At 41.9% G+C, this 144,179-nt stretch overlaps 3 protein-coding genes and 1 pseudogene across 4 annotated transcripts; 3 read left to right on the top strand and 1 right to left on the bottom strand.

Moving 5' to 3' along the window:
* The first annotated feature begins 2,172 nt into the window (after positions 1-2,172).
* On the top strand, positions 2,173-2,556 carry LOC122546951 (small ubiquitin-related modifier 3-like pseudogene; annotated as a pseudogene).
* A 29,993-nt stretch (positions 2,557-32,549) lies between these two features.
* snx21 (sorting nexin family member 21) lies at positions 32,550-95,146 on the top strand. 2 transcript variants are annotated; one of them, XM_043710161.2, is made up of 4 exons: positions 32,550-32,871; positions 33,848-34,110; positions 72,688-72,839; positions 86,856-95,146. In XM_043710161.2, the coding sequence occupies exons 2-4, from the start codon at positions 33,861-33,863 to the stop codon at positions 87,519-87,521; spliced, it is 1,068 nt and encodes a 355-aa protein (XP_043566096.2). In that variant the 5' UTR covers positions 32,550-32,871; positions 33,848-33,860; the 3' UTR covers positions 87,522-95,146. The 2 variants fall into 2 exon arrangements, with proteins under 2 accessions (XP_043566096.2, XP_087851102.1); XM_087994976.1 differs by lacking the exon at positions 32,550-32,871 and adding an exon at positions 33,190-33,463.
* Positions 95,147-101,574: 6,428 nt separating this feature from the next.
* acot8 (acyl-CoA thioesterase 8) lies at positions 101,575-124,959 on the bottom strand. The gene is made up of 6 exons (XM_043710162.2): positions 124,784-124,959; positions 121,741-121,877; positions 119,754-119,979; positions 113,305-113,462; positions 104,588-104,779; positions 101,575-103,228 (listed from the first exon to the last, which is right to left on the bottom strand). The coding sequence occupies exons 1-6, from the start codon at positions 124,957-124,959 to the stop codon at positions 103,110-103,112; spliced, it is 1,008 nt and encodes a 335-aa protein (XP_043566097.2). The 3' UTR covers positions 101,575-103,109.
* A 9,151-nt stretch (positions 124,960-134,110) lies between these two features.
* On the top strand, positions 134,111-138,157 carry neurl2 (neuralized E3 ubiquitin protein ligase 2). The gene is made up of 2 exons (XM_043710008.2): positions 134,111-135,045; positions 136,186-138,157. The coding sequence occupies exons 1-2, from the start codon at positions 134,364-134,366 to the stop codon at positions 136,299-136,301; spliced, it is 798 nt and encodes a 265-aa protein (XP_043565943.1). The 5' UTR covers positions 134,111-134,363; the 3' UTR covers positions 136,302-138,157.
* Positions 138,158-144,179: the final 6,022 nt, after the last annotated feature.

Below are 144,179 nucleotides of genomic sequence, written 5' to 3'. Positions count from 1 at the left end.
GATCTGAGGTGTTTTACTAAGATGTTGCCTGGTATGGAGGGAAAGTTTTATGAGGAAAGGCTGAGGAACCTGAGGCTGTTTTCATTAAAGTGCAGAAGTTTGAGAGGTGACTTAATTGAGACATTTAAGATAATCAGAGAGTTACAGAGGGTGGACAGTGAGAGCCTTTTTTCCTCAGATGGTGCTGGCTAGCATGATGGGACATAGCTTTGAGAGTTGATAGATTTAGGACAGATGTCAGAGGTGGTTTCTTTACTCAAAGAGTAGCAGGGGTGTGGAACGTCCTGCCTGCAACTGCAGTAGACTCGCCAACTTTTTAATTGGGCATTTAAATGGTCATTGGATAAACATATGGATGAAAATAGAATAGTGTAGGATAGATGGGCTTGAGATTGGTTCCACAGGTCAGCATAACATCAAGGGGTGAAGGGTCTGTAATGCGCTGTAATTTTCTATGTTCTACATAATATCACCCATCATGTGATGAGATCAAAATTAAACATAATGGTACAAGTGAAGCCTGACAAATGTTATGCATAAGGATAAAATAATGTTCATATCATAATTAATTAGGTTTTGAATCCACCATTCTATTTGTTCTTGTTATCACTTCAAGGCACTGTTCCTATTCCCTCAAGAAATCTTTATGTTCGAATGTTCAAAGTTCTTTTATTCTCCCCTCCTACTGTCAGAGCAATGGGTCAGAACTCCAAAGTACTGGACGTCTTTAGCCCTTAATTCCAAAATACTTTTTCTGAACATAAAGGCCTGCGATAGAGGCAAGAGAAGTACAGGTGTAAAAATTCCATCTGGGACTGATTTATTGTAACATAATGAGCTTTGTGAAGATTTATAGTTCAGGTAGAGGTTTTGGATGTAGGTTTGCTCATTAAGCTGAAAGGTCCATTTCCAGACATTTTGTTACCGTACTAGATAACATCTTTAGTGGACCTCAAGCGAAGCAATGCTGAAAATTCCTGCTTTCTATTTATATGTTTGGGTTTCTTTGGGTTGGTGATGTCATTTCCTGTGGTGATGTTATTTCCTATGGCAAAGTCACTTCCTGTTCCTTTTCTCAGGGGCTGGTAGATGGGGTCTAACTCCATGTATTTGTTGATAGAGTTCCGGTTGGAATGCTATGCTTCTAGGAATTCTCATGCGTGTCTTTGTTTGGCTTGTCCTAGGATGGATGTATTGTCCCAGTCGAAGTGGTGTCCTTCCTCATCCGTATGTGAGGACACTAGTGAGAGAGGGTCATGTCTTTTTGTGGTTAGTTGGTGTTCATGCATCCTGGTGGCTAGTTTTCTGCCTGTTTGTCCAATGTAGTGTTTTGTAACATGTTAGGGAAACATCAAATAGATTAGACTTCATCTTTCGGCAGTACAAAGACAATAAGGGACAGATAACCCCTGCTCATCAGCAAGTGCTGCATGTTATGCCCTAAACTGCAGACACATTTTATGGTTTGCACTTCGAAGAATACACAAAGACAAAGGTTAAAAAGACAGGTTCAAATTTACTGGAATGGATCAGTGGGACTTAATACTTCCATGTGTACCATTCAAGCGTCAGCATGTAAAAGGACCATCCTCTCGTCACTCTGTGTTACAGGTAAATCAGAATGTCTCTCACTTTGAGTGTAACAAACCAGTTAAAGAAATAATCAGGACAAAAATATTTCCATCAGCCTGCAAAACCAAGAATCTCGAAAATCGACCATGCAACTGCAATAGTCATTGTTTCTGGTACAGCCTAATAACAACATCATACCTGGACCTCACACAGTCCAAACACTGATCTGTATAAACTTTCATTTTACTATTTTTGGACTCACCTCATTTCGTGTGTGTCCAACCTATGAAAGCAGTGTGTGTGCATGTTGCATTAGCGTTTCTTTTTGAATGTGATAATTAACACATTCATTCTTTTTATTAATACAAGAAATACTGGTTAAAAATTGGGTCCTTTTAAACCATTTACATATTTGGGTCTGGAGGAAAGAAATCCAGAATGCAAAGGATCTTTTGAAAATTAACCTTGTTGCAATCAACCATGAGGTGAGTGAGTAAAGAAGGGGGCCAGTTTATCCTTCTCCACCCAGTAGTTTGTCTATAACCATAAGAAATCAGGGAACATGAACTGATTCGTGAGAGTGAGAGTGAGAGTGAGAGTGAGAGGGAGAGAGAGAGAGAGAGAGATGGCGGAGGACAAAGCTAAGGGGGAAAATGTGAAAAGTGAAGGGAATGACCACAGGAATGACCATATTAACCTGAAAGTGGCTGGACAAGATGGTTCAGTTGTACAGTTTAAGATAAAGAAGCAAACACCACTGAGCAAACTGATGAAAGCGTATTGTGAGAGACAGGGCTTGCAGATCAGACAGATCAGGTTTCGTTTCGATGGGCAGCCAATAAATGAAACTGATACACCAGCTATGTTGGAAATGGAAGATGAAGACACCATTGATGTATTCCAGCAGCAGACGGGAGGAACCTGCTAACCTCATGACATAATTTAATGTAAATAATGTTCCACAAAATGTACATGTTCATGCATTACTCTATTTTGAACAATTTGCAACATTTGGGGCAATCGCTGTTATAAAAATGTTAGAGGGAGGGGTAAAGAGCTGGGAGACATCTTTACAATGAATTGCTTTTTTTTTGCATTGTTTTACTTTCTGGATACAGGGAATTTTCTTTGTATTTTGGATTAATCCTAAAAGAAAAGAATAATTTTTTTTTAAAAAAAATGAACTGGGTCAGGTAATAACACTACAAAGCTTTCTTTGAAGAGTATATGAATATTTACTTACACCAATGGATTTTTGCAATGGATTTGTGCTTCCACAAATGTACAGAGCTTTGCTCTTTCTGTTTCCATTGTTCAGTGCTGGAAGACATGAACTATGTTTAATGAAAACTAAAATGGCAACCTTGAGTTCTTTTTAAGTTGTGACTTTCTACATGATCTAAGTTATACTGTAACTGATGCAAGCTAATCTATTGCATGCTGTTCATGTACACAATCATTACATTGCTGACAAACTCAAAAATTTATTGCCATGATCACATTCATGTCCAAGCAAATTCTTCCCATTGTTGAGAAAGTAGTCACGTAGCTGGCAAATGGAACTTTTTACATGTACTTTATGTCCATAGAAAGAAGAAGCTTCCATGCATATATACATATATATAGATCATTTCTTCATCTCAGGATGTCTCAGTGTAATCTGCAGCCAAGAAAACACTTTTGAAGAGCAGTCACTACTGTTTTTATAAGAAATGCACAGCCAATTTTCAATCAGTGACATCCCACAAACAACTATGAGATTAATGACTAGTTAAGCTATTTTAAGAAATGCTGGATAAATGACACCAATAGAACATTCCTGCTCCTCTCCTTATAGTATTAATGGATACACCTTCAACAAACGGCACTCCTCTGAAGCTGTAATTAAGTGTCCACCCAGATTTCATGCTCAAATCCCTGTTAATTAAGATGTAGCAGTAAAAGTAAGCCATTCAGCCCATCAAGTCTGCTTTAACATTCAGTGAGGTCATAACTGATCTAATAATCCTTAATTCTACTTTCTTGCCTTTTCCCCATAACCCTTAATTCCCTTACTAATTAAAAATCTGTCTATCTCAGCCTTGAATATTCTCAATGATCCAGCCTCAACAGTCCACAGGCTCATTACCTTCTGAGAGAAGAAAATCCCCCTCTCCCTGTTGAAATATGTGATTCCTTACTCTGAGATTATGCTGTCTGATCCGACACTCTTCAACAAGGGAAAACAAACTTTCCACATCTACCCTGTCAAGACCTCTAAGATTCTTGTATGTTCAATAAGATTTCCTCTCATTCTTCTAAATTCCAATGAGTATGGGCTTGAACTGCATGTTACCTTGGTAACTCACAAGGCCATGGTTTCTTGGGGTAACTTGTGTACATATTAACATAGTACATATTAGTAATATAAAGGGGTGGAAATGAGGGGAGGCTGAAAGTTCAATGAGGATGGAGGGATAATGTCGAGAACATGGAGCTCGAACCTTACAACTTTTTTGTCAAATTCAACTGCTCAACAGTGAGATCTCAAATGGCTGCCACTTCATGCAGTATATTGCTGTTTTTCCTTACGGGGGTGGGTTAGAGAAAGAGATGTTGGGAATATAAATCTTTACAAGCGAGGTCCTGCTGGGGGCAATTGTACGCATTGTGCATTCACAGATTAATGAATTTTGTTCTTTGTGGATCTTCAGTGTTGTCCTTGATACATTCAAACTGGTTTCCAAGAGTTGATCTGCATATCTTCTCCATACTACATCATCTCACATCTGTACCGGTCCAGTCTGTGTGACAATGATGGCTGGTACTGACTTCTCACCCGTGTTATAATCCTTCATCGTTACTTCTTTCTTTGGAAAACTTAGCATTTGGCCTTGTTCTCTCATTGTAAAACTCTCTCATTCTCTCAATTGTTTCCTGTCATCGAAGTCATTTGTCATGGGGTGGTTCAGCAAATCAAATATTTTACGCAACTAATGCTTTATCGTGAACAATGCTGGAGAACTTTGAGTTGTTGAGTAGGTTGTTTCCAGTATGTTAATAAAAATGAGATCAATCTTTTGGATTGCGATCTTTGTTCTCAAGTTACCCTTAAGGAATATTTCATTATCTGAACCAACCTATCTGCCAAATCATTTGTGACTGGGTGGTAATGAGCTGGATACCTTTCCGCTTTAGTCTGTAAACTCTTGTGATGTACATTATGTGCAATTATCACTAACTATTCATTCTGGATGACCAAACATCACAAAAATGTCCCCCAATCTTTCAATGATTTTCTCTGAACGTGTCATCTTCATGATGGTGATTTCAGACTTTTCATAAACGTATCATTCACTTTGAGAAACATTCATCCTTGAAAGGTTCAGTGTAGTCAATATGGATTCTTTGTCATGGTCTTTCTGGCCATTGTCATGGTGTAATGGTGTGAATGGAGGTAGGTTGTGAACTCTTGCACAATCTGCACATACACCTTCTCCTCAATTATGGAGTCAAGCCCTGGCCACTAAAAAAAACTTCTCCTATCACCTTCATCTAGTTGATTTAACACATGTTTCCTTAGCTGTGGTGGAACAATGACCCTCATTCCCTCGAGGAGACATCTTGCTTGTATAGATTGTTTTAGTTTCCATGTGGCATTTGGCGTCCATTCTGGGTCCATTTCTATAATTTTGCCATGTAGTACCATGTCCACCACTTTTGATAGTAGTGGATTATTTCTTGTGTATTTATTAACTTTGCTGTCACTCATATGCTCTCTGTTTGGTTGAAGTCGAAAATATCTACATAAGGACTGTTTGTAGTTCTCATTTCGTAAAGGTTATCTAGGAAGACTATCAGCATTCCCATGTAAGTTGTATTGCCAATACTTAACCGAATAAATGTGAATTGATAGCAATAACACCCACCTGTGTTCGTGCAGACATGTTGGGTCAAAGGCCCTTTTCTGTGTTGTATGACTCTATCTTCACTGTTTAGCTATTTTGTGGAAATATGAAGATTATATGTCAGAGTGAGGAAAGGTAAATGTGATTTATTAATCTTCCATAAACATTTAGGCCATATCATTGATGCTAAAGAACTATACAAATCATCTAAAAAAGGAAAAACCATATCACAATGAGGCACAACAACTATCATTTTTGGACTTGCTAAATTACTATGGCAGTTTTGTTCCAAATCTTACCAACCTCAGTGCTTCCTGCAAGTAATGTACAAAATGGGTGAGTGCTGATTCATGAGTCAGGAGTCAGGATGGAGGGTGTTGGTGCTGTCTTGGCACATTGTAGTGACAGGGAGGTTCACTGGTCAATGTTTAAGCTGCTGTCATGAGACTTAATTGGGTCCAAAATGAATGTTGAGGATTCCCATGGCAACTCCCTCAATTTCTGGATTCCACACATGTGCAGACCAACAAGGGAATCCACAAGTTACCATCTCTGCATGGTTGACTTCAATTAACTACAAATCAATTGATTAGATTTTCCACTATGATGCTGTAGGATTCACTAATTACACTTTGTTGAATTAACTATTAGAATTTTAATGTTGTACTCCTAATTATAACTAGGTACTCTCACTGACACCAAAAAGTTTATTTTGTATTTTTAAAATGACACATTTCTCCATAATGTTAAAAATCCCTCTTTGTAAAATGTTTACTATTATTTTAATTGCCATGTTAATCCAATCATAACCATTGACTTCACTATCCAAAAATTCAAAAGCGAATTATACATATTAACTGTTTTTAAGATCATGGTTGCTTACATGTAAATGCTTCAAAGTGATTGGCTGTCTATATACTGGCAGACAACTTGTGGACCAAGACATGTCTTTGACTTGAGAGAAAAGGAAACCATTTCACAGGGTAGCTTTTTTTGAGGCCAATAGTGAATACAGTTTATTTCACTTTTGGTTATAAAATCTGGTTACAAATGCAATTTTTGGGGGTTGACTAGCTCAGTTGGCTGGAAGGCTGGTTTGTGATGTGGATTGATACCAGCAATGTGGGTCCCATTCACATACTGCCCAAGATCACCATGGAACTCTGCCTTCTCATGGTTGCCCTTTGCCTGAGGAATGGCAATCCTCAGATTAAACTCATGATGAGCCATCACTAATTGGAAATGAGCCTATGATCCTCTGGGACTATGCTAACATGTGATTGTTCTGATTTTGAACCATAATTTCATAGCCAGAGTTGATGAGCAATAGAATAAATCAAGTTATGGAAAGCTATTTTTTCCAATTCACCTATCATCTGGAAAATTCATATGCAAGTTACTAAACCAAGAAGGGATTCTGTGGAAATCAGAGCTATCTTGCTATGTAGAATTATGCATCTCTAAACAGTTTGATAGGTTGATCTCAGGATAAAACTGGAATGTATTAGCATTCGTTAATACTCGTTTTATTTTAAAATATGTTTCTATTTAGTTTGACTTTTGACATTTGATATGAGCCTTAACTTCATAGTTTGGCAATGCAGTGTTTTCTGATCAGTTCAGAATGATCTGGAAATGAAGGCATGCAGCACTATTTGCAGTGTAGACTTGAAGGGTTAGAGGTTCACTGATAGTTACCACTATCCCAGACATTTCACACGAGATCACATTTCAGCTCATGGATTTGGCTGTGAACGCTCCCTCTAAACACGCTGGATAAATAGCAATGGGAAATTGCAATATTATGAATTATCACAGTAAAGCTGAACTTTTTGTAAGGAACAGCTAAATAAGAGTAGCTGAATTTTAATTTGGAGCGGATCTATTTGAGCATAATTAACTACAGATAAACAACAGTTCCTTCCAACAATTTGCACTTGCTTCTTAATAATGTTGATGCAGATTTATTCTGTTCAATGTTTCTGGGGGGCTTGTAAACTTTTACCATCTGTTGGAATTGAGATTTGAAAAATGTATTCTATAATATTTTTTTAAAAAATCAAATTTATACAATTAAGAATGAAACTACTAATCATTTCATTACCAACCATATATTAACTTGGTGTAATCTGCATGAAATACTTCACAACATGAATGAGGCTTATAAATTAATCTAATTAACCACTTAAAAATGTATCAGGAATATTTTGCACTTAACTAAGTCCCTGAAATCCTATAAACTTTAATGAGTGGTGTATTTCTGCATGTCTATCCAAAAGTTATTTTTCACTTTGTCTTAACACAGCTCTGTTGATGGCACCTAAATGTGTGCAAATTGCCTCCTATATTTCCGTCTGCACTTAAAACCTTAACTGGCTGTAATGCACTTTGGGGAACTCTGATAGCATGCTCGGCAGCATGTAAATGCAAGTCTTTCTTTCCCTCTTACTTTGGTTGATCACATTCATGTGTTATCACATTTTATTTATTTTGTAAAGCCCACAGTACAAAGGCATTTAGCAGGCATAGCCACGGCCGGCCCTGGATGTACGAGTCACCTCTGGAAACTGGCTTTTTCCGAGAATTGAACAGGGTTCCAGTAGATGGTCTCGCTTTATAAGTGCCACCTCAATGCTTGTGAGTTCTATAATGTTGCCTATTGATTTACTATTGCAGTTAATTTACACTTTTATATTCAATTCCTGGATAATTTCACACATCTGACTCAAAAAGGATTTGCCCCCTATCAGAATCGCCTCTGCAAACAACGTATACGCTCATTCTCTGACAACTTTTTTGCTGAGTGAATCCACAGTTGGTTTCTAAATTGATCTGGAATTTGAAAGCAGAATTCTTTCCGGATCCCTGAGATTATCCTCGACTGAGGAGAGCTAGGCACAGTGATGAAAGCAGTACTGGCCATAGGTTTTCAGTGTTATGTAAGAAATGATGGGCAAGTTGATGCCGAATTCAATTATAATGAATCCGACAAATTTACAAATAATGTAGCGCTTAATATGCTGGATAGAGAATATTATGTGGATTGCACCGGTTGAAATCTGATATGTCTTCCCCTGGGCTGCATTTCTGACCCTTGGGATGCATTTGCTAAATACGAAGGCCGTGTAAAACAAATCCTGTAATACTTAAATCAAATTGTTTTGCAATGTTTTTGTTTGCAAATTTTATGAAAATATAGTTTTGAAAAAAGAAACAAAAATGTTAAGCAACATTTGCAACTGCTGGAAATTTGAAATACAAATAAATTTGTTAGAAATACAATGGGCTAGAATCGAAAATTATTGTCTATACTGTATTTTGATTAGATGTTTTAATGGTGCTTCTCTTTCAATGAATAAATAGAGCAGAAGGTTTTGTAATTTTCACAGCATTCACATATCCTCCTTCAAATACATAAACAGTTTCCATTCCCTCTCCATAAAGGGGAGTTGATTGCAGTCAAGCCAGACTCCAATAACGTTTCTCAATCTAGCCTGATTATTCCAAAGATATTTTCTAACTAACCTTTTCACAGACGTTATTACACAACTCTCGAAGAGATGGGAATTGAATCCAGCCTCCTGTCTGCTACTGCAACACAAGAACCCTTCCAATGATTATTGCATATTAAAATTCCACGATGTTTATATAGTTGCATTGAAACAGCGAGGGAATGATTGGAACTTTAGTTTTCTGCCTGTATTGTCCTTACACGTATGTATCTTTGAAAAATGCAGTCCAGAAATGCTACTTTCTCAGTCAAATTGTCAGACCAGCTGAAGGATGGTAAGCAATCCTGGTGTAGATCATATGCCAGCATGAAATTTCAATTCATAACTTTGCCATTCAGTGCAAGAGTGATATTACTGAATTGAATTGATATCAAATCATCATTTCATGTGTATAAAAACAAGCTGCATGGTAAAAAGATGATGATTACTGACAATCTTTTATATATATATCATTGTGGTATTTTTCCAAACCGCTAATAGAGATGACATGCTAGTGAAATGTATGGTGGTTTAAATGTGAGGTCTGTTACTTCTTGTTTCAGAAAGATCAACCACGACAGGCAAGGTAAAATACCAATCACTTAATTGATCAGATGCCTGTGAAAAACATTTGTCTGCAGATGCAATTTCACAGAGACATAATATGAAAACATGGTACAAATATCACTCAACGCCTAAGGTCAAATTTCATCTATGAAATCAAACACATCTCGACAGTGTATACATATAAGCTTAATTTTGTTCGACCCTTGAGTAAATGAACAAATACAAATATGCATTGTATAAATTAAGGTTGTGTGTGTGCACTCATTGAATAATTACATAGGCATATATAAAATGAAACTTAGGAACATTATAAATGTTTAACATATTACCAATGTCTTATTTTGTGAATAAATCTAAATGTGAGCAGCATTTGACTTCTGGGCTCCTCCTTCATCAGCGAGCTTTCACAGGTTTAACAGCAAATGTCTCAGTTTTCATGTTATACGATAAAGCGATGCAATTGGTGTGTGCGAGCACATGTTAGCTCACTATCAATAAAGCAAACATCGGATTTTGCACACACTATGCTGCAGAGTGATAGCATTTGGCATGTGTTCATGATATCCCCCACTTTGCTTTTGACTCGACTGAAGGATAATTTGTATCTGACTTTCAAACATCTAACAATGTGTTGTGTGGAAACTAAGAAGTTAAAAGCACCTCATTATCCTACACTGTTAGTTGACATTTATTTCATTCAGAAACTTCACAAATGTATGAAAATACAAACCAAAGTAAGAATAAGTAGAACTTTAAAAAGTTTTCATTTCCACATTTTAGAACAAAAATTGTTAAGACATAATATTCCACAATTATAACATTAGCTTTTCTGGAATAGTGAGGATGTTTCACAAGAATTATGAAATTAGCACATTATTAAAAACCAGCATGAGGCAAAACTGTCAAGGCTTTTACAACAAGACTTACAATAAAAACAGAAGTTTTCATCAATTCAAGATTGCAATGGAGAAAATATTCTAGAAAGACCTCAACCATGCACACTATGAAGGATATTGTCAGCTTGAATAGTGTGATAACAAATGCTGATATTACCAAGCAATAATATGGGGCAATTGTTTAACAGAGCACATTTAATGTGTGGAGGAACCAAGAAAATCTTCAAAGAAAAGCTGACTTGAGTAAGAGAATGAATAAATTACTCTCATGCAGTTATCATTGGAAGGTTATGAAATATGTTCAGCAAAGACAACGAGAGCAGAGATCAGAAAGACTTTTAATGACTTGGCTCGTTTTATCCACAATTAGCCCTTTCTTTCAGCAATGAGATCTCTCTCCACAATGCTGCAAGGCCATGCTGAATTTCTCAAGCATTCCCTATGTTCCTTTCAGATCCACTGTATTTGATTTTATTTTGAGATATGTTGTGCAAACAATTTGGATCTGCCTATAGACAAATGTTTCACAATTTCTTTTGACAGAAGCAGGACCAATTCATTCCTGCTGAGTAAAGTAAAATCTTTCCCCACAATGATGATTCATACATGCTGCCTAAATATTACTATTTATATTCAACCATGCCGTGTATACATAGAACCATGTAAAACTGTCTGCATGAAGAGTTCTTGTCAGCTGCAATTCATTGATAATACAGGTTACCAAATCACTGAGCAGAAAATCTAACCTGACACTTTAATGGATCATTAAGGAGCTGCTGCCTTTCAGATTGAGACACCATCCACCCTCCCCACCTTTATTTTAATTTGAATCACTCAGTACCCGAGCAGCTTCTTTTATACTCTTCAGCAAATCAACAAAACAATTAATCAAATTCACTGATTAACAGCCCAGTAAAAGAGTACTGTAATAAAAATTAAATATTTGACCAACAAATCATTACATGGTACTAAATCCCAAATTTCTCACCACAACCACAAACCTCATGGTCACACCGCTCAAAAGAATGAGAAGATCTTATGCTATGATTCTGAAGTAGGATAGAACAGTTCCCCCCCCCCCGGTTCCATGACTAATATTTTACCTCAACAAATAAAACAGACAGATTATCTGTCCATTTTCATGTTGCTGTCTGTAGAAGCATGCTTTGTGCAGATTGGTTACAAATTTTCCTACATTAAAGCACTGAATGCACCTTAAAATTATTTCATTGGAAGTGAAATTATGTGGGGTGTGCTGAGGTCATGAAAGATGCAATGGATATCTTTTTGTGGTGTTTTTAATATCAATACAAAATGCCTTACAGATCATTACACAACCAGAAAAATGTACTTCACATGTATATATTCATTTAACCAACATTTAGTACTACTCAGTAATCAACGAAATAATGCACGCATAATGATCTGAAACCAATTCTACAATCTGTTTTCCACATTTTCATGCACCAAATGGACACAAGGGTTAAAATTCATTTATGGCCTGTGGATATAAATATTGAAAACAAATGGTCAACAATAGTGTCTATGGTGTTCATTTGTAACATGCTGATAAATATACAATCAGCCCCATCAAGACCCTCAATTCACCAAATGTGACTGATGACTGATACATTTGATAACACTAAGTGTAGCAAAGTAACTGTTCGCCTGCAAATAAGAACTACCACTGGATGGCAGCAAAAAACATTTGAATTTTCATCTATTTTATGTACTAATATTTATTTGTATCATTGGTAATGTCAGCAAATCCATAATAACGTTACCTCCAGCCACATGAGCACAACCAAGAAAAAAATCTAGGTCAGTCTCACAGGTTTAGTGGGATCAATGGCACTTCTGGCTTTATTTTAACAAAATATTGTTACAGCCCAACCCCAGGAAATTTATTACAGCAACAGAAAAGATACCCCAAACTATTAAGGCCCCTGTTAGGTGCAGTGGGAATGAACTGGCCCCATAGTTATTTCTCTGCACTCTCAGTTGGTTGCAATATGGTTAATTCATAAAGGAACCCTTTGTTGCAATAACTTTTTACTCGATCTAACTGAAATTTCAATATTCATACATTTCAAAAATATACTTTATTCATTAAAGTATCTTTGTATTCATATAGTCACTAAAGCAACTCAGTTCTGTACAGTAACACATGAAGAAACAAACATAAAATATTTTAAAACAAACCTATCCTTATTGCCTGAACAGTTACATTTTTAAAACCTTCATTGAAGGTCAGAGGACATGACCAACTTTTCAAGCAAGGTGACAGAGTCATTGAGATGTACAGCATGGAAACAGGCTCCTTGGTCCAACTCGTCCATGCTAACCAGATATCCTAGATAAATCTAGTTCCATATCCTATTCGTGTACCCATCCAGCCTCCACCACCACCTCATTCCATACATCCACCACCCCTTGCATGAAAAAGTTGCCTGTTAGGTCCATGTTCTAAATCAGTGCATAAAGACGGCAAAAACACAACTTGTGCAGTAAGCAATTTGTGCTAAAAATATGCTGAAAAATGTGTTGCTGGAAAAGCACAGCAGGTCACGCAGCATCCAAAGAGCAGGAGAATCGACGTTTCGGGCATGAGCCCTTCTTCAGGAATTCCTGAAGAAGGGCTCATGCCCGAAACGTCGATTCTCCTGCTCCTTGGATGCTGCCTGACCTGCTGCGCTTTTCCAGCAATACATTTTCAGCTCTGATCTCCAGCATCTGCAGTCCTCACTTTCTCCTGTGCTAAAAATGTGCCATCTTTTGCATCAGCTGTGCTGATTTTGGTTGAAATGGGCTATCTGTTGAAATCTGCTGTATCACAAACAATGGGCACTGGGAATGGGAAACATAACCCACCTTCAATTGTTCCAAGAGGAGGAAGAATAAATGGAACAAATTCTGTCAGCAATGTCAAAATATCTCAACAAACCATCAAACAGTATGCCACAAATGATAAACTTGGCTCAATATTAACACCCTTGCCACCAGATTAGAAAGCTTTTCATTCAAACCTCATCCTAGAGATTTTTGGATAACCAGTATTGAATGAATGCAGCACTGTTAGAGATGCCTTCTTTCAGATGAGATAATAAAGCAAGGCAATATTTGACCTAAAACAAACAAAAGCAGAAATAGCTGAAGAAACACAGCAAGTCTGGTAGCATCCATAGAGAGAAAAACGGGGTTACAATTTTGATCCAGTGACGCTTCCTCCACAAGGTTCTGAGGAGAGTCACTGGATTCGAAACGGCCAGCTCCATTTTCACTCAACAGATGCTGTCAGACCTGTTGTGTTTCTCCAGCAATTTATGTTTTTTGTTTGTTTCAGATTTCCAGTATTCACAATTCTGCTTGATTTCAGTGACCTCTCAGGTAAATGATCTCACAACATGATTTGAAAAGCAGAGGAAAATTGGTGTCCTGGTCACTATTTACACATCAACACCTAATTAAACATTGTATGGAGATGCTCAATTGGTTTATTTTGATTTTGTAAGTAAGACTTTATGGCATGTAAACAGGTTGCAGGATTTTTAACAATGTCTACTCTTCAAAAGTACTTAATTGACTGCAAAGTACTTTGGGATATCCTGAAGTTGTGAAAGCTGCTAAATGAATAAGTTATTGCTTCCAACTTTCGGAAACATCTGCCAAATGTGTCGTTGGAGATGTGGCTCTAGGACTCGGCTCATCAGCCACACAAAGGCCCACAGAACCCATGACTAGTTAAGCAGAATTTCCAAGGCGGACAATTATTTTGTTAGCAAGTGATTGCTAACATACAGAATTTATTTATACACATATATAGGTGAACAGTAGGGTGGTATTCAGTTTTTAAGTGCACCCCCAAGAATTTCTCTTGCACTTTTAAAAATAGCATATTAGCAATGACAACAGGAAATGGATCTTTGGTATATCCATTCTGTTTTCTGTCTCTGTGTACTGTAGCAGTGTAATAGAGATCTGTGTAATGGCATGTCATCTGTTTATTTCTCCATACCTTGTGGTCTTTTATCTTCCCTTTCAATTGTTTGTAGAAGTAGCCCATCAAGTCTGCACCAGCCCTCCAAAAAGCATCCCATCCATACCCCTACTCTATCCCCTCAATCCCACATTTACCATGGTCAATCCACATCATCAGCATACGTTTGGACTGTAGGAGGAAACCAGAGCACCCAGAGGAAAGGCATGCAGGCATGGAACAAAAATGAAAACTTCAGACAGACAGTTGCCCAAGACTGGAATTGAATCCGGATCCCCGAGGCAGCAATATTGAGCAACCATGCTGCCCCAACTAGTCCCTCCAACTGACATGCTCCAACCTTCTCCAGTGAGCCTGTGGAGTTATATTTGGCAGAGGTCTTTTGAAGCTGAGCCTTGAGTATACTTAATGGTCAAGATAGACAGATTTTTAATCAGTAATGGAATCAAGGGTTATGGGGAAAAGATAAGAAAGTGAAGCAAAGAATTATCAAATCAGTCGTGATCTCATTGAATGACAGAACAGACTAGATGGGCTAAACAGCGAACAAATACTTCAAAATCTTATGATCTTACAAAAACATATTTGGCAAATTTCTAGTCTTTAGATATCTGCTTTTTCTTAAGATCAACATTTCAGGCCCAAACGAAAAGGTACACAGCTTTGATAATTATTTTTTCAGGAGTTTTACTCATTCATGTTCTGTGCAATTCTTTATTTACAGAATATATTCTTTGCCATTGGTGTTCCAGCCCCCTTTCCTTAATGATCTTCTGACAAGGTGCTTCCTAATACCTATCCCAACTACTGACCATTGATCTTGATCTCTGGTTTCCCACTATTGTTCTTCCAATATTCATGATTATTCCGACATATGGGTTGAATGGCCTCTTTGTACACCTTCTGTGGTTATGTTTTATATGTTCATTTCAAACAGTAAACATTCCCTGATTTGGTTCTTCTGCCTGTATCTATGGTAGACCACGAAGGAACAATGCAGTGAAACCCAAGCTTGAGCTCACAATCATCAGGTGTTATGTGAATGTGGAGAGACACCAAGAAATCCCAAACACTACAGATTCGCAAGAACACTGAGCAGAATCAAAGTGAATTCCCAAGAGCTGTGGCACACCTTGGTTTAGTCTCAGTTCCTGGCAGATACAGGGAGATACTTGAGTTGAAATATAAATAGAACATGGAATGATATATTGATAATTTTGGCCTTAAATCACATAAGTTTATGAACTACAGTGTTATGAACTTGCTACTTTTAATTCTTGTCCAGAAGCTCTTGTTAACATGCAAAACCTTGTGGAGTAATTCTTTCAGTTAATAACTGAGAGATCCAATTGCTTTTTAAAAGCTAATGGTCTCTCTTCAGGTTATAACACTGCTGACCTTCTGCACTACTGGCCACAGAAAAAGTTCCAGCTCTTGCTTTAAGGCATGCAATAGGTCCATTGTACACGGCCATAATTTGTACCAGAGTTTCATTATACTCAGCAGAAGGGAATCACATTGTGACCTTTAAGTCTAGTCTTATACAACTATGGGGAGATGATGGCCTAATGATATCATTGCTAGACTATTAATCCAGAAACTCAGCCAATACTCTGGAAACCCGCGATGGCAAAATTTGGAATTAAGAATCATTGTCAATTGTCAAGAAAAACCTAACTGACTCACGAATGTCCTTTCAGGGAGGAAATCTGTTATCCTTATCTGGTCTTGTCCATATGTTAATCCAGGTCCACACTCAACCCCCAATGTGGTTGACTTTCAACTGCCCAATGAAATAGCAAGCCACTTAGTTATATTAATTGCTATAAAGTCTCAACAAATAAATGAAACCAGACATATCACTTCACATCGACCTAAGTACCAAATGATCCTTGAGCTAAAGCCAGAAACATCCCTGTCAACCTTGCACAGTCCTCCTTCCTAACATCTGGGGGTTTGTACCTAAATTGGGAGACAAGTTTCAGACAAGTCGAGCAACAGCCTGATATAGACATACTCATAGAATCTTACCTTAGTGATAGTGTCCCAGACACCATCATCGTTATCCCTGGACATGCCCTGTCCTACAGACCTAGTTGAGATGGCAACACAGTGGTGTACAGTGGGAAGGAGTTGCCCAGGGAGCCCTCAACATTGACCCCCAGACCCCTTGAAGCCTTATTGCTTCAGGTTAAACATGGGCAAGGAAATCTCCTGTTTACCACATTTCGATTTCCCTCAGCTGATGAAATCAGTACCCCTGAATATTGAACAATGCTTGGAGGAAGTACTAAGAGTAACAAGGGCACAAAATTGTGCTCAGGATGGGGATTTCAACGTCCACCATCGAGAATGGCTGGACAGCAGCACTACAGATTGACCTGGTCAGCTACTAACGGATGTAACTACTAGGCTGGGTTGGCAGCAGGAGGTGAGGGAACCAACAAGAGGGAAAAACATACTTGACCTCATCCTTACCAATCCATCAGCTGCAGACATATCTGTCCATGACAGTATCGGTAAGAGCGACCACCACTCATTTCTTGTTGAGGTGAAGTTCCGTCTTCTAATTGAGAATAACTGCCATTGTGTTGTGTGACACTATCACCGTGCTAAATGGGACAAACATCAAACAGATTTAGCAACTCAAAGTTGGGCAACCAAGAGATGCTGTGGGCCACCAACAGCAGTAGAATTTAACTCCAGCACAATCTGTAACCTCTTGGCCTGCCATATGCCCCACTCAACCATTACCATCAAGCCATGGGGATCAACTCTCACTCAATAGAGAGTGTGAGAGGGTATGACAGGAGCAATACCAGGTATACCTGAAAATGAGGTGTCCACCTGGTGAAGCTACCAAACAGGATTACTTGCATATCAACAGCATAGGCAGCAAGTGATAGTCAGAACTAAGTGGTTCTACACCAGTGGGTGGGATGTAAGCTCTGCAGTCCTGCTAACTACAGTCAGGAGTAGTGGTGGACCTTTAAACAACTCACTGGAAGATGAGGCTCCACACATATCTCTAATGATTGTGGAGCCCAACATATCAGTGCAAAAGATAAGGCTGAAGTTTTTGCAGCATTGTTCAGCCAGAAATGCAGACTGGATAATCCATCTTGGCCTCCTGCAATAGTCCTCAATATTACATATACCATTCTTCAGCCAATCAGATTCACTCCACACTATAACAGTTGGAGACACTGTATACTGCAAAGGCTAAAGGCCCTGACAACATTTTGGCAATAGCACTAAAGACTTGTGCACCAGAACTTATCGTTCCAGGAGCCAAGCTCTTCCAGTACAGTTATAACACTAGTATCTACATGACAGTGTGGAAAATTGCCCAAGGAGGCCCTGTAAACAAAAATCCAACAAGGACAACTATTGACCCATCAGTTTATTCGCAATCATCAATAAAGTGATGGAAGTGTCATCAACAATGTTACGAAGCAGCAAGCAGCACCTGCTCAGCAATAACTTGCTCAGTGACGCGCAGTTTTGGGTTCTACCAGGGCCTCTCAGCTCCTGATCTCATTACACCATTGGTTCAAACACAAGCAAAAGAGGTGAATTCCAGGGGTGAGGTGAGAGTGACAGCCTTTGGCATCAAGGCTGCATTCTACCAAGTGTGACATGAAGCAACCCCAGCAAATCCAGAATCAATGAGAATCTTTGGTGGTTGGAATCATACCTGGGTCATACGAAAATGGTCAAGGTTGCTAAAGGTCAGTCAGCTCAGCTCGAGGACATCTCTGTAGGTGTTCCTCAGGGTAATGTCTTCAGTCCAACTATCTTCAGCTGATTCATCTAAGACCTTCCCTCCATCCTAAGGTATCCAAAGCACATGGACCACAGTGTCAGAAAGTCACAGAGTCATAGAGATGTACAGCATGGAAACAGACCCTTCGGTCCAACCCATCCATGCTGACCAGATATCCCAACCCAATCCAGTTCCACCTGCCAGCACCCGCTCATATCCCTCCAAACCCTTCCTATTCATATACCCATCCAAATGCCTTTTAAATGTTGCAATTGTACCAGCCTCACCACTTCCTCTGGCAGCTCATTCCATACACGCACCACCCTCTGCGTGAAAAAGTTGCCCCTAAGGTCTCTTTTATATCTTTTCCCTCTCATCCTAAACCTATGCCCTCTAGTTCTGGACTCCCCGATCCCAGGGAAAACACTTTGCCTATTTACCCTATCCATACCCCTCATAATTTTGTAAACCCCTATAAGGTCACCCCTCAGACTCCGACGCTCCAGGGAAAACAGCCCTAGCCTGTTCAGCCTCTCCCTATAGCTCAAATTCTCCAACCCTAGCAACATCCTTGTAACTCTTTTCTGAACCCTTTCAAGTTTCGCAACATCTTTCCAATAGGAAGGAGACCAGAATTGCATGCAATATTCCAACAGTGGCCTAACCAATGTCCTGTACAGCCGCAACATGATCTCCCAACTCCTGTACTCAATACTCTGACCAATAAAGGAAAGAATACCAAATGCCTTCTTCACTATCCTATCTAACTGCGACTCCACTTTCATGGAGCTATGAACCTGCACTCCAAGGTCTCTTTATTCCGCAACACTCCCTAGGACCTTACCATTAAGAGTATAAGTCCTGCTAAGATTTGCTTTCCAAAAATGCAGCACCTCACATTTATCTAAATGAAACTCTGTCTGCCACTTCTCAGCCCATTGGCCCATCTGGTCAAGATCCTTTTGTAATCTGAGGTATCCGTCTTCGTTGTCCACTACATCTCCAATTTTGGTTTCATCTGCAGAATTACTAACTGTATCTCTTATGCTCGCATCCAAATCATTTATGTAAATGACAAAAAGTAGAGGACCCAGTACCGATCCTTGTGGCACTCCACTGATCACAGGCCTCCAGTCTGAGAAACGACCCTCCACCACCACCCTTTGTCTTCTACCTTTGAGCCAGTTCTGTATCCAAATGGCTAGTTCTCCCTGTATTCCATGAGATCTAACCTTGCGAATCAGTCTCCCATTGGGAACCTTGTCAAACGCCTTACTAAAGTCCATATAGAACACGTCTGCCGCTCTGCCCTCATCAATCTTCTTTGTTACTTCTTCAAAAAATTCAAGCAAGTTTGTCAGATATGATTTCCCCATACACAAAGCCATGTTGACTATCCCTAATTAGTCCTTCCCTTTCCAAATACAAGTACATCCTGTCCCTCAGGATTCCCTCCAACAACTTGCCCACCACTGAGGTCAGGCTCACCGGTCTATAGTCCCCTGGCCTGACATTACCGGCCTTCTTAAACAGTGGCACCACGTTTGCCAACCTCCAGTCTTCCGGCATCTCACCTGTGACTATCGATGATACAAATATCTCAGCAAGAGGCCCAGCAATCACTTCTCTACCTTCCCACAGAGTTCTCGGGTACACCTGATCAGGTCCTAGGGATTTATCCACCTTTACCGATTTCAAGACATCCAGCACTTCCTCCTCTGTAATCTGGACATTTTGCAAGATGTCACCATCTATTTCCCTACAGTCTATATCTTCCATATCCTTTTCCACAGAAAATACTGATGCAAATACTCGTTTAATATCTCCCCCATTTTCTGCGGCTCCACACAAAGGCCTCCTTGCTGATCTTTGAGGGGTCCTATTCTCTCCTTAGTTACTCTTTTGTCCTTAATATATTTGTAAAAGCCCTTAATTCTATTTGCCAAAGCTATCTCATGTCCCCTTTTTGCCCTCCTGATTTCCCTCTTAAGTATACTCCTATTCCCTTTATACTCTTCTAAGGATTCACTCGATCTATCCTGTCTATACCTTACATATGCTTCCTTCTTTTTCTTAACTAAACCCTCAATTTCTTTAGTCATCCAGCATTCCCTATACCTACCAGCCTTTCCTTTCACCCTGACAGGTATATACTTTCTCTGGTTTCTTGTTATCTCATTTTTGAAGGCTTCCCATTTTCCAGCCGTCCCTTTACCTGCGAACATCTGCCTCCAATCAGCTTTCAAAAGTTCTTGCCTAATACCGTCAAAATTGGCCTTTCTCCAATTTAGAACTTCAACTTTTAGATCTGGTCTGTCCTTTTCCATCACTGTTTTTAAACTAATAAAATTATGGTCGCTGGCCCCAAAGTGCTCCCCCACTGACACCTCAGTCACCTGCCCTGCCTTAATTCCCAAGAGTAGGTCAGGTTTTGCACCTTCTCTCGTTGGTACATCCACATACTGAATCAGAAAATTTTCTTGTACGCACTTAACAAATTTCTCTCCATTTAAACCTTTAACACTATGGCAGTCCCAGTCTATGTTTGGAAAGTTAAAATCCCCTACCATAACCACCCTATTATTCTTGCAGATAGCGGAGATTTCCTTACAATTTTGTTTCTTAATTTCCCTCTGACTATTAGGAGGTCTATAATACAATCCCAATAAGGTGATCATCCCTTTCTTATTTTTCAGTTCCACCCAAATAACTTCCCTGGATGTATTTCCAGGAATATCCTCCCTCAGCACAGCTGTAATGCTATTCCTTATCAAAAAAGCCACTTCCCCTCCTCTCTTGCCTCCCTTTCTATCCTTCCTGTAGCATTTGTATCCTGGAACATTAAGCTGCCAGTCCTGCCCACCCCTGAGCCTTGTTTCTGTAATTGCTATGATATCCCAGTCCCATGTTCCTAACCATGCCCTGAGTTCATCTGCCTTCCCTGTTAGGCCCCTTGCATTGAAATAAATGCAGTTTATTAGTCCTACCTTGTCCCTCCCTGCCCCGACTGTTTGACTCACTTCTGTTCTCAACTGTACCAGTCTCAGATTGATCTCTTTCCTCACTATCTCCCTGGGTTCCACCCTCCCATTTTATTAGCTTAAATCCTCCCAAGCAGCTCTAACAAATTTCCCTGCCAGTATATTATTCCCCTTCCAATTCAGGTGCAATCCGTCCTTCTTGTACAGGTCACTTCTACCCCAAAAAAGATTCCAATGATCCAAAAATGTGAATCCTTCTCCCATACACCAGCTCCTCAGCCATGCATTCATCAGCTCTATCCTCCTATTCCTACCCTCAATAGCTCATAGCACTGGGAGTAATCCAGATATTACTACCCTTGAGAACTTCCTTTTTAAATTTTTGCCTAACTCTCTGTAATCTCCCTTCAGAATCTAAATCTTTTCCCTTCCTATATCGTTGGTTCCAATGTAGACAATGACCTCATGCTGGCCCCTCTCCCCCACGTGAACATTCTGCACCCTCTCTGAGACATCCTTGATCCTGGCACCAGGGAAGCAACACACCATTATGCTCTTTCACTGCTGGCCACAGAAACGTCTATCTGTACCTCAGACTAGAGAATCCCCTAACACCATTGATCTCTTGGAACTCGATATACCCCTCATTGCATTAGAGCCGGTCTCAATACCAGAAACTTAGCTGTTCGTGCTACGTTCCCCTGAGAATCCATCACCCCTACATTTTCCAAAATAGCATACCTGTTTGAAATGGGTATGTCCACAAAAGACTCCTGTACTAGCTGCCTACCTCTCTTACCCTTCCTGGAGTTAACCCATCTATGTGACTGTATCTGAGACTTTCCCCCCTTCCAATAACTGCCATCTACCACATGTTGTTGCTGTTGCAATTACCTCATCGCTTCTATCTGCCTCTCCAAACGATCCATTCGATCTGAGAAGATTCGCATCCAGCAGCATTTATGGCAGATATAATCCGCAGTAACCCTTAAACTCCCACATCTGACAAGAAGTATATATCACAGTGGTTCAAGAAGGCAGCTCACCACCACCTTCTCAAGGGCAACTCGGGGCGGGCAATCAATTCTAGCCTAGTTCACGTCCCACAAAGTCAAAATTGGACACAGTTCTTTTTTTAACCTCAGGAGAGACCAAGGCCTATTTTGTTTCAAAACACCTCGCCTTGGGCTGGAAAGCACATAGAATCAAAAATGTTCTTACCGAGCTGCAGTTAGCAAAGTTCACCATGATATGGCATTGCATAGTGACAAGCTTACTGACGGGTTGCCCGGGCAGAATCTGGGCTGAAGCGTTTAATTTAGTCCTGGCTTTACTGTTTGCTTGCGTTATTCGAATTGTTATATTCGCGAGAGTAAGCCACATTGCGTCCGAAAACTCTGGTTTGAAAAACAGAACCAGTTGAGGAACCTTGATTGGTCTGGAACTTTCAGATCCAAGCCACTCCACCCGCCGTTCCTCCCTCTGAAAAACGAGCCCCTCAAAGAAAGGTCGAGTGAACGTGTCGTGCTTGAAGCCTGGAGCGATACTGCCTACTTCTTTGCATGAATCATTTTCACCATTGGCAATGCAAAGTTCACTAGTCCGCTTAAAAGGTTTGGGTTTGACCGTGTATCGCCTGAGCTGTTTTGTCATGTGAAAAGGCAGAAGAGGGAGTTAGAACCAATCCTACCTATATTGCACTTACAACGTGTGAAAATGTCCAGGACCCGAGCTAATTGTTGTTCACCAATTTGCTCGGTCCCAGCTTTCACGCTCATTCAAGTTGTCGCTCTGAATTGGTTTTAAAATTCTCCCTTTTGGCTCGGAATATGTGTAGTTCCTGAGGACCAGAGGAAGAGATTCTGCTCGAGTGCTGTCAGGTTCGACGCAGCGGACGTGTGCTGGCGGGGGAGAAACCGCGGGGATCGTGCTGCGAGTCGTCGGAGCTGCTGGAGACCATCGCTGGATCGTGATTGGACGTTGGAGGATCGTTTGGTTGTGGTGACCTGCTCTTGGTGGATTTTTGTTTAAATTTCAAAATATACTTCATTCATAGAAATAAATCTTTGGTACTTGTACAATTTGTCATGTCGTTCATAGATATATACAATGCATGTCTTAACATTACAAAGAACAGATTGAATTACTCGAATTTACAGTTCTCCTCTTTACAGTTCCCTTTATTAACCATCCAGTCTCTTATTATTTAGCTGTGGCTTCAGCAGAACCCACCTACTGAGTGGGTGCCCTGTTATACTATAGCAAATGAACCTTTTTTAATCCCAGTTTATGGGGTTACCGTTGTCCATTTGACTGTCCTGTATCTGGGGTACCTGTCTGCATCCCCATGGTGAGCACGAACTGCTGGACCCTCACTGGGCTGAGGTAGCTATCCAGGCTCTCACTGTGGTCATTTACCTGCTCTGGAGTCATTGAGCCAAGGCAAGGGTCCGCACCGTCTAGTTCTGTGTCTGACAATGGGACTGTCAGAGGATTGCAGCTCTCAGTTACCTGTAGTTGTGGGGCAGTGGGTACCCCCTGGTTCTCACTGGGTGGAGGGTGGACTTCGGGGGGTCCGTTGTTTCCTGGTTGGGAGGGAATGCCCTCCTCTTTACTTACGGCGCTCTGTCTCTTCTTCTGGTGGTGATGACCTTCTTTGCGCCCGTCTTCCCCATCCGAAGAGCTGGCCGTCCCTCTCTCATGCAGCTGTCTTTTCCCCCTTTGCTGGGAGGCTTTGGGGGCCTGGCCGGATTTTCTCTTCCTGTTTTAAACAGGTATCCACTCCTCTGCCTGCTCGATTACCTTCTCCTCCATTGCTTCCATCTGCCCAGCTAGAGCTAGGATCAGCTGCTGTGTCTCTCCGCTGGTTGCCACCTCCTCCACTCCGGTCTGTTCTTCTTTCTGGGTGCCACCAGACTCTGTTTCCCTGCTGTCTGGGTGCACATTACTGGTCTTTGGGGGTCCACGGCTCGCATTGCCACCTCCAGCCATCTGTGCGTAAGTGGGGCCCCCCCGTCTTGGGCAGGTCTTGTACATGTAGCCCGCCTCTCTGCACAGGTTGTGGCTCTTTTCTTCCTGACAGTCCTTAGTCAGGTGACCCTCCTGTTTGCAGTTCCCGCAGATGGTCCCCTTGCAGTCCGTGTCCCGACTTCCCGCAGGTTCGGCACACTTTCGGCTGCCCTGCATATGTCAGGTAGCCTCTGTTCCCTCCAATTGCGAAGCTCGAGGGTGGGTGGAGAATGTTCCCATTGCCATCGACCCTCAGAGTCATCCTGACCTGCCGCTTACTGGTCCAGATCCCAAAGGGGTCGATCACATCGGTGGCTTCTCCCTCAACTTAGACGTACCTTCCCAGGAAGGTCAGGACATCAGCCGCTGGAACATAGGGGTTGTACATATGGATTGTAACAACCCGATTCCTCTGTGCAGGAAGCACACACAATGGGGTTGCCAACAAGATGGAAAACAGCGGCTCCCCTTCCTTCTCCTTGAAGACCTTCAGGAGCTGTTTGCACTGCTTCACACTCCTGAAGGTCACATCAAAGTAGCCTGCCCCAGGGAAATCCTGCAGGCAGTACACATCCGCTGCAGTGAACCCATAGCATCCCAGCAGTACCTTCTTAATAAACAGGATGCGATCCACCGATGTATGACCCTCTACCTTCTTCACAGTCACCCAGACTGTGTTTCGAACCCCCTGCCCGGGGCTGCGGGCAGCTGTTGAGGCTATTGCTCTGAGGTTGGCTGGTCCCTGAATTGGCGTTAGGCCGAAGCCAGCATGAAGATCCACTAATAGCAGGTCAGCACAACCAAGCGATCCTCCAATGTCCAATCACGATCCAGCGATGATCTCCTCTAGCTCTGATGACTTGCAACTCGACCCCTGTCCTGATAAGAACAGACACTTGATCTTATCCAAAAGGCCAAGAAGCGATCAGTACATGTCCACTGCTTCGAACCCACAGCACTCCAGCAAAATCTGGATCTTTATGCTGCCTTCGGCCTAACGCCAATTCAGGCACCAGCCAACCTCAGAGCTGTGGCCTCAGCAGCCCTGGCCAGTCAGGGTGACTGTGAAGAAGGTAGAGGAGCACACACCGATCGATCGGACGGTGTTCGTGAAGAAGATTTTGCTGGAGTGCTGCGGGTTTGAAGCAGTGGACGTGTACTGCCTGCTTGTTGGAAAGTTCTGGCGATGAGGCATTCTGCCAAATGGCTTTGACAGTCTGCTCAGGGAACCGCTCGATAGGATCCGCCCTCTCCTTTTCCCGAAGGGTCTCAAGGACACTACGTGCTGACCACTTCCTAATGGACTTGTGGTCAAAGGTGTTTTTCTTCATAAACTTCTCCATGAAGGACAGGTGATACGGAACGGTCCAACTACTCGGAGCATTCCGCGGCAGCGAGGCCAGGCCCATCCTTCGCAACACTGGGGACAGGTAGAACCTCAGTACGTAGTGACACTTGGTGTTTGCGTACCGGGGATCCACGCTCAGCTTGATGCAGCCACACACAAAGGTGGCCATCAGGGTGAGGGTGGCATTGGGTGTATTTTTTCCCCCGTTGCCCATATCTTTATACAGTGAGTCCCTTCGGACCCGGTCCATCTTTGACCTCCATATAAACTGGAAGATGGCCCGGGTGACTGCAGTGGCACAGGTTCTGGGAATAGGCCAGACCTGTGCCATGTATAACAGCAATGACAGTGCCTCACATCTGATGACCAGGTTTTTTCCTGCGATGGAGAGCGACCGTAGCTTCCATCTGCCTAGTTTCAGCCTCACTTTGCTGATACGCTCCTCCCAAGACTTGGCGCACGCCCCAGCCCCTCCGAACCAAATACCCAGCACCTTCAGATGGTCGGTCCTGACGGTGAAGAGGATCGAGGATTGGTCGGCCCAGTTCCCGAAGAGCATGGCCTCGCTCTTGCCTCGGTTTACCTTGGCCCCCGAGGCCCATTCAAACTGGTTAAAAATGCACATGAGTCTGCGCACGGACAGCAGATCCGAGCAGAAAATGGCGACATCATCCATGTACAGGGAGGCCTTAACCTGCAGTCCCCCACTGCCAGGAATAGTCACCCCTCTCAGGCTCGCATCCTTCCTGATGGACTCGGCAAATGGCTCTATGCAGGACACAAACAAGGCAGGAGAGAGGGGGCAGCCCTGCCTGACTCCAGATCTGACTGGGAAGCTATCTGATTCCCACCCATTGATTGAGACTGCACTGACAATGTTGGTGTAGAGCAGTCTGATCCAATTGCAGATTCCCTCCCCAAAGCCCATTTTGGAGAGAACATCTCTCATATACGTGTGTGATATCCTGTCAAAGGCTTTCTCCTGGTCCAGGCTGATCAGGGAGGTGTCCAACCCTCTGTCCTGCACGTAGGCGATCGTATCCCTGAGGAGTGCGAGACTCTCAGTGATCTTCCTGCCCGGCACAGCACAGGTTTGGTCAGGGTGAATCACCGACCCTAGAGGAGACCTGACCCGGTTGGCGATTACCTTTGACAGAATTTTGTAATCTGCAAAGACATGGCTTGGCTGGTGGTGAGAAGGGCTCTGCCTGTGAGATCCTTTATGCACGCACGGACTCTCAGCCGCACGGCACGCTGCCCTCGAAGCGGCTGCGGGGGGGACGAGACTGTCACACACCTCCTTCTGGAATGTGCCTATGCAGAGGAAGTCTGGAGAGCAATGCAGTGGTGTTTGCCGAGGTTCGTCCCGAGCAGCGCCGTGACGCGGGACTCCGTGCTCTACGGTCTGTTCCCCGGGACGCACACCGAGACGAACATCAACTGTGCCTGGAGGATCATCAACTCGGTGAAGGACGCTCTCTGGGTGGTCCGAAACCTGCTGATCTTCCAGCTGAAGGAGTTGACCCCGACTGAGTGTTGCAGACTGGCACATTCCATGGTCCAGCACTATGTGTTGAGGGACGCGCTGAAGCTTGGGGCAGCTGCCGCCAAGGCGTGGTGGGGAAAGACCACTGTGTAAATCTGCCTGCCTAACGAAGAACAGGGGGCCCATGCAGTCATTTGGGCTCTGCTGACGCCCCAGCTAATTATATGGGGATATGATCAAAAAATGTACAGACCTGTATAAAAATGATAAGTTTTGATCTCTGTATGTAAATGTTTACATACGTATGGCATGACCAATTGTACAGACCATCAAATTATTTATGAATAAAGTATATTTTTGAAAAAAAAAAGTGGACGTGTACTGCCTGCAGGATTTCCCTGCGGCAGGCTATTTCGATGTGACCTTTAGGAGCGTGAAGAATTGTGAGCAGCTCCTGAAGGTCTTCAAGGAGAAGGAAGGGGAACCTCTGTTCTCCATCTTCTCGGCGGTCCCGTTGTGTGTGCTTCCTGCGCAGAGGAGTCGGGTTGTAACAATCCAGATGTACAACCCTCACGTCCCAGCAGCAGATGTCCTGACCTTCTTGAGAAGATACGTCCAGGTCGAGGGAGAGAGTACCGATGTGGTCAATCCTTTCGGGATCTGGACCAGCAAACGACAGGTCAGGGTAACCCTGAGGGTCGATGCCAGTGGGAACATCCTCCACCCACCCTCCAGCTTTGCCATCGGAGGAAGCAGAGGTTACCTGACATACGCAGGGCAGCCAAAATTGTGCGGAACCTGCGGGAGGTCAGGCCACATGGCGGCGGATTGTAAGGTGACCGTCTGCCGAAACTGCAAGCAGGAAGGCCACCCGACCAAGGAATGTAAGGAGGCCAAGAACTGTAATCTGTGCGGAGAGGCGGGCCACATGTACAAGGCCTGCCCAAGACGAGGGGCCGCCACCTACGCACAGATGGCCGGAGGTGGCAACACGAGCCGTGGACCGCCCAAGACCAGCAAGGTGCCACAAAACAGCACGGGAACGGTGTCTGGAGGCACCCAAAGGAAGGGCAGGCTGTAGCGGAGCAGACGGCAGAGAGCGGGGTGGTGCAGCAGCCGATCCAAGCTCCTTCAAGACAGACGGAGGAAATGGAAGAGGAGGGATCAAAGGAGGCAGAGGATTGGATTACTGTCAAAAGCAGGAAGAGGAAACCTCCCAAAGCCACCCAGCGAAGGGGGAAGCGACACCTACACGACGAGGATACAGGCAGCTCTTCCGACGGTGAGTTCGGGCGCAAGGAGGGTCGTCACCAGAGGAAGAGACAGAGCGCTGCGGGGAAAAAGGAGGGCAGCACCGCCCAAGCAGGAAAAGACGATCCCTCTGAGGGGACGGGTTAAGGCCTCCCCCGATCTGATGAGAACCAAGAGGTACCCACCGGCCCACAGCTCCAGGTAACTGGGAGCAGCGGTCCTGTGACAGCTCCGCTGTCAGATGGAGAACTGGACTATGCGGACTCTGGGCCTGACCCGAAGACACCAGAGCGGGGAAATGGCTCCAGTGTGGAGCCGGACAGCTACCTCAGCCCTGGGAGGGTCCAGCAGTTTGCCGTCATCACGAGGATGCACACAGCTACCCCAGTGGGGCAAGACCAGCAACAAATGGACAGTGTCAACTTTGTAAACTGTTAAAATGGGGTTAAAAATTGCCAGCATCAATGTGCGTAGCATCAAATCGGCTACGCGATGTGTTTCTACGATGGCCTTCCTGGCCAACGTTAAAGCTGACGTCCTGTTTCTGCAGGAGTGTGGGATACCGCACCTCAGCAGCTACAGGAGATGGTCGAGCTTGTGGGCACATGGACTGTCAGTTTGGTCAGGGGGCAATGATAGCCACGCCTCCGGCCTGGGTATCCTGTTGCGAGGAGGCAACTTCAGCATCTCCGAGGTTAAGGAGGTGGTGGGCGGGCGCCTCCTCATCGCCGACGTCATGTACAGGAATGCACCCCTGAGACTGATTAATGTGTACACCCCAGTGGGTAAGAGTGAACGGTTGGCCGTCCTGCAGCAGCTTCCACTGTTGCTGGCTACGTCCAGACCGGTCATTCTGGCCGGAGACTTCAACTGTATCATTGATGCAGATGGACGATCCGGTGGGGGGGACAGTAAACTGGACACCACGTCCAGAGCCCTGATGGACATGGTAAAAGATGCCAAGCTGCACGACGTCTTCAGCACCCCTGCATACGGAGCGCAGCATAGATACACCTGGTCACGGGCAGACGGGTCTATCCGCTCAAGGATAGATTACCTGTTTGTGTCCCGAACGCTCTCGGTCAGATCCACCGACGTCAAGCCAGTGTTCTTCTCTGACCACTGCCTCCTGCTGGCCGACTGTCACGTACAGGACGAGCAGCGGGCTGGTAAGGGAACGTGGAAGCTGAACACAAAGCTGTTGACCCCGGGAAACATTGTGGAGCTCAAGAGGGACTACGCAGGTTGGAGAAACGTGAAGCCCCTCTTTGAGTCCCCAGCGGACTGGTGGGAAACAGTAAAAGGGAACATCAAGAGGTTCTTCATCCTCAAAGGTGTTCAGCAGGTGAGAGAGGCGGGGAAAACTGTCTCAGCTCCAGGAAAGTATGCAGAACCTGCTCCTGCTGCAGATGATGGGGGTCGATGTCACGGAGGACCTCAAGGAGGTGAAGGGCTAGCAAGCCTCGCTCTTTGCTTTGGAGGCCTCCAAGATAATCTTCCGGTCCAGGGTCCGCTCGGTGGAGCAGGACGAGACGTGCTCACGTTTCTTCTTCCAGAAGGTGCACAAAGAGAGCTCCGTGCTCAGCAGCCTGAAGGAAGAAGATGGCTCGATAACGTCATCTCAGGCTGACGTCATGAGGATCAGTAAATCCTTCTATGCCAGCCTGTATGACACGAAGCCGACCGACAGCACGGCCTCCCAGTCGTTCCTGTCCTCTATCACGGAGGTCCTAGACGACAGAACACGGGAGAGGCTGGACCAGCCGCTATCTCTGGACGAGCTGACCAAGGCCCTCGAGTCCTTCGAAAAGAATAAAACTCCCGGAAGCGACGGCTTACCGGTTGAGCTCTATTCCGCTCTGTGGGACTTGATTGGCCAGGACCTGCTGGAGGTGTATGTCAGTATGCTTCGGGAAGGTACCATGAGTGAATCCATGAGGAAAGGCATCATCGCCCTCATCTACAAACGGAAGGGGGAGAGGGAGGAACTCAAAAATTGGAGACCAACCTCACTGTTGAATGCGGATTACAAAATTCTGTCAAAGGTAATCGCCAACCGGGTCAGGTCTGCTCTGGGGTCGGTGATTCACCCTGACCAAACCTGTGCTGTGCCGGGCAGGAAGATCGCTGAGAGTCTCGCACTCCTCAGGGATACGATCGCCTATGTGCAGGACAGGGGGTTGGACACCTCCCTGATCAGCCTGGACCAGAGAAAGCCTTTGACAGGATATCACACAAGTATATGAGAGATGTTCTCTCCAAATGGGCTTTGGGGAGGGAATCTGCAATTGGATCAGACTGCTCTACACCAACATTGTCAGTGCAGTCTCAATTAATGGGTGGGAATCAGATAGCTTCCCAGTCAGATCTGGAGTCAAGCAGGGCTGCCCTCTCTCTCCTGCCTTGTTTGTTTGTGCTGCATAGAGCCATTTGCCGAGTCCATCAGGAAGGATGCAAGCCTGAGAGGGGTGACTATTCCTGGCAGCGAGGGCCTGCAGGTTAAGGCCTCCCTGTACATGGATGACGTCGCCATTTTCTGCTCGGATATGCTGTCCGTCCACAGACTCATGCGCATATGTGACCAGTTCGAACGGGCCTCAGGGACCAAGGTAAACCGAGGCAAGAGCGAGGCCATGCTCTTCGGGAACTGTGCCGACCAATCCTCGATCCCCTTCACCGTCAGGACCGAACACCTGAAGGTGCTGGGTATTTGGTTCGGAGGGGCTGGGGCGTGCGCCAAGTCTTGGGAGGAGCGTATCAGCAAAGTGAGGCAGAAACTGGGCAGATGGAAGCTACGGTTGCTCTCCATCGCGGGAAAAAACCTGGTCATCAGGTGTGAGGCACTGTCATTGCTATTATACGTGGCACAGGCCTGGCCTATTCCCACAACCTGTGCCGCTGCAGTCACCCGGGCCATCTTCCAGTTTATATGGAGGTCAAAGATGGACCGGGTCCGAAGGGACTCGCTGTACAAAGATATGGGCAACGGGGGAAAAAATACACCCAATGCCACCCTCATCCTGATGGCCACCTTTGTGTGTGACTGCATCAAGCTGTGCGTGGATCCCCGGTACGCAAACACCAAGTGTCACTATGTACTGAGGTTCTACCTGTCCCCGGTGTTGCGAAGGATGGGCCTGGCCTCGCTGCTGCGGAATGCTCCGAATAGTTGGACCGTTCCGTATCACCTGTCCTTCATGGAGAAGTTTATGAAGAAAAACACCTTTGACCACAAGTCCATTAGGAAGTGGTCAGCATGTAGTGTCCTTGAGACCCTTCGGGAAAAGGAGAGGGCAGATCCTATCGAGCGGTTCCCTGAGCAGACTGTCAAAGCCATTTGGCAGAATGCCTCATCGCCAGAACTTTCCAACAAGCACCAAGACATGGCTTGGCTGGTGGTGAGAAGGGCTCTGCCTGTGAGATCCTTTATGCACGTCCGGACTCTCAGCCACACCGCATGCTGCCCTCGAAGCGGCTGCGGGGGGGACGAGACTGTCACACACCTCCTTCTGGAATGTGCCTATGCAGAAGAAGTCTGGAGAGGAATGCAATGGTGTTTGCCGAGGTTCGTCCCGAGCAGCGCCGTGAGGCGGGACTCTGTGCTCTACGGCCTGTTCCCCGGGACGCACACCGAGGCGAACATCAACTGTGCCTGGAGGATCATCAACTTGGTGAAGGACGCTCTCTGGGCAGTCCGAAACCTGTTAATCTTCCAGCTGAAGGAGTTGACCCCGACTGAGTGTTGCAGACTGGCACATTCCAAGGTCCAGGACTACGTGTTGAGGGACGCGCTGAAGCTTGGGGCAGCTGCCGCCAAGGCGCGGTGGGGAAAGACCACCGTGTTACATCTGCCTGCCTAAAGAACAGAGGGCCTGCGCAGTCATTTGGGCTCTGCTGATGCCTCAGCTAAAAATGTAATCGTACCGACCTGTAAATAGGAATGATTACTATGTTTTCGGTATGCAAACAAATGGAATGTTTACATATGTATGGCATGTCCAGTTGTACAGATCATCAAAGTATTTTATGAATAAAGTATATTTTTGAAATTAAAAAAAAGGTTTTAAAATTCTCCATGTTACACCCGCGCAGCTTTTCTCTCGTGTGCCTTCTGCTCTTGCTTCCTTTCTCTCTCCCTCACAATCTCTGCTGGGGTCTGCCTCCCTGGAGATTTCCCCCTCTCTCCCTGCCCTGCCTCCCACGGACCAGTTGGCGGCAGTGCGGACCAGGGGAGGATCAGGGAGGGACTGAGTTCAGGAACAGCCCCATTCCCGGGAAGTGGACGGGCCCGCCCTCAGCACTCACTGGGAAAGCTCAGCTCAGCTCAGCGCCAGTGCAGGCAAATAAAGTTAAAAGTTGCGTTGTTGCAAGTTCCCGCACTTTGTTGATTCTTAACCCACATTTGTTTCTGGTTATCCTGAGAATCCTGGAGGAACTGTGTGGGATTGTGCAATTACAACACGAGCCGAGAGACGCCATCAACGAACAGTGTGGCGGGGTTAGCATTGTAAAGTTTGAGTGTGTTCCCAACTTCCAGGCTGCAGCAGCCCCTCACTGTTCAAGGGCCTCGTTGGCTGAAGCATGTTCAGCAGCCAGTTCTATCTCGAGATCTAAAACCAGGTAAAAGCCCAGGCTACTTGATGATAATTGATTGACATATCCATGTTCTAGGTACATTACTGCCTTCATGGCTATGTGTTTTTGAGTTTGGAGACAGTCGCTGTTTTATGTTTACTGTTCCAAGCTGCCACTTTTGGGATTTGTGTCGTTTTGTTTGTTCACCCGTGGATGACAAATCAGGCTGGGGAATATTCAGAGAGAAAAAAAGTGTGTTGCTGGGAAAGCACAGCCGGGCAGGCAGCGTCCGAGGAGCAGGAGAGTCGACATTTCGAGCATAAACTCTTCATCGGGAAAATTCATTCCAGACGCGGTCTTTCTTTCAGCTAAAATTAGTTCTTTTCATATAAGGTACTTGCGACCCCCTCCCAAACGGGGTTTGTGGTTCAGTGAGTCACAGCATTGAAGCTCTCCGGCGGCAAGTTAATTATTCACTGGAACTACCACCTCATTGCCCTGACTTCAACCGAGCCCAGTGAAATCTGGGCACTGAACGGACTGCTTTCCTGATTGATAAGCAGGTTCTCCTGTTGGGACCTCGTGAGATTTCTGCAGCATGTCACTGTGGATCCCTCCAGGATTGAATGATATCACTGTAATTTCTCGCCCCACGTGTACGCCATGTTACTCTGATTCTGTCGGGGTGTATTGTACACAACTGATTTCTCTTCTCCCTCCCCCCCCCCCCCCACATCCAACCCTGTCCAGAAGGCTGCAGTATGTCACTCTAGTCTTTTCAGAGTGTTTTGGTCTGTAACTGCTATTGTTCCTGGGATAACACAATACTACATTTCAATTGTGAAGTGGAATGTATGATATTCACCCAGAGTTTTATGTCACAATACCCTTTCTCACCAGCCAATGCCTTTTCCTGTGTTTTATGTTTGAATTACTAATGCATGGGTTATGTCATACCATCCCACTGTGTGAGCAGTGACCTGGACACAGTGTTTTACTTTGTTTCTGATGTAATTTTCAGCATATGATGTGGCATGGCCTCGAAAATTCTACACAAGTTTAGAAGGAAGGTTAAAAAACACCACACAACTGAGGAAACGGTGGAAGATTTTCCAGAAAGATCAGAACTCGATGATGACACAGAGGGGTTGTCAGCACGCCTGAGTGGGACATTGAGTTTTGGAGATGTTGATGTGGCAGATGAGGAGTGTACCCAAGCAGACGCAGCGAACAGTGACTCTGACTTTTTACAAAGTTTTGAAAGTGGTGGGATGGAATGCACAGGTAAGCATTGCTTTGAAACATATCAGGATAAATTCTTAACATTCTAATTTTGATGTGACTGTTATTCTTACTGCTGAAGAATATGACATTTATGGTTTACATCGATATTTAATTTGTTGTGTTCAAACTTGCTACTGTGAATGAAACTACTAGAATAGTTGATGGTGTAAATTCTGAAAATAGCTATTTTGTAATTTCAGAGGGTTCAAATGTAGAAAAATTGGAAATAGTGCAGTAAATATAGCTTCAGAAGATGCAACAGAAACAGACATTGCTAGAGAAACTCAGCAAAGTCTGGCAGCATTTGTGGAGAGAAAACAGTTTTCCGAGTCTTTTTAGGATCACTGGAGTGGAGATGTTAACTGCTTTCTCTCCGCAGATGCTGTCAGACCTGATGAGTTTCTCCAGCAGTTTCACTGTTCATGTTTCAGATTTTTAGCATCTGCAGTTTTTTTTGTTTTATTTCAGAAGATGCAGTTGATCTAAGTGGCAGGTTGAACTATTGGCTCTGATTTTGCAGAGTGAATAATGAATGGCTTGGTGCTTACAATTCTCTGAAGCAATTCACAAAACTCTGGCATTTGCACATATGTAGTTTGACATTGAAATCAAGATATTGCTGTTCCAGCTTTTCTGTAATCTGGTTGAAGGTGCACATTGTTGTTTATTTCTGCTCAGAGATACCCCAGCTTCACTGACGAGAATGTCTACTAATCTGGCTCTTCAATTCGCATAACATGTGGTACTAAAACCCATTCAAATTCTGCTACTGACCGAGAGATCCCATTCGATATACATTCCATTTAAACAATGATTGGGTAATTTGTAACCCCTAAAGTTACTGATTTGAAATTGTGGTATACTGTTTTCATTGCATAATGATCTACAGTGATATTGTCTTGTTTTTTTTTTAGTTTTTTGTTTATGTTGTGTGGTCATCCTTGGCAAGACCAATATTTGCTGTCCATCTTGAATTGATCCTGAACTGAGTGGTTTGTTAAACCATTTCAGACAGCAGTTAAGGGTCATTGCTCATTGCTAAGAGTCTGCAATCACGTATGGGCCAGACTGGGTAACGATGGTGGATTTCCTTTCTTAGTTCCATCTGATTCACGAATGGAATTTATCAGTGATCATTATCACACTTACCATGACAGAGACTAGCTTTATATTCCAGATTTATTAATTGAGTTTAACTTCCACCATCTGCTATGGGTGGATGAGTGTATTAGCCTGGGGCTCTGGATGGTTTGTCCAATGACAACACCTTCGTGCTAACCTTTCTTAAAAAAAAGCAGAAGTCTAATTTCAGTTATGTTAGATTTGCATTGCTAGTGTGTACCGACAACAAAAGTTTCCTTCCAGGTAAACTAGGCTGAAATATTGAAATATTGATTTACAATTATGGTGGAGACAGACATGGCTTCTAAACAGCTGGATCAATAATTAAAATTCTCCTAAGGGTAACGCATTGGATGCACAACAGTAATGCCAGTTGCTGTTCAAGCTCCTTCAGCTGTCAGCACTTCCTGTTTTTTGTAAATATATTTATTAGCAAATTTTTTTAACTTTACAAACATATAAAATTATTGAAAAATACAATCAATAACAAATATTAGTATAATAAAAAGCCCAGGGCTTGACAAATCTGACCATCCTGGTTAACCAAACGCCCTAGTTAAGATCACTGACAAATAACAAATAATCAATAATCCAAATAACTCAAGTAAGGCTGCCATGTCTTATAAAAATGGTCTGTTGTGTAGTGTTTGTAAAAAAAGTCCAAGGGAATGTGCTCCATAATTAATTTCTGCCATCCCAGCAAGCCCGGCAGGTTCTCACATATCCAATTCATCAGAATATTCTTCCGTGCACAGTACGCAAGAATATTTAATAGTTTCTTCCCATGCCGGTCTAAAGATGGTAAATTCAGGAGACCTAAGAGAGAGATATCGAGTCTACTTTGACTACAATCCTCAATACCCTCCCTATCTCTCCTGCCACAGTGCTCCAATAAACATGGAGCCTGTGGCATGTCTAGAAGCAATGACCTACACTTATTTTACATTTGGTGCACACTGATGATTTTAAACTTCGCCAGATGAGCCCTGTGCAGAACTTTTAATTGCGTAGCATGTCCTATTACAGATTGGGATCTTTTGAGTATTTTCCCATATGTTCTCTCATGTTTCAGGAGAAATCTCCACTCCTAGCTCTTGCTGTCAGACCTCAATAACTGGTTAATATCCTGCCAGGTCCTGCCACCCAGCAGGCAATAGAGGGCACTAACCGAAAGGGTGTTTGTGGAACACAGCAACAACCTCTCTGTTTTTGGCTTATAGGGCTTAGTGAGAAGCGGAGTCTTCTTCTGGATGAAATCCCTAAACTGAAAAAAATGGAAAAGGTCTCTGCTGGGCAACCCGTATTTGCGGCTCAGTTGCTCAAAAGACATCATAACCTCCCCCTCAAACAAGTCTCCCAAACTAGAAATTCCTCTCACTGCCCATAGTTTGAACCCTGAGTCCATCATTCCTGGTTGGAACCCTGGCATGCCAACTATAGGTGTAAGTGGCGAAGTCTTGGATAAGCAACCCTCACTCTGACGCATCGCCCTCCATGCCTTGACTGTCCTAATGTCAATGGGGTTCCGGCAGTGGTCCATAACTGTCCTCCTCTTATCCATGAACAATAGGTTAGTAAGAGGGCACTCTGCCTGGGAGGCCTCAACATCCAGCCACATTGAGTTTAGATTGTTAACTACCCAATCACAGACAAAGGACAGCAGGGAACTCAATTGATACCTTCTGATGTCTGGGAAATCAACACCTCCCCCTTCTTGAGGCAACTGCAATTTAGTAAGTTTGATGAGGGGGCCACCCACAATGGCAGACAAAGGAACCAAACTGACCCATAAGCTTCCGCAGCGTTGACCTGGGAAACATTTTAGGAAGCATATGCATGGGATAAAGCAAATGAGGAAGAACACTCATCTTAATGAGAGATATTTGGCCCAGCCAGGAAATTGGAAGAGCCTCCCATCTCTGGAGATCTCGCCTGATATTGTCGAGCTGGTGAGCAAAGTTAATCCGAAATAACAGGTCAAACTTGGGAGTAATAAAAATGCCTAGGTATCAGAACCCTGCCTGGGACCACTTAAAAGGGAACTTGGGCCACCTTCAACTTCTGGCACATTCTTAAGGTTCCCCAAAGGCATAGCCTCCGATTTTGCAAAGTTAATTTTACAAAGCCTGAAATAGCCCCAAATGAATTGACACTTTGTATCAAATTAGGTACGGAGGTCATTGGGTTCGATAAAAACAGAAGGACGTCACCCGCATACAGTGTAATCTTGTATGCCCTCGATCCCACTTCAGGATCGAATGGCCTCTGCCAGCGGCTCTATCATGTAAACAGCAACGGTGAGAGGGGGCAGCCTTGCTGACTACCCCTACCAATCCTAAAATTCCCAGACTTCACCCCGTTGGTGATGATAGCAGCCAGAAGGTGGAGATATAAAACGTCCACCCACTTAGCAAAGACTCCACCCAATCCAAACTTTTCTAAGACGTAAAAAAGATACGGCCATTCCACCCAATCAAATGCTCTCTCTGCATCTAAGGAAATCACAAACCTCTGAATCGATTGTTGCTGATAAACTTGGACCATATTCAGCAACCTCCTAATATTATTAGAGGACCTACAGCCCCTTATAAAGCCTGACTGGTCCTTTTTAGTAATATGGGCAATGCCCTTTCCAATCTCAGTTCCAAGATCTTGAAATTTGAACTTAATAGAGAGATGGGCCTGTATGAGGCACAATCCTCAGGAACATTCCCCTTCTTAAGAATTAAGGAAATGTTAGCTTCTCTGAAAGATGGTGATAGGCATTCATGCATATAGGAGTGACTGTACATTTCCAACATTGGCCCTGACAGAATCCCTATAAACACCTTATAAAACTCATCCAGGAGACCATCAGGGCCGGGCGCTTTCCCACTCTGAAGTTGCCTAGCTGCCTGCTGTTTTTCCTGAACTGTCAAGGGGGCATTAAGGAGAGAGGCCTGTTCCAATGTTACCCCTGGGAGGTCCAGGTTCTTAAAAAAGTCTCCAGTTTAGCTCTCCTGTCCTCGCAACTTTCAGACCGATACACTTCAGAGTAAAAGCTCCGAAAAGCCTCATTAATCTTTTTAGCGTTGTATGTAAGAACCCCGGCTCTGTCTCTGATTGCAGTAATGGATTGGGGAGCATGCTTTTTCCTAGTCAGGTACACTAAATACTTTCCTGCTCTATCCCCACTTTCGAACAGCCTTTGTCTAGCAAACGCAAGTTCGTTCTTTGCGTTTTGTGTCAGTATTGAATTCAAGGCAGCCCGAAGGGCCGTGATTCGCTGTGGCTTAATCACTGAAGGCCGCACAAAATGTGCCACCTCTGCAGCTTTCAACCACGTCTCAAGTAGACGCTGCTGTTCCTCCTTCTGTCATTTCCGGCTAGCCGAATAGGAAATAGCTAATCCCCTAGCAAAGGCCTTAGCAGTCCCCCCATAGCATAGATGGACACTAGCCATACCTGAGTTGATAGTCAAGAATTCCTGTAACTCCTTCAAAAGGTATTCCACAAATTTGGAATCCTTAAGGAGAAAAGGGTCCAAATGCCAGTGCCGCAAACCTAGCCCTTCACTCTTGGCCTTAACTTCCAAATATACTGCCGCGTGATCAGAGATAGCTATATTTCCAATTTTAAAACCCACAATCGAATTCAGAAGGGCTGAGGGAGCCAGAAGGAGGTCAATCCTCGTGTGACATTTATGTGGATTTGAAAATAAGGTGAAGTTCCTGCCGGTAGGGCGAAGACATCTCCAACTATCCACCAGCTCCAACTCCTCACATAAGTGAACCACCTGCTTGGTCTGCGAATAAATAGTTGGGGGCCCACAAGGATCCAAAAGACAATTAAAATCCCCCCTATAATAATGTGCCACAGTAGACGTTTAAAATAGTGTATTCCTCCTTATGTATCAGGGCTTAAGCATCACAAATTGTCCCTGCTCATCTATCACCTGCTTTAATAATGTGAATGGAAGATTTTTCTGGATAAGCCACTTCCCTACTTTTAGTAGTAAAGGATGAAAAGAATACCCAATCATAACCCCCCCATTATAATTTCAGGTGTTCCCCATCATCAAGATGGGGGTCTTGTAACAAAGCGATATCAACCCTTTCCCTGTTAAGGCTAGAAAGCACCTTTTTCCTTTTAACAGATGGATGACTTCCCTTAATGTTCCAGGTGCACCATTTAATAAGACACTTAGCCATATCTCCTTTCAGAGACCCTTGAACCCCTCGGAGGGAGAACCCTGCTTAAAAAGCACCGAGCTTAAGTAAATAAAGACTCCTAGATTCGAAGAACTATATATACAAAAACTACTCTATCATAACTATAAATAACTATTACTACGAAGAAAACCAACTATAAAACCTTGAATGGAAGACCCCTTCCCCTGCCCATAGGGGGCACTCACCCTACCCATCCCCTCCTTCACAGCTCCTTCAAACCCAGATTGTGCTCCAGCCTTAGGCCAGAAAAAAAAACCAAGGAGATGATCCTTCAATCAACAGAAAAAAGACAAAGTCAGGATGAGCACTCCACCCATCCCTGGCTTTGTGTCACCCCTACTTGTGACTAAAAGAGAAACAAAACAAACAAAAAAATGGGGGAGAGACAACAAAGAACATCCACAAAATTTCTAATCAGAAAATCAAGTTATTAAAAAAAAGGAACAACTGATTCCAAGGTCTTTTCCCCCCTTTCCAAAAACAAAATTATTAGGGAGGAAGAAAGGAATAAAAAAAGGAAGGGAAAACATAGGGAAAGATAGAAAAGACAATAAACATCAACCGTATTCTTCAGGCCAATCCGTCTATTTTAAAGTGTCCACAAAGTTTTTAGCTCTATCGCTGAGTCAAATGTATAAACTGCATCCTTGTGGCTGAAACGTAGCACTGCGGGGTATCTCATGGAGTACTGGATGCCCAGGTTCCTCAGCCTCTTTTTAACCCCATCAAAGGACTTGCCCTTTCGAATTACAACTGCAGAGAAGTCCTGGAAAAACATGATTTTTGACCCCTTGTACAGCAGTGCCTGTGGATCATTTCCCAGTAATCTAGAAGCTTCTATCACTTTTTGCTAGTCCTCATATGAGTGGAAATGCACTAGGACCGGGCGGGGGCGCTGCACTGGGCCTGACCTGTGCACTGTAACCCGATAAGCCCTTTCAATCTGCAGCCTGCTGGACTCGATGTGAAGGCCCAAAAACTTTGGCAGCCAGCTTTCAAAGAAGCTGACTGCCTGCTCACTTTCCTCACCTTTAGGGAGCCCGACAATTTGGAGATTTATCCTCCGACCTCAATTTTCAAGGTCGTCGTTATGGTCTTGCAAGGCCCGCACCTCTCGCTCCAGCACCTGGATCCGATTGGATGAGGACTCCATTGCAGCTTCTTATGCCTTAGTTCGACCCTCTACCTCCTCCAGCCTCTCCCCAAGACCCTAGATCTCCTGCTCATGCTTCTGCAGCATGGATGCGATAAGTTGGACCTGGGCACGAATCTCCCTATGGATCTCCTCAATTGCAGCCCCAACTTTCAAGGTAAGTCTCTCCATTGCCCAGCCAATTTCTGTCAGCTGGTGAAATAATGAGATACCAGCTGACTGCCTGCTTAGCATTAACATTATGAAATATTTTCCTTGAAACATCCTAAAAGTTTTTGAACTTTTAAGTTTCCATTCTTTAGGCAAATGGACCTGTATCTGATGTTCAAACTTGATCAGCTGTAGCTCGTTGTGAAGGATGTAATAGCAGAGAATTTAGAAATGCAAAATATGATCAAACACTGTCAACAAAGCTTCACAAATTTATAGCACTTCTTTAAGGGAGTAACAAACAGGATAGATAAAACGGAAGCAGTGGATGTAATATATATATATAGATTTTCAGAAGGCATTTGATAAAGTGCCACATGTTAAGTTGCTTCATTAAGTGCCCACAGAGTTGGAGTTAGTATACTATTATGGATAGATGATTGGCTAACTAATAGACAATAAAGTTGGGGTAAAGGAAGCATTTTCAGATTGCAACCTGTAATTAGTGGAATGCCACACAGATCAGTGCTAGAGTCCCATTTATTTGAGTATATATACAAGAAAGTGAATATACTTTTGCCAGTTTTGAATATGACCCAAAAAAAGGTGAGAAGCCAAGTAGTGAGAATGGCATAGAGTGTAGAGAGATTAAGTGAGTGGACAAAAGCTAGCATATTGAATATAATCTGGAAAAATGTGAAACTGTGTACTTTGTCAGGTAGAATTCAGAAGCTGAATATTATTTAAATGACAAAGGACTGTAGTAAGCTACAGCTACAGCACTGAGAGATTTAGGAGACCTGGTGCATAAATCTGAAAAAGCCAGCATCCAATTTCATTGGATAATAGGGATGGCAACTGAAATGTTGACCTTTAGCTCAAAGGCAATGGAATATAAAAATAAGGAAGTATTTCTAAATCTATAGAAGTACCTATCATACCACAGCTGTAATACTTGCCTGAGGAAAGATAGAGCGGCATTGGAGGCAGTCCAGAGAAGGTTCACCAGGCTAATCCTCGGTATGAAGGAACTATCTTTTGTGGAGAGATTGAGTAAGTTGTTTCCCCTTGTTGGAGAGTCTGGGACCAGATGGCATAATCTCACAATAAGGAGTTTACCTGTTAAGACAGTGATGAGGACAAAGTTATTTTATGACTGTCGTGAATTTGTGAACTTCTTTTCCCACAGAGGACTGGATTGATAAATATATTCAAAGCTGAAACAGACAAATTTTTATTTCGTGAAGGAATGGAAAAGGTAGAAACTGGAGTTGAAGATCACCAGATCGGCCATGATCTCGTTGAATAGCAAGGAAGACTCACTGGGCTAGATAGCCTGTTTCTGCATCGATACATTTTGGTCTTATTAACTGACATATAAATCCGAGAGCAGGATTCTTCTTTCGACACTTAGCTAAAAGGTGCACGGTCAAAAGGACAGAAAGGATTTTATACTTTGATTTCCTGTTTTTTAAAATGAACACAATTATGTTCAGTAAGTCAGTTTTTTATCTTCTTATCACCAAATGCAAATATTGCTGGCGATGGCTTAATGGCTTTAGTCCTTATTTACAGAGTATGGAATTGCCAAAATAATTAATGCATAATTAGTATATACAGACAACAAACAATTTAATCCAGAGCATTTATTGTCAATTGTTTACATCTTTTTAACACACGGTTACTTTTTTTCCTTTCAGCATTTGTAACTTGCTTAATGTCAGTGACTGATGTTCATCCTGCAGGTCTGAGGCCAGTAACATCTTTGCCAGAGATTGATAAACAAAATAATCTGCCACATATTTCTCTGATAAACCTCAGATTATGCAGTGATACTTATGTGAGATTATAAATAATGTGTGGTATTCTCCAGTGGATTTCCATCATCTAATCTACAAGGAAGAGCTTGAATTTAAACAACACCCCTCATGATCTTGAGTTGGTACAGCCAGTGAATTAGTTTTGAAGTGTGATCCGTACTGTAATATAGGAAAAGGTAAGCATGATCCCACATACAGCAATGAGATCCAATGTACCTTAATAGTGTTGGTTGAGGGATGAATATTCTCCAACCTTTCCGCAAACAATTTCATGGAATCCCCATGAGTGGAGAATAGAATAGACCATGGGAAATAAAAAAATCAGAGAGTAAAGAGGCTGATGCTCCAAACAGTCTTCTCCCACTCCATAACAGGACCTGAAACATCAGTGATGAAGAGCACCTGCATCCTGTCTGGTTGAGGATCACACATGGGAGAAAGATTTGGAAGGAGAGAAAAACACATTGCAAAATATAGATTATCCAAATGTTTTTATTAGATGTGTCAATTTCTGATTTATGAGCAGATGATTACTCTGCCCTGCACAGATTGTAGCCAGTTTTAATCTTGAACACGGTAAAGTTGCCATGAATTAATTTGCCACAGTGGTATGAATGAGGAATGTCATGTAGAAGGGTTATTAACATCTTTTGTAAATACTGTCTTGTAGCTTCTCGATTGGATCTGAAAATTGATGCACAATAACAGTGACCACTTTGAATGTTTAGGTTCATTTTAAAAAATCATTTACATATTTTTCCACGTATGGAGTCAGCTATTACAAGGGGGCATAGCTTTAAATTAATGGGGGGGGAGGTATAGAACCGATGTTAGGGATAGGTTCTTTACTCAGCGAGTCGTGAGTTCATGGAATGCCCTGCCAGTAGCAGTGGTGGACTCTCCCTCATTATGGGCATTTAAGTGGGCATTGGATAGGCATATGGAGGATAGTGGGCTAGTGTAGGTTAGGTGGGCTTGGATCGGCGCAACATCGAGGGCCGAACGGCCTGTACTGCGCTGTATTCTTCTATGTTCTATGTTCTATATAGCTTTCTTAGATGTGCAGATATTCTGACATAACTAGTTTTTGTGTGGCATGCTTCTACAGATAGCAAATTAGATGAATAACCAATCTACCTTTGGTATTAATCAAGAAAGAAAAGTTTTTTTGGACACTAGAGAATTGTTGTTCTTTACGGGACCTTTAACATTCACCAGAACTACCAGAATAGGCTTCGATGTAACATCTGAATGAACTTCAGCAAGGTATTCAACAAGATTACAAGGTTAGATCAGATGGATTCGAGAGAGAGCTTTCCATTTGAATACAAAATTGGCTTGAAGGTAGGAGACTGTGGTGGTGGAGGGCTGTTTTCTAACTGGAGGCCTGTGACCAGCATTGTGCAACAAGGGTAAGTGCTGGATCCACTGTGTTTTGTCATTATGTAAATTATTAGGATGTGAATATAGCAGGAATGGTTAGTAACTTTGCAGATGGCACTAACTTTGGTGTAGTGGATAGTGAAGAAGGTTATCTCAGAGTATAATTGGATCTTGATCAGATGGGCCAAGGAGAGGCAGATGGAGTATAATTTAAATAAATGTGAGGTGATGTGTTTTGGAAAGGCAAATCAGGGCAGGACTTATACACTTAATGGGGACCTTGGGGTGCAGATTCATAGTTCCTTGAAGGTTGAGTTACAGGTAGACAGGGTAGTAAAGAAGGCATTTGATGCACTTGCCTTTATTGGCCAGTGCATTGAGTACAGGAGTAGGGATGCCCTGCTGTGATTGTATAGGACATTGGTTTGGCTCCTTTTGGAATACTGCATTCAATTCTGGTCTCCCTGCTGTAAGAAACATGTTGTTAAACTTGAAAGGATTTAGAAAAGATTTACAAGGATGTTGCCAGGGTTGGAGGGTTTGAGCCAAAGGGAGAAGCTGCATAGACAAGGCGATTTTCCCTGGAGCATTGGAGGCTGAGGAGTAACCTTTAATAAAGGTTTATAAAATCATGAGGGGCATGGATAGGGTGAATAGCCAAGATCTGTTCCCCAAGGTCGGGGAGTCCAAACTAGAGGGCATAGATTTAAGGCGAGAGGGGAAATATATAAAAGGACCCTAAGCGGCAATATTTTCACACAGATTAGTATGTGTATGGAATGAGCAGCCAGAGGAAGTGGTGGAGGCTGGTACAATTGCAACATTAAAAGGCATCTGAATGGGTAAATGAATAGGAAGGGTTTGGAGGGATTTGGATCAATTGCTGGCAATTGGGGCTAAATTAATTTAGAATATCTGGTTGGCACTGAGAAGTTGGACCAAAAGGTATGTTTCTGTACAACTCTGACTCTAATATGTCACCTCCATCAATACCTGGCACCTTAAAACTATACTGTGTTGCTGACCAAGGTTCCATTCGTGGAGGAGCAGGTTGGGGCTTGAACACAGAATCTAGGTTTAAATGCAGCCTATTGATCAAGTTTACACTAATAACCTATTTTGTCCTCGACTGAAGAATTCAAGGTGTTTACTGACAGAGAAAATGTAACTGGTTGGCAATGGAACACAATTCTAAAGTGCATGAGGGTCGTTGTGGATTTTATTTACGGAAAAATAGACTAAATTTGAAGATTAAAGTCCATCTATACTCTGTGTTCTGTAGTTTCCTTTTGGAGATTTAAAATAAACTATCTATTTTTACCAATTGACAGTCATATAAGCTTGAACAGAATATCAATAGGAGTTTTCGTAGAAAAACTTTGACTAATTTGAAGCTAAACAAGAGAGACAGAATTATCCTTGATCGGCTCACATTCAAGGAGTAGGTTTGTCTGTTATGGTAGGTTTTAACTCCAAATGAGGAAATATTTAACTTGCCACAAATGTGGATTGCTGTGCAGACGTCATATTTGCATTATTTGTAATGTGGATAAGTCTGGTGAGACCTCGTGTTTATTACCTATCTCTTATTGTTCTGGAGCAGTTTGATGGTAAGCTGTTTCCTTGAACCACGGCAGATTAGTGGTGTAGTTGAATCCACAGTGCTACTGGGAACGGCATACCAGCATTTTGAGCCAGAAACACAAGAACTATGATGTAGTTGTAAGTCAGAATGATGTATTTTAGAAAGAAAATGGAACATGGTTCTCATATCTGCTTCTCTTGCTCTTTGAGGTCATAAAAGTCACAGATTCTAAAGGTATAGTCAAAGAAGCTCCATAAATTATTACTGTTTTAAAACATTATTCCCATGATTAACACATCTCTGGCAAGGCCAACATTTATTTGCCATTCCTAGCTTCCCTTGAAAGTAGGAATCAGCTGCTGCCTTGCACTGTTTCAGTCTTTGTGGTGAAGATTCAAGCATAAGGAGTTCCAGGAATTGAATCTATTTGATTATCTGCCTAAGTCAGGATTGTGTTGTATTGCAAGGGGAACTTGGAGGTAACAATGTTTCCTTTCACCTGTAAGTTTTGTGCTTTGTGAAGTTGTAGAGTCATACAGGACGGAAGCAGACCCTTCGGTCTAACTTGTCCATTCTGAACAAGTTTCCCAAACTAAATTAGTTCCATTTGCCTTTGTTTGGCCCATATCCCTCCAAGTCGAAGAGAGTGGTGCTGGAAAAGCACAACTGGTCAGGCAGCATCCAAGGAGCAGGAGAATTGATGTTTAGGGCATGATGGAGGGCTGATGAAGGGCTTATGCCTGAAACATCGACTCTCCTGCTCCTCGGTTGCTGCCTGACTGGCTGTGCTTTACCAGCATCACTCTCTTCGACTCTGATCTCCAGTATCTGCAGTTCTCACTTTCTCCATATTCCTCCAAACTTTTCCCATTCATCTATTTCTCCAAATGTCTTTTAAATGTTGTAACTGTACCTGCATCTACCACTTCCTCTGGCAGTTCATTCCACATTGAACCATCCTCTGTGTGAAAAGGTTACCCCTCCGGTCCCTTTTAAATCTTTCTCCACTCTCCTTAAATTACGCCCTGTAGGTTTTAACTCCCCCACCCTAGGGAAAAGACATTTTGCTATTTACCTTATCTATGCCCCTAATGATTTTACAACTCTCTACAAAGTCATCCCTTAGCCTCCTATGCACCAGTGAAGAAAGTCCCAGCCTCTCCTTCATAACTCAAACCTTCCAGTCCTGGCAACATCCTGCTAAATCTTTTCTGAACCCTCTCCATTTAATAATATCCTTCCTATAGCAGGGTGACCAGAACTGGACACAGTACTCCAAAAGTGGCCTCATCAAAGTTCTGTACATGATGTCCCAACTTTTATACTCTGGTGGTCTGAGCAGTGAGAATAAGTGTGCCTTCTTCACCAACCTGTCTACCTGTTTTTAGATTTGGGAGTTGGTGTTGAAGATCCTTTAACCAGTTTCTGCAGCACATATTGCAACTATGCTATACAATTGATTCTGGTGTTTGAGACTGTACCCATCCAGGAAAATGAAGAGAATTCCATCATGCTTTTAACTTGTATATAGATGCACATGCTATCGGTTGTAGTTTGTTTTGTAATGGATTCTTGGTGAAACAACGTTCTGGTTGTTATGGGCAAAAATATATTTTGAATAAACTTCTGATGTATGTTTATCGGGTGGTATCTGCATTCTTAATTTTGCGTTAAAAATCCACTCCACGGTCTTGCATTTAATTTTACACTTTAATGCAGGAGTGAGGAAGTGCTGCATTGTTGCAGGATCAATTTTTTTTGAGTAAATATTCAAACAAAGATCTTGCCTGTATTTCCAGAAGATTGTGAAAGGTCTTGAAACAATATTTCAATAATCTTGTAAATAAATCATATGTGTCTGGCTCCAAAATGATCAGGCTTGAGAACCAAATGGGCCAAACAATTCGAAATCACTGATGATATGTGTTTCTTCCTCCTCCTTCAATTTTTTTGTTTTTTTTCTCCACTTCTGCAAGGATTCACTGAAGTCATAGAGATGTACAGCACAGAAACAGACCCTTCAGTCCAGCTTGTCTATGCCAACCAGATATCCCAACCCAATCTACTCCCACCTGCCAGCACTCGGCCCCATATCCCTCCAAACCCTTCCTCTTCATGTATCCATCCAGATGCCTTTTAAATGTTGCAGTTGTACAAGCCTCCACCACTTCCTCTGGCAGCTCATTCCACGCACCACCACCCTCTGCGTGAGAAAGTTGCCCCTTGGGTCTCTTTTATATCTTTCCCCATTCACCCTAAACTTATGCCCTCTAATTCTGGACTCCCCGACCCCAGGGAAAAAAACCTTGTCTATTTATCCTATCCATGCCCCTTATGATTTTAAAAACCTCTATAAGGTCACACCCTCAGCCTCTGGCGCTCCAGGGAAAACAGCCCCAGCCTATTCAGCCTTTCCCTATAGTTCAAATCCTCCAACCCTGGCAACATCCTTGTGAGTCTTTTCTGAACCCTTCCAAGTTTCACAACATCCTTCTGATAGGAAGGAGACCAGAATTGGACGCAATATTCCAGAAGTGGCTTAACCAATGTTCTGTACAGTTGCAACATGACCTCCCAACTCATGTACTCAATACTCTGATCAATAAAGGAAAGCATACCAAACACCGCCTTCACTATCCTATCTACCTGCGACTCTACTTTCAAAGAGCTGTGAACCAGCACTCCAAGGTCTCTTTGTTTAGCAACACTCCCTGGGACCTTGCCATTAAGTGTATAAGTCCTGCTAAGATTTGCTTTCCCAAAATGTGGCACATCGAATTTATCTAAATTAAACTCCATCTGCTACTCCTCAGCCCGTTGGCCCATCTGATCAAGATCCTATTGTATTCTGAGGTAACCTTCTTCGCTGTCCACTACACTTCCAATTTTGGTGTTATCTGCAAACTTGTACATCTATACTATCTGTAAGAATTTTTATTTGATCTCAGGATTAAGAGAAAATGAGGGAAGGAGATTAGAGTTCCTTTTTTTTTCTCCATACAGACAAGAAGTTCATCTTCACCAGGGCAGAGTAAGAAAAATGGCGTACTTAAATTTTTTTTTATTCCCCAATTAATGCACTTGTACAAATGATCAGGGAGTCTGCAACTAGTTGTTTTTTTTTAAATTACTTAGTGTGGAAACAGGCCCTTCCGCCCAACAAGTCCACACCGACCCTCCGAAGAGCAACCCACCCAGACCCATTCCTCTGCATTTACCCCTTCACCCAACACTACAGGCAATTTAGCATGGCCAATTCACCTAACCTGCACATTTTTGGACTCTGGGAGGAAACCGGAGTACCTGGAGGAAACCCACACAGACACTGGGAGAATGTGCAAACTCCACACAGACAGTCGCCTGAGGGGGGAATTGAACCCGGGTCTCTGGCGCTGTGAGGCAGCACTGCTAACTACTGTACCACCGTGCTGCCCATTAGTGTGTGGAATGAACTGCCAGAGGAAGTTGTAGATATAGGTACAGTTAGAACATCTATAAAACATTTGGACAGGTACAGGCATTGGGAAGGTTTATAGGGATATGTGCCAAATGCAGGCAAGTAGGACTAGTTTAGTTTGGGAATGAGGTCGGCGTAGACGAGTTGGACGGAAGGATTTGTTTCCATGCTGTATGACTATGATAGTAAACAATCATATTAAGTCATTATGCGGCATTGCAGTGGCTCAGTGAATATATACAGGAGGCACCTGAGTGCTGTAGGTGAGCATATTTTCTTAGTGGGTCACTGATTTGTTGAACAATCTCTGTCAAAACATCTAATGGAGCAAAGTATTTGGCCTGGATCAGTGGTGCTGGAAGAGCACAGCAATTCAGGCAGCATCCGAGGACAGGCCTGAATTGCTGTGCTCTTCCAGCACCACTGATCCAGAATCTGGTTTCCAGCATCTGCAGTCATTGTTTTTACCTCAAAGTATTTGGCCTGTCTATCTAAATGAGAGAGTTCCTACTCTTGGTTGTACAATGGTGATCCTTGTTGAAGTATATATTTCAAATATAAAGAAGCTTGGTTAGAACACATCTGGAGTCCTGTGTGCAGTTTTGGTCTCTTTATCTCAGTAAAGATATTGTTACCATAGAGAGTGTGCAAGAAAGGTTCACCAGATTTGTTCTCAGGATGGATAGGACTGTCCTATGAAGACAGATTGAGCAAACTGGGCACTTATTCTCTAACATTTCGAATAATGAGAGGTGATCTCATTGAAACCTACCAACTACTTAAAGGGATCAACAGAATAAATGCAAGTAAGATGTTTCCCCTGATTGGGAATGTAAAACCAGGCCATACAATTTAATATTAAGGACATGTCATTTGGGACTAAAATGAGCAATAGCGTTTTTGCCAGGGGATTGTGATTCTTTGGAACTCTGTAGCCCAGAGCACTGTACAAACTGAGTCTTTGATTATGTTTAACGTTAAGAGATTTATTGCATCATACATAACCCAAAATTGAAGAGTTAAGTGAATAGTATGGGTAAAAGTCATTGAAGTATTTGATCAGCCAGTTTTCCAAACTAAACTAGTCTCACTTGCCTGCATTTGGCCCATGTCCCTCTGAACCTTGATCATTGATTAGCATGCTGACACTTTTTGACTTATGGTTTCAGAATTCACTGTTGTGCCCAGACCTCCACTATCTGTGCAGAAGAGAAGGAAAATTAGAGAGAACGCAGCATCAGAGAGAGCAGTACTGATCTCAATTATGATTCTTTCCTCCTCCAGAATTCAACCATGTAGGTCAGAGCGTCATAGAGATGTACGGCACGGAAACATACACTTTGGTCCAACTCGTCCATGCTGACCAGATATCCCGACCTAATCTAGTCCCATTTGCCAGCACCCAGCCCATATGCCTCCAAACACTTCCTAATCATTTACCCATCCAGATGCCTTTCAAATGATTCAGTTGTACTGACCTCTACCAGTAGGTTCTCTGGGAGCTCATTCCAAACACATACCACTCTCTGCATGTAAAGGTTGCCCCTTAGGTCTCTTTTATATCTTTCCCCACTCACCCTAAATCTATGCTCTCTCGTTCTGGACTCCCCCACCCCCAGGGAAAAGACTTTGTCTATTTATCCTGTCCATGCCCCTCATGATTTTATAAACCTCCATAAGGTCACCCCCTCAGCCTCCGACGCTCCAGGGAAAACAACCCCAGCCTATTCAACCTCTTCCTGTATTTCAAATCCTCCAACCCTAGCAATATCCTTGAAATGTTTTCTGAACTCTTTCAAGTTTCACAGCATCTTTCTGATATTAACTTAAATTTTAGTTGAAATTAAGTTGAATGAAATGAGAAGGAGAAACCATCTGAAACATGGTGATGATATAATGATTAGAAAAGACACCGGTTTTTAAAATGTTTGTGTTAGGCTGAAGGAATGTGTGTGTGTTTAGATTGAATCGTTATGAGTCAGCAGTAAAGGACTGAACTGTCACAGTAACTCTGGAAAAGGTTGAAGTTTTGTTTAAAACAGAAACTGAATCAGATGTGCTATTCAACATTCCCTATAATCTTTGTCATGCATGCCAATTGACCTTTGCCTGTGTAGCCATTAAGAAAATTAGAGGGAACTTGTGATAATGTGGACTACAGGTAGTTCTCCTATAATGCCATAGTTGCATTGCAATGAAACCTTGCTTAACAGAAAACCACTTAAGTGAATAAAATGGGGTCTATGGGAAAAGTGGGGTTAGAGGCAAAGCAGGAAAAAGCGTCACTCATGATCGCTCAAAAATCACCCAAAAGCCGACACAAAGTATAGACAGCCTGAATGAAGGTTTAAATCATATTTATTAACAAAAGTAAATGTAACACATTACATTCAAAAAATATTGTTAATGCAGGAAGAGACGGTCATCATCACCACCTTCGGGTGCAGTTGGGGTTGCAGAAGTGGATAGCTGTGTTTCATGGTCTTCTGACTGTTTCTTGGGGTTTGGTTTAAAAAAAGACATCCAGTTTTTGCTGCTTTGCCCTTTATCGTCTGTCTTGAAGAAGCTGTTCATAAGGTGCCAAATGGTATCTTGTTGAACAAACTGCTACCCTGCTGCATTCTGGGTTGTAATCATAGTCCTTTAAGAGCTGCAACTGCCTTTCAATTTCCCTCCGTGTAGAAGAGGAAAGAGAAGTGGAAAACTCTCATGGTGTTGTATCCTGGACTTCAGCTTCCACTTGCCCCTCAAGAATATTCTCCTCTCAGAGGGACAGCAATGAACATTCATTAGTCTAATTTTTGAGATGAAGCTACTCAATGTATGGTACCTCTCACATGCTCTGACGGCAGCTGACATCAGAGCATGTGCAGAACAAAGCATGCAAAATAATTGTTGCTAGAATCGGGCTATTGCGAACAGAAGTAAGCGTTCTCAAAAATTCCATTCCATAATTCTTCAGCAATGTTACAGCCAAATCATGCTGCTGAAACACACTTTATACAAGAACTATCTGTACTTATCAACTCAATTTGTGATTGTTATGGAACTGTACCATGTAAATATCATACAGTTGATTGGATAACATAAAAGTGGTCAACAACAAAAGCAAGCCAAGTTTTATGTCAAAGTTCATCAAGGTATGAGCATTTTTCCATGAGCAAATGTTAATGAGTTAATTGAACAAACTGATGTGGAAAACATGACATGTTTGTGATGTTTGCCAGTGGTCAAATTGATCATATGCTGGAGACTGGACAATGTCAAGATGCAAAGTTTCTTTTTATGGAAAGAGTATAAACCAGCTTGCCTCAAAGAAAAGTTTAGCTACCTTCTGGAAGAGGTTGATTTATCAATGACTAAAAGCTGAGAAGGAGTGGATCTGTTCTGTCTGATGTTCCGACAAATCCATATACAAGGGTTCACTTGTGATTTTAAGCATTGTATGGGTAAGATTTGTGTAGATTATTTTTGCAGTGAACTTCGCTTTAATTAGGGAGATTGAGTATATTCCTTTCTGAGGACTGCCTTGGGTTATTGATATCCAGAGTAAAACCAATAGAGCAGGGAAAGTGAAAATAAAAGCTTAAGACAGCTTGTTGAAACTTAAAGTTTAATCTCATGCATAGTTGCTGGGCAGGACATAGAGAATGAGGTTTGTCTCTGGAATGGTATCCCAGCGTGGGACAATGAGTTCAGGAAGGGAAAGAAAATAATCTGTTTTAAAAAAATTGAAGGTTCATGACCAACAGCTTGGTTTGGTTGTAGATGTAGAGATTGTAACGAGCCAAGTGGCCCTCATACAATATGATTACTCTGAAAGGGGCTGCAAATCTGGTCCAATCAGGGATCCCAGGCTGACAGAGAAACCGGAGTGTCAGAGGTTGTGTTGACTCTGAGACCTGGCTCTGAGGAATCTGGATCAGTGTCAAGGACTTACCACGTGTAAATAAAGGGTGATTTGGTGACAGGATTCCAGCTTCTGCAGAATTATTTCATGAACGGAATTTTTTGCTTTGATTTGTTGCAAAACATTTTATTTATAGCCATGACCAATGGTTGCAGCTAAACTAGAATTTTCAGTTTTGGTACTGCTCTTTGCAGAAAGCGGAAGCGAGATAACATCAACAGTGGTTAAGAAGTGAAGTATTACAGGGTTTTGTGCTCTGCAGCCCATGGCTGCTTTTTTACAAAGTAGTATAGATACGTCCAGTTCCACCCAATGTTTGGCAGTGGGATGCACGCTTTCCTCAGAAAAGGAGGAAGTCTTGCAGCAAAGGAGGAAGTCGACTAATCTTCATGAGACTGAATTATGTTCTCTGGTTGTGCGTTGTTGACAAGATGGGAGTTTAGGCAAATGAGGACAATTTGTATTACATTCCCTTTGATTGAAGAAAAAGTACTTCCTAAAAACACATCTATAGCTTAAAATGTAAGTTTCTTTGTAATTGCAGAAATGGTCTCTTGAATGAAGGAAAGATCTATATTTTAGTGGAATATACTAACTTTTCTTTCTACAAACAAAGCTAACTATCTGTAAATTACCTTACAGGCATTTATCAAACTATTCTTGCTATTAAACTGTTTTTCTCTCACATATTAGCATAAGATATGATTCCTTTCAAGTAATCATTTGCATTTTAGGTTTTTGATTGTCATGAATGTTTCACAATTAGACTGTTCACTTTTTGTATGATTTGTGGTTTCAAGTGTTTGATTCGATTGGTAACTCCATTGCCTCCAAGTTTAATGGCTGTGGGTTCAAGCACACATTCTGACTAACAGAATCACGTTTGAGCAAATGCTGCTCTGTCAGCAGTCCCTTTTTCATATGAGTTACTAAAATGAGGTCCTCCCTGCTTGCATGGATGGTTGTGACTGATCCCACAACATGATTTGAAGAAGGAATCCTGGCCAAAATTTTATTTTCAATGAAAACAAAAGATCCAGCCATTCAATAATGCAGTAAGGTGTTTGTGGATAATGTGTTCAAATTGGTTATTGTATTTGCTTACCTAACAGTGACTCCTTTTAATCTGGTAATCTGGCCTAGTCAGTTCATTTTTTTGATCACACCTGCAATTAATAGTAGTTTATGAATGCAAATTGTTTCTTGACTTGATTTTCAAAGTTAACACTGTTCCTGATGTTGGCACCTCCTTTTTACCTAAAGGTAGGCATTTCAACTCCTAATGCATGGAAACAGTCTGATTATTCATAGAAGTTTCTCAAATGCAGTTTCTAGTGCGGTGTCTAAGACCTCTGTCTCTTCACAAGCTCATTCTAGACTGATGTCTTCTTCACTGATGTTATGACATAAGTGATATTGTTATAATTTTCATGAATCTCAATACCATATCTTCTCCAGACTGATCTCTGTTTGGTCTATCTTATTGCAATACTTTGCTTTTACTTACAAATTTTTTGTAGTGATTAATAACATTATTCCTTTTCTCATCAATATTACCATTATTATTTTCTCTTGTCTAGCTTTTGTTAAATTGTTATACACCGTCTTAATCTTGAGAGGTTATGCTTGGCTTGAGGTTGTATTCTAGATCTGGTAAATCCAGTTTTAAACTCCTCTGCATTTAATAATTTCACTGTTGAGCAGCCAGAATTGAATGGTGTCAGTCTGTAACTCTCTTGACTTCCTTGTTGTTCAATTAAAAGATAGAGTGGAGAACTTCACAGTTGCTCAATGCCTTCCTACAAATTGAAGTGAACTTCCTACAAATTGAAGACTTTGTCCAATATTAATTCTTCTGAGAACTGTATATTGGCAAGATTTTTTTCATGCTCAGATCACTGATTCTTCTGTGGTTGAATGACTCTTGTCATTTCAATTGATTTTGAGTAATAATCAAATAGACAATAGGTGCAGGAGTAGGCCATTCAGCCCTTCGAGCCTGCACCGCCATTCAATATAATCATGGCTGATCATTCCTAATCAGTATCCTGTTCCTACCTTATCTCCATAACCCTTGATTCCACTATCTTTGAGAGCTCTATCCAACTCCTTCTTAAATGAATCCAGAGAGTGGGCCTCCACTGCCCGCTGTAGCAGAGCATTCCGCACAGCCACCACTCTCTGGGTGAAGAAGTTTCTCCTGAGCTCTGTCCTAAATGGTCTACCCCGTATTTTTAAGCTGTGTCCTCTGGTTCGGCACTCACCCATCAGTGGAAATATGTTTCCTACTGCCAGAGTGTCCAATCCTTTCATAATCTTATACGTCTCAATCAGATCCCCTCTCAATCTTCGAAACTCAAGGGTATACAAGCACAGTCGCTTCAGTCTTTGTGTAAGGTAATCCTGCCATTCCAGTACTCCAGGTGTGGTTTCACCAGGGCCCTGTACAGCTGCAGAAGCACCTCTTTGCTTCTATACACAATTCCTCTTGTTATGAAGGCCAGCATGCTATTAGCCTTCTTCACTACCTGCTGTACCTGCATGCTTGCCTTCATTGACTGGTGTACAAGAACACCCAGATCTCTCTGTACTGCCCCTTTACATAAATTGATTCCATTGAGGTAGTAGTCTGCCTTCCTGTTCTTGCTACCAAAGTGGATAACCATACATTTATCCACATTAAACTGCATCTGCCATGCATATTGCCCACTCACCTAACTTGTCCAGGTCACCCTGTAATCTCCTAACATCCTCATCACTTTTCACCCTGCCACCCAGCTTTGTATCATCAGCAAATTTGCTAATGTTATTGCTGATACCATCTTCTATATCATTAACATATATTGTAAAAAGCTGTGGTCCCAGCACGGATCCCTGCGGTACCCCACTGGTCACTGCCTGCCATTCCGAAATGGAGCCACTTATCACTACCCTTTGTTTCCTATTAGCCAACCAATTTTCAATCCAATCTAGTACTTTGCCCCCAATACCATGCACCCTAATTTTACTCATTAACCTCCTGTGTGGGACTTTATCAAAAGCTTTCTGAAAGTCCAGGTACACTACATCTACTGGATTTCCTTCATCCAACTTCATAGTTACATCCTCAAAAAATTCAAAAAGATTAGTCAAGCATGATTTCCCCTTCATAAATCCATGCTGACTCTGTCCTATCCTGTTACTACTATCCAGATGTGCAGTAATTTCATCCTTTATAATAGACTCCAGCATCTTTCCCACCACTGAGGTCAGACTAACTAGTCTATAATTACCTGCTTTCTCTCGCCCACCTTTCTTAAAAAGTGGTATAACATTTGACACCCTCCAATCCTCAGGAACCGACCCCGAATCTATTGAACTCTGGAAAATAATCACCAACGCATCCACGATTTCCCGAGTCACCTCCTTCAGTACCCTGGGATGCAGACCATCAGGCCCCGGAGACTTATCAACCTTCAGACCTAACAGCTTCTCCAACACCAAATCCTGGCAAATATTAATTCCCTTAAGTTCAGGTCCTTCAGCCACTGTTACCTCAGGGAGATTGCTTGTGTCTTCCCAAGTGAACACAGATCTGAAGTACCCATTTAATTCCTCTGCCATTTCTTTGTTCCTAGTAATATATTCCCCTGTTTCTGTCTTCAAGGGCCCAATTTTTGTCCTAACCATTTTTTTGCCTTGCACATACCTAAAAAAGCTTTTACTATCCTCCTTAATATTCTTGGCCAGTTTACCTTCGTACCTCATTTTTCCTCTGCGTATTTCCTTCTTAGTAATCCTCTGTTGCTCTTTAAAAGCTTCCCAGTCCTCAGTTTTCCCACTTATCTTAGCTATGTTATACTTTTTCTCTTATGATAAATATGATAAATACGTCTGTCTTCCAAAATAAAACAAATCTATTACTAGCACAGATTTGGTATGATGAAATATAATCCAGTGTATTCTTGTGAAATGCTTGGCTATTGTACAGATTGCTGTGCTGTGCATTTTGTGATATCTAGATGTCCCCATTGAATTTCTATAGGTTTTCTATTTACACTGACTTTGATATATAACTATTCTCATATGATTATAAATCTTGCACTATTGACAAATGCTGTCTTTGCTTTTGTAACCTTTTTAAGACTTGATCTGCTGGACCATAAAACAAACACCCTTCAAGACAGAGTCATCCCACCTTGTGCCCTCCTTGTTAGATTTTTGAGCTGCATGAATTTCAAGTTTCCCTCAGTTGCCAGTAAAGTGTTGGCTATTGCCACACAATCGCTACTACTTCTACAAGAATAAGAACTTGTTCCACTCTCTTCACAGCTTCCCTTGACAGTGTATCTGTCATTACTTATGGTTTGTCTGGAACATCCGCTGATGAGATATAACTACAGCATAGTCTGAGTTTTGAATGCACAGAGGCATTTTTGAGATTTCCTCTAATCTAAATAATATTACAATAGAGCCTTGGAGTTCTGTTTTAACACCCAAGTCAATTATAACTAGACTGAGTTGAGAGAGTCAATCTAAAAGTTAATTTTTCCTGCTTTTGTAACGAGACCCATTCCTCATATAAATGTGTTGTCAAACATTGCACAGAGTTTAAGTTTGGCTTCATAAATAGGAAAAAAAAGGATATTCAGTAAGAGCAGTGGTTTTAATTTGTTCCACTTCTGGACATCAACTTGTGTTTTTGGTTGATTGGGCACAAACCATGAAGAATCACTGGTAAATATTTTCTAATTGACTTGTTCAGCAATGTTATTACACACCTCTGCAGCAAATGAGACTTGAACTCATGACACAAGACTTGTGAAGGTTTGTAGCTCAGGTTGAGGTTTCGGGTGTAGGTTTGCTCGCTGAGCTGTAGGTTTGATATCCAGATGTTTCATTACCTGGCTAGGTAACATCATCAGTGGCGACCTCCAAGTGAAGCGAAGCTGTTGTCTCCTGCTTTCTATTTATATCTTTCTCCTGGATGGGGTTCCTGGGGTTTGTAGTGATGTCATTTCCTGTTCGTTTTCTGAGGGGTTGACAGATGGCATCTAGATCCATGTGCTTGTTTATGGCGTTGTGGTTGGAGTGCCATCTATCAACCCCTCAGAAAATGAACAGGAAATGACATCACCCCATCCAGGAGAAAGATATAAATAGAAAGCAGGAGACAACAGCTTCGCTTCACTTGAAGGTCGCCACTGATGATGTTACCTAGCCAGGTAATGAAACGTCTGGATATCAAACCTACAGCTCAGCGAGCAAACCTAAACATTGAACTCATGACTTAGAAGTAGGGACACTGCCAGTGAAAGTTTCATATTCCCATGTAACTGTTAACACTTCCTTCTCTTGTTGACTTCTATTCAGTCTCATGAAACATCTCGATGTAAAAGAGATTTTTTTTGTGTTCGGCAGTTTGCACTTTAATAAGGACGACGCTTGGTTCATGTGGACTGAAGTGAGTAAGACTGGATTGTAGCTTGCTAAAATCTTAGTAGAAAGTTGCTTCACTTTAAACATTGCAAAAGCTGTAGTCTGCTCTTGATACTAATACTATTGTTGACTTTTTTCCGAAAGCTCATTTGTGGAATTGAGCAAGGCTGGCTGGTTAATTTGGGGACAAATTTTCCCACTTGTTTTACCACGCCTAAGAAGCACTGTACTACATTTTCACATGCGCAATGATGGTCCTAGGCTTCCATTGATCCACTGACATGTTGTTCTGGGATATTGTGTCCCCAAAATATAACCATTCTGGAGAATTTACAATTCTCATTTGGGAGGCCTGGGTCTTGTATTATCTTCATTTCTCCATGAACCCTGATGTCAACCATTTGATAAAGGATTCCATGTTTCCAAACATTCAATTTTAGAAAAATCTGTGGTGCAAATGAGATTCCCTATGGTAGACAGTTAAAGCAATACATTCTGAATTATGCTATATATAAGTGGAGTTGGCAATTGGATTGGTTTTTGCCAGAACCTATTGTTGGCATCCATTTTTATGATTAACACACTTGTTGTCAATTTTACCAAGCTATAGATGAAATAGGATGGATTTTCCTACTTAGCCCTTTGTTTAACTAAGTGAAATCCTTCGGCAAAAGTGAGGACTGTAGATGCTGGAAACCAGAGTTTAGATCCCGATGAAACGTTGGTTTTCCTGCTCCTCGGATGCTGTCTGACCTGCTATGCTTTTCCAGCATCACTCTGATCTAAGTGAGATCCTCGCACAGCCTTAATTCTCTCTGTCTTTAGGGATCAGCTATTAGCTTAGAACACCATTGTGTTGATTTTATCACTGCTGCTAAAACCTTGCTTACAATCATGCTGTCTGACTGAGATTTTACATTGCCAATCATCATCCTTTGACCAGCAATGTACATGCTGATGAGTTAGGGTTTTCTTGAAGAATAATGTGGTACTCTACTTCAAACTGCCTAACCATTAAATAACTTTGGAAATTCTTGCTGAAATCCTGTCTTGTCTTCGTTCTGAAGTATTGTATCCACTTTCTCAAACAGACTTAAGCAAACACGTGCATTTCTGTTCAGCACTGCATTTTGAATCCTCAGTATATGTAATATGTCACTTGAGTATATATAATATTTCTGTGACTAAGCTTTACAGTAATTTTCCCACGCACTTGAAAATCAATATCTTCTTGACCTTGGGGTTTAATGTTTGCCTGTCTGACTCAGAGACTTTAGTCATAACAAGCTCTCTGCCAGTATTGAAACAGCTGCTTCCACATCAATCTAACTTCTGTTTCAAACCTTTGCACTTCTGACCATATTAGAATAATTCCTAGTGTTTCCTTGTTTGATTTTGGACTTTGATTTCTGCCTCCATTGTGGATTGAATTTCCTGTTCCAGTATTGAATCCTCCTTGGAATGAACAAAGTTGGTTAACTTCTCACCAACTACTATTTGGTCTCTAATTAATTAATTCCTTAAAACTACATATCTGCAATATCATCCTACATCATATAAATCAGTTAAAAAAGGTTTTCATTCCATGAAAAGGATTCTCTCAATCGCTGATATCACTGATGAACTCTTACTGGAACAGCTATTGTACCTACAGTGTATAAAATGCGTTAACTTGGTAATGTTTCCGCACGTGAACCTGAAGCTGTTCTGTATTGTTTAAACTTCCTTACAGAGCTCCAACTTTTGGCCTTGTTGTATGATTGCTGCATTATCAAATGATTAAAGTAATGACAAATCCACATCTCTGTACTACTACAAATGACTGACGTGGTTGAGTACTTGGGTTTTTCTTTCTGACTGTTCAAGTGCTCCAATCCCGTCTGTTTCCACTCCAGAATATTGCAGGCTTTTAGCTTGGCGTCAGATTCTGCTGAGGTTCTGTTTTTTTGCCGTTTGTGGTTGTCCCAGTCTAGCCCTGTAATCAAAGTCTTCCAAGATTTTTGTTTTCCTGCCTTTGGAATTTTCTCCTTTCTCAGCTTTATGACTTATGTGGCCATGGCCTGCTTTCTGAGTCTTCCAGATGTACTCTGTCCTTTGGACTCTCCTTTTATCTTTAGATTCAGTTTCTGGAAGAATTACTGCTAATTGCACTTTGAGATGCAGTCTGGGGTACTATGAGTTGTGGAAATCTGCCCTTGCACAAACTTTGAGGCTGTTTGCTCCTTACCTCTACAAAAGGATCTTCAGTGCTTGAAGTACTCCAATCCTCCCTTATTTGCACTTGTTCATAGAAGGTTCTCAAACACAGCATACCTTTCTCTTCACATGCTTATTCCAAACTAGTGTCTTCTCTTGGTGATATCAGTCATGTGATCAGTTGCATCATCATGATCTACATGTATCTCCTTGCACCAAAGAGTCAGTTCATACGTTGAATTCAGATCTTCTTGACTTAGGGTAACAATCCGCAAGTAGCCTGACTGACAGCAACCTGCTTTGCAGAATACCAATGCCGATGCAAGCAGGAGAGTCAGAGAGAACGCAGGTGGAATTCTGACAAAGGGTCACTGGACTCGAAATGTTAACTCCGCTTTTCTCCCCACAGATGCTGCCAGACATGCTGAGAATCCCCAGCACTTTCTGTTTTTGTTCAGTTCTCCAGCATCCACAGTTCTTTGTTTTATTTTAGATACAAAGCAGGTTGAGTTCCAGACCTGGGATCACTGGTAGCCTGGGATCTATAGCATTGTCAGTTGAGAGTAAGTCTGATGTAGGTCTAATTTGTTTTTAACTGTTTGACCTGAAAATCTCTGTTAAAGAAACAGCAAGGAAAATGGCTTAAATATTACCAAGGAACAAAACATCCATTGGAAAGCTCTTCTGACTGTTTCCTCGATGAACTTAGAAGCAGGGTTGAGAAGTTGGGTGTTCTGTGCGGCTGTGGGCGAGAGTGCAGTGCAGTTGGCAATAATAGCAGGTCCAAAGTATTTGTGTACACCGCGCAACAATCGGCTGACAGGGATGTTCCCTCCCAGTTGGGGAACACCTCACCAGTCAGGGACATTCGGCCTCGGATCTTCAGATGACCATCCTCCAAGGCTGACTTCAGGATACACAACAACACAGGGTGGCTGAGCAGTGGCTGATAGCCAAATTCAGTATCCGTGAGGATGGCCTCAACCAGGATCTTGGGTTCATGTCACACTACAGGTGACCCCACCACACTGTACACTCACACACACGCAGATACTCACACACTCATGCAGACCCTCTCATACACACACACACACATTCTCTCTCAGACACACAAACACACGGTCTCACAGACACTTTTTTCTTGATCTCTCTGTCTCCCTCACACGCACGCGCGCATACAGAAGTCTAAGAGGTTAATTTGCATTTGCATAATTAATTGCAGAAACGTTCTATTTCGTTCAAAGAGCACACAATCTGCAGGCAGTCAATCCATGTGACATTACATAAATTCCTACTCTGGAAATAGAACCAGTCTGACTCAAGATTGGGATACAGACCGACTCTAACCTCACACCTTTAATGCATTGTCCGAGCTGAGATGTCACCTTTTTTTGTAAAACCTTCAGTTATATCGAGAATGTGATTTGAAAGAAGTTCTGTGATTTACATATTAATGAACCAATACCTGCAACCCATTCTAAAAGATGAAAGACTTCACAGCAATCTAGGTTTGTTCAATAATATCGTATCAGTTGCATGCATGACACTGTGATCTTTTGCTGTAAGTTCTGGGTCTTATGATTCTGCTCCACAGTTACCTGATGAAGGAGCAACGCTCTGAAAGCTAGTACTCCTAAATAAACCTGTTGGACTATAGCCTGGTGTTGAGAGTGTGGTGCTGGAAAAGAACAGCAGGTCAGGCAGCAGCCAAGGAACAGGAGAATCAACGTTTTGGACATGAGCCCTTCATCAGAAATGAGGCTTGTGAGTCCGGGGTGGGCTGAGATATATTGAGAGGGGTGTGGGGCTGGGGGTATATAGCTGAAAATGCAATAGATGAAGGTGGGGGAGAAGGTGATAGGTCAGAGAGGAGGGTGGAGCAGTTGATGGAAAAGATGATGGACAGGTCAAGAGGGCAGCACTGAGTTGGAGGCTTGGGTCTGGAGGGTGGGGTGTGTGTGGGGGGGAGTGGGGGGAGAGAGAGAATGAGGAAACTGGTGAAATCCACATTAATCCTGTGTTGTTGCAGGGTCCCAAAGTGAAAAATGAGGCGTTCTTCCTCCAGGCGTCGGGTGGTTAGGGTTTGGCGATGGAGAAGGCCCAGGATCTTCATATCTTTGGGGGAGTTGAAGTGTTTAGCCACTGGTTGGTGGGGTTGGTTAGTGTGGGTGTCCCAGAGATGTTCTCTGAAACAATCCGCAAGTTGGTGTCCTGTCTCCCTGATGTAGAAGAGACCACATTGGGTGTAACGGATACAGTAGATGACATTGGAAGTGCGGGTAAATTTCTGTTAGATGTGGAAAGATCCTTCAGGGCTTTGGACGGAGATGAGGACGGGGTGGGCACGGATTGGGGGGAATAGTGTGGGCACAGGTTTTGCACTTCTTGGGGTAGCAGGGAAAGGTGCCAGGTGTGGGCTTGTGGGGGGCGTGTATCTGACACGGAAGTTGCGGAGGGAATGGTCTCTCCGAAACGCTGATGGGGTGGGAAGGGAAATAAATCCCTAGTGGAAGGGTCTGTTTGTAGGTGGTGGAAGAGGCGGATGATGGTGCAATGTATACAGAGTTTCTGCCCCACCAAGCCTCCAACTTGGAATCACCCTCTTGACCTGGCCATCGTCTTTCCCATCTATCCGCTCCACCCTTCTCTCCGATCTATCTCCTTCTCCCCCACCTTCATCTACCTGTTGCATTCTCAGCTACCCCCTCCACCCCAGCCCCACCTCCCTCTCACTTATCTCTCAGCTCCCCCAACCACCACCACCTCGGCCCACAAGACTCATTCCTGATGAAGGGCTCATGACCGAAACGTCAATTCTCCTGCTCCTCTGATGCTTCCTGACCTGCTGTGCTTTTCCAGCACCATACTCTCGACTCTGATCTCCAGCATCTACAGTCCTCACTTTCTCCTATAACCTGGTGTTGTGTGCTTTTTAACATTGTGCATGTGGTTAGGTCATGTTAGGATTGAAAGCAGACTGATCTGTGTTGCTAGTTGATCGGTCTTACAGAATGAGTAACTGAGACAAATGGATATAGGTTTCAGGCAGATGAGGTTCAAAACAGGGAGGTCATCGTGTATGGGAAAGATGAAGGAAAGAATGAGTGCTTCTGGAGAAGAAATTGAACTGGTCACAAAGATTAGAAAGTGAGGCAAATGGAAAATCAGATTGTTAAGTATGGATGTTGCCAAGAAAACCATTTTCAAGGATTTTAGAATATGGTAGGGATAAGACTATGACTAAGAAATATTTTGTAGAAATAAGAGGCCACCCACTTCATCCTGACCTCTCCTGACTGAGAATCTGCAATTTAATCTAATTGATATATGTGACTATGTTAAATTGTATTCCCAAAGTAATATCCAAACAGCAGCCTCAAAAGGGACTGGGTTGTTTTTGCAGAAAACATCATGACTGTTTTCCAGGTTGCAGCCTACTCATTAATAATGCCATGGGAGGTCCTCTCATCACTTATTTGCTCTTCAGATAAACAGAAAATTAGTCATTGACTGGAATTCTTCCAGTGGCTTGTCACATTGATCTCCAAATCTAAGGAAAATGTTCTCCGTTAGCATTTTTGAACAATGAATCAGCAAGGGTTCTTTGTGAATGCAGATTAGCATCCTTACCAGTTCTGCAAGCAGATGGACAAACATAAAGTAAAGAACATATTATAGGATTCTGATCAAAGTGCATGATATCTTCATGTCAAGCTTATTGAACAGTAAATCCTTTGTTACTTTTCGCTGTAAGCAATTCTTTTCATTTTTTTCCAGGAAGCAGAAACAGGAAGTAATCTTCACACAACAGAATATTCCCTAATGAGTTTATGAAGTTTGATGCCAGTGTGAAGTTAGAAATGCAGGCCATGTCTTCCAATGACAGGTGGTTTGTTTCAACAGCGAATCCCTTCAGCTATTTATAGGACATAAAATACTGACCACATTTCTGAAGAAGGTTTAGTGGATATGAAACGTTAACTCTGCTTTCTCGCCATGGATGCTGCCAGACCTGCTGAGTTTTGTCAGCACATTCTGTTTTCATTGCCGATCTTCAGTATCTGCAATTCTTTGTTTTGTTAAGATACTGTCTGTACCCAACCAGCTTGCGCAAGCAAAATTCACAATGCATTGTTCAACATTATATGTGCTGCAGTTGGATCGCATTTGCTACATCATCTAGAGTGAGTGGAGAATTACATTGGCAATCAATTTAGGATTGTTAGTTGAGCTCACAGTATGGTGCACGTTTGTGTATTGGAAGCCACATTAGATTAGATTAGATTCCCTACAGTGTGGAAACAGGTCCTTCGGACCCAACAAGTCCACACTGATTCTCCGAAGAGCAACCTGCACATTTTTGGACTGTGGGAGGAAATAGGAGCACCCGGAGGAAACCCACGCAGATACGGGGAGAATGTGCAAACTCCACACAGACAACTGCCTGAGGTGGGAATTGAACCCGGGTCTCTGGCACTGTGAGGCAGCAGTGCTAACCACTGTGCCAACCATATTACTCTTTGGGACCGTGTACTTTGCAGATGCAATATTTTAACCCAAAGACACAGATGGCAGCCATTCTCTTGTTTATTTCTCAGGGTAATGCCTTCACTAATCAGATTCAAAGTTAAAAATCACACAACATCAGGTTATAGTTAACAGGTTTAATTGGAAGCACTAGATTTTGGAGCGCCGCTCCTTGGGTTCATGTCGCACTACCGGTGACTACCATTGCACTACACACACACGTATACAAACAGACACACACACACTCCCACGCATCCTCTCACAGAGTTAGACACTCTACACTCACATACACACTCTCTCACACTCTCAACCCCCCCCCCCCCCCCCCCACCCCAGACACATACACAAAAACCCACATGCACATATATTCACATGTGGGGTGAATTTGTACTTGCAGAGTTACATTGTACTTTGCTCAAAAACTGCATCAATTCATGTAAGACTCTGTTAACTCACTTTTTAGATTAGAATCAGTCTAAACCTTATGGCACAGACAGGGAACACACTGGGCTAACACCTTCAAACATATTATCTGGCTAACACCAATTGTTACAGTTAACCTGAGAATGTGACTTTTAAAAAAAGTTTTGTGATTTACGTATGAAAGAAGTGAAACTATCAAAGTATTCGAACAGATGAAAGACTCAACAAACAATCAAGGTATTTTTCAATGTATAATTTCAGTTACGTCACACTGTAAACTTTTGCTATAAATTCTGTGTCTTATGATTGTGTCCTCCACAAACACCTGATGAAGGAGTGGTGCTCCAAAAGCTAGTGCTTCCAATTAAACCTGTTGGACTATAACCTGGTGTTGTGTGATTTTTAACTTTGTACACCCCAGTCCAACCCAGGCATCTCCAAATCATAATCAGATTCATTGTGCCTTGTCTAAAATTTCAACAAAGCTTCATGGTTTACTGTCAGTCATCATTAATTGCTCCATTCTCCATGTCGTTATTCTCTGAGACAAGTGGCCAGCCAATCAGCTGTCCTTTCATACAGCAAAAATGCTTTTACTTTAATTTTTCTTGCAAAGTGTGCAAGAAGAAAAAGCTTTGACAAATACATCTTTTTTTCAGCAATATTCAAGTTCTGTGCTATCAAATGACTATTCCCTCCTAATTTAAACGACAAAATCAAATTGTAGAAAAGTTTTATTTTTATTCACAATCAATTAGTCATAGAGCCATACAGCGCAAAACAGACCCTTCAGTCCAATTCATCCATGCCGACCAGACATCCCAATCTGACTTAATCCCATTTGCCAACATTTGGTCCATGTCCCTCTAAACTCTCCCTATTCATTTACCCTTCCAGATGCCTTTTCAATGTTGTAATTGTACCCAGTTCCACCACTTCCTTGGCAGCTTGTTCCATACACGCACCACCCTCTGCATGAAAGATTTATCCTTCAGGTCCCTTTTAAATCTTTCTCCTGTCACCTCAAATCTATGCCCTATTGTTTTGGACTCCCCTACCCTGGGGAAAAAAAGACCTTGGGTATTTACCCTATTTATGCCCCTCATGATTATATAAACCTCTATAAGGTCACCCCTGAGCCTCCAATCTTACAGGGAAGAGTGTCCCGGCCTATTCAGCCTCTCCGTTTAATTCAGAGGCTCCAAACAGGGTAACATCCTTGTAAATATTTTCTGTCCCACAATGAAATATCATCACAATATAGGAAGAGAAATTTGAGACCAGTAGAATCTAGCATTGTGGTTTCAGATTGTTAGCAAAACAGGAATTGACTTGGAGCACTGACTAATTTTAAAATCATGATTAGTCAAGTATTAACAGAGATAATGATCTTAACAATAGCCTTAACTCCTGCTGCATTAAAAATAATAAATATATTATAAATGTTAATATCCATTTCTGCTCTTCCCAAACCCCACCCTCACCTTCCCTCAGTTTGGCCCAAGGAGACTGGGAGCAGCTGCATGCAAATCAAACTATGTCAGAGCACTTTTACGACACAAGGACAGCAAATCAAACCAAATCAGCTTCAGTATGACTGAAATAACAACACAGTGAATTTAAAATATTCAGTGATCTTCAAATTTGCTCAATTGTTGCTCGCCACACCTTATAAATAATTGATCTTGGATACAAAGATTATATGTTAAACAGTTAATTTTTTTGTTTATTATTAAGAATGTAACTTTAGCAAAACTTATATAAAATGCAGAGCAATCTAATTAATATCTGTGATCTAGGACTGAACGTCTTTGATCGTAAACCCACTCCTCACTTTCTAGTTATTGCATATTTATCTGGCCACCCTCTTTTTGTTTTGGGAAGTTTTCTCATACCCTTGCATAGCTCTACACAGTCCATCTTAAGATAGTGCTCTGGAACTCGTATCTGCCTGTACCTCAGTATAAGTTGACTGTGCTAATTTATGTAATTCAGGATCTGTTTTCTGTGCCTCAACCAATGATATGAAAAACTCCCTCTGAAGTATCTACACCTTTCATAAAATTTCACCTATCCTTTCATTGTTTGTGGTGTTGTATCAACTGTTACTGTGTTTCGTTGAATTATTGCTCTGGCTGCCCCACATGGGGAAAATACCGAGAACCTGTTCCTGTAATTGTTCTATTCCTTGAACTGCCTTTGGGCATTCAGGAATTATGGGCAAAGCTATGATCTTTAGTCCTGCCAAATCATTACTCAGAAGTAAGTCTACACCCTGGAAAGGTAATGTCTTTAGTACCCTGACAACAACTTCTGCTGATAGCTGGTCATCTGCCAGTTGTGCTTTATATAATTGAACCAGAATATATTCTCTGTGAATCCCAATTATTCTTAGTTCCCGTCAAACTTTCTGGAGGGAAGACTAAGCTTTTCTCCAGTAAAAGTGATTATCTTGCCCCCGTACGGTTGAGTGTTTCGCTACTTCACCTAAAGAAAAAGGAATCATATTCTTTTTCCACAAAAACCCTCTATACCTCTCATCTGTCTGACATATTGCTTTGCTGAAAACAGAATTTACCTCAGCTCTTTTGTTCTCAATAGAGCTACAATCTTGTCTGTAGTGTTATCTTTATGAGTTCACTTCTCTAACTCATTTTTACTAACTGCTGCACGGTCCCTTGGTTTTACTTTGCAAATTCCAATGTTACAAATAAACGTGGCCTACCTTATTACTATAGAAACATTTAAGCTTTCTAACTTCACCATCAAACTCACCATGGACTACTCTCGACTGTCTGTCTCATTCTTGGACACGTGCGTCTCCATCAAGGACGGACACCTCAGCACCACACTCTACCGCAAACCCACAGACAACCTCATAATGCTACACTTCTCCAGCTTCCACCCAAAACATATTAAAACAGCCATTCCCTATGGACAAGCCCTACGCATACATCGGATCTGCTCAGATGAGGAGGAACGTGACGGACATCTGAAAGTACTCAGGGACGCCCTCACAAGAACGGGGTACGATGTTCAACTCATCGACCGCCAGTTCCGACGTGCCACAGCAAGGAACCTTAATGACCTCCTCAGGAGACAGACACGGGCTGCAACCGACAGGGTACCCTTCGTTGTTCAGTACTTCCCAGGGGCTGAAAAATTACGCCATGTTCTTCGTGACCTGCAACACATTATCAATGAGGATGAGCACCTCACCAAAACCTTCCCCACACCTCCACTACTTGCCTTTAAACAACTGCCAAACCTCAAACAGATCATTGTTCGTAGCAAACTGCCCGGCTCTCAGGACAACTCCATAAAACCCTGTCACGATGGACGCTGCAAAACGTGTCAGATTGTGGACATAGATACCACTATTACGCGTGGGAACACCTCCCACCGTGTACATGGCAAGTACTCATGTGACTCAGCCAACATTATCTATCTTATACGTTGCAGGCAGGGATGCCCGGAGGCATGCTACATTGGGGAAACCGAGCAAAGGCTATGACAACAGATGAATGGGCACCGCACAACCATCAACAGACAGGAGGGTTCCCTCCCAGTTGGGGAACACTTCAGTGGTCCAGGACATTCAGCCTTGGACCTTCGGGTGACCATCCTCCAAGGTGGACTTCGGGACAGGCAGCAGAGGAAAGTGGCCGAACAGAGGCTGATAGCTAAGTTCGGTACCCATAGGGAGGGCCTCAACCGGGATCTTGGGTTCATGTCACATTACAGGTGACCACCATTGCACTACACACACACACACACACACACACATATTCCTACATACACACACTCTCACAAATACATGGACACAGATACACACCGACGTGCACACAGACACCCACACACACCCTTATAGACACACAGACTCTCACACATGCACCCCCTCACAGACTTAAGACACTCTGCACTCACTACACACACACACACTTTCTCACACTCACAATCCCCACCTCAGACAGACACACACAGACAGACAAAGACCCACATGCACACATATATTTAGTGTGGTGAATTTTTTTGGTACTTTCAGAGTTACATTGCACTTTGCTCAAAAACCACATACGTGCATGTAGAACTCTGAGCTCAAAAACTGCATGAATTTATGTAAAACTCTGTTATCTTACTTTTTAGATTGGAATTAATCTAAACATCAGGTCATAGACAGAGAACACAGGGGGCTAACACTTTCAACATATTGTCTAGCTATCACCATTGTTAACAGCTAACCCGAGAATGCAACTTTAAAAAAAAGAGTTTTGTGATTTACACATGAAAGAAGTGAAACTATCACTGTATTCTAACAGATGAAAGGCTTAACAGACAATCAATTTTTCAATGTATAATTTCAGTTACATCACACTGCAAACTTTTGCTATAAATTCCGTGTTACGATCGAGCCCTCCACAATCACCTGATGAAGGAGCGTCGCTCCAAAAGCTAGAGTGCTTCCAATTAAACCTGTTGGACTATAACCTGGTGTTGTGTGATTTTTAACTAACTTCACCTCCACCTTCAACACTTTCCTTCCTAGTCTGAGGAAGTGTTTTTGGGACATTCCCTATTGTCCGTTATCCGTCTGAGTTACCTGCCTTCCTTTCACTCTCCTATTTCTTACCTCTTTCAAACTTCTGGGGTGACAGAAAACAGTGGTTAGCACAGTTGCCTCGCCAGGGACCCAGGTTCGATTCCCACCTCTGGCAACTCTCTGTGTGGAGTTTGCATATTCTCCCTGTGTCTGCGTGGGTTTCGTCTGAGTTCTCCGGTTTCCTTCCACAATACAAAGATGTGCAGATCAGGTGAATTAGCCATGCAAAGTTGCCCATAGTGTTAGGTGGATTAGTCAGGGATAAAACATAGGGTAGGGGACTGAGTGTGGGTGAGTTACTGTTTGCTGTGAACTTGTAGGGCCAAAGGGCCTATTTCTGTACTGTAGGGAATCTAATCTAAGACAGGTTTACAGATCAGTTCATAATCATAAGCCATTATAACTGTTTATCTTGCTTTTGCTACCCTTTGGTCTTCTACGTGAATTACAAGGTAGGGAAATTTTCAATTCTTCTAAAGGAATGATGTCTCTGAGTGCATCATAATTATTTTCAGTGCTCTTTAATGCTCTTATCTACCTGTCAAAATTATTTTGTTTAACTCTCAAACTCATTGTACATTTGTACAGGTGTAACCATAAGTTCTGAAACCTCTGCCTGCATAATACTTTCTCAAATTACTTTGCTTCAAATTTTCAGAAAATTTACAAATTTGAAATATCACTTGTCTGAACCACAGTTTATGACTCGTCCTGTCCGCTTCCAAGCTCTCTCAAACTTCTGGTTTAACTTTCTTAAGCTACAACATTTGGTAATGTAAATTTCCTTTTGCTTTTTCTGCACTTCCTTTGTCAATGTCCTTTTTAGGTTCCACACTATCCTCTTCATATTTACCAATTTTCCTAAGTTTTGTGACATCATTTGAACTTGTCCCCTGCATACAAAAATTTAAATCATTTATAAATTATAGGAAAAACAAAAATCTCAATACGAACCTAGGGAAACGACCCTATAAATCTTCTCCATTTTTATCTCAGCTAATTTTATATCCATGTTATTACTGTTCCTTTAAATTCATGACTTATAATTCTATTCTCAATAAATGGAAGTCAAGGCCATTGCATCAACAGTATTTCCCTCGTAACCCTCTCTGTTATCTCTTCAAAAAACTCCAGCAAGATACTTAAACATAATTTTCCTGTAACAAATCCATGCTGGCTATTCCAAATCAATAGGCAATTTTGCACTTGATAATTAATCCTATCCTGTCCTATCTTATCCTGTCCAGTAGAAAGCGAGGACTGCAGATGCCGGAGATCAGAGTCGAGAGTGTGGTACTGGAAAAGCACAGCAGGTCAGGCAGCATCCGAGGAGCAAGAGAATCGACGTTTCGGGCATAAGCCCTTCATTAGGAATCCTAACGACTCTCCTGCTCCTTGGATGCTGCCTGACCTGCTGTGCTTTTCCAGCACCACATTCTCAACACTAAATAATTAGTTGCAGAGTTTTTCCTACTGTTTTGACGTTCTATTGGTGGGCAGCACGGTGGCACAGTGGTTAGCACTGCTGCCTTACAGCGCCGGAGACCTGGGTTCAATTCCCGCCTCAGGCGACTAACTGTGTGGAGTTTGCACGTTCTCCCCATGTCTGCGTGGGTTTCCTCCAGGTGCTCCGGTTTCCTCCCACAGTCCAAAGATGTGCAGGTCAGGTGAATTGGCCATGCTAAATTACCCGTAGTGTTAGGTAAGGGGTAAATGTAGGGGTATGGGTGGGTTGCGCTTCGACGGGTCGGTGTGGACTTGTTGGGCCGAAGGGCCTGTTTCCACACTGTAATGTAATCTAATCTAATACTGGACCACCTTGCCAACCTGTTTTTGAACAAGGACATGAGGTTTGCAATTCGCCATCCTCTAGCACCATCATCCTGGGAATCCTGGGAAAATTGAAAGATTGTTGTCAATACCTCTGAAATGTCTTTTTCGTTTCTTTTAATATCATTGGATGCATCTGGTCCCAGTGTCTGATCGACTTCAAATGGTGAAAGCTTATCGAATACCAACTCCTTATCAATTTGCCTCAGTTGTAAATGACTGTGTTTCCTCTTCCATCATACCATGGGCAGAATCTGCTTCATAAATGAAAACAGATGCAAAGTATTCATATAACATGCCTATTGCCTCCATGTGTAATTCCCCTTTTTGGTCCCTACTTAACTGTACTCCTTTTGCAAACCTTTTTACAATTTGTGTGCTCATAGAATACTTTGGGATTTTCCCTGCCAGTAATTTCTCTGTTCCATGTGTTTATTTTCTCACCTTCCTTCTGAACCTTCTGTATTCATTTTAATTCCTAACTGTACTTACTGCCTGACACCTGTCATAAGCGCACTTTTTTCCTACTTTATCTTAGTTTCTATCTCCTTTGTCATCCAGGAAGCTCTGCTTTTGTTTGTCGTGCCTTTCTCTTTTGAGGGAACGTTCCTTGAATATGCCTAAAGGTAGCCTGTTATTCAGGTACTGTTATTCCTGTCAGCCACCTTTGGTTTTAGTCCATCTGGCCCAGTTCCATTCATGATATACTGAAGTTAGCTAACTACCAGTTAATTCTAAGTACTTTGTCTGCTGTCTTTGTGGCAAGATTAAAATTCACTTTGTGTTTTTCAGAGAGCCTCTGGGGCGAGGCGAAGCACTGCAACATGCTTACTAGACACCTTCAGGAAAGTTGGAAGAAATCTAAAGGGAACCACCTCGTAGAAAAACTAATTTTTGAAGTCACTAGTGCCAATGTAGTTCAGGACACGTCCTCCAAATATGTGGTGAGTGTTTAATGTTGTTGAGGTTAACTGTTGAATAGATAAGCCTTCGTTTTCTTGATGAAAGGCATTAATGTGTCAAAAAAAACTACACCTTATTATAGTCTAACCATTGAGGTGAATAGCATAGACAAAACTAAAGAAAAATGAGAATATCATCAAAGGGAAGGGATTAGACAGACTTTTTAATAGAGTGAGATCAGCTGAATTAGATTGACCCTTCTCTGGAAATTTTTCTCTTTATCTGTCCCCAAATACCTCCAATCTGACATTGCCATAGATTCACTGATGTTAAATCTAGAATCTGTCAATAAGCTTGAAGAATGAACAGCATCTGAACAGTTTCTTACAACGTAGTAAAGTGGCAATAGACTGAGATCTCCAAACCAGGCCACTTGGAACTAGGATTCAGCAACTCGGGGAGTTTTGCTATTCTGTCAACTAGAACCATTTTGAGTTAATTTCTTGACTTGATTTGATGGGAAACTTGAAACATGCTCTCGCAAACACATTTGGATTTCATTTTGACCGTAAATGAACAAACGCTCAAACACTCAGACGTAGAATCCATTTATGGGTGGTGTGTGTTCACATTGCTGCTGCTCTTTATAATTCTCACAGCCACAGATGTCCTTATCTGGTCTGGTCTCGTGTGACTCCAGACCCACAGCAATGTGGTTGGCTGTCAACTGACCTGTGGGCAATTAGGAGATGGGTAACAAATACTGGCCTAGCCAGCAATGTCCACATCCAGAGAATGATTTTTTTTAGAAAAGTGGATTTGCTTTTGTTTCTTGTCTTTCATCTTTCTCATGCAAACACACTTGAGAGTATGTTTTACTTTTTAAAAAAAAAATCGTTTTTCTGATAGAAGGTCTCAAGTTAGGAGTTCAAACTCTTCAAACTTCATTTAGATGCTTTTCTTTTTGATTGGTAAAAACTGCAACATTTTACACTTTTCTTATTGCCTAATGTTCCTAAACTGAAGTATATTAGTTACAGACTGAAAAGTTAAGCAGTTTTTCAGAGTCCATTTTGTTCCTTTTAAAATTCTGAACATATGCATCTTCCTATAAATAACTGAAGTTTTTAAAACAATGTGTAATTACTTCTTTAAATTGTACCAACAGTTGGAGGGATGTATGAGCTACCATATGTCAATGTGTCCTACTAATTTTTCAGTTCATTTATAGTAAAGGATCTTTTTAATCACAGAATGCCATAGTTACTTGTACTCTATAATTATATATTGAATGCAAGTCATTATCTAAACAGTCTCCTGTGCCAAAGGTTTTTTTGCCCATGTTCTTCAAAGATCTAGGCAACAGTATTAATTGTTGTTTGGGTCACAAATGACACATTGTGTAATCCTGTATCAATTTAATCTTCCTTTTAAAAATTCAAACAGGCTTCTTGCATTTCTAATGGTGTTAGGTTTGTTAATTAAAGCAGAAATAGAAATGACAGGCAGCAGCAATCCAGTGTTACTTTAATTGACCCATTAGGAGTGGCTTAACTAGGGTGATAGCTGGTCGTGCTCTTCATTAGGGCACTATGATTCCAGATATAGCTGTCTCAACAACAGGGTGGGACAGTGGCTATTATTAGTAAACTATGACAGTGGCTATTAATAGATAAAATGTCAGATCAGTGGGAATTGCTCAAAAATGATTTGATTATGATACATAAACAGTTTATACCCAAAATGGATAAGAATGTTACCTGACAAAGAAAAAACAGATGACTAAAGAAGAAAGGTGTACAGAAATTTCAAGAAAAGATGAAAATGTGTAAACCCTGGTGAAAAGAAGTGCACAAAGAACAACAAAATAGACAGTATGTGCTTAAAAAAAGAGCTTGAATATGAACTTGCATGAGACATCAAATTCAATACAATTGTTTTAAAGTTCTATTTGGGGAAACATCAAGAGTGTTATTGAAGCTAACAATGATAATGTTCCTAATTAAAGTAAGGAATGTTGGTTAATTAATGGCAGTCAGTATTTTTGATAGATTAGATTAGATTAGATTACTTACAGAGTGGAAACAGGCCCTTCGGCCCAACAAGTTCACACCGACCTGCCGAAGCGCAACCCACCCATATCCCTACATTTACCCCTTTAACCTAACACTATGGGCAATTTAGCATGGCCAATTCACCTGACCCGCACATCTTTGGACTGTGGGAGGAAACCGGAGCACCCGGAGGAAACCCACGCAGACATGGGGAGAATGTGCAAACTCCACACAGTCAGTCGCCTGAGTCGGGAATTGAACCCGGGTCTCTGGCGCTGTGAGGCAGCAGTGCTAACCACTGTGCCACCGTGCCGCCAAATGATAAAGATGTGCCATTTCACGCAATAAACCTAATCTTGTATCAGGGACAAGGACTCACCATAATTCACATGAGCAAAATAATAGTACTGGAGAAAATATGATGGTAAAAAGTGACAAATCCTCGAAATACATTGAAAAAAAGAATTTTAATCTTTGGTATTGCCCTAACTATAATTCTCTAAATTTCTTGCAATTCAGAAACTCTTCCTTTGGAGCAGAACATTGCAAATGTTATGCAGCTCCTTAAGAGAGGTGAGAAAGGGAAACCAGAAAATTAAAGGCCAGAAATAGATGGTGACACCTTGCAAAATGTCCATATTACAGAGGAGGAAATACTGGATGTCTTGAAACGCGTAAGGTGGATAAATCCCCAGGACCTGATCAGGTGTACTCTAGAACTCTGTGGGAAGCTAGAGAAGTGTTTGCTGGGCCTCTTGCTGAGATATTTGTTTCATCGATATTCACAGGTGAGATGCCGGAAGACTGGAGGTTGGCTAACGTGGTGCCACTGTTTAAGAAGGGTGGTAAGGACTAGCCAGGAAACTATAGACCAGTGAGTCTGACGTCGCTGGTGGGCAAGTTGTTGGAGATAATCCTGAAGGACAGGATGTACATGTATTTGGAAAGGCAAGGACTGATTAGGGATAGTCAACATGGCTTTGTGCGTGGGAAATCATGTCTCACAAACTTGATTGAGTTTTTTGATGAAGTAACAAAGAGGATTGATGAGGGCAGAGCAGGAGATGTGATCTATATGGACTTCAGTAAGGCATTCGACAAGGTTCTCCATGAGAGACTGATTAGCAAGGTTAGATCTCACAGAGTACAGAGCGAACTAGCCATTTGGATACAGTGCTGGCTCAAAGGTAGAAGACGGAAGGTGGTGGTGGAGGGTTGTTTCTCAGACTGGAGGCCTGTGACCAGTGGAGTGCCACAAGAATCAGTACTGCGTCCGCTACGTTTTGTCATGTGAGCATAAGTGGTACAGTTAGTAAGTTTGCAGATGACACCAAAATTGGAGGTGTAGTGGACAGCAAAGAGGATTACCTCAGATTACAACAGGATCTTGACCAGATGGGCCAATGGGCTGAGAAGTGGCAGCTGGAGTTTAATTTAGACAAATGTGAGGTGCTGCATTTTGGAAAAGCAAATCTTAGCGGGACTTATACACTTAATGGTAAGGTCCTAGGGAGTTTTGCTGAACAAAGATATCTTGGAGTGCACGTTAATAGCTCCTTTGAAAGTGGAGTCACAGGTAGATAGGATAGTGAAGAAGGCGTTTGGTATGCTTTCTTTCATTGGTCAGAATATTGAGTACAGGAGTTGGGAGATCATGTTGCGGCAATACAGGACATTGGTTAGGCCACTGTTGGACTATTGCGTGCAATTCCGGTCTCCTTCCTGTTGGAAAGGTGTTGTGAAACTTGAAAGGGTTCAGAAAAGATTTACAAGGATGTTGCCATGATTGGAGGATTTGAGCTATAGGGAGAGGCTGAACAGGCTGTTTTGCCTGGAGTGTCGGATGCTGAGGGGGTAACCCTATAGGGATTTACAAAATTATGAGGGGCATGGATAGGATAAATAGATAAAGTGTTTTCCCTAGGATGGTGAGTGCAGAACGAGAGGGCACAGGTTTAGGGTGAGAAGGGAAAGATATAAAAGAGACCTAAGGGGCAACTTTTTCACATTGAGGGTGGTACGTGTATGGAATGAGCTGCCAGAGGAAGTGGTGGAGGCTGGTACAATTGCAACATTTAAAGGCATCTGGATGGGTATATGAATGGGAAGGGTTTGGAGGGCCGGGTGCAGGCAGGTGGGACTAGATTGGGTTGGGATATCTAGTCGGCAAGGATGGGTTGGACCGAAGGGTCTGTTTCCATGCTGTACATCTCTATGACTCTATTTTAGCATTACAGCTGCTGTGAGGAAATTACTAGTCTATAATTAACCATAGAATAACTGAACACATGAAATGTTTAGCTGCTTAGTAATAGTGCCAGCCTAAGTTTATAAAGGGTGAGTTAAGCCTGAAGGACCTGACTAAATCTTTTGAAGAGCTATCTAATAAGTAAACACAATTGTAGCAAATAGATTCCAGTATGATTAAGTTGAGGCCAGAAAATAGATAGATCTGAGTACCTTCTTAATGGTGAAAGACTAAAATCAGTATCAGTCAAACAAGTTTATAGTCCATGTACTGACCATTAAAATGTCATAGGCAGCTATCAAAAAAAAATTAGAAGGTTAATAGAATGCTGGCTTTCACATCTACAAGGAGAAAGTAAGGTCTGCAGATGCTGGAGATCAAAGTTGAAACTTTATTGCTGGAACAGCACAGCAGGTCAGGCAGCATCCAGGGAACAGGAGATTCGACGTTTCGGGCACAGGCCCTTCTTCAGGAAATGAAGAAGGGCCTGTGCCCGAAACGTCGAATCTCCTGTTCCCTGGATGCTGCCTGACCTGCTGTGCTGTTCCAGCAATAAAGTTTCAACTTTCACATCTACAAGTAAAGAATATAAGGGGACTGAAGTCCTATGAGATGCTTTAACTGTTTTAAGTCCTTTAGGAAGGAAGAAACAAAGTAATAATTTTGTATAGAATAACAAGGCAACAATTCAGAAGGATGTTAATCAAGAGCTACAGCATTGTTCTACTGTATTCTTCCTTGAGAAGTGGATGTTGCTGGATGGGCATTTGGATGCCCATCCCTAATTATCCTGATTAGCTCTGTGGTCCATTTCAGGGATCAGCTAAGAGTCAGACATATTGTTGTGAATCTGGAGTCACATGTAGGCTAAACTAGGTAAAGAGAGCAGATTTCCTTTCCTAACTGACCTCAGTAAACCAGATCAAATTTGCAATGATTACCTGGTAATATGATCCTCTGCTATGTGGAAAAACTGCTTTCTGAAAGATCACGGGTGCTGGTGAAGATCTACGACCCCTCAAGAGGGGCCTCTTGGTTTGAGATCGGGCAAAAGAATCAACAAATGCAGTCCATTCAAAAAGCAACGGTCATTAGTTTATTGAATTAAGGTACTTTCACGCAATTCTATCCAGCAACACAGAGTTTGAAGCTTCTGTGTTCCGTGGTGAAGTTGCGCAATTACATTTGAAAGTTACACATTATTTATATGTTTTTTTTAGTAATAATACAATCTTAATGACAAGAAAGACCAATCACATATAATAAGGTGACAAGATTTAGAACATAGAACAATACAGCACAGAACAGGCCCTTCTGCCCACGATGTTGTGCTGAACATTTGTCCTAGCTTAAGCACCTATCCATGTACCTATCCATTTGCCACTTAAAGGTCACCAATAATTCTGACTCTGCCACTCCCACAGGCAGCACATTCCATGCCCCCATCACTCTCTGGGTAAAGAAACTACCCCTGACATCCCCCCCTATACCTTCCACCCTTCACCTTAAATTTATGTCCCCTTGTAACACTCTGTTGTACCTGGGGAAAAGGTCTCTGTCTATCTATTCCCCTGATCATCTTATAAACCTTTATCAAGTCACCCCTCATCCTTCGCCGTTCCAATGAGAAAAGCCTAGCACTCTCAACCTATCCTCGTACGACCTATTCTCCATTCCAGGCAACATCCTGGTAAATCTCCTCTGCACCCTATCCAAAGCTTCCACATCTTTCCTGAAGTGAGGTGACCAGAACTGCACACAGTACTCCAAATGTGGCCTTACCAAGGTCCTGTACAGCTGCAACATCACCTCACGTCTCTTGAATTCAATCCCTCTGCTAATGAACGCTAATATACCATAGGCCTTCTTACAAGCTCTATCCACCTGAGTGGCAACATTCAAAGAGCTATGAACATAGACCCCAAAATCCCTCTGCTCCTCCGCCTTACTAAGAACCCTACTGTTAACCCTGTATTCCGCATTCTTATTTGTCCTTCCAAAATGGACAACCTCACACTTGACAGGGTTGAACTCCATCTGCCACTCCTCAGCCCAGCTCTGCATCATATCTAAGTCCCTTTGCAGCCGACAACAGCCCTCCTCACTATCCACAACTCCACCAATCTTCGTATCATCTGCAAATTTACTGACCCACCCTTCGACTCCCTCTTCCAAGTCATTAATAAAAATTACAAACAGCAAAGGACCCAGAACTGATCCCTGCGGAACTCCACTTGTAACTGGGCTCCAGGCTGAATATTTACCATCTACCACCACTCTCTGACTTCGACTGGTTAGCCAGTTCTCTATCCAACTGGGATGGAAATGTGTTGCTGGAAAAGCGCAGCAGGTCAGGCAGCATCTAGGGAACAGGAGAATCGACGTTTCGGGCATTAGCCCTTCTTCAGGAATGAGGAAAGTTGGTCCAGCAGGCTAAGATAAAAGATAGGGAGGAGGGACTTGGGGGAGGGGCGTCGGAAATGTGATAGGTGGGAAGAGGTCAAGGTGAGGGTGATAGGTCAGATTGGGGTGGGGGCAGAGAGGTCGGGAAGAAGATTGCAGGTTAGGAAGGCGGTACTGAATTTGATGGATTTGACTGAGACAGGCTGGGGGGAGGGGAAATGAGGAAACTGGTGAAATCCGAGTTCATCCCTTGTGGTTGGAGGGTTTCTAGCCGGAAGATGAGGCGTTCTTCCTCCAACTGTCGTTTCGCTGTGGTCTGACTATGGAGGAGTCCAAAGACCTGCATATCCTTGGTGGAGTGGGAGGGGGAATTGAAATGTTGAGCTACAGGGTGGTTGGGTTGGTTGGTCCGGGTGTCCCAGAGGTGTTCCCTGAAACGCTCCGCAAGTAGGCGGCCCGTCTCCCCAATATAGAGGAGGCCACATCGGGTGGAGCGTTTCAGGGAACACCTCTGGGACACCCGGACCAACCAACCCAACCACCCTGTAGCTCAACATTTCAATTCCCCCTCCCACTCCACCAAGGATATGCAGGTCTTTGGACTCCTTCATCGTCAGACCACAGCGAAACGGCCGTTGGAGGAAGAACGCCTCATCTTTTGGCTAGGAACCCTCCAACCACAAGGGATGAACTCGGATTTCACCAGTTTCCTCATTTCCCCTCCCCCCAGCCTGTCTCAGTCAAATCCATCAAATTCAGCACCTCCTTCCTAACCTGCAATCTTCTTCCCGACCTCTCCGCCCCCACCCCAGTCTGACCTATCACCCTCACCTTGACCTCTTCCCACCTATCACATTTCCGACGCCCCTCCCCCAAGTCCCTCCTCCCTATCTTTTATCTTAGCCTGCTGGACCAACTTTCCTCATTCCTAAAGAAGGGCTAATGCCCGAAACGTCGATTCTCCTGTTCCCTAGATGCTGCCTGACCTGCTGCGCTTTTCCAGCAACACATTTCCATCTCTGATCTCCAGCATCTGCAGACCTCACTTTCTCCTCTATCAAACTGGCCAAATTTCCCACTATCCCATGCCTCCTGACTTTCCGCATAAGCCTACCATGGGGAACCTTATCAAATGCCTTACTAAAATCCATGTACACTACATCCACTGCTCCATCCTCATCCACATGCTTGGTCACCTCCTCAAAGAATTCAATAAGACTTGTAAGGCAAGACCTACCCCTCACAAATCCATGCTGGCTGTCCCTAATCAAGCAGTGTCTTTCCAGATACTCATAAATCCTATCCCTCAGTACCCTTTCCATTACTTTGCCTACCACCAAAGTAAGACTAACTGGCCTGTAATTCCCAGGGTTATCCCTATTCCCTTTTTTGAACAGGGGTACAACATTCGCCACTCTCCAGTCCCCTGGTACCACCCCCGTTGACAGTGAAGACGAAAAGATCATTGCCAAAGGCTCTGCAATTTCCTCTCTTGCTTCCCACATAATCCTAGGATATATCCCGTCAGGCCCGGGGGACTTGTCTATCCTCAAGTTTTTCAAAATGCCCAACACATCTTCCTTCCTAACAAGTATCTCCTCTAGCTTACCAATCCATTTCATACTCTCCTCTTCAACAATACTGTCCCTCTCATTTGTAAATACAACAAATACAACAAGTTAATCCAATGATATTTCCTGGGAAAGGGTTCTTAAATAAAAAAAGTCTAAACAACTGTAATATGGTGATGTGATTGAAGACAGGCTAATCCAATGGTATTTTTAAAGAAAGATATCTTATTTTCATAAATTGTCATGCCATGTATCAGTTCAAGGTTAGTCCAAATGGTCAATTAATGTGTCAGTATTCATGTTATGAAAACTCTATTGTCCTCTTATCTTTGAACTGCAACTTAATTCTGCAAATCAGCAGTATGGTTCACAGGCCATTTTATAGTATTCTTTTAAATTGAGAAACCATTTTGTTATAATAAAAATCTACATATTTTTGTTGCCTAAATTCAAATTTTAGATCCTCACTGGTGATGGCAGAGTATGTGGTTATTTTACAATTGTGTTAGCCATACAAATACAGGTAGTTCTCAGATAAGGTGCATTCCAGCAGCACGATTTGTATATAATGTTGCTGAGGTTGGAATCGAACCCAGGTCACTGGTGCTAAACCACTGTGCCACCCCATATTGTCCTTGGTTTTCTTTCAGAGGGGTCATGAAGGCAGAAGTTCCAATATGTCTGGAAATATTTACTTGAGAAAGTTTCTAAGTTTTCTTTTAAAACACTTGTACAATGAAAGGGGAATGGCCAGTTCTCCCAGTTCAGGTTTTGGTTTGGTTGCCTGGGGTGCTGGCAAAAGAAACAGTTCCATGGTGATCCTCCCCCGCTCTCACTCTTTCTCTCTCTCTGATCTTACCCCTTTCTGAATTAGTGGTGCTGGAAGAGCACAGCAGTTCAGGCAGCATCCAAGGAGCTTCGAAATCGACGTTTCGGGCAAAAGCCCTTCATCAGGAATAAAGGCAGTGAGCCTGGAGTGTGGAGAGATAAGCTAGAGGAGGGTGGGGGTGGGGAAAAAGTAGCATAGAGTACAATGGGTGAGTGGGGAGGGGATGGAGGTGATAGGTCAGGGAGGAGAGGTTGGAGTGGATAGGTGGAAAAGGAGATAGACAGGTAGGACAAGTCCGGACAGGTCATGGGAATAGTGCTGAGCTGCAAGTTTAGAACTAGGGTGAGGTGGGGGAAGGGGAAATGAAGAAACTGTTGAAGTCCACATTGATGCCCTGGGGTTGAAGTGTTCCGAGGCGGAAGATGAGGCGTTCCCTGTCAGAACCTGTGTTTAATTTTACCGTTTTTTTGCCAAGGGAGTGTTTATGGGATGTTACAGGTATTTGGAACAGCATCATTAAGTTGCGATAGAGCAGATAGAGTTGGGTTTTTGAATATTTATGTTATTCTAAATTTGGTTTTCTTTTGTTAAATAAATTGTTTTGTTTAAATCTAAGTGGTTGGGCCAGCTGCATCACTGTTGGAATATCCACTTTACATCTGCTTAAAACAACTAGAAAAGTTTAGGGTCTGAGCTACCTCCTTGAAATGTTTTGAGGGCGTCCTGCCTGGCCCATAACAATAGTGACAAGAATGTTAGTAAGAAGAGTCCTGGTGATAAAATTGCTGGTGGTGAACGCAAAAGAAAGGCTTTAACACTGGATGAGAAGCTAGATATTATAAAGTGTTTTGAGCATAAGTAAAGAATGTGATATAGCTCGTTTAACAGGAATAAGAGAGTCTATATCTTACGCACCATGATGACCCTCTGTCCCTGCATTAACAACATTTTTTAAATGCTCTGTGTTAAATTTACTTTTATTTCGTAGATAAATATGATGTATATCTTCATTCAGGCTGTGCCACACTATGCATTTGACCTTTGGTGATTTTTGAGTGATTGTGAGTGATATTTTTTGCTGGTCTGCCCCTAACCCCACTTTTCCCATCGGCCCTGTTATTTATATTAAGCGATTTTCTAATAGGTGAGGTTTTGTGGAACGCAACTATGGCATTATAGGAGAACTACTTGTAGCACACATCCCTGAACAGAGAGCACATGTTTAATATGACTGGAGTACCACTCCCAAAAGTATGTACAATTAAAGCCAGTGGAATTAAGGGCAGTGAACTGATGTGAATAAAAATTTGGTTGGCAGACCCCAAACAAAGAATAGGAATAAACAAACCTTTTCCCAGATAGCAGTCAGTGGACTGCTGGGACGGCACATTGGATAAGTAGTTAGCGTTGCTGTCTGTCAGCACCTGGGACCCAGATTCGATTCCAGTCTTTGGTGTGCGGAGATACCTGTTCTCCGTGTCTGTGTGGGTTTTTGTCGGGTGCTCCAGTTCTGTCTCAGTCCTTGGATGTCCAGCTTAGAGTGGATTGGCAATGTTAAATTGTCATGTAGTGTCCAGGCATGTGTGGGTTAGGTAGATTAGTCATGGTAATTGCAGGGTTATGGGGAGAGGGTGGAGGGGGGTTGAGTCTAAATGCTCTTCGGAGTGTCAGTGCAGGCTTGATGGACCAAACAGCTTCTTTTTGGAATCTAGAATTCGATGATTGCTGCTACTGCTGGGATCAGTCCTTTGACCCCAGCTATTCACAATAAATATTAATAATTCTGAGGGAACTAAACGTAACATCTCCAAGTTTTTGCAAATGACAAGCTTGGGTGGGAAGGTAAACTGTGAGGAGGATGCAGAGATGCTTTTGTTTTTGGAAAAAATGAGTGAGTCGACAAATGTAGGTGAAGTATCGGGTGAATAAATGTGAGGCTATCCACTTTGGTAGCAAAAACAAGAAAGCAGATTCATATCTGACTGGTGATAGATTGGGAAAGGGGGTGGTGCAACAAGAACAGTTGCTGAAAGTCAGCAGGTGGTGAAGAAGGCCAATGGTATATTCACCTTCATAGTGAGAGGATTCAAGCACAGGGACAGGAATGACTTGCTGCAATTGTACAGTTTTGGTCTCCTTATCTGAAGAAGGATGTTCTGGTTATGGAGGGAGTACGTTGAAGATTTACCAGGTGGATCCTGGGATGGCAAGGCTGCTGTAGAAAGAGAAACTGAATTAGTTAGGACAATATTCACTTCACTGGAGTTTAGAAGAATGAGTAGGATCTCATAGAAACTATTAAATTCTAACAAGACTAGACAGGATAAATACAGAAAAGGATGTTCCTAATTACCATGGAGACCAGCCCCGGTCTTAGTCGAAGGAGGCCAATTTGGATTGAGATGAGACATTTCTTCATCCAGAGGGTGGTGAGTCTGTGAAATTATCTGCCACACATGGTGGTTGTGGCCAAAATATTGAATGCTTTCAAGAAGGAGTTAAATACAGTTCTTAGGGCTTAAGTAATCAAAGGGTATGGGAAGAAAGTGAGAACAGGGTACAATACTGGGTTAGATGATCCTTCCTGACCATATTGAATGGCGGAGCAGTCTCGAAGGGCTGACTGGCCTACTCCTGCTCCTGTTTTCTATGTTTCTTTGTTTAAAAAAAAATTCCTACTTTTGATAATTCCTAAAAGTGCTTACTATATCCATGCTATTAGGATACTGCACATTCAGAACTCTTCTGTGCTTTGTGATTTCTTGCCAATCTGGAAATGCTGTTTCTAATGAGTAAATTTAAAGATTCCTAAGTCTCTCTCAATCTGATCCTCAGCTATTCAAACATATTCACCATTTTGCAACCATTTTCTTTTCAATGCTTTGTTTATATTTTGATTAATTATGTTCTGCTATTGCAATGTCCCTGTTAGGTTGGTATCATCTGCCAATTGGATTAGCCCTCATTGGGGATCCCCTCTGGTGAAGGGAGCCAGGTCAGATCGGTTCACTGATATTTGATTTGATTTTACTGTCACATACAGGAGCACAGTGAAAAGTGTATATTGCCACACAAATCATCATCCTAGATACTAGCACCTCGGTACAGAATCTAAAGAACAAGGTAGAAAAAAAAGGAACAAAGTTAAACATTGCAGTAATTATAGTAAAGCATAAAAACATACAAAATAAGGTTAAAGGTTACACACTGTAGACCTTATATTATTAAGTAGAAAATAAAGAAGTAAAGTTGCAAGTTCAAACATTACAGTCTTTCTTATTTACATAGCCACAGTGGGACCACACTTCAAAGAATCACCTCCAGACAGGTCCTATCTCGGAGAAAGCGCTAGCCAGTTTCTATAATTAAAAGTCACTTACTGTGCCATCTGTACTGACAGGGCGAATTCCAGTTCAAGGGAGGTGCACTCCCAGCAGTAGTGTGAGCCAGTGACGATGCTATGAGCAGTGAGGTCAGCCCCTGGGGGCCTCAGTGATATCCCTGGAGGGATTTCCCTTTACGCCCATGGGCTGTGTACATGTATGAAAATAAATTTTGATTTACCTGCCTGTGAAACCAGGTTTTCCTATATTTCTCAGTGGCAATGGCCTCTCCCACTGGCGCTGCTGCGGGTTTAGAGCTGTCAGCTCCATGATGGGGCAGGCAATTAGGAAGGTATCTGGGGTAAAATTACTGAGTGGTTCTGCTGTTGGCAAGTTTAACCAAATTTTCACTCTATTGTTGGGATCACCGTTCAACTGCTGAAACTCAGCCTCAAGTTTCTGAATTCAGTCATTGATGTAGCTTGAAAGTGCTGGTAATTCCAACATGAATCACTGGGGTATCTTGTTTCATACTGTCACTACTGGCATGCTCAATTTGATACGATTCTTCTAACCATTACTCCACTATTTTCCATTTTTCTTTTAACTGTTGTAGAATTTATCATTGTTGACTTAGTTTGTCACTTGCCTCAATTGAATCTGAGGTTGGTCAAGCAGAAGTTTTTCTTTTGCTGTTCACAAGATTTCTGGTCATTCCTGACAACCAATTTCTTATGGGATTGAAGTAAAGCTGATGCCTGTGCGGCTGACTTTAACCGTTTTGTTACCCTTTATGAATTTGTAACCAAATAATAGTCTGTTTGTAGTCAACTGATACTTCCCTGGTGTCCATCAATTGCAATGTAATGTTTATTTTCACTTTTTATTTGAAATTGAACATTTTGAATGGAAAATACCATAAACTGTTCTCCCCTGGAGCAATGTAGTAACTAATTCTGGAATCAATGATAGTCCAATGGCTCAGGCTATGAAGCCGAATGTGCCACAAGCACCTAGTTACATTTGGTGGTATTAAATACTTGAGGGAAATATTTGGAGTCCAGCACCAATAATGAAGAGACAATGAATTGTGTTTCTGAAGTGCCTTTGAAGGCTTCATGATGTTGTAAAGGGGCTTTACAATGAAATAAGTATTTTTGTAGAATGCCACAAAGCAGCCAATTTGTACACTGTAAGACCCTAATATACAGCAGTATAATGTTGACTGAATATTGATTAAAGTTATTGGTTAAGAGCCAAACTTTGGTCAGGACACCACAGAAATTCCCTTGAAAGTAATACCTTGGAATCTCTTCCAGCTACATGAAAATGCAGAGGTCATGATTTAATGTCTCATCTGTAAAACTACAGATGTGACACTTGGCACTGCTCTATAGAGTTAGCACAGATGGTGTGCTAGTGTCACTCGAATAGGAAATAAAATTACAGCCTTCAGAATTAGAAGAAAAAGAGTCACCAAGAGCAATGAAGAGTGATCATAATGCCTGTGTGTTGGACCGGGGTCATTGCAAATATAGCTTACACATATAACTCCATTATTCATTGTTAAAAATTGTAACAAATGCCGATAAGGAAGGTCGTTAATAGATCTTTTCCCTTTCCTCACAGGCCTATACCATACATGTTATAAAATCAGGCAGCTTCGATGGCAACAAGGCATTGATTATTCGACGTTACACCGATTTTGCAAAACTGAATGAGAAACTCCATAAACATTTCAAGGAGGAGATGAGCAACGTAGTATTTCCAAAGAAGATCATCAGGAAAAACTTTACACACGAAACCATAGCCAAACGCAGCCGAGCGTTTGAGCAATATCTCCAGCACATTCACTCAATCACAGACATTCGCAGGTCCAAAGTATTCCTGGAGTTCTTTTATCTGCGAGATTTAAAAGCTGGTCAGGGGTTATTGCGGGGTGGGATGTGTGAGGACGCTTTGGAGACGCTGATCAATGCTCTTAACTTGCAACAGAAGCTGGGGTCCTGGGACACTGAGCACTTACTTTTCACTCAAGCTTCTATTTCACTTTGTTACCAAGAACTGGATCACTTGGAAGAAGCCCAGGCCTACTGTGAGCAGGCCTTACAGACAGTAGACAACCAGGAGAATCATCCACTATTGGTACCTTTACTTCATTCCAACATCAGATTGTCCTGGAAAATAGCAAAGGACAAACGTCAGTCAGAAGCCAAACTCCAGCAACTCCAAGAATCAGGGTTAGATATTTTAAATCAACCTAGCCTTAAAGAATATCTTATTAAAGATTTTTAGATTAAATTAAACACAGCTTGATGCTACATGAGGGTTAGAGGGAGACCACTGTAGGTGCATTTCAGATGTTTCATTAAAATTGATTTTTTTATATCTGCAAGAATTTTAAAAAGCACCAAAGTTTAGTCGAAGAATCTCCATTTTTTTGGGTAATGTATGCAGCTTATTTCACCTTTCCTAAATCAGAAAACAAAGGTTATGACACCTAAAAGATAACATTGTAAAATAAAACATTTTATATTTAGACCCATTTGTCTAGAAAACAAGATTTGCTGGAGACTCACCTGATCATATTGTGATCCCAATCTTATTCTTTCTTGTTTCGAAGAGCATACTTTGTATTGCACCCAGCCTGATGTGGATGTAGGCATGATGGCGATATTCATTAGGAGGTGAAAGTTACATTAAGGTTACAATACTGGGTGAATTGCTGATTTAATAGCTTCAGTATTATTGCAAGATTGGTCTTTGGAGTTGTTCAGTAACATGCGTTGAATTTCTTTAATAATAAATATAAAGGTCGCAGTCTATCTGTTAATGGCCCTTCTATATAACCTTTGTCTCTAATTCTCAGAGCAGTTGCTATATATTCTTCACTCTTCACACTGACCCAAATTAATCCAGTGTAACTTTCAGAGAAAGATTAGTTTGACTGGTTGGACAATAGAGAGAGGTGTGTAATGCTATAAAGCTATGTTGTTTTCAAGAAAGGAAATAAATGCAAGCACTCCTACTGAGCTATATTAGACCAGGGAGCATAAGGTTTCACCTTACCAGTCATAATTAGCCTCAGTTTTCAGCTATGCTTACATTTCATAAAAATAGGAATGGACTCTGGGTAAAACCCTCATTGTGGAACTTTTTATAAATATTTAATGGCAATGGGCTTATGTGAAAATTGCCCTTTGTGAATTAATGGAAAGCCTGTGGCACTGTATCCTATTGTGAGGTATTAGTCTTCCAGAAAAATTGCAAGTGTAAAGCAGAGAAGTATTTTCGGAGTTTCAGTTAACCTTGAAAAATAAAAGATAGAACCTGCAAAGTTGAGACAGTTAAAGGTGTAGGTTTGCTCGCTGAGCTGTAGGTTTGATATTCAGACGTTTCATTACCTGGCTAGGTAACATCATCATTGTTATGCATGTTTAAATATGTAGAGCTGTCCAGGCAGCTGTACAAGATAGGAGAGAAATTTCCTCCAACTAAGCCTACGGGGTGACTAAAAAGGAGCAGCCCTGTGGGAGTACCACATATTCGAATGCTGAAGCTGAACTTTTTATGAACAGTGCATCAGAAAAAGAACATTTTGCTTACAGCAAGCAACATATAGCACTTTAATATTGGATATAGTGTTTGTAGTGAGAGGCCTGTCAATCGAATAGTTGAAGAGTGTTTGGAAATGTTTGCATGTTAAACATTGCTATCTGTATATTAGTTTCCTTTTATTGCTAATGCATCACAAAATTGGTCATCTCCACTTTTTTGTAAGTTTTAAAGTAGAAAGAGAGCTCAAGGAGGTGAGAGTTTAAAATGTTTCTTCTTGATAGCCAGCATTCTGAACTGATATAACTGGACCCTGATGGCAAGAGCCAAGCCTAGGACAGACAAATGACTGTCAGCCCTGTGCTAGTAAAGATAATTCTGGCCCCTGCCATTCCTTGCTGCTGCTACTTTCTCCTTTCACAGTGTTCACCCCATGTGTCTCAAAGATACTGACCAGAAGTTCAGTATTACCCTCCTCCAAGCTGCTCATCCAGGGGCAGGTTGTTTTGAAGAGTGGATGGGAAATAAAATTGGGTGGTGTGAAGGGGTGCAGGTTTTTTGCCAACCTACCTCTGATGGAAAACTGGGGAAAGTGTTAGATGGCTGACCACATGGCCATTAAGAGCCACTTAAGGGCTTGGCAAGGGTTCAGGATGCCCATGCTATGTAGTGAGGGACCCAGCGAATCCTGGTGGCTTGTGTCAGGTTGGAGGTGTCATTCCTATTCAGGCAATCTCACCCCAAGGGTACATTGTATCCTCTGCTTCTCCCCACCCTGCTTTACCAATGGCAGTCTCAACTTTCCTCACCAGACCCTGCCAGACTCGCCCCAGCAGACCACCCCCCCCCCCCCCCCACCTTGTTATCTGGATCTGTTGGGAGTTGTCTGCAGTACCAGCTGTGTCCACTGCTCCTAGAGGTGTTGCTGGAACTGGAGAATTGTTGGCTGCCTCATTGGTCAACAACTCTCAAATGCAGCAACCTCCTCCCTAAAGGGGTGGAGTCTATCATACACCAAGAAATGGCCAGTGACCTTGGAATCAACATGGGGCTTCCCAGACCCATGGTGGTGGGCTCACCCCTCAGCTTCTACAAAGAGAAGAATGGGGGCCAATGCCTCCACGTAACATTCCGACCAGTGACTTGTTCACTTATTCCGCCCATTTTATCAGGAAAATTGACTTATTTTCAGTGATTATTTAACAATAGGTGATATCAGAAGTAAGTCTAATTCCAGCCTGCACAGATGATGCTTTGCAACAGGAGCCGTAAGATAGTGACCTGAAGTAGAGGGAGACAAGTGTTGGCTTATTTTCTTTTTAACTCCTCATCCTGTGGGACTGTAACTGATTTGTAGTTCTTGAATGCTGATATCAGCTAATTCAAAGCAGACCAACAATTGGTCCATATATTTTTATAATGCATCAAATTATTTATTTGCATAGAGCAATTTTAGGAAGTTCTATTCCTTTCGTAGTTCAGATATGCTTTGCCCCTAACCTGTTCCTATTCATGATGACAAGTATGCAATCTGGAGGTCACCGCACAGGGATCCTTGGATATAGCGCTCCATTTGTGTGGAAGATTGCTAATCCATTAGCAATAGGTTATGTATGCAGTTCTGCAACTGACTTCATTTGTGAAACTTAACAAATTCAAAACTTAGCCTTGGCATTCTATGGAAAGTTTAACAACAATATATTATCAGCCAACTCTCTCAATAATACATACTTCCAGGATATTAAACAATATAAGGCCAATTTAGAAATTAAGAACCACTCTGTTCTTATATCAAATCTTCACTCAAGAAAGGTCTTGAAATTGTTAAACTCTGAGCTAATTTGTCAGACTAGAGCTGTGCTCATGTAAATTAGGATTGGTATTCATTAAGAGCTGGTTGGTATGAGTCACCCATGTGTAGCATAAGTCTGGCTCTTGCAAAGGGACTTAATGGAAAAATAGATGGTTTACATTACAATAAGTAGAAGGCAGTAAGCCAATGTATTTTTAAAATAACATTGTCATTGATTCAAATTCCAAGCAACGTTTTGGAGGACTTCTCCCTTTTTCACTCAAACCTGCAGCTGCTACTTGCATTTATGGAGGCTGGAATGGATGACAGTGTCCTAGACCTTCAGTTCAGATCTAAAGCATTGTTCCATACTCATAAAGATCCAAGAAGTTTTCTCCAGTTTTAATTTTTTACACTTATTTTGCTCAAAGTGCTGAGATCATTTATGTCCTGAGTTGGCTCTGAATGCTCATAATATGGAGCAGTACTGTAAATTATTGGGCAGATCATGATGTTGGCTATTTCCCTTGGGTATTTACAGCAGTGCCTTGCACCCAAACCCCATCTAGTGGGAAGAGAGGTAGGCCTCAACCAATGGTCTTCAGGGCCTAGAAGCCTCTGGTTTTCAATTGGCTAGCAACTTGTGCTAAACCAAGATAGCATGGTCAAGGCCTGTGATAGGACAAGAAACCTGCCCGCGTTCACCTGTTACATTGTGATTAGCACATGATCGGGTGAATTCTTTTGGCAGTTCATAGAAACCCTACAGTATGGAAGCAGGCTATTCGGCCCATCGAGTCCACAAGCATCCTACCCAGACACTCCCCACCCTTCCTATCACTCGGCGTTCCCATGGCTAATCCACCTAGCTTGCAGATCTTTAAACCGTGGAGGAAAGCAGAACACCAGGAGGAGACTGTGCGAACTCCATACAGATAGTCACCCAAGGGTGGAATTGAGTCCAGTTCCCTGATGCTATAATGTAGCAGTGCTAAGCTCTGAGCCACCATGACATCCTTAGGGAAGTACATTAGTCACCACCTAAATGCTTGCCCCCACACTTTAATAATTATTGGAAAACCATACTCTATTTTAGAAATCATCATCAGAGTGATATAATTTTCAGTTTAATTCACAGTAAAAGAATACACCCATCAACTTAAACCTTCAGTGCCTAAGGGCTGTTATCCTATTTTCTGTCTGAAATGTCCATGTTAATGGCTGGACTGATTATTGCAGTTGGAGTAGATTACTAACCTTGTTTTCGTGAATTTTCTTTTAATAATGAAAAGTTTTTGAAAGGTCTGATTCACTACCAGTCGAAAATGTGGTTCTGGAAAAATCACAACAGGTCACACAGCATCCGAGGGGCAGGACAGTCAACATTTCAGGCAAAAGTCCTTCATCAGTAATCACTTCCACCCTAGCAGCCAACATCAGACATTGTAAAATCCTATTATTGTGAAAATTTAACTTGGAATATTATTTGCAGTCAAATCTTTTGCAATAGAAGTCTAAAGCTCATTTTGGAATAAAAGGTGACTTATATAATATCACAAATTCTTTGAAATATTTTTCATGGTCATGTTCAAGGCTTTTTAAGCCTATATGTCTTAATTTCACAGTAAAGTTAGCATTGGCTAACTTAAGCCTAACTTGAGCATTCATGCATGATTCTGGGAACCCCTCCTTTCCATTTCATTTCAAGGAAAAAGACACATACATTCTGGAATTAGGATAAAAGGAAATTGCTATTTTTTTTAAAGTTCTGCAATGTAAAGTTTCTGATACTGGATGTGAAGCCCTAGATTACCAATAAGTTTTAAAATAAGTGCTCATTAAACATATCCTGAAAGATGATCAGGCAAAGAATTTTAAAAGTTAATGGTTTGCCAAATCTGATTATACTGACCTGCACTAATGGTCCAATAGCAGACTACAGTCAGTGTGAAGTTAAATTGCTGGAGAACTGTCACAAAGTAAAGGATCTTTCAGAAACTTGGGTTTGTTATTTCTAGTGAAACACTGAATGTTTTTGTTTACCTTAGTCTCTTTAGCTACTAATTATAATTGTGTTTTATTTAAATTTGTGTAAAATCATAAAAGAAAATTCTCTCAATAGCAATAATAATGTATCTTATGAGCAACAATAAAGTTGGATCATAGAATCTTGCAGATTATATCACCATCAAACTCTTAATTGTCTGATCACTTTTTTAAACACAGTCCCAGCTATATATTCCAATCAAAAGCCTCTAATGAATTATAGATATTGAATGATTTTTGATTTTTAGCTACCATTATTCTAAAGTCTAGTTGATTACTTAGTGATATTCAGGACATCATTGGGATATGTTTCAAAATATATCCACGCTGGGACTTACCTACTTGACAAAGGAGTTCAGTGATCAGAATTTGAGGTAACCTCAGAACTTTGCCCGATTTGTTTCAGTAGCACTTTTACAAATATTCTATTGTATATGCGACACTAGATTCAATATAAGCACGAAGCAGGTCCCTTGCTTTTAAGCCTTTCAAAAACTAGCACTATTTAAACCATCTATGGTTTACTTCAAAATATGTTAAAGCAAGGGTTTATTAACAACTATTTTGTGACATTATTTGTGTAGTGTGATACTCAGGCAGCAAGTAAGAGGTATACACTTAATCAGGCATTTCCGTTCACACCAACGTCCGTGACAATGCACATCTTGAAATTTATCTGAACATATATAAGTTTTTCACTTGCCAAGTAGCAAACATTTCATGCCAACAGTGTGCAGGCAATGTTCTAAATTATTATAAACATGCTTTTCAAACTTCCTGCAAATGTCAAAAATCCTTCCTCCTGCTCAGGCATTTTTTAAATGTGGTTTTACACAAGATTAGATTCACATCACTGCACAATTGCAAAGTGCTGAGTTAGCTTCCTGGGAGGGCCTTAGAATCTTTGGATTTCAGAAATCACTTTTGCCTTAACGTAAACGCAGACCACTTTTCATTCTTGCAAAACCAACATTATAACTACAACCAGTATTCAGGCCACTCCAAAGTCTGTCAAGCTAATTGAAAAACAGACATTCTGTTTTCAGGCATTGTTGCATTATATTCAATGCAAAAATCATGTCGATAACAATTAAAAAGGACTAGAAAGGAGAGTAGAGCAGCAATCTAATTTTCTGTCCTTTGTTTGGATCATTTGATTTATTCAAAAAACTTTTGGCGCACGCTATTTTGCTATCCCAAGGATATTTTCTTTTCCTACATTCCACTTGCGTTCCAAATAGTTTTTCTGTGCTGCTAATTTCATGGCTCCAGAATGCATTTTCTGGGTAAAAGATCCTGCTCCATATGTCGCACCCAGTATCAACAAGGTATCTGAATTATTACCAATGGCAATGATTTTTGGATTTCTGAAAATTCACTGCTGCTTCAAACAAAACTGCAAGCACCCAGCTGAATTCCAGTAAAGAGCTGGCTATAAGTGTCCATTGGTACTGCAAAGGGAAATCTAACTCCCAACTAACAAAAATAGATTTATTTATTTATTTAATGGTTCATGGGATCATATTGTATACAAACTCTCTGTTTCCTGGCAATTTTAAAATATTTGATACACAGTGATCAAGAGGTGATACATAAATGCAATTTCTTCTGTAGATACATATTGGGATTCTTGAGCAATTGAATTTTAAACATTTATGTTCTCCAATCTGCTTTTAGTTATATCCACAGTAGGTTTTGTCAGATCAATTTATGCATGTTAAGGGAAATTCAAAATAGTTCCCAATATTATAAAAGGCACTTTAATAAAATGCAGTAGTTTGATTTATATAAAAGGCACTGATATTTTGCTATATTAGACATGGAATAACTTTAACAATTATAATTCTTTTATCTTAAAACAGGTTAAAAAGTGAAAGAGTTGAACTAAGGTACAAATTGGAAATATTCCTTTGCAATGTGTATTGACTTTCTGTTCAGTCTTAAATTTATTATAGATTCCTGGTCATACAGTAGAGAAACAGACCCTTTTGGCCAACTAGTCTACATTCAAACTAAATTAATTGCAGCTGCCTGCATTAGGCCTATACCCCATCAAATCTTTCCTATTTGTGTACTTATGCAAATGTCTTTTAAATGTTGTAATTGTACCTGCATCCATAACTTCCTCTTGCAGTTCATTCTACTAACCACTCTATGTAAAAATGTTGCCTCTCATGTCCTTTTTAAACCTTTCTCCTCTCAGATTAAAAATATGTCTCCTAGCTTTGAACTCCCTCGCCTTAGGAAAAAGACCTTTGCTATTCACCTTATCTATGCCCCTCATGATCTTATAAACCTTGGAGGTCACTTCTTAACTTACTGTTTGGTATTTTCTGTAACTAATTACCCTGTATTCAATTATTTTCTGTACACTTATTTACTATTAGTTTGTTCAGAATTTTATGTCTCCACCAACTATTAATGCGTCTCTGTATCTGCATTTTGAATAAATAGATTTATGTACTATTAAATATCTGCATATGCTTTGATATATAAAAATGGTAAAAATAAAGTGGATCAAAAGATCCATGTAGACAAATGAAATTTTGTTAATGATCATCTAAGATAATTTTGTTTGATTTTAATTCTGTATTTTCTTTCTCTAGCATTGTAATTGTTAAATGTGGTTTAATTTACATAATTCTTAAATATTTCTATTCAATCATCCACTAATCTCTGATCCAATGACAGAGAAAAATGCAAAGCTCAACATCTTGGGTTTGAGAGTGTACAGGCTTTCTAGCACCAAGGGAAAATAAATGTTGGGGAAGCAGATTTATGAACAGCAAGTAACCAGCCAATGGTTATGCCAGGGCTGTAATGTAGCAAAAAGATGTGTCTGTAGCACCAATGCATCCTGAACAATTGGCAGAGGTATTCAGTAACTTACAAAAGATAATTTTGACTATACTTCAAAGTGCTATGATGGAAGAGGAGTGGAATTAACTGAATTACTCTTTCAAAGAGCCAGCATAGACAAAATGAATTCCTCCGGCACAAAACAGTTCTTTCACGCTGAATTTGAGGGTAATGTTCAGACCTGTTTCTGCCTCTTCCAGCTGCATGGACAAAGCTTAGAGAGGGGAGACGGAAAATACTCTCATTTTCAGGGAGTTGTATCACACCAGGTTAATCCAGAATCGCAGGCTAATATTTTGGTGAATGTGGGTTTGAATCACACTGTGGTAGATGGTGAAATTTGAATTCAGTAAGATATTAGAATTAAAATTTTTAAAAACTAGCCTAACGAAAATCTAATAGCGAACCTGAATCCATTATCTTTTTTTTTAAATTCACCTCGTCAATAATGTCCTTTTGAGAAAGCAATCTGTCATCCTCACTTGATTTCCATGTTAAGACCAGACCACTAATGTGATTGACTCTTAACTGTGTTTTCAGCAATTGAGAAAGGACGATAATTTTTTAAAAAAATTCAGTCAGGGGCAACATTGGCTGGGTCAAGATTCATTGCCCATCCCTAGTTGCCGTTGAAGTGGTGGTGGTGAGCCATCTTCTTGAACCTCTGCAGTCCATTTGGTATAGGCAACCCCATTATAGTTTAAGAAGGACTTACAAAATTTTGATCTCGTGACACAAGGACTGACATTATTTTACCAATACTGGATCCAGAGTGGCTTGGAAGGGAAAGTGCAGGTGGTGCTGGTCATGTGTGTCTGTTGTCCTTGATGGTGGTGGTCATCAATTTGGAAAGTGCTAAGGAGCTTTGGTGAATTGCTGCAGTATATCGTGGTACTGCTGCTTCGGAGTCCAAATGTGGGTGGAGTTTGGTGCCAATCAAGCAGGCTGCTTCATCCTGTACGGCACAGATAAAGGATTGGCTGACCAATAGAAGACGTGCAAATAAAAGATTTTTCAATTCATAACTACTGAATTGGCAACAGGGATCAGTGTTCAGCGCTAAATTATGTACAATGTGTTTTCATGACTTAGATGACAGAAGTGAAAGTATTGTCACCAAATTTACAGATGACACAAATAGGTGGGAAGGCAAGTGGTAAGGTTGACAGCCTACAGACATATACATGTCCTGGTTAAGCAAGTGGGCCAAATCTTAGCAGATGGAATATAATGTGGGAAAATGGGAGGTTATACAACTGGCTGGAAGACTAAAGGATAAATATTATTTAAATTGAGAAAGATTACAGAAAGTTGCAGAACAAAGGTTTGTTAAGTCTTCATGCTTGAATTACACCAAACTAGTTTCTAAGTTCAATGGGTAATAGGGAAGGCAAACGGAACATTGAAATACAAGGATTGTGCTCAAACTCCATAAACAACATAGTGGAATACTCTTTTTATCCAAGGAAAGGCATACCAAGGTTGCAGGCAGTCAAAAAGTTCACTCGGTTGATCATGGATATGGAGGGCCAGTCTTAAGAGAGGTTGAGTAGATTGGGCTTATAATCGTTGACATTTATAAGCGTGAGAAGCAGCAATATTGAAACATAAAAGATTCTAAAGGGGCTTGTCAGGACTGATGAAGAAAAGTTGTTTCTCCTTGTTGGGAATTTGGAAGCAAACAGTATAATCAAGATTAAGAGGTCACTGATTTAACATGTGATTCTTCCACATTCCCCCTACATCCAAGGATGGTGGGAAGCTAATTACTGAAGAGAGCTTCAGAGGCTGGGTTATTCAATATATTCAAGGCTGAGATAGACAGATGCTTAATCAGTACAGAAGGCAAGGGTTGAGGACAAAGGGGTTGAAATTATTAGGTCAGCCATAAACTTGTTGACTGGAAGAGCAGAATCATAGAGTTATACAAAACTGAAACAGACTCTTTGGTCCAACTTGTCCACACTGACCAGATATCCTAAACTAATCTAATCCCATTTGCCAACATTTGGCCCATCTCTCTTTAAACCCTTCCTATTCATCCAAAGGCCTTTTAAATGTTGTAATTGTAACCACCTCCACCACCACCTGTTTATTCTATATACAGTTGCCCTTCATGTCCCTTTCAAAATCCTTTCCCCTCTCGTCTTCAACCTCTGTCCTTCAGTTTAGGATTCGCCTACTCTGGCAAAAGGTGAATGGGTTGAATGGTCTACGCCTATTCCAATATCTTATAACATGGAAATAAGACCATTGGATCAATGCCAGCATTATGAATGTATTGGAACAGCTTGGTTAGGCTTTTTGTGCAGCACAATCTTCAGTACTATTATTAGTTTCCATAATTTTTGCAGTATCCACTGTATTCAGCCATTTGTTGATATCACGTGGAATGAATCTAATCAGATCAAGCCTGGTAAATGTGATGCTTGCACCAAAGGGATGATGGATTATACACTTGGCACTTCTCACTGAAGACTGTTGTAAAAACTTCAAACTAATCTTTTGCATCAATGTGCTAAGCTCTTACATAATTCAGGATGGTGATACTTATCGAATATCCTATAAAAATAGTAAAACCTGACGCTCATGAAAATTGTACTTCAAAACCATGGACGTGGAAAGGAATGAATGAAAGAAAGTGAAAAATAAATGTCATCCCTACTCCCTCCAGATAATAGAAGGGAGGATACTGAGACAAAGTTTTCAAACTCTAGAAAGGTTTTAAAGTGAAAACAAAAGATTGTTTCCATACTAGAAGGCAAATGATATTGAGGGTAATGAGGATTACCACTGATATAAAAGAGGAAGCCATAGGTATTATCCCTCAATCACAATACTAAAATAAATTCAAAGTTTGTGAGAAGATTTGTAGCTCGTTGTTGTGGCTCTGTTTGTTGAGCTGGGAATTTGTGTTGCAGACGTTTCGTCCCCTGTCTAGGTGATATCCTCAGTGCTTGGGAGCCTCCTGTGAAACGCTTCTGTGATCTTTCCTCCGGCATTTGTAGTGGTTTGAATCTGCCGCTTCCGGTTGTCAGTTCCAGCTATCCGTTGCAGTGGTTGGTATATTGGGTCCAGGTCGATGTGCTTATTGATTGAATCTGTGGATGAGTGCCATGTCTCTAGGAATTCCCTGGCTGTTCTCTGTTTGGCTTGTCCTATAATAGTAGTGTTGTCCCAGTCGAATTCATGTTGCTTGTCTGCTTGTGTGGCTATTAAGGATAGCTGGTCGTGTCGTTTCGTGGCTAGTTGATGTTCATGGATGCGGATCGTTAGCTGTCTTCCTGTTTGACCTATGTAGTGTTTTGTGCAGTTCCTGCATGGGATTTTGTACACTACATTGGTTTTGCTCATGCTGGGTATCGGGTCCTTCGTTCTGGTGAGTTGTTGTCTGAGAGTGGCTGTTGGTTTGTGTGCTGTTATGAGTCCTAGTGGTCGCAGTAGTTTGGCTGTCAGTTTGGAAATGCTCTTGATGTATGGTAGTGTGGCTAGTCCTTTGGGTTGCGACATGTCCTCGTTCTGTTGTTTTTCCCTTAGGCATCTGTTGATGAAATTGCAGGGGTATCCGTTTTTGGCGAATACATTGTATAGGTGTTCTTCCTCTTTTTGCAGTTCTGGTGTACTGCAGTGTGTTGTGGCCCTTTTGAATAGTGTCTTGATGCAACTTCTTTTGTGTGTGTTGGGGTGGTTGCTTTCGTAGTTCAGGACTTGGTCTGTGTATGTGGTTTTCCTGTAAACCTTTGTGGTGAATTCTCCGTTAGGTGTTCTCTGTACCCTCACGTCTAGGAATGGGAGTTGGTTGTCCTTTTCTTCCTCTCTAGTGAATCGGATTCCTGTGAGTGTGGCGTTGATGATCCGCTGTGTGTTCTCTATTTCTGTGTTTTTAATGATTACAAAGGTGTCATCCACATATCTGACCCAGAGTTTGGGTTGAATTTGCGGTAAGACTGTTTGTTCTAATCTTTGCATTACCGCTTCTACTATGAGTCCAGAGATGGGTGAGCCCATGGGTGTGCCGTTGATTTTTCATATATTTGGTTGTTGAATGTGAAGTGTGTTGTGAGGCACAGGTCCAGTAGTTTGAGTATGCCGTCTTTGTTGATAGGTTCAACGTCCTGTTGTCTGTTCTGTATATCCAGCAGGTTGGCTATTGTTTCTCTGGCTAGGGTTTTGTCGATAGAGGTGAACAGTGCCGTTACATCGAATGAGACCATGGTTTCTTCCTTGTCTATGTGTATATTTCTGATGGTGCCCAAGAATTCCTGTGTTGACTGTATAGAGTGTCTGGATCCACTGATCAGGTGTTTCAGTTTCTGCTGTAGTTCTTTAGCCAGTTTGTGTGATGGTGTCCCTGGTAGTGATACTATGGGTCTGAGTGGGATGTCTGGTTTGTGCACTTTAGGTAGTCCATGGAATCTGGGGGTGTTGTTGCTTTCAGGTTTCATTCTTTGTAGGTCAAATCTGGTTATCTGTCTGTTTTTTTGTAGGTTCCTCAGTGTGTTGTTTATCCTATTGGTGAGCTGTGGGGTGGGGTTAAACTCCCTCTTTTGGTAGGTGTTGCGCTTTTTGGATGTAGTCTGCTTTGTCCAGGATGACCGTCATTCTGCCTTTGTCTGCTGGTAGTATGATTATGTTCTTATTGTTTCTTAGTGATTTTAGTGCTTCCCTCTCCTTGGTGTTGAGGTTATGTGTTTGTCTTTTCCTTGTTATCAGGGGTACGATACTTTGTCTCACTGTTTGTTGTGTCTCTTCTGTCAGTCCATTGTTTCTGAGTGTGCATTCTAGTGCTGCTAGGAAGTCTGCTGTCTTGGTGTCCCTGTGGTTGTAGATGAGTCCCTTGGCCAGTATTGTTCTTTCCGTGTCTGTGAGCTGTCTGTGGGAGAGGTTTCTAATCCAGGTGTGTGTTATGGTGTCCTCTCTGTTGTGTGTTAGTTTAGCCATTTTTATTTTAGTGCCGTTTTTTTGCGGTGTGTGGTCCTGTTCTGTCCTAAGGTGACGGCCTGTTCTATGGTCCGGGTCCATTCCTGATTGGTTTTTGGCGCGCAATTTCTTGTCTGTATTTATGAAGTCTGTTGTGAGCGTCTGTAATCATTACCTGGATCATCCTGAATCTGTTCTGTCTGGCTGGCTGTGTCTCTGGCTTGTGGGTTGTTGACTGGTGGTCTGTATCTGACACATGGTGGAAGGATTTGACACATGGTAGAAGGACAAGCCAAACAGAGAACAGCCAGGGAATTCCTAGAGGCATGGCACTCATCCACAGATTCAATCAATAAGCACATCGATCTGGACCCAATATACCGACCACTGCAACGGACAGCTGGAACTGACAACCGGAAGCGGCAGATTCAAACCACTACAAATGCTGGAGGAAAGATCACAGAAGCGCTTCACAGGAGGCTCCCAAGCACTGAGGATGTCACCTAGACAGGGGACGAAACGTCTGCAACACAAATTCCCAGCTTGGCGAACAGAACCATAACAACTAAAATAAATATTGAATTAAGTATTATAAAGGGATTAATAGTTTAATTAGCTCGCACCAGCATATTAAAAAAAAGTGCTGTCGTCATTGCCTCCAGGTATTTCAGACAATACCAAGGTCTAGACTGGATGTCACTTATGGCTGTAGGAGCTGATTCAGATCAATAACATTGGTTTGAGACTGACAGACCGATTTCTCTTTCTCTCCGCTGTGCTCATTTCTGCCATCTGGTCATTTCTCTTACCCTCAGCATTTTCCACTCTTCCTCACTGCTAGGATCCAGGCACTCGGGCAGTAGAAAAGACTTCCCACGCAGCGACTCTGATCCCAATCAACTCCAGGCCTTGCAGATGTTCTTGTATCATGCCAAAAGCAAGCTCACCACTGAGCATGCAAACCATGCTTTGTGAGAACAGCAGCATTAGACCTCATGGAAAAAAATTGAAAGGGTTTGTGCAGATTACAGAAAATCTTCTATGTTAACAGCTGTCTAATAGAAACTGCATATATCTGAAACAGGCTGTACACCAGATATAATCGAAGCCATTTAGTCTTGACACGGCACATTAATTGTTTATAGAAAAGTACAAAAAAAACACAACCACCACAGGCATGATTCAATAAAAGATAATTTAATTCCAAAATTGAATTCTGTAACAGCAAGTTTTTTTTTTTAAAAACATAATGGAATGTAGAAGTGGTATTACATCCATGCTGCCCAAATCCTCCCGTTGCGACAGACTTTAATCCTTATTTTGACTTTATTTTTCTCAATTCTCTCATTGTTAAACCATGACTATCAATACATTAATATAAAATAAATATGCTGTAACATCTGACAAAATGAAGTACCCTGTAACCTAACTGGTGAAGGCTTATTAATGCATAAACATTAAGTCACACTTACTGTGTGGTCCAAGATTCACTTTTTGGCCTGTGCAAAACTAGCCGATCTCAGCCAAGGTCAGTTGGGGTCTTATGTTAAGGTACCCGGTAACAACAAAAGACATGGAAAAAAAAACCGGGATTCCTATCTCCCTATGATGCCAGCTGCAAAACATGCATGTGGTCATAAACAACAAACGGGTTCATTTTGGACATGACATAGCAAAACAGCTTGCAGAAACACCATCCAAAATCACATAAAGAACGGTCATTTAATAGCTAAAGGAGGGCAACTGCTGATCATAACACTAAACTAACACTTTCAAGAGGATAGATATAAGTAAGAAATTTGACAATTGAATTTGCATTACACCTGGAATGTGCAAGTGTATGCCCAAATCACCTGGTTACTGGTTACATTAATTCTGGGTTCACTGCACATGGCAATGAAAGTTGGAAATTCCATGTAGACATTGCCCTTAAAATGGCATGGGAGGCATAGATATAATAACTACCTTAAAGTCAGAAAATTTATGTCTTTGATCCCAGATCATGTGTTGGAATTGAGGAAGCTCTTCTGGATTGAGTAGTTTGGAGAAGGTTCCTTCATTTATACGGAACAGCAGGTGCTACTATGGGCCGAAGTCAGTCTCTCACAAGTGCAATGACTCCGCTCGAAGTCTGCAGCTGCTCTAGCTGCATTGAAATACTGTAAAACTGATTGGCTCCTGGTGATAACAGTTTCCGTTTATTTGGCCTTTAATGTAATAAAACATCCCAAAGTATTTCACAGAGAACATAAAACAAAAGATGATACCAAGTTACATTTGAGGTGCCTGGGCAGATGACCAAAAGCACTGTAAAAGAGGTAGGTAAAAACAAAAGCTACTGAACATCTATATATATAAAAAAGAGAATAAGCTAAAGACTCAACGGGTTTACCAGTATCGAAGGCATAGGTGTGGAGAGAGACAGACAGACAGACAAAGATTTACCATTGAACCCTGTACAATTTTTGTTTGGAACTCCAAAGAACAACAGGCCTGCTGAGTCTCTCCAGTCTGCTGTATCTATTGTATAAAACTATTATACATAGGATTTTTTTTCTTGTACGAATATGAGGAGAATTACTGGAAAAGCTTCACAGAAAATAAACAGATTTACAATATTACAGCTATCATCCCTTGACAAATGAGACAATACATTAGTAAATACATGCTAAAAATGCTGAGGTAGGTTAATTGGCAATTAGCCATCTCAGTCACAACTTGCTTTTGCTAGTTGCTGGCTTCACATAAAATACTCCCTCTTGAGCACAAGAAACTGCTAAGACTCCATTCTGCTTCCATAGGCGACCTTGTACCAGACCTCTGCAGTCACCTACAGACAAAGTAAGATCATGAGCTATACCGAAGTAACCTGGTGCAACGGTTATTAGAATGTCAAGCAGCAAAAGACAAATTCCTCTATCTCTTTACCATCCTATACTCTCTCAGAGGAAGCCCAGGAGGTCGCAAAGTATGGAATTTGTGTATCTATTTCAATTGACATTTTTTGTTGCTACGTACCACACTATTTTATACTCTATCCCATTTTCCTTTGCAATGTGTCACTGACTATCAGAGATTAGGACAGGCCTCCATGTGAATGTCTCCATATATTTGCCCTTGGGACAAAAGCTGAAAAGCACAGCCACATCCACACTGAACAGCAAATGGGATGGGTAAATACCTATTTCCAAGGATCAATTGCTAGGAGAAGCTCAGCCTTCAGTCTGTGTGGCAAAGGAAGCATCTGGCCTCTGTCTAGCACTTGTCTCAGCTAGATAACCTCCTACCACTGCACTGCAACAAAATGTTGCCATCACTAATGTCATTGCTGAGCATCCATTTTTGCAGCCGCACTCCTTCCCACCATTGCTACACTCATTGCCACCCCTTAATGCCTATCTTGACACTTCATTCAGATCATAGGTCAAAGACTCAAGGACCGGATGCAAGACAGTGAGATGCAATGCAAATGGGGTGGCGAGCAAAACACCATGTGAGGCAGAATGTGGTAGCAATCAATCAGCATACAAAGCAAATTCAAAACCTCACATTGATGGCAACAATTCAAATAGTTTTTTTTTGAAAAATGGATGTTGATAGAACTGTAGGTGAGATTACAAACTAGTAATGTGGGTAATTGAAGCAGTTTTTGTCAAATAGACATTCCTGCTGCACCCCTCCCTCTCCCTATTCGCCCCACACTAACCTGCCTACATTCTCCATATCCCCCCCACACACCACATTACTCCGCCCCACCCTCCTGCCCCCTTCCGCTCCTGCGCCCCTACCCGCCACATTCCTTACCAATCCAAACCCCACACTCCCCTCGCTCTCGCACTGTCTCTCCCCTGCAACCCCTCATCTCCATTCCTTCCTGCACATCGACAAGAACCCACATTTTCCTCCACTCTCCCCCAGCTTCAACCCATGCCCTCAAAGGTTAAAACGTCAGCAAATCCAGCCTTTCTTAATGGCATGGTTAAAGATGAAGTAGTAATCCTGTAAAGGAACTGAGTGTGCAAAGCTGGTTCCAAAACAGTAAAGTTGGTAATTTCTTGCAAATGTAAAGTGCATTCCCTGATATTTTACACCCACCCCCAGATTATTTTGAAACACTTTAAATAGTTAACGAATCATTCCTGTTCAGTTCGGTGAAAATAAAATGATAAAATAAAATGTGTAAACTCACCAGACCAAGGACTCTCACATTCGTATAACATCCACTCATCAGACCGGAATGGGGCATGAAACCACATGGAATGGTCCAGAGATGCCATGAACTTTACCCTGTAGTTCATGTGAGGCAGTAATGCAGTTGCCAAGAAGGAATAGTCAGAAATGTATGCAGCAACACAACAATGCAACTTCATGTTCCCATCACCTGTTAAACAGTTAAAACTATGTACTTTTGTATCAGTAAGTTAGCTTCTTAGAAAGCATACAAAGCATGAACAGTTTGCACAGAATCTTTCACACCCCCACGGTACAGAACGACCAATTTTTTTTCAAATGCTTGTTCTGTCGGCAAATATGGAAGTCAATTTGCACAGTCCAATTCAACAATCAAGAAAAATGATCGTTAAGTTGTTACCCTGGTTTTAGTTGAGGGAAGAAAGTTGGCCAGAAGAGAACTCTTATGCTGCTCTACAAATGGATTTTTAACATTCACCTGAGCACCCTGATGATCAAGAGTAAACAGATGGGAGTGGTACATAGCCAGGTTAGATCTATCCTGCCTTTTGGGTAACAAGGGATACAGGGACAATATTATTAAGTAGATGGCAGTGTTGTGGTTATACTGGAACACTGTAGCTAAGGGGAGAGCAAATTCTGGTACTGAAGATCTATTGTCAGCATGTTACCACAGTCCACTGCTTTTGCAGTGTTCAGTGCATCCAACCCTTTCTTGAAATCATATGGAAAAAATCAGAATTGGTTGAAGACTGCCATTTACAATGCAGGGGACTACAGGAGAAAACAGAAGTGCACCACTCACTTGGCACTTTTGGCTGAAGATTGCTGCAAACGTTTATTTTTCGCACTTATGGACTGGGCTCTCCATCACCGAGGACAGGGATATTTGTGGAGCCATGTCCTGTGGTTAGTTAATTGTCTATCACTATCCACGATTGGTTTGGTAGGTCTGTTGGAACTGTCCACTCTATCTGACTGCTCATGCTGTTTGGCAGGCTAACAGACTTGCACTGTAGCCTTACTAGGTTGAATCGATTATTTTTAATAAAATGACTTGTTTCTTCTACATGTGTTTGACTCCAATCGAGATTTTGCAGAAGTTTATTGGTTTCATTTTGAGTTCTGTTCATAGTGGATATTGGGTGATAGGTTCCCTCAGTAGTTATGAGCGAGCACAAAAGCAACTTTGAGGGTTAATGGATTATAGGCCTGACACTTATCATTAAAACATGACCCATTATCGCAGTCAACAGAGTGTGATGTTGCAGTCTGCTAGCATCCCACTTTGTCCATTTCTGTTGCTACTTTAGGGCTGTCTCTGAAGTGTATGGTCAGGATCTCTCCCTCACCCCTCTGCTCTCTCCAAAATACAAAACTATAGCCATAGGCGGGTTTTTTTTGGGAAGGAGGTGAGCCTGTGGTATCCCATCCCAATCTCTCACAACATCTTTATAAATGTCCAGCTCCAAGTCTCGAATCTCATTTAAAAAGGAAGTAGCTCCATCAGTGTACCACTCCTTCACTATCTCAGTGACCAACCTGAATCTCTGGTTTGGGATTTGAGAAATGCTGTGTACATGAGGTGAGACAAATGATTCCAACCAGGCGATAACAAATCAGATACAGTCACTATAACTGTGCATCACAGAGGAATGCAAATTGATAGTTTCAACCTAATCATTAAAAGAAGAGGTCTTTTGACCCATGGCACCTATTCTAACTCTAAGGTGGAATTACTGCCACTCCTGTGTATTTCCCCACAGCCCATTTTTTGTGCCGTTCAAGCTTTAATCCAATTCTCTTTTCAAAGCTATTGTTACAGGGTCTGCATCCACAAACCTTACGAGGAGTACAAGTGTTTGAAACCATCTCAAAGTAAATCTGCTGAAAGCATTTCACATGCAAGTCAGTGTGCAAATCACCAGTGTGCTTTTCTGGAAATGAAAATAAAACCAGAAGCATTGATGCCTTGCCCATCTGATAGGATTTCTGAGAGCATCAATGTCTACAATGTTTAACATATCCCAGACATCTGTCACAAAACTTCCTGGAGCTAATTGTTCCTAACACATCACAACACAATGCATATTCTGGTTGGACAATTTTGTCTCAAAGGAAAAGAGGACCTTTATCCCTTCCTCTTTTCTACTTATATTTTGTTTTTTCATGCAACAGACTTGTTTATATTTAAAACCGCTTTAGTGTAATTTCAATTCCAAAAGATAAAGATTTCACAAATACTGTTTTGTTTTCTATTCACTTACGAGACATAGCTGAGCCAGCATGTGTGCTGAGCTTTAAGAAACAGTTTTATTCAACTTGTAAAGGTTTTTACAGATACAAATCTCCAGGTTTTTGCTGCTACCTGCCCTTTAAAATTGTACAATTTAGTTTGTGTTGCCTCTCCTAATGCTTTCTAGCAAAATGTATCACTTTGCAATCTCTGCAAAAATCTGTGTCATCCTGTCATCTACTATGGATTTTCAATGTTCTGTTCCATTTTGCAACCTTTGAAATTATCTCCAAGCTCATGTTATTAATAGAGATCAAAATGAACAATGATTCCAGTACCAACTCGGATGAGCATTACAATGTACTTCCTTTGAAGCTGAAAAATAACCGATTGCAATTGCAATTGCAAAGATGTTGCTGGGATTGGATGGCTTGAGCTATAGGAACAGGCTGAATAGGCTGGGCCTATTTTCCCTGGAGCATTGGAGGCTTAAAGGTGACCTTCATACAGGTTTAAAAAATTATCAGGGGCATGGATAGGGTGAATAGCCAAGATATTTTCCTCAGGGTAGGAGAGTTCAAAACTAGAGGGAATAGGTTTAAGGTGAGAGAGAAAAGATTTAAAAGGGACCTAAGGGGCAACATTTTCGCACAGAGGTTGCTGCATGTATGGAATGAGCTGCCAGAGGAAGTAGTGGAGGCTGATACAACTACAACATTTAAAATGCATCTGGATAGGTACATGAATGGGGAAGGTTTAGAACGATCTCAACCAAAAGCTGGCATTGGAGGCGGAGGGGTGTAAAATTATGAGGGGCAAGAATAGGGTGAGTAGTAAGGTCTTTTTTCCAGGGTAAGGGTGTCCAAAACTAGATGACACAGATTTAAAATTGGAAAGTGTCCCAAGGGGCCACTTTTTGCACGCAGAGGGTGTTGCATGTATGGAGCAAGCTACTACAGGAAGGAAGTGGTGGAGGCTGGTACAACATTCAAAAAGCATCTGGATGGGTACATGAAAAGAAAGTGTTTAGATAGAAAGGGACCAAATGCTGGCAAATGGGACTAGATCAATTTAGGACATCTGGTCAGCAGGGAGGAGTTGGACCAACAGGTCTAATTTCTTGCTGTACAACTATAACCTGCATTCTGTTTCCTAATCAATTCTGCATCCATTCCTTGAATATTTCTTTAATTGCATGAGTGTTCTTTTGTCAATACCATGCGATTATTTATTGCATTAATCAAAAAAAACCTGGCTAAGTTCATAAACTTACATCAAGCTGTTCTATCCAGTGCACTAGAGTTACAGTACTTTCTTTGCACAAGCATTCACCAGTAAGACAATAGCACCCCCTCTTGGCAAAATCCATCCTGAAATTATCTCTCAGCATTGTACAGTATAAATTTAGATTTATCATTGTCACAGGTAGATTTCATCGCACCCTTTCCACAAACAAGGAAGTCAAATATCTTTTGATAAAGTCCCCCACAAGGGACTGGTTAAAAAACAACTAAAAGCTCACGGGATAGGAGATAATACACCAGCATAGATTAACAATGGGTTAATAGATGGAGGGGTGGAAGAATAGTAGAAATACTCCCATTGGAAGCCTGTGACTGGGGTTACTGCAAGGATGAGTACTTGGGCCCCTACTGTTCACAACATATTTCAATTACTTGGAGTTGGGGACTAGATATATTGTGAACATGATACAAAACAATTCAGGAGAATTTGGGCAGGCTTAGAAACTTGGGAAGAACATGGCTAGTGGAATATAATGCACAAAAAAATGAGATTATCCAGTTTAATGTGAGAAAAACAATGGTAAAAAGTTGGAAAGTGTAGATATGTCAAGGGACCCAAGTTTCCTCATCAATAAAGTTAACGAAAGCTAACATAGAAGTGCAGCAGGCTATTAGGAAGGCAATGGAATATTAGCCGTTATTGAAAGAGGATATGAGTACTGTATTGAATCTTGCCTTAATTTTATAGTAGCTTAGTTAATCCACATCTGGAGTACAATGTGCAGTTTTAGTTTCCTTATCTCAAATAAGATATCATTGCCATTGAGGGAGTGCATAAAGGTTTACCAAACTTGTTCCTGGATGGTAAGAGAGAATTTGAGCAAACTGGGCCCGTATTCTGTAGCGTTTTTGAAAAAAAAAGTGGATGATCTCACTGAAACCTATCAAATATTTTGAAGGGGTAGATACAGGCAATGTTTCCCCTGGTTCTAGAACCACAGACAACAATATAAAAAGGGAATTCCACAGATCTGAGAGACAGGCAGAGCCTAATGATAAAAATGCCTCATGAACAAGCAATATGAATTGCCAGAGGGGCAAAAGTCTCAGAAGTAATTTGGATATTGAACTGCATAACTGCACTTTGCGCTTTGGTTCAACAAAAATGGTCTACAGAAACAGTGGAAATACTGAGTCAAGACATTGAATCTAGTGACAGAGTCAAGACAGCGAGATGCACTGCACGGAAACAGACTCATCGGTCCAACTCGATCATGCCGACCAGATATCCCAATCTAGTCCCATTTGCCAGCATTTGCCCCATATCCCTCGAAACCCTCCTATTCATATACCCATCCAGATGCCTTTTAAATGTTGCAATTGTACCAGCCTCCACCAATTCCTCTGGCAGCTCATTCCATACACTCACCACTGTGTGTGTGAAAAAGTCTCTTTTATATCTTTCCCCTCTCACCCTGAACCTATGCCCTCTAAGTTCTGGACTCCTACACCCCAGGGAAAAGAATTTGTCTATTTACCCTACCCATGCCCCTCATGATTTTATAAACCTCAATAAGGTCACCCCTCAGCCTCCAACTCTCCAAGGAAAACAGCTTCAGCCTATTCAATCTCTCCCTATAGCGCAAATCTACCAATCCTGGCAACATCCTTGTAAATCTTTTCTTAACCCTTTCAAGTTTCACAACATCCATCTGATAGGAAAGAGACCAGAATTGCACACAATTTTCCAAAAGTGGCCGAACAAATGTCCTGTAGAGGTGCAACATGACCGCTCAACTCCTACACTCAATGTTCTGACCAATAAACCATACCAAATGCCTTCTTCACTATCCTATCTACCTGCGACTCTACTTTGAAGGAACTATGAACTTGCACTCAAGATCTCTCTCTTATTATACACTCCCTCGGACCTTACCATATTGTGAATAGGGCTTGCTCTGATTTGCTTTTCCAAACTGCAGCACCTCACATTTATTAAACTCCATATGCCACTCCTCAGCCCACTGGCCCACCTGATCAAGATTCCATTGTAATCTGAAGTAACCTTCTTCGCTATCCAGTACACCTCCAATTTTGGTGTCATCTGCAAACTTACTAACCATACCTCCTACATTCACATCCAAATATTTTATACAAATAATGAAAAATAGTGGAACCAACACCAATCCTTGTGGCACTCCACTAGTCACAGGCCTCCAGTCTGAAAAGCAACCTTCCATTACCACACTCTATCTTCTACCTTCGAGCCAGTTCTGTAACCAAATGACTATTTCTCCCTGTATTCCATGAGACCTAACCTTGCTAACCAACCTTTCCTTTCACCCTAACAGGAATATACGGTTTCTGGGCTCTTGTAATCTCATTTCTGAAGGTTTCCCATTTTCCAGCTGTCCCTTTACCTGTGAAAATCTGCCCTCAATCAGCTTTTGATAATGTCAAAATTAATCTTACTCCAATTTACAACTTCAACTTATAGATCCAGTTTATCCTTTTCCATCACTATTTTAAAACTAATAGAATTATGGTTGCTGGCCCCAAAGTGCCCCCCCCCCCCCACTGACACCTGTCACCTGCCCTGCCTTATTTCCCAAGAGTAGGTCAAGTTTTGTACCTTCTGTCATAGGTACATCCACATACTGAATCCGAAAAAATTATTGTACACACCTAACAAATTACTCTCCATCTCAACCCTTAACATTATGACAGTCTATGTTTGGAAAGTTAAAACCCCCTACAAGAACTACTCTATTATTCTTACAGATGGCTGAGATCTCCTTGCAAATGTGTTTCTCAATTTCCCTCTTATTGGGGGGGGGGGGCTACAATACAATCCCAATAAGGTGATCATCCCTTTCTTATTTCTCAGTTTCATCCAAATATCCAAATAACTTCCCTGCATGTAGTTCTGGAAATATCCTCCCCAAGTACAGCTGTAATGCTATCCCTGATCAAAAATGCCACTCCTCCTACTCTCTTGCCTCCCTTTCTCTTCTGCCTCTAGCATTTGTATCCTGGAACATTAAGCTGCCAATCCTGTCCATCCCTGAACCATATTTCTGTAATTGCTATGATATCCCAATCCCATGTTCCGAGCCATGCCCTGAGTTCATCTATCTTCCCTTTTAGGCCTCTTGTATTGAAGTAAATGCAGTTTAATTTATCAATCAATTTGTCCATGCCTGCCCTGACTGTTTGACTTGCTTCTTTTCTCAACTGTACCAGTCTCAAATTGATATCTTTCCTCAGTATCTCCCTGGGTACCAGCTACCCCCACCACACCTTATCAGTTTAAATCCTCCAGAGCAGCTCCAAAAAATCTCCCTGCAGTATATTAGTCCCCATCCAATTCAGGTGCAATCCATCCTTCTTGCACAGGTCAGTTCTACCCCAGAAGAGATTCCAATGATCCAAAAAATGTGAACCCTTCCCCCATGCACCAGTTCCTCAGCCAAGCATTCATCTACTCTATTCTCCTATTCCTACCCTCACTAGCTGGTAGCACTGGGAGTAATCCAGATATTACTATCCTCGAGGACCTCTTTTTTAAATTCCTGCCTAACTCTCTATATTCTCCCTTCAGAATCTCATCCTTTTTACCTTCCTATTTCATTGGCTCCAATGTGTGCAATGACCTCCAGCTGGTCCCTCTCCCCTCTGAGAACATTATGCCCCCTCTCTGAGACATCCTTGATCCTGGCACCACAGGCAACACATCATTCTGGATTTTTTGTTGCTGGTCACCGAAATGTCTGTTTGTGCCTCGGACTAGAGAGTCCCCTAATACACTTGATCTCTTGGAACCTGATGTACTCCTTATTGCATTAGAGCCTGTCTTGATAACAGAAACCTGGCCGTCTGTGCTACATTCCCAAGAGTCCATCACCCCCTACATTTTCCAAAATGGCATACTTGTTTGAAATCGGGATAGCTACAGAAGACTCCTGCACTACCTGCCTACCTCTCCTACCTTTCCTGGAGTTAACCTATCTATCTTACTGTACCTGTGGCTTTTCTCCCTTCCTATAATTGAAATCCATCACACCCCCTTGCTCTTGTAAATTCCTCACTATCTCTAATTGTCATTCCAACCAATCCATTCGATCTGATAGGATTCACAACCAAAGACATTTATTGCAGATACAAACCTCAGTAACACGTAAATTCTCTCTCAACTCCCACATCAGACAAGAAGAGCATACCACTCTACTAAAGACCATCTTTACTCCTTCACAATCTACTGTTCCAGGCTAACTTAATACTTATGACTTACATTTTTAAAATGTAATAATGAGACAGATCTCAATAAAACATAATCAATAAAGAACACATTCCACTCAATGTTGTGGATTTACAACAAGGCTACACTTAAAATTATGCATTTATTTGTTTCTTTCCCATGATCTCTCCCAAACAAATTCCTCCAAGATCAGTTGTGAATTGGAGTGCATCTGGACAAATTTAAAAATGTCCAGAGATACGTGAATTCAAACAGCAAAGGCAGTAACTGCGCAGAATCACTACTGTGTCATCCTTCTTTCTCTCTCTCTCGCCTTGACTGACCATGTGCTGCCTATTGTCTGCCCTTCTCCCTTTTAAAAGTGCCATTTTGACTTTTTTTTTCCCCAACGGTGCAAAACAATGCAACAACAATATAAAACACGAATTGCTCCTCCTGGAATTCAAGGAAATCACCTCCAACACTAAAATACTTCAAAAAAGGAGCAGCTCTTTACAGCCACAAATTTTTACCATCCTCCATCTTGGATTCACAATTAGCCAAAATATTGGTTTACAAAGAAAGAAACTTCTACGTAGATGTACAGAGGTAATTCTCAAACTTGAGCAAGACATTTTCCATATAATAGTTGAAGTAGATCAGTGATGTGAAGCAGAATCATTTACAATGAGACAATAGGTTTGTCAGAGTTATAATTAAGTCACGGATTGTGACTATATTCCATTTTTCATTGCTGTATACTTTTTATGGGAATACATATACCGAGTCATGCTCTGCCTCATTGTTGATGATTTTTGTTAACTGCACCTCATGATACAGTGAAAAGCATCACACAAACTCAACATCTGATTTTTGCTCAAATTCGGTGCAGATTGTTTTTACAAACAGCCTGAATATAAGCGTATTTTAAAAGAAAAAGAAGTCCATTTTACCCTTCCAACTCACGCATGCAGAAAAAAGTAAATTTTGAATCCTACCTATGTAGCCACGTGCTCGTACCCAAAACCTTTGTACAGGCTCTGTGGGTACACGTCTATAGTAATCTGGTGGATTTATGGGTTTGATTTCAATTGGAACCTCTTCAGCTAACATTTTCGTCAGACCCATTTTATAATTCTCTGTTAAATCTGGATCTCTACAAAATAAGGAAAACAAAACAAAGTAAAATAAAAATGTGGAACAATGCAATCACAAGATATTCCTGAAATAGATCAGGAACATAATGCAAAGCCAATCAATTTGCACTGCTTTTATCAAATAAAATCTACAAAATGCCCATCTATTGACAGTAGAGCAGCACAATATTTAGCTCACCACATCAATATTCAATGGTGCTGGCCCTGATTCAGTAGTAGCATCTTCACGTCAGAAAATGACATGATTCAAACCTAAATCTAGAAAGATAAGCATCTAACCTATGCTAATAGTTCAATGCAGCACTGAGTGATGTGCTGCCAGTTGGAGATTTTCCTGATCAATGTGAAATCGAAGTCTACTTTGTTCTCTCAGGATGTGTCAATTTTTGAAATGCAAGCCATTCTCCTAATGGGCTTCCAACAAACGCTAGTCCTATACCAAGAATCTGAAAATCCCATCATTTATTTTATTGTTGCTTTTTGCATTGAGAAAACAACAACTTGTCATACATTTCCAGTGTCTCAAAACACTGAGGAGTGACAGACGGAGTTTAATTTAGATAAATGCAAAGTGCTGCACTTTGGAAAAGGAAATCTTAGCAGGAAGACGTTTGGTATACTTTCCTATATTGGTCAGAGTACTGAGTACAGGAGTTGGGAGGTCATGTTGCAACTGTACAGGACATTGGTTCGGCCACTGTTGGAATATTGTGTGCAATTCTGGTCTCCTTCCTATCGGAAAGATGTTGTGAAACTTGAAAGGGTTCAGAAAAGATTTGAGGAGAAAGTGAGGTCTGCAGATGCTGGAGATCAAAGTTGAAACTTTATTGCTGGAACAGCACAGCAGGTCAGGCAGCATCCAGGGAACAGGAGATTCAACGTTTCGGGCACAGGCCCTTCCTCAGGAATGAGCAGAGAGTGTTCAGCAGGAGAAGATAAAAGGTAGGGAGGAGGGACTTGGAGGAGGGGCGTTGGAAATGTGATAGGTGGAAAGAGGTCAAGGTGAGGGTGATAGGTCGGAGTAGGATGGAGGCGGAGAGGTCAAGAAGACTGCAGGTCAGGAAGGCGGTGCCGGGCTGGAGGGATTCGGCTGAGACAAGGTGGGGGGAGGGGGGATGAAGAAACTGGTGAAGTCCAAGTTCATCCCCTGCGGTTGGAGGGTTCCAGTCGGAAGATAAGACGCTCCTCCTCCGACCGTCGGGTTGTTGTGGTTTGGCAGTGGATGAGTCCAATGACCTGCATATCCTCGGTGGAGTGGGAGGGGGAGTTGAAATGCTGTGCTACAGGGTGGTTGGGTTGGTTCGTCCGGGTGGCCCAGAGGTGCTCTCTGAATCGCTCCGCAAGTAGGCGGCCTGTCTCCCCAATATAGAGGAGGCCACACCGGCTGCAGCGGATGCAGTAGATGATGTGGGTGGATATGGAAGTTCCGGTGCAGCCGGTGTGGCCTCCTCTATATTGGGGAGACAGGCCGCCTACTTGCGGAGCGATTCAGAGAGCACCTCTGGGCCACCCAGACGAACCAACCCAACCACCCTGTAGCACAGCATTTCAACTCCCCCTCCCACCACCGAGGATATGCAGGTCATTGGACTCATCCACCGCCAAACCACAACAATGCGACGGTCAGAGGAGGAGCGTCTTATCTTCCGACTGGGAACCCTCCAACTACAGGGGATGAACTTGGACTTCACCAGTTTCTTCATCCCCCCTCCCCCCACCTTGTCTCAGCCGAATCCCTCCAGCCCGGCACCGCCTTCCTGACCTGCAGTCTTCTTCTTGACCTCTCCGCCTCCATCCTACTCCGACCTATCACCCTCACCTTGACCTCTTTCCACCTATCACATTTCCAACGCCCCTCCTCCAAGTCCCTCCTCCCTACCTTTTATCTTCTCCTGCTGAACACTCTCTGCTCATTCCTGAGGAAGGGCCTGTGTCCGAAACGTCGAATCTCCTGTTCCCTGGATGCTGCCTGACCTGCTGTGCTGTTCCACCAATAAAATTTCAACTCAGAAAAGATTTACAAGGATGTTGCCAGGGTTGGAGGATTTGAACTATAGGGAGAGGGTGAATAGGCTAGGGCTGTTTTCCCTGGAGCGTTGAATGCTGAGGGGTGACCTTATAGAGGTTTATAAAATCATGAGGGGCAAGGATAGGATAAATAGATAAAGTCTTTTCCCTGGGGTGGGAAGTCAAGAACTAGAGGGCATAGGTTTTGGGTGAGAGGGGAAAGATATAAAAGAGACGTAAGGGGCAACCTTTTCACTCAGAAGGTGGTACGTGTATGGAATGAGCTGCCAGAGGAAATGGTGGAGGCTGGTACAACTGCAACATTTAAGAGGCATCTGGATGGGTATATGAATAGGAAGGTCTGGAGGGATATGGGCCAGGTGCTGGCAGGTGGGACAAGCTTGGGTTGGGATATCTGTCGGCATAGATGGGTTGGACCGAAGTGTCTGTTTCCGTGCTGTATATCTCTATGACTCTATAGCTCGTACACTTAATGATAAGGTCCGAGGGAATGTTGCTGAACAGAGACACCTTGGAGTGTAGGTTCATAATTCCTTGAAAATGGAGTCGCAGGTAGGTATGATAGTGAAGGCAGCGGTTGGTATGCTTTCCTTTATTGGTCACAATACTGAGTATAGGAGTTGGGAGATCACGTTGCAACTGTATAGGACATTGATTATGTCACTTTTGGAATATTGCATGCAATTCTGGACTCTGTCCTGTCAGAAAGATGTTGTGAAACTTGAAAAGGCTCAAAAAAGATTTACAAGGATGTTGCCATGATTGGAGGATTTGAACTATAGGTAGAGGTTGAATAGGCTGAAGCTGTTTTCCCTGGAGCACCGGAGGCTGAGGGGTGGCCTTATAGAGGTTTGTAAAATCATGAGGGGCATGGATAGGATGAGTATACAAAGTCTTTTCCCTGGGGTGTGGGAGTCCAGAACTAGAGGGATTAGGTTTAGGGTGAGAGGGGAAAAATATAAAAGGGAGCTAAGGGGCAACGTTTTCACATACAGGGTGATGCGTGTATGGAATGAGCTACCAGAGGAAGTGGTGGAGGCTGGTACAATTGCAACATTTAAAAGGCATTTGGATGGGTGTATGAATAGGAAGGATTGAGAGAGATATGGGCCAAATGCTGCCAAATGGGACTAGATTAGGTAAGGATATCTGGTTGGAATGAAAGAGTTGGACCAAAAGGTCTGCTGCCCTGCTGTACCCTCTCTGTGACTTCACACAGTGGTTTACACTGCAATGTAGTATTCATGTTTGTAAATAACTTTTATGAAATGTAAAAAAAAATATTTTTACAAAAGAAATTAAAATGCCTTCCTAACAACCACTGTCTAACTAAGGGCAGATATTTGCAGTAAACTGGCACTCTACATGAAAGTACAACTATCCCCTGTTTTAAAGAAAAACTACTTATTGGGATTGTATTATAGACCTCCTAATAGTCAGAGAGAAATTGAGAAACAAACTTGTAAGGAGATCTCAGCTATCTGTAAGGATAATAGGGTAGTTATGGTAGGGGATTTTAACTTTCCAAACATAAACTGGGACTGCCATATTGTTAAAGGTTTAGATGGAAAGGAATTTCTTAAATGCATACAATTTTCTGATTCAGTATGTGGATGTACCTACCAGAGAAGGTGCAAAACTTGACCTACTCTTGGGAAATAAGGCAGAGCAGGTGACTGAGGTGTCAGTGGGGGAGCACTTTGGGGCCAGCGACCATAATTCTATTCATTTTAAAATAGTGATGGAAAAGGATAGGCCAGATCTAAAAGTTGAAGTTCTAAATTGGAGAAAGGCCAATTATTTTTCACATACAGGGTGATGAGTGTATGGAACGAGCTACCAGAGGAAGTGGTAAAGGCTGGTACAATTGCAACATTTAAAAAGCATTTGGATTGGGCAATAGGTATTAGGCAAGAACTTTTGAAAGCTGATTGGAGGCAGATGTTCGCAGGTAAAGGGACGGCTGGAAAATGGGAAGCCTTCAGAAATGAGATAACAAGAATCCAGAGAAAGTATATTCCTGTCAGGGTGAAAGGGAAGGCTGGTAGGTATAGGGAATGCTGAATGACTAAAGAAATTGAGGGTTTGGTTAAGAAAAAGAAGGAAGCATATATCAGGTATCGACAGGACAGATTGAGTGAATCCTTAGAAGAAAGGATTAGAATAAAGGAAGTAGGAGTATACTTAAGAGGGAAATCAGGAGGGCAAAAAGGGGACATGAAATAGCTTTGGCAAATAGAATTAAGGAGAATTCAAAGGGTTTTTATAAATATATTCAGGACAAAAGGGTAATTAGGGAGAGAATAGGGCCCCTCAAAGATCAGCAAGTCAATCTATGCGTGGAGCCACAGAAAATGGGGGAGATACTAAATGAATATTTTGCATCAGTATTTACTGTGGAAAAGGATATGGAAGATATAGATTGTAGGGAAATAGATGGTGACATCTTGCAAAATATCCAGATTACAGAGGAGGAAATGCTGGATGTCTTGAAACGGTTAAAGGTGGATAAATCTCCAGGACCTGATCAGGTGTACTCGAGAACTCTGTGGGAAGTTAGAGAAGTGATTGCTGGGCCTCTTGCTGAGATATTTGTATCATCGATAGTCACAGGTGAGGTGCCGGAAGACTGGAGATTGGCAAACGTGGTGTCACAGTTTAAGAAGGGCAGTAAAGACAAGCCAGGGAACAATAGACCAGTGAGCCTGACCTCAGTGGTGGGCAAGTTGTTGGAGGGAATCCTGAGGGACAGGATGTACATGTATTTGGAAAGGCAAGGACTGATTAGGGATAGTCAACATGGCTTTGTGCGTGGGAAATCATGTCTCACAAACTTGATTGAGTTTTTTGAAGAAGTAACAAAGAAGATTGATGAGGGCAGAACAGTATATGTGATCTGTATGAATTTCAGTAAGGCATTTGCTAAGGTTCCCTATGGGAGACTGATTAGCAAGATTAGGTCTCATGGAATACAGGGAGAACTAGCCATTTGGATACAGAACTGGCTCAAAGTTAGAAGACAGAGGGTGGTGGTGGAGAGTCGTTTTTCAGACTGGAGGCCTGTGATCAGTGGAGTGACACAAGGATCGGTACTGGGTCCTCTACTTTTTGTCATTTACATAAATGATTTGGATGCGAGCATAAGAGGTACAGTTAGTAAGTTTGCAGATGACACCAAAATTGGAGGTGTAGTCGACAGCGAGGAGGGTTACCTCAGATTACAACAAGATCTTGACCAGATGGGCCAATGGGCTGAGAAGTGGCAGCTGGAGTTTAATTTAGACAAATGTGAGATGCTGCATTTTGGGAAAGCAAATCTTAGCAGGATTTATACACTTAATAGTAAGGTCCTGGGGGTGTTGCTGAACAAAGAAACCTTGGAGTGCTGGTCCATAGCTTCATGAAAGTGGAGTCGCAGGTAGATAGGACAGTGAAGGCGGTGTTTGGTATGCTTTCCTTTATTGGTCAGAGTATTGAGTACAGGAGTTGGGAGGTCATGTTGCAGCTGTACAGGACATTGGTTAGGCCACTGTTGGAATATTGCGTGCAATTCTGGTCTCCTTCTCTCCGAAAGATATTGTGAAACTTGAAAGGGTTCAAAAAAGATTTACAAGGATGTTGCCAGGGTTGGAGGATTTGAGCTATAGGGAGAGGCTGAACAGGCTGGGGCTGTTTTCCCTGGAGCATCGGATGCTGAGGGGTGACCTTAATAGAGCTTTACAAAATTATGAGGGGCATGGATAGGATAAATAGACAAAGTCTTTTCCCTGGGGTCGGGGAGTCCAGAACTAGCGGGCATAAGTTTAGGGTGAGAGGGGAAAGATATAAAAGAGACCCAAGGGACAACTTTTTCATACAGAGGATGGTACGTGTATGGAATGAGCTGCCAGAGGATGTGGTGGAGGCCAGTACAATTGCAACATTTAAGAGGCATTTGGATGGGTATATGAATCGGAAGGGTTTAGAGGGATATGGGACGGTGCTGGCAGGTGGGACTAGATTGGGTTGGGATATCTGGTCAGGTTGGACCGAATGGTCGGCTCCATGCTGTACATCTCTATGACTTTACGACTCGACTTTAGAACAGTTTTACATATAGATTAAGGTTTGAGAAGAGCTCGTAAAATGTTGTCTACCTAATATAAATTCTCCTTAAACCACTTTGCTTTGGAACATACAGTACAAAGCATATTATACATTTGACAGAATATTCTGGAGCAATAATGCATATGTCTGATCTCAATTCTAGTTAATTACTATACCTCAAGTATTTTTCAATGAGTTCCTCTTGGGTTAATACGTTTTCAGGGGCAGGAACCACCGGCATGGTAAACTGGTGCTGAATTGGGCTCTCCATTTTCTTCTGGAAAGAAGCCTGGCAAATTAGAATTGGGTGCCCATGCTGGATGGCTTTCACTGAACGGACAGAAAAGCTTTTACCGTCTCGAGTACGATCCACTCTGTACACAACTGGCACATCGGGATCACCTACAGTGAGATCAAATCACAATACTCTGAGGTACGGCCACCATCATTTGATGCATTAAAGTAAAATACAACTTGTTCAAAAATGTCAACCTTCTTGACATAACTGATTTTCACACTTGCAGATAGATTGTTCAGCAATCTATGACCCCAGTAAAAATAGTAAATGAGTGACCGTTTCAGAGAACATGTCAATTGTGAAATATTCATCGCCATCTGAAACCCTAGCCTGTTTTCCCCTTTCAGTTACCAATAGATTTGCTGAGCACTTCCAAAATCTGTTTCTATTTTAAACATGATGTTCAATATCAAAGTTTTCCTTGGCAAAATAGGGTATTATTTAATCATGAGATAACATTTCGACACCAGTCCCCCAAGGCTGCAAAGTGGTTAAAATGGTATTTTAGACTGGTCAAACAAGGATAGGACTTTCTATACCAGCACTGAAATGCTCAAGGCTCATTGCAGTTTTTCGGTACATAGGATTTTCAATGAATAACAGGTTCAATATAACCAACCTAAATGCTTTGATGAAAACTAGCACTTGTTGTGGATAGCACCTTTCAGGTGACTAACAACTTCAATCACTAAATAACATAGCTATCAAATGCCGAGCAAGTGTGGGGACATTTATATTTCCCCATCCAGTGTCTTATCTTGTAGTTTATATACAAATCCTAAACATTATTAAAAGGAAACTCAAAGTTGACACATTTCATCTTGCACGTAAGAAACACATTTGAAGAAAGAGATATCATTTTATACAACATGAGCATTTTGTCTGGAAGGGAGGAAAGGAAGAAAGGAAGAGAAATAGTGCTAGGGAATTTTTTAATTAGGGAAACAGATAGACATTTGTGGCCATTTATGCAACTCTAGGATGGAATGTTGCCTCTCTGGTCAAGGAAGCCACAGATTGGCTGCAGGATATTGGAGGGGGGGGGGGGGGGGGGGGGGGGAGGGTTTGTCAGCCGGGCAGATGGGGTAGGGTTAATTTAGTCCTCCAATCAGAATTTAGGGAGCTTGGTTGAAAATTAGCAAGGCAGACCTCAAATGTAGTCATCTCTGAACCACCCCCAATATCATATGCAAGTGAATACAGAAATAGAACAATAAGTCAGATGAATGAGTGGTTAGAGAGATTATTCAAGAGGGTGAGCTTTACACTCCTGCAATACTGGGACCGGCTCTGGGGAAGATGGCACCTCTACAAGTCAAGTTGCTAACACCAGAACAGAACTGGGACTGAGTTCCTTGTGGTTCATTTTGCTAGCGCTTTGAGAAGGCTTTAACTTAACTTGACAGGAGTGTGGAAACCAAGAAAAAATATTCAAGAATACTAGAGTTCAGAAAACATTTGGAAAGTCAGATTACACCAGTAGAGAATTAATTGAAGTCAGAATAAGAACAGCACTTACAATGAGTTATCAGGTAACTTCTATAAGGAAAAACCTTTGGAACAGTCTTTTTCCCATTTCAGTCCACAATCAAAAATATTGGAATATGAATGTCACTGTAGAAGTGAACTAAAATGCAAACCTCTCTCTTCATGGCACCTACAGCACCAATATGCTCAACATTATTGTAGAAGATAACGTTTGTTTAAAAGATGTATACAGTGGAAATCTATATGCCTGTTCAAAAAGAATTTTCATATGAATGCAGCCAGTTAGATGGCTGAATTTCTGACCCAACATAAACTGTGACAAAAAAATTAAGCTTAAGAGGAAACAAAACTAATCAGCGCAAATATTTACATCTTACCTGCACGAACAAAGTAACAGTGCAACGAATGAGCAAAAACACTCTCAGGTACAGACATTGCAGCAGCTACCAGTGCTTGGCCAACAATCTGCCCACCAAATAACATGCGACTCCTCGGGATCCAGTGGTGTGTTCCTCTTTAAAAAAAAAGGTATGCTAAGTATATGATTCAATCAGAATTTTAGGTATAAAATAACAAAAGAACTATTGGCTTTTGAAAAGATCATGGCATACTCACAGTTTACATTGCTCACCACAAACACATTTTGTGGTAACAAGGGTATTTCTACAAGCTACCATTTTTGTTTAAAATTGAGCTATTCAACCATAAAAATTCAAATTGCATGAGACTTCAGGCCCAAACAATTTGATTCTCAGCCCAGCACAAAGTTAAGCATAAAAAATCCATATCAACTTCATTTGTATTTCTCTTTACCAGATTCTTCACTTTCATTCACCACTGATTTTAATTTTGCTCAGCCTTTTTTTTAAAAGTTAGTCTTATTTTTAATATCCATTATCATTCAAGACCTTTGTGGGTGGCACGGTGGCACAGTGGTTAGCACTGCTGCCTCACAGCGCCAGAGACCCGGGTTCAATACCCGCCTCAGGCGACTGACTGTGTGGAGTTTGCACGTTCTCCCCGTGTCTGCGTGGGTTTCCTCCGGGTGCTCCGGTTTCCTCCCACAGTCCAAAGAGGTGCAGGTCAGGTGAATTGGCCATGCTAAATTGCCCGTAGTGTTAGGTAAGGGGTAAATGTAGGGGTATGGGTGGGTTGCGCTTCGGCGGGGCGGTGTGGACTTGTTGGGCCGAAGGGCCTGTTTCCACATTGTAAGTAATCTAATCTAACCTGACTTGACTTGTGCTTTTACTCGTTTTCTTTTAATGTTTTAGATTCCCTGCAGTATGGAAACAGGCCCTTCAACCCAACAAGTCCACACCGACCCATCCCCCTGCCCTGTATTTACCCCTGACTAATGCACCGAACATTATGGGCAATTTAGCATGACCAATTCACCTAACCTACACATCTTTGGACTGTCGGAAGAAACATACACAGACACTGGGAGAATGTGCAAACTCCATACAGATAGTCACATGAGGCCGGAATCAAACCCGGGTCCTTGGCGCTATGAGGCAGCTGTGCTAACCACTGAGCCACCATGCTGCCCACGGTTTTGCTTTGGTCTAGAATACTGTTGGACCAAGTGACTTTTATGAATAATGGCAATTTTTAGCTGGTGTTCAACAGTAATAAGCATCATAAATGTACCACCCAAAAGAGGACACTGGATGAAGATAATGTCAACCTTGAGTTGGTCTCCCACATCAATTACAATCATCATTCTGGCAACTGCTGCATTCCTTTAAACCCAATCAGGAATGTTGATGTCAGAGGGAAAATTTGAGGACTGACAAGCGCTTTGAAGATGGTTGTACATTTCATGTAGTTTACATGAACTTCAGTAAGGCTTTTGAAATAGTCTCATATGGCAGACTGGGGCTATAAATCCAAGAACCCACAGGACCCAGTACAATTTGGCAAATTGTTTCCTGCCAGTAAACCAATTTCATCCAGAGAATGATGATCAAAGGGTATTGTTATGATAGGAAGCCTGTGTGCTGTGGCATATCATAGTGTTTGGTGCTGAGTTCCTGATGTTTCCAGTGTAGTGATCAGATTAGTGATCTAAATATGAACGTAGATGGTATGATCAGCACATTCACAGATAACACAAAAATTGATGGTGTGAAAATAACAAGGAGGAAAGTCTTAGGCTCAGTTTTATACAGACAGGCTGAATAATTGCAAATGGAATTTAATCATGAAGAAAAATGAGGTGATGCATTTTGGCAGAACTAACTATGCATGTTTAATTATACAGTATCAGGAGACCTTGGTATGCACATCCATGGACCACTGAAGGCAGATCAGGTGGTTAAGGCAGCATACAGGATACTTGTCTTTACACGTCAAGGCATTGAACTCAAGGATATTTTGATGGAGCTATAGAAACAATAGTTAGGCCAGAGCTGAAAAACTGGTCACCCAACAAGGTCAAGGATATGATTTTACCATAGGATGCAGAGGAGATTCATCAGGCTATTGCCTGGCTGGAATGATTCAGCTGTGGAGAGATGAAATAGGCTGGATTATTTTCTGAGACCAGAAGGCTGAGGAGGGTCCCCTGACTGAGGTGTACAAAGTTCTGTGGGGCTTAACAAGGGAGAGATCTTTCTCCTCAGCAGACGTGTCAATAACCAAGGGGTGCAATCCAGGGATAAGAAGCAAGAAGTTGAGAGAGATTTGAGGATTTTCACCCAGAGGATTGTTGTATGTCTGGAATTCACTGCCTGAAAGAGTGGTAGCCATGACATGGAGCTGCCAATATTGGACTGGGGTGGACAAAGTCAGAAATCACACAACACCAAATTATTATCCAACAGGTTTATTTGAAACCACAAGTTTTCAGAGCATAGTCCCTTCGTCAGGTAAAGTGAGGCAGTGGCATACTGAAAACAGAACTTATGGGCAGACAGTTCAAAAATTCATATAAATGGCTGAGTGGAGTGTCCAATAATAAGTCCCTGCAGGTGACCAAGAATGTTAGGAGCTGTGAGTAAAGTGTCAATAGCTGAATAACAAAGGGATGGCCTATTATCTGATTAAATGGCTCAGGGTGATAATTATTTTAAAAAAAAATAAGGTGTTGCTGGAGACAAACCAAATGACTAGAATAACATGGAACAAAAACAGAAACTGCTGGAAAAGATCAGCAAGTCCAACAGTATCCGGGAAGAAAAACCAGAGGAAGGGTCACTGGACTCGAAACATCATTCTGATTCTTGGTAGAGGCAGGGACCCTCCATACATTTTAAAAACTACTGAGATGAGCGTTGGAAACGCCACCGCGTAAGAGGCAGTGTGGCCAAGAAGTACGGTCCACAAGCAGGAGGCTGGAAGAGCACGGCAGGCCAGGCAGCATCAGGAGGTGGAGGTCAACCACACCAGCTGGGAACACAACACACAGCCCCGGCCTACCTGTACAGGTCCACCTCCAGCCTCTCCAAGTTCAGGACACTCGTGACCAACACACTTTGTAAATCCGCACTGAAGGGAGGCGAACCCCCGCCACCGGCGGGCACTACAACAGCACTCGAAGCCCCTCCGTCGCCCCGGTCCCCGCTCTCCACTCCCCCTGGAGCCTTGGCCGCCATTTCTTCCCCCCCCCCCCGGTGGAGTGACCAATCAGAACACGGCGCTGCAGAGTGACGGCGCTGTAAACAAATCAGGGTGTTGTTGTCGTCACAAAGCCTTCTTGCACCACCTCGTCAGAGGCTGGTTACGGGTTGGTGGGCGGGGCGAACATGGAGCTGTGACCCCGGGCTGACCCTGACACCAGCAAATGCTGCAGAAGCTGCAAGGATGAAATAAAACCAGAAATTGCTTGAGACTGGCAAGTTTTGCAGCATCTGTGGAGCCTTAGAGTCATGGAGGTGTACAGCATGGAAACAGACCCTTCGGTCCAACGTGTCCATGCTGACCAGATATCCCAACCCAATCTAGTCCCACCTGCCAGCACCTGGACCATATCCCTCCAAACCCTTCCTATTCATATATCCATCCAAATGCCTCTTAAGTGTTGCAATTGTACCAGCTTCCACCACCATCTGCATGAAAAAGTTGTCCCTTAGGTTTCTTTTATATCTTTCCCCTCTCACCATAAACCTATGCTTTCTAGTTCTGGACTCCCCAGCCCCAGGGAAAAGACTTTGTCTATTTATCCTATCCATGCCCCTCATAATTTTGTAAACCTCTATAAGGTCACCCCTCGGCCTCTGACACTCCAAGGTAAACAGTCCCAGCCTGGTCAGCCTCTCCCTATAGCTCGGATCCTCCAACCCTGGCAACATCCTTGTAAATCTTTTCTGAATCCTTTCATGTTTCACAACATCTTTCCGATAGGAAGGAGACCAGAATTGCACACAATATTCCAACAGTGACCTAACCAATGTCCTGTACAGCTGCATCATGACCTCCCAACTCCTGTACTCAATATTCTGACCAATAAAGAAAGCATACCAAATGCCGCCTTCACTATCCTATCTACCTGCGACTCCACTTTCAAGGAGGTATGAACTTGCACTCCAAGGTCTCTTTATTCCGCAACACTCCCGAGGACCTTACCATTAAGTGTATAAGTACTGCTAAGATTTGCTTTCCCAAAATGCAGCATCTCGCATTTATCTGAATTAAACTCCATCTGCCACCTCTCAGCCCATTGGCCCATCTGGTCAAGATCCTGTTGTAATCTGAGGTAACCCTCTTCGCTGTCCACTACACCTCCAATTTTGGTGTCATCTGCAAACTTACTAACTGTACCTCTTATGCTCGCATTCAAATCATTTATATAAATGACAAATACTGGAGGACCCAGCACCAATCCTTGTGTCACTCCACTGATCACAGGCCTCCAGTCTGAAAAACAACCCTCCACAACCACCCTCTGTCTTCTAACTTTGAGCCAGTTCTGTATCCAAATGGCTAGTTCTCCCTGTATTCCCTGAGATCTAACCTTGCTTATCAGTCTCCCATGGGGGAACCTTGGCAAACGCCTTACTAAAGTCCACATAGGTCACATCTGCCGCTCTCCCTCATCAATCCTCTTTGTTACTTCTTCAAAAAACTCAATCAAGTTTGTGAGACATGATTTCCCACGCACAAAGCCATGTTGACTATCCCTAATCAGTCCTTGCCTTTCCAAATACATGTATGTCTTATCCCTCAGGATTCCCTTCAACAACTTGCCCACCACCGAGGTCAGGCTCACCGGTCTATAGTTCCCTGGCTTGTCTTTACTGCCCTTCTTAAACAGTCGCACCATGTTTGCCAACCTCCAGTATTCTGGCACCTCACCTGTGACTATTGATGATACAAATATCTCAGCCTGTGGCCCAGCAATCACTTCTCTGGCTTCCCACAGAGGTCAGACAGAGAGTTAGCATTTCAAATTGAGTATAACTCCACTTTGGAAGTGGACTTGACCAATACTCAATCTTAATTGGACAATCACATTTTCTGTATTGGAATTAGGGGCAGAAGTACACCATTCAGTCTTTCGGCCTCTGAACTGACTGCACTCCATGCTCTCAGACCCAACCCTGGCTTTATTATCCACACTGTTTACAAGGCTGGTGCTGTTCTTGTCTGGTGTACAGACCTCTACATTGCAGAGACTAAGCACCAGCTGTCAGACATCACCTCCTGGACTATGACTCTGCCATCAAGCATCAGGTCATTGTGTCCACAATGATCACCAAACTCATGTCCTCTGGGGAACTTACCCCAACAACTTTCCAGCTCCTAGTCTCCCAGCACTGTACAGAGTCAAAACGTGTGGTGCTGGAAGAGTACAGCCAGACAGGCAGCATCCGAGGAGCAGGAGAGTCAAAGTTTCAAGCATAAGCTCTTCATCAGGAATCAGTCATCTTCTCTTCAACATGGCATGCAATCACTTTTATACATAACTCCCCTACAGGATGGTCTCAGGGGTCTCTGCTTCCTCTTGGAAAAAATGGCCTGAACTGTCCCCATTCACCACTGCCCTACTCTGCCTGGCTGATTTTGTCCTCACTTTGAACCACTTGCTTTTTAACACCTCTCACTTTCATTAGGTCAAAAGTATGACCATGGATACATACAGGGACCCCGGTTATTCCTCTCTGTGGGTTACATGGAAAATTCCTTTTTCCAGTTCTACTGGGGCGCCTTCCCACAATTCTTTCTCTGCTACATCAATGGTGTAATTGGTGCTGTTTCCCTCTCTCATTCTAAACTGGAAAAATTATCAAATTTGCTTCCAATTTCCATTCTACCCTCACATTCTCTTGATCTATCTCTGAGCCCTCCCTTCTCCTCCTCGATTTTGCCATTTCCATTTCTGGGGATAGGCTGGCTTTTGATATCCATTACAAATCCCTGAATTCACTCAGTTACCTGGACTATACATCCTCACACCCTGCTTCCAGTAAGAACTATATTCCATTCTCCCAGTTTCTTCATCTCCATTGCATCAAAGGCATCCAGATGGGTATATAAATAGGAAGGGTTCAGACAGACATGGGCCAAGTGCTGGCAAATGGGACTAGATGAGTTTAGGATGTCTGGTTGGCATGGACAAGTTAAACTTAAAAGTCTACTTCTCTACTCTATGATTCTGTTCTGACAATGCCACCTTCACAGGGGAGTCTCAGGATTGTTCACCTTTTCCCTCAACCAAGGATTCCCTACTACTATTGTTGACAGGGTCCCCAGCCATGTCCAGCCCATCGCTCACACTTCTGCCCTTCTTTTTCCTCTCACAACAAAGATAGAGTCCCCCTGACCCTCAATTATCACCCCACCAGCCTCATCGTAAGCTGCCACTTCCATCACCTCCAACTAGATGCCACTACCAGACAAATTTTTCCCTTCCCTCCATTGTCAGCATTCCCCAGGGACTGTTTCATAAGGGAACATTTCCCCACATCCCAGGGCACCTTCCCCTGTCATCGCTGAAGGTGTAACATTTTCTCCCTCCTCATTATCCAAGGTCCCAGGCACACCTTCCAGGTGAAGGAGTGATTTACCTGGTCTTCGCTCAATCTAGTCTACTGCATTTGCTGTTCCCAATGTGGTTTCCTCTACTTCAGAGTAATGAAATGCAGACTGGGTGACCATTTTGCAGAACACCTATGTTCTGTCTGCAAGAATAACCCAGAGTTTCCATTTGCCTGACGCGTCAATACACCATCATGTTCCCATGCCAACATTTCTATTGCAGGCCAACTACAGTGTTTCAGTAAGCCTCAGCACAAACAAATGAGAATAACATCTCATTTTCTACTTGAGGACTGAAGCCTCCAGGACTCAGCATTGTGTCATAGAGTCACAGAGATGTACAGCATGGAAACAGACCCTTCAGTCCAACTTGTCAATGCCGACCAGATATCCGAACTAAATCTAGTCCCATTTGCCAACATTTGGCCCATACCTTTTGAAACTCTTCCTATTCAAATGCACACCAAGATGTTTTTTAAATGTTGTAGTTGTACCAGCTTTCACCACTTCCTCTGGCAACTCATTCCATACACGCGCAACCCATTGCCTGAAAAGTTGCCCCTTCGGTCCCTTTTAAATTTCTTCCCCCTTACATAAACGTATGCCTTCTAGTTCAGGACTCCTCGACCCCAGGCAAAAACCTTGTTTATTTACCCTATCCATGCCCCTCATGATTTTATAAACCGCTAAGCTCATCCCTCAGCCTCTGATACTGCAGGTAAAACAGCCCCAGCCTTTTTCGTCTCTTCCTATATCTTAAACCTTCCAACTCTGGCAACATTCTTGTAAATCTTTTCTGAACACTTTCAATTTATACACCATCCTTCCAATAAGAGTGAGACCAGAATTGTACACAATATTCCAGAAGTGGCCTAACCAATGTCCTGTATCACTGCAAAATGACATTCCAACTCCTATACTCAATCCTCTGACCACTAAAAGAAATCATACGAAATGTCTTCTTCACTATCCTGTCTACCTGCAACTCCACTTTCAAGGAAGTATGAACCTGCCCTCCAAGGTCTCTTTGTTCAGCCACACTCCCCGGGACCTTACCATTAAGTGTCTGAGTCCAATAACTTTAGAACCACATTCCATTCTTCCTTGTTTTTTTACCCACCCTACACCCAGTCATGCTATGTTTTTAGCACAATCAACCCACTTTCACTCACTCTCAGGCCTATTATTGCATTTCATGTTTTCCTTTGCATAAAACCATCAGATATGTTGTGTCATTCGATCTTGGCTTTTATGTTTCTCAACTCTGTTGTCCTTCCAGCACAGACTACCTATTCTCTGCTACCTTCAGCTCTCATTGTCACTTCTTCACCTTCTCTTCTATCCTGGCCTATCATCCATCATACTTTCAATTACCTCTTCTTTTGATATCTCTCTCTCTCTCTATCTCTCTCTTTCTCTCTCTCTTTCTTTCTCTCTATCTCTCTCTTTCTCTTTCTCTCTCTCCCTCTCTTTCTCTCTCCGTGGGCACGACATCCACCTCTCTGCTCACCCCCACCACCCTGTCATCTTCAGCATAAATATCAGGTTTTTTTTCTAGTTGCTATTAGTTCTGAAGAAGAGTCACCAGATGCAAAGCATTCACTCTGCTTTCTTTCCATAGATGCAAAGAATTCACAGACTGCCACAAAATTCAAAGTAAACCTGAGACCAAAAGTCTCCCTCTCTTAAGTTATGCTGCTCATTACAGTGATGCCCACATACCATTTAACAATAAGTAAAGAGCATGCTGTGTGCACAATTGTACTTTTATATTCCCTTGGTTGATTGGTGGCTGAAGTGCCATTTACTATGATTGATAGAAGATCATGAGTTTATAAATCTTTTGCAATGTGTCATATTCTTTAAAATATTGAAGTTTTGCAAACTGACAGTTGCTGATTTACTATTGGTATTAAAGATAATCTTAAAAATGTGTAGCCTGTGCAATGTAGCCTGATACTGCTGATGTTGAACAACATGGTCTACTTATGTTCAGATCCACTGTTGATGTACAGTGTGATGTATGTCTGTGAGCAGTCCAAGCTGCCAAAGTAAGCTGCGGCAAGAGTGAACCATGTTCTTTGATTTATGTGGCACAGGTTTGGCCCATTCCCACTTGTAGTCACCTGAGCCATCATCCATTTTATATGGAAGTCGAAAATGGACTGTGTTCATAGAGAAACACTATACAAAGCTTTAGCCAAAAGGTGAGAAATGAACCAGCATTACTCTCATCATGAAGGCTTTTTTGCCTGAAGCTGCAACAAGTGCAATTCCTCTGTACGTAAGCATTGAGTGGCATTACTGAGATTCATTCAGTGATGCAAAGGATGGGTCTGGCCACATTTCCATAGCATGCTCCACTCAGTTCAACTTGCCTTATCACCAATTACTTTTGAATGAGTTTATGCAAAGCAAGTTTTGAGAAGATTTGTAGCCCAGGTTGAGGTTCTGGAAGTAGGTTTGCTCGCTGAGCTGGAAGATTCGTTTTCACAGATTTCATCACCACACTAGGTAACATTGTCAATGAGCCTCCAGATGAAACACTGGTCATATGGCCTGCTTTCTATTTATGTGTTTAGGTTTTCTTGAGTCGGCAATGTCCTTTCCTGTGGTGATGTCATTTCCTGTTCTTTTTCTCGGGGGGTGGTAAATGGGATCCAAGTCAATATGTTTGTTGATAGCGTTCCAGTTGGATGCCATACTTCCAGGAATGTCTCTGTTTGGCTCGTCCTAGGATGGATGTGTTGTTCCAGTCGAAGTGGGGTCTTTCCTCATCGAAATGCAAAGATACTAGTGAGAATGTGTCATGTCTTTTTGTGGCTAGTTGATGTTCATGTATCCTGGTGACTAGGTTTCTGCCTATTTGTCCAATGTAGTGTTTGTTACATGCAAAAGAACTTTTGACGATAGGTCTATCATTTCCTGATGAAGGGCTTTTGCCCGAAACATCGATTTTCATGCTCCTCAAATGCTGCCTGACCAGTTGTGCTTTTCCAGCACCACTCTAATCTTGACTCTATCAAATAGTGGTCAACACATAATGTTATTCAGGCCCTGAAAGAAAAAGGGACGATAAATCCTGTTGGATGTTTCCCTGAACCGCTTTGAAATTATTTGCAGAATACCTCTTCACCAGAGCTTTCAAACAAACACTAAGATGGAACTTGACAAGTAGTGAGAAAGACTTCCACCAGCAGGTCCTTCCTCATCCCCTGAGAGTTACGTCCTCCACACATTATCTTCAATTTGTCCTCAACTGCATATTGCAGACTGCCAAATTCCATGCTGATGGACTTACTGGAGATAGTGAGGTTTGCAGATGCTGGAGATCAGAGCTGAGAGTGTTTTTCTGGAAAAGCACAGCAGGTGTGGCAGCGTCCGAGGAGCAGGAAAATCGTCGTTTCGGTCCAGAGCCCTTCATCAGGGGTGGAGAGATAAAAAAGATGGGGATGAGGGTGGGGAGAAGTTAGCTGAGAGTGTAATAGGTGGATGGAGTTGGGGGTAAAGGTGATAGGTCAGAGAGGAGGTTGGAGTGGAGAAGTGGGAAGGAAGATTGACAGGTGGGACAGGTCATGAGGGTGGTGCTGAGCTGGAAGGTTAGGAAAATGGTGAAGTCCACATTGATACCCTAGGGTTGAAGGGTTCCGAGGTGGAAGATAAGGAGTTCTTCTTCCGGGCGTTGAGTGGTGAGGGAGTTGGATAGAGGATGTCTAGGACCTGCATGTCCTTGGCACAGTGGGAGGATTGAAATGTTCAGCCATGGGATAGTGGGGTTGGTTGGTGTGGGTGTCCCGGAGATGTTCTCTGAAGCATTCTGCAAGAAGGCGTCCAGTCTCCCCAAAGTAGAGGAGACCACATCAGAAGCAATGAATACAATAAATGACATGTGTGGAAGTGCAGGTGAAACATTGATGGATGTGCAATGCTCCTTTTGGGCCTTGGATGGAGGTAAGGGGGGAGGTCTTTGCGGAAAACGGATAACGGTGGAGAGGAAATATATGTGGGACATGGATGAAATGCATTGCAGGGCATCTTCAATCACATGGGAGGGGAAATTTTGGTGTTTAAAGAAGGTTTAGGTCTAGGAAGGGAAGGAAGGTATCAGAGATGGTCCAGGTGAATTTAAGGTCAGGGTGGAATATATTGGTGAAGTTGATGAACTGTTCGACCTCCTTGTGGGGTGGCGCCAACGCAGTCATCAATGTTGCAGAGGAAGAAGTGGGGAGTGGTGCCAGTGTAACATCTTTAAAGATCAAAATTTCCCCTCCCACATGGTTGAAGGTGCCCTCCAACGCATCTCATCCACATACTGCACCTCAGCCCTCAAGCCCCACTCCTCCAACCACAACAAGGATAGAACCCCTCTGGTCTTCACCTTCACCCCACCAACCTCCGCATAAATCACATCATCTGCCAACATTTCCGCCATGTACAATTGGACCCCACTACCAGGGATATATTTCCCTCCCCATCCCTATCCGCTTTCCACAAAGACCATTCCCTCCATAACCCCCTGGTCAGGTCCACACACCCTAACAAGCCAACCTCTCCTCCTGGCACCTTCCCCTGCCACCACAGGAATTGCAAAACCTGCACCCACACCTTCCCCCTCACCTCCATCCAAGACCCCAAAGGAGACTTCCATATCCATCAAAGTTTCACCTGCACTTCCACACGTCATTTATTATATCTGTTGCTCCAGATGCTGTCTCCTCTACATTGGGGAGACTGGACGCCTTCTCGCAGTGTGCTTTAGAGAGCATCTCCAGGATACCCGCACAAATCAACCCCACCGCCTCGTGGCTGAACATTTCAACCCTCCCTCCCACTCTGCTGAGGACATGCAGGTCCTGGGCCTCCTCCAGCATTATTACCTCACCACCTGACGCCTGGAGGAAGAACGCCTTATCTTCCACCTCAGAATCTTTCACCAGTTTCCTCATTTTCCTTCCCCCCTACCTTACCCCAGTTCCAAACTGTCAGCTCAGCACCACCCTCATGACCTGTCATACCTGCCAATCTTCCTTCCTACCTATCCGCTCCACCCTCCTCTCCAACCTAACATCTTGACCCCCACCTCCATCCACCTATTACACTCTCAGCTACCTTCTCTCCAACACCAGTGTCCTCCCATTTATCTCTCCACCCCTGAGGTGTCCAGCCTCTTTCCTGATGAAAGGCTCCGGCCCAAAACGTCGATTTTCCTGCTCCCCGGATGCTGCCATACCTGCTGTGCTTTTCCAGCAACACACTGTCATACTAAAGCTCGGAGCAGCTGCCACTGAATCTCAATGGGGAAAGATCATAGTCTAAGGCTTTGTATATTGAGGGTCCAGAAACTGGATAAAATCCGTGCAGCTCTATGTTTGACCTGAAATAAATAGTGCAACTATTTACTGTATTTGTAAATGTAATGAGTAACAACAGCACTGGAAGAAACGGATTAAGATTTGCATCTTATTTAATGTCAACATTGAACAATCATTTAATCTGCTTTTATAAGTGGTATGAATAAAGTACATTTTGGTGATGGTGGTAGTGGTGAGGGGGGGTTGTAAGTCTCTTATTAAAAAGACATTGCCTTTTAAAAACTGCTCTCCTGGTAGGCATATGGAGTCACTGATGGATTCACAAGCCCCCTATGGGAGAAGTTATAAGATGGTATGTTGCATAGGGATCCTGACCCAAACCTTTTCTGTGACTTTTGGACCCCATTTATATCTGGACAAGGCTGCAACAGCTTAGGAAATATCTGCCAATGAACGTTGTTTCCCCCCCACAAGAGGCTACCTGACTAAAGTATTTCCTGTTTATGTTTCAGATTTCCGGCACCTGTTGCATTTTGCTTTTTTTTGTATACTTTTTGTAGTTCATTTAGAAACATCTTGCAAAAGAGCAGGGTTAGTATGTAGGCTTCAGTTACATCAGCTTCTCCATACCAGCTGTCAGCCTCTGACCCAATACGTATCACAAATTCCTACAGTGGTTAAAAATAGCAGAAGCAATAAGGATCACAGAAATGGCTGCAGTGTCAGATTCGTACATACGCTTCCACAATATCCATGGAACCAACGTGAGACTGAATGCTTCTCAGACCGAAGCGACAAGAACAGACAGCTTTGGGAATGGGGTTTGTTTCAGTAAAGAGCCTCTAGATCCTGATAAGATTTTCCTTATAGAAATTGCAGAGAAAGAATTAGGGTGGTGTGGGAATGTAAGGATTGGTTTGACAGCGCACAATCCAAAAAACTTAGAATCAGTTCCTGAATATTCTCTTCCTGATTTAGTAAACTTGGGAAGCAGTTGGGTTTTTGCAATAACCAGGAATCACAATAAGGTCTCCACTGATGATCAGGAATCCAATCCTGCTCCACAGCCACTCTGTTCTACAGAGGCCTATCTGCAAATTGGAAAATGTAGGATCCCCAAGGACAAGTTGGTCGGAAGAAGCAGGCCAGGAAGGTACAGTCACCTCTTGGATGAATTGTATAAGACGAATATTCTTCCTGCAACTGCCAGAGGAAGCAGAGTTGGGGTCTTGTACACCACACATGCTAATATGGGTGAAATGCACATTGTCATCAATGGGGAAGACATGGGTCCCTGTGCCAGAGAAATTCCCATTAACCAGCCTCTCTACGCTGTTGTAGATGTGTTTGCTTCCACTAAGACTGTGAGGATTATACAAGTGGACTATGGTTGTAAGTATCATCTAATCATTTTTATTACATTAATATAATCTTTCAAATAGAATTGTTTAATGGTTAATGTTTTGGCTGCACTCCTGACTGACTATGCATAAAACATTTTGCATCTTTACTTCTTAGACACACTGGAATAGAAACTAGGTTGATTTGTTGAAATTCTGAAGAAGTACTACTTCTTATTTTACAAACCAAACTTAGTGAAGTCATGTAAGCATCTAAACTATATTCAGTGAATCTAAAGCAAAGTTTACTCAAAATCTTTAGACATTGTAGTTGATTATTTCATCATTCACTTCATGTCTGTTATATAAATACGGAATCTATGTTGATAATGCACGTTTTCTAATATTTTAACTACAATATAAAATTAATGTATAACATATCATACAAAGAACATGCTGTATAATTCCAGTGTATTCTGTTCGCTTCATATTTCCAGATTTCAGTTTTTTTATCTATGCTACAGCAGTACTTTTTAATCAATCAAATTATTAATAACATCATCAACAACTGGTCTGGCAGTGTTTTGCTGTATTATAAATTGAATTAATAGATGAGTTGAATTGGCTCACAGCACGACTGCACAGTTATGTTTAAATTTAGAGAAATTGATTGATTGATTATTGTTACATCCACCGAGATACAGTGAAAAGTGTTATTTTGATAGACTTAGAATCAAACTTTAGAAGAGCAGAATGATTATTAGATATGTAAGAATAAGATTTGTTGCAGACAGCCTGCAAAATGTTGCTATGCTCTGGCACCATATTGAATGGTGAAATAGCTACTTGTGTACACTGTACTGGAACAAAACCTGACAGATATAATAAAACAAAGGTAATTTGTAATAGCAATACATAAAGCCAAGAAGTGTGTGAATTCAGATTGAAATTCTCCCTTCCAACCCTTTAGGGAGACAAGCAATTTTCATAAAAGATCAAGTGACTGTCTTCCAATCAAGTCACTGTTTGGATTTGTGGCTCTTGTCAATTGTTAGTGTGTCTGGTTCAAACATTCATAAAATACAGATAAATACATAGCTCCTGACTGAGAGTTATATATCAAATGAATTGATACTTCTAGAACATATCACTTAATAATGCCATTTTCTATTTTCTGTTTTTATTTCTGCAGTTCCATCTCTACAGACACTGTGTCGTCAGCTTGTTCAGAAATGTATAATGCATAGACTGGCGATCGACTGGCTAGATCTACCTGACCCTTTAAAGAATTACTGCAAATATGAATGATTGTTGTTGATAAGTGTTGTTTGAAAAAATTGTTTGATCTTGACTCATGATGAAGAGATTAAATCCATTTTATATTCGCATCCATGTTAGGAAAATCTCTAATTTTATGATTCAACGCAAAACTAAAGCTTTTAACTTTGGATTAAAGGTTTTTGAGAAAAATAAAATATTGCAATTGGTTTGGGGAGAATAGACTTTGGGGGAATTACAATTCCAAAGTGAAGTTCTGTTGTGTTGCTGGGGATGGTGGTAAAAATATATTTACACCTATGATTTTTATGGCTACTTTGGTTTCTTGACTCTTGGAAAATGTTTTGAAGTTGTAATGTTATCCAGTGGGGTATTGTCATGTAGATGCTACAGTAGATCACCCACATAAAAGGAGCAGAAAGTAACTTGTAAACATGGGTTTTCTTTCTGAAATCAGTAAATCCACTATGAGCGGTATTATTTCTATAAAGATAAATTATTTATTTGGGTATCATAATCAGAAGGTTATTTTAAAAATAAAAAATCATGGGCTTTAAATCTCCATCTCGGATAGTGGCCCAGCTGTGATATTGCCATGGGGATCAATTTCAGCAAAGTACCCTTTCAGGTGGGTTTTATCCATGTTTTTCATTTGAAACAAAGAGTCATCTTGGAATGCTGTGGACAGGCAACTTTGTATCTGCCATGAGCCAGAACAAGGGGCACAGTAGCTGTTAGGAATCAGAGATGTTCCTGGGCTGGAGTAATGAAGCAGAATTCTGAGGGTGACCCACATTTGAAAGTACTTGACAAATTAAAATTGTTGAATCGGTTGAGCAAGGCCAGTGAAGAGATGTGCCAGTAGAAGAGAGATTGACAGTCACAGTCACAGACAGAGGGAGAGAGAGAGTTCAGAAAATCTAACTGCCAGACTGGAAAAGTAGAGATTCAAAATCAGTTCCTAACAGCTGTGACATACATTGGTTGGGACTCATGAAAAGTAAAGGACCCACAAAATGTTACAGAATTTTGAGGAATTCTGCGGTAGAAATAAAAACAAACCAGGACATGGTCTGTTGAGATTATCAGGCTTAAAATAATAGCAAAATAAAATGCTAAAGTAGTAGTTCTTGCTTTTCAGATTTTTGCGCAGTAAAAGCTTTTATTTAAAACATTAAATCTTGTGGGGGAATTTTCACTGTATGACTAGAACTTCAGTTTCTTTTGTTAAAAGTTAATAGTCTCCCTTAAGATCATAGCTTCCATGTTACTTATTCCTTCATCAGTTTCTTCTTCTACTCTTAGAATAACTGTATGTGTTCTCACAAATAGAATATAAAAAAACACTTCGAAATAATAGCTTATTTATTCACCAAAGTTAAAATGTCAAAATCCATTTTCACTTGACCTCCGACTTTGTTTTTAAAAATTATGTCACCAATTAAATGTGTTTTATTCCATGCACCTTCAGTCTCTCTCTCTCTCTCTCCATTTCCTTCCCATCTTTTACAGTGCCTCACACACTTTAATGAGTAGTATTTGATTTGGGTTCATTTTCTGAAAATTACCACATCTCATTATTATTCCTAACAGCTAATTTGTTCTTGCTTCACAGATTTTAATTCCATGTGTTTCAATTTAACTGCATGATTGGTGACTTATGGATGACCCTTTATGTGTAACTGTTAGTTAAAGGTGAAATTATCATTCTGGAGCTCTCGGTCTCAGTCATCACTTAGTTTCTTCACAGTTGTGGCTTACTGTGTAACTACGAAACCTAGAATAATCTTGATTCAGAGATGCCGGTGTTGGACTGGGGTGTACAAAGTTAAAAATCACACAACACCAGGTTATAGTCCAACAGGTTTAATTGGAAGCACACGAGCTTTCGGAGCGACGCTCCTTCATCAGGTGATTGTGGAGGGCTCGATCGTAACACAGAATTTATAGCAAAAATTTGCAGTGTGATGTAACTGAAATGATACATTGAAGAATTGATTGTCTGTTAAAAACCTTTCATGTGTTAGAATACAGTGATAGAATACACATGAAAAAAGTGAAACTATCACTGTATTCTAACAGATGAAAGGCTTAACAGACAATCAATTCTTCAATGTATAATTTCAGTTACATCACACTGCAAATTTTTGCTATAAATTCTGTGTTACGATCGAGCCCTCCACAATCACCTGATGAAGGAGCGTCGCTCCGAAAGCTAGTGTGCTTCCAATTAAACCTGTTGGACTATAACCTGGTGTTGTGTGATTTTTAACTTAGAATAATCTTATTACTGTGGTAGAAACCACAGATAGAAACCACTAGTCAAATGCTGGTACTGAAAACTTGAAGGACAAGAGATTCAATAATCCATAGGTTATTAAAGAATCCAGAGAGCCCAATGCCACTTTATTGAAGTGACCTATTGAAGTGCAACAATGAAAAAACAGCTTTTCTTGTGAACCCCATACTGGAAAACAAGTAATAATGAAACTCCTGTGGAAGTAAACGTATGTTGGGAATCAGAAAAAGGAATCTCAGGTTTTATCAACTCAATTACTGGGGAGGTCAGCAAAATAGACAGATTATGCCATTATCTAATTTATAACTCTCACCTAAAACTCAAAGATAAAATACTGTCTCAGATTCATCCAGATCGAGTTCATGAAAATGTCTTTCTTCAATACTGAGTAATATTTTGTGACAATCATGTAACTGATGAGGAAGCTGCTAGACTTGGATGGAAACGTCTTGGAAACTTGATATATAATGACTTGTTCGTACCCTTATGTTTTAGTAGCTACCTTGATTAGGTAGACAGGCAAGTACTTACTCCTTAGGTTTTGAAACTCAAGTTGTTTTAAAGGATAAAGTGTGTATCTCTGGTGAATGATGATGATGGTTATGGTAAATAAATTTATTATGAAATATGTTAGGTTTATGCCTCCTGACTCAGTCCTTGTTTCTGTGAATGTCTCTTTATTATTTTTTGAAATCATCAATGAAACTACAGACCAAATTAGATCAAATTAAATCACACTAAAATTTGACAGTCTACATACCAACACTGTAGCAAAAACCAAAAGCAAATTTAAATTGGAGTATGATGATGAGTAGAAATGATGCACCCAACCCTTGCACTACCCAAAGATCACTGCATCTCTTTAAGGACAGCTAGGTGCAATCATAAACACACAAAGGGAGCAGGCAGGCGTATAACAATCTTCTTCTTGGTCTCATGCTTGGACCCGTTGACAGCTGCTTAGACCAATGGCAATATCCTCCAATCTGCTCAATCCCTCCACATCATTTGTTGAAAGATTAGGAGCATGGGGCTGAACTCGTAGAGTCATAGAGTCACAGAGATGTACAGCACGGAAACATCCATGCCAAACCAGATATCCAACCCAATCTAGTCTCAATCTAGTCCCACCTGCCAGGACCCAGCCCATAACCCTTCCTATTCATATACCCATCCTTGACATACCCTTTCTTATTTCCCAATTCAACCCTGAACTGCAACCAGAAATGAAACAGCATCCCTCTCAAAATTGAATGATAATTTTCAAGTTTAAATAATCCATGTATGCAGGAACACAGTATCCTCAAGGACACAAAACGCACAAATGGCCTGGGAGATTATGAGCCATCTGAGATTCCTTTTGCATGGGACTGCTGCATTTATCGCTCTCCATGTCCATTCCATGATGTTTAAGAGTCTCTTTGTACGTGTTCATAGTTCTTGTCTAATCAACCTGTTCAAATGTGTTTCGACACACCTCCCTCATCAGGGAGCAGATGGGACCTGAACCCAGGCCTCTTGGCTCAGAGATAGGGATATTGCCAGTGAACCACAAGAGCCCCCCATATATTCTCATAGATAATCAACCTAATCAGACATATTATTGCAGGAATCTGGAACAGATGGGACTTAAATTTGGGTCTCCTAACTCAGAGATAGGGATACTACCACTGCACCACCATTTGAGCTCATATATCTATCCAATCAATGGCGTCCATCAGTATTTTCCACACTTTTATTAATTGACTAAAAGTGAATCTGGTATTCTTTGTAACAGAGGAAGAATAACCTTAAGTATTTCTGGTCAATCTGTTTAGCTGGGACCTCCATCACTCTCAGTAACATGAGAGATTAATACGGGCACTGCTGAAAATGTAGGAAGAAGGCTAAGGAAGATCATGACTGCTCAAGAAGATGCATTGCAGAGTTTTTGTAAAGTGAGAGATTGTCGAGCCCTAAAGCAGATGTGGGGAGAGGGCTTTGAGTGACAGGTTCTGTCAGGCAGGCAGCATGAATGGAAAGGTGATACCTTCAATGTGCACAGGCCATTCCCAGAAACAACTTTATTTCTGGCTTTGTTCATGCGGACTGTTCATGTCTGTCCACTTCTGCCCACATTAGTTCTATTATTCAGGTCAATAAATTTGCTTAACAATAATAGATGTTTATTTGTTAATTTAAATATGGCAGACAGACATTAAAATTAATAGTGCACCTATCTATCATATTATGTGGATAAGGAGTTGGTGGGCTATCGCTCTTTGATCTAATTTAACTGGCCCCCACCAGAAACATGTCTAGGGGGGGAATATAAAATCCATCTCCTGCATGTATATAGTGCATTTCATTATGATTGTATATATCAATTGAGTACTTTAGAAAGGTAGGCATTGCTGTATTGTAGGAAACAGCCAATTTGTTCACAGCAAGTTCCCACAAACAGCAATATGATCATAAGAAATAACCTGTTTTTATGACAGTTGAGCGATTGAAGAGTAATTGGCCAGACATTGGAGTTAACTTTCCAAACACTTATGAGGTATGGCTGATACCCGCTATCCCCTAGCAAGAACTCAAGACCACGCTTTTCAGTTGTCTAATGACTAATTAACTATAACCTTCAGAAAAGCTAAAGGTACTGTTTTCAGGACACTGTTAAATCCAAATCAGAATTATAAACTCAGAATGAAGTAGTCAAACCAAATGGATTTTCATTGAGGCTTTCAAGAATCCAGAAGCAGTTGACAATGGCTCATCCAGTGTGTCATTTCTGTGACCAGGGAAAAGAGTTCTGTGAATAGGGGCTATGACTTTTTCCTAACAATTAGGATGACCCTAACTAGACAAGTTGCAAAATTACAAGTATTTTGTGCTGATAAATTGTGCAGATTGCATAATTCAGAAGTGCAGTTACATACATATTAAGATTCCTTTGAGTTTAGATATAATGCGATCTAATGAGAAGAAAGTATGTACTCTTCATCAGACAAATGGAAATACCTGGCAGTTAACATAACGGCTTTTAAATAGATTTACATGATTTCATAGACGTCAGACATTCAAGTGACCAAATAAGCATTTTTGATATAGATTTTTCTGTTTATTGGCTGATCAGTGAAAATGTAAGTATTTCCCATTATATTTGCAGGAAGTAAATCTGATCATATTTCAAAGTTCACATCACAAATTGGCTGTTTCCTATAAGGCCTACCTTTCTAAAGTACTCAGTTGATATACAATAATATCATGTTCCACTAAATGTTCTGTAGAGCATCACTTTCAGAGATAGAAAATAAATAGTCAAATATTTCAAATTTTCTGAAGTAATTTTCACACTCATCAAGGAAAAGAGTTGGAGTTATTTAAGAAACAAATGTATTTCTTCACCCTTAAAGTTATTCACAGAAAGATAAAACTGATTTGCGACATTCAGGAAATTTGTAACAATCTTCAGGAGAGGATTTCTTCCCTTTTCTTCCGATAGTAAAATTTAAAAACTGCTCAAAAACAAATTGGAACATTCTTTTGAGTGATAGACATTTGTCAGTTGGTGTATGGAATTTCTGTAGAGGATAGTTAATCTTTTCACATGACATGTTTGAATGCACTAGGGTACAATTTTATGTGCTGTAGTTGTCAACCATATGCTCTGTTAGAATCAATTTTCCTATCAAAAAACATTTTACGTCACTGGGAGTATTCCACAACATGGTCTTGCAATTGTATAGCACCTTTATCAATGTAAAATGTTCCAAACAAATAAATTACAGCCAAAAAGCATTTCTATAATTGGAGGTCTTCTTTGATGACCACTTCAGTTTTCTTAAATCTGTAGCCTCATAACTTGTAATGTTGTGGCTCATGGGTTTTTGCCTTAATACAAGAAATTATTTGTATTTAAATAGCACTTTTCACTGTCATAGCATCCTAAAATAAAAATAAAAATTGGCTGTATAACTCAGAAGAACTGTCAGCTGCAAAACAGCAAACCAGCCACACTGCTATGGCCAGCTATGGCCTCATCTTTTATGAAAACTCAGTTGCTGGTCAAACTACTTTTAAAAAATGTAGCAAGGATTTCTGTCTGAAATATTTTGTAACACAGTGAGTTACAAATTTCCACTAACTCTAGGGGAGAAAATTTTTGACACCCCTCTAATTTTAAAATTGGAATGCTAAAAGGAGACAAGAAGGTGAAGTTCACCATCTTGCACTCATTAGATCATACGCAAAAAACGGACTTGAACACAGGGTCACCATTTTATACTGCATGAGGAGAGAATTCTTATTGATTAAGCATCATCAGCATGGAGAAACAGCAAGAAGGACAGAGGCAATGAATACATGGGAACACCATCACCTCTCTTAGCCACTGACCATCCCTACATGGAAATATATCACCATTCTATCATTGTCAAAATCCTCCCTCCCTTACTGTGGATCTAGAACAAAGAACAAAGAAATTTAACAGCCCAGGAACAGGCCCTTCGACACTCTAAGCCTGAGCTGATCCAAATATACTGTCTAAAACTGTCGATCAATTCCTAAGCATCTGTATCCCTCTGCTCCCCACCTACTCATGCATCTGTCCAGACGCATCTTAAATGAATCTACCGTGCCTGCCTCTACCACCTCTGCTGGCAACGCGTTCCAAGCACCCACCACCCTCTGTGTGAAGTACTTGCCGCGTGTATCCCCCTTAAACTTTTCACCTCTCACTTTGAAAGCATGACCTCTCGTTATTGAATCCTTCACCCTGGGAAAAAGCTTGTCTCTATCCACCCTGTCTATACTCTTCATGATTTTGTAAATCTCAATCAGGTCCCCCCTCAATCTCCTTTTTCCTAGTGAAAATACACCTAACCTACCCAACTTCTCTTCATAGCTAGCACCTTCCATACCAGGCAACATTCTCATAAACCTTCCCTGCACCCTCTCCAAAGCGTCCACATCCTTTTGGTAATGTGGCGACCAGAACTGTACACAGTATTCTAAATGCAGCTGAACCAATGTCTTGTACAATTTTAACATGACTTGCCAGCTCTTATACTCAATACCCCGTCCTATGAAGGCAAGCATACTATATGCCTTCTTGACTATTCTATCCACCTGTGAAGCAACCTTCAGGGTACAATGGACCTGCACTCCCAGATCTCTCTGCCCATTTACTTTTCCCAAGGCTCTTCCAATCATTGTATAATTTGCTCTAGAATTAGACTTGCCTTAATTCATCACCTCACATTTGTCTGGATTGAAAGCCATCTGCCACTTTTCCACCCAACTCTCCAGTCTATGTATATCCTCCTGTATTCTCTGACAGTTCCTTATGCTTTCTACTTACCAAATGGATTGCAATGGTCAGGAAGGCAGCTCACCACCATGTTTGCAACGGCAACTAGGCATAGGCAATTAATGTCAATTCAGCCAATGAAGCCCACATTGCATGAATAGATTAAAAAAAGGTATAAGCAAGGAGGAGCAGCAAGTTATTCATCCCCTAGAGATTCAATATAATCATGGTACATCTGATTGTAACCTCAAATTTGCATTCCTGCCTATCCCCAATAACTTTTCACTTCCATGCCTAACAGGTATCTACCTACCTCTGC

This window comes from Chiloscyllium plagiosum, unplaced genomic scaffold (genome assembly GCF_037043375.1).
Source record: "Chiloscyllium plagiosum isolate Xiang-an unplaced genomic scaffold, Cpla_swu_hap1 HiC_scaffold_15, whole genome shotgun sequence".
NCBI lineage: Eukaryota > Metazoa > Chordata > Chondrichthyes > Orectolobiformes > Hemiscylliidae > Chiloscyllium > Chiloscyllium plagiosum.
This window is presented reverse-complemented; position numbering and strand designations above follow the sequence as displayed.

Coding starts and splice junctions, on each gene's coding strand:
- neurl2 (XM_043710008.2), top strand. CDS start 134,364: ATGGCTGCAGTGTCAGATTCGTACATACGCTTCCACAATATCCATGGA. Junction 135,046..136,185: donor TATACAAGTGGACTATGGTT/GTAAGTATCATC, acceptor TTATTTCTGCAG/TTCCATCTCTACAGACACTG.
- acot8 (XM_043710162.2), bottom strand. CDS start 124,959: ATGGCGGCCAAGGCTCCAGGGGGAGTGGAGAGCGGGGACCGGGGCGAC. Junction 119,980..121,740: donor CTGTTACTTTGTTCGTGCAG/GTAAGATGTAAA, acceptor ATCTCACTGTAG/GTGATCCCGATGTGCCAGTT. Junction 103,229..104,587: donor ATGTGAGAGTCCTTGGTCTG/GTGAGTTTACAC, acceptor CTTTGTCTGTAG/GTGACTGCAGAGGTCTGGTA.
- snx21 (XM_043710161.2), top strand. CDS start 33,861: ATGGCCTCGAAAATTCTACACAAGTTTAGAAGGAAGGTTAAAAAACAC. Junction 34,111..72,687: donor TGGTGGGATGGAATGCACAG/GTAAGCATTGCT, acceptor TGTGTTTTTCAG/AGAGCCTCTGGGGCGAGGCG. Junction 72,840..86,855: donor ACACGTCCTCCAAATATGTG/GTGAGTGTTTAA, acceptor CTTTCCTCACAG/GCCTATACCATACATGTTAT.